General features: G+C 46.2%; 2 protein-coding genes and 1 non-coding gene across 7 annotated transcripts; 2 read left to right on the top strand and 1 right to left on the bottom strand.

Moving 5' to 3' along the window:
- The first annotated feature begins 1,156 nt into the window (after positions 1–1,156).
- TRNAS-UGA (transfer RNA serine (anticodon UGA)) lies at positions 1,157–1,238 on the top strand. Its single transcript has one exon. It is a non-coding gene; the product is annotated as a tRNA-Ser (tRNA).
- Positions 1,239–1,588: 350 nt separating this feature from the next.
- LOC105476559 (pleckstrin homology domain containing A2) lies at positions 1,589–90,898 on the bottom strand. 5 transcript variants are annotated; one of them, XM_011732596.3, is made up of 12 exons: positions 90,751–90,898; positions 55,837–56,000; positions 38,791–38,883; positions 32,173–32,221; positions 29,811–29,908; positions 24,681–24,821; positions 23,369–23,515; positions 22,965–23,033; positions 22,300–22,370; positions 18,194–18,257; positions 6,501–6,578; positions 1,589–5,753 (listed from the first exon to the last, which is right to left on the bottom strand). In XM_011732596.3, exons 2-12 carry the CDS (start codon positions 55,975–55,977, stop codon positions 5,391–5,393), a joined length of 1,314 nt encoding a protein of 437 aa, XP_011730898.1. In that variant the 5' UTR covers positions 55,978–56,000; positions 90,751–90,898; the 3' UTR covers positions 1,589–5,390. The 5 variants fall into 5 exon arrangements, with proteins under 5 accessions (XP_011730898.1, XP_011730896.1, XP_011730899.1 ...); XM_011732594.3 differs by lacking the exon at positions 90,751–90,898 and adding an exon at positions 72,778–73,015; XM_011732597.2 differs by lacking the exon at positions 90,751–90,898 and adding an exon at positions 72,778–73,011 and having other exon boundaries at positions 38,827–38,883.
- A 2,280-nt stretch (positions 90,899–93,178) lies between these two features.
- LOC139355865 (UPF0764 protein C16orf89-like) lies at positions 93,179–104,105 on the top strand (the record flags this gene model as incomplete). The annotated part of the gene is made up of 2 exons (XM_071068360.1): positions 93,179–93,282; positions 103,988–104,105. Coding segments are annotated over 2 exons (222 nt in total), but the record flags the coding sequence as incomplete, so codon positions are not given.
- Between the last annotated feature and the right edge of the window lie 11,895 nt (positions 104,106–116,000).

Consider the following 116,000-nt stretch of genomic DNA (forward strand, 5'->3'; position numbering starts at 1 on the left):
CTATGAAGAAACACTGGGTCAAGAGTACGCCTCGAGCGAACCAGACCTGCTATCCTAGTTGGGAAAATGTTAAAGGCAAGTCAGTGTTCAAAAGGTGCATGGTGAGGGAGAATCCACGTAGCAGAAGGTAAAGAGCCCCTGTTATGGAGGAAAGGAAATCAGGAACAGAGAGGGGTCGAATCCAGGAGGCAAATCACGCAGGAGGACCCCGCGCGAACTATGCGATCTCAGTGAGGTCTTGTTCCTTTACGCTCCTCCAGAGTTAGAAAGTGTCCCCAGGGTGCGCGCCCCCCGCGGCTCACCTGTATCCCCGCAGTCCCCCCACTGCACAGGCACGGCCGAGATATTGCCCAGGCGGCGCGCGGCCCGGTTTTCGGTCCGGAGCGCACACAGGCTAGGGTAGGTGCGCCTGTCGCTGCCGCACACGGCCACTCCCTTCGTCGGGCAACCGCAGGTGCTGGGGAGCCCGGGGCGCAGCGGCTTGAGGCACTGCAGCCCCGGGGCGCACGGCTGTCCCTGCGCCCCGCCGCAGACTTGACCCTCGGCCGCGGGGCAGACGCGGCAACAGCGGCACAGGTCGAGCACCGGCGTGGTCCCCAGCGAGCAGGTGGGCAGCGCGGGGCAGCGCGTGGGCTGGCAGACCGCGGGGCAGGCCAGCTGGGTATGTAGTCTCGCAGCCCCGGCCCAGAGGACCGGCACCAGGAGCAACAGCAGCCCTGGCAGGAGGCATCGTCCCAGCCCCGCGGGCCGCAGCTGAGGTCTAATCATCCTGCTCCTTCCTTCCTCGCTTCCACTCTTCAGTGACTTCACTCTGGACCTGCAAACGCTCCTAAATGAGAGACACTTTCTCCCGGCCATGGCGCCACCTCCGCCGGCCCCCAAACTTTAAGGGGCAGAGCCTGGCATACCTCTCCACATACACACCCGTACATCCCCTACCACCCGCCCCTGTCCGCGCCCCGGAGCCAGGTTCTCCCCCAGGCAATGAGGGGAAGGTCTCTAGCCCTACCCGGAGGAGGAACCTACCTCCTGAAATCCCTAAAACAGACAATGGGGGCAGACTGATCGCGGTACTTATATGACAGTGCGAGCGGAGCAATGCCGAGGTTGTGAGTTCGATCCTCACCTGGAGCACTTTTAATATTTATATAGGCGGGTAGTCGTGGCCGAGTGGTTAAGTCGATGGACTTGAAATCCATTGGGGTTTCCCCGCGCAGGTTCGAATCCTGCCGACTACAGTTTTGGCCGGGCGCGGTGGCTCACGCCTGTAATCCCAGCACTTTGGGAGGCCGAGGCGGGCGGATCACAAGGTCAGGAGAGCGAGACCACGGTGAAACCCCGTCTCTACTAAAAATACAAAAAATGAGCCGGGCGCAGTGGCCGGCGCCTGTAGTCCCAGCTACTCCGGAGGCTGGGGCAGGAGAATGGCGTGAACCCAGGAGGCGGAGCTTGCAGTGAGCCAGGATCGCACCACTGCACTCCAGCTTGGGCGACAGAGCAAGACTCTGTCTCAAAAAAAAAAAAAAAAAAAAAAAAAGAAAGCTCACCCACCCGTGGTCAGAAGGTACTAGAAAAACACATGGCCATATTTCAGTATTTCACATGGTTTTATTACAAAACAAGCCACAAAACAGTTTCAGAAAAGTTTTGCTACATACCAATTAGGAGATCACATAAAATGAGAAGCGTAACAGTTTCCATGCACTCAGCCTAGTGCTTACTGCCAGTGCATTTCACAGCTGAAACATCACTGCTTTAAAACACAGAATCATGCTACCCCTTCATAAGCAGAGGGGGAGGAGGTCAAACAGTATGTTTTTGCCAAACATTGCTTTATCTGAACTCTATCTAGCATAAAGGACTGGCTGCCGCAGGCAATAACACAGAGAGGGAAAAGGAACAAAGGAAGAAAACGATGCTGGCAGACAAGATTTAACAAACCTGTCCACTTCCAACATGTCTAAAGTTTATAAACAAAGCTCACTTGGGGACACTCAATTTCCAAAATGCTGTGACCTCCACATATGTTATCTGATTTATGCTGAAAACAAACCTACTAAATTCTACCCCTCAACTACTGAACCTGCTATTTATTCATGGGGTCCTTTTAGCCCATATAAGAGTATATTTATACTCAGAAATAGAAAAGAAAAAAACTTTTGCTTCAAGTAGACTAAGAAGCTGGACCTTAAAACTACTTTCTTTCTCGTGGGAGCTGAGTATTCAACTCAGAAATAGATGTATAACTCCAGTATTCTGACCTGACACCAATCTCCATAATGCATGGCTCAATAACTTTATGATGTCTCACTTAACACTAAAGGCCAAATTATTTTTATCAACCATCAGCTGATATTGAGTAAGCAAGTCTTTTGAAGCTTTCAAAAGTAATGGATGGTGGCCAGGTGTGGTGGCTCACACCTATAATCTGAGTTCTTTGGGAGGCTGTGAGGCAGGAGGATCACTTGAGCCCAGGAGGTCCAGGCTGCAGTGAGCCATGATCAGGCCACTGCACTCCAGCCTGGATGACAGAGTGAAACACTGTTTCTAAAAATAAAAATTAAAGAATAATGGATGGCATTATTCTGCCATAGGGAAGACCACCTGAAATACTGTTACACACAGTAGGTCAAGACCACTTCAAAAGCCTTATGAAAACAGCACAACTCAGGCAAGGCTTTTATTCCACAAAGAAAATGCAGTACATTTTTTAGTTCCTTTAACAAAAAACTCAGATTTACTCCAGAGCCTATGCACTTAGTAACCAATCTATACTGCATCCCCACCCTATTTTTTCCATTTGGTTCAATTTTATACATTTAAAACTAACTGCTTTGGTCAAATACATACCATCTTTGGTTCACATTAAAATATTATGGTTTAAAATTGGCCAGAAGTTAAGAAATATCAACAAAATAGGAAGTTTGAAATACAATTTAGGAATGAGAATGGTTTCAGAGCTTGTTTCACTGAAGATAATAATTTATCTCATATTGAACTACATTAACAATGTTCTGGCCAGGTGCAGTGGCTCACACCTGTAATCCCAGCACTTTAGGAGGCCGAGGCAGGAGGATCACTTGAGCCCAGGAGTTTGAGACCAGCCTGGGCAACATAGCCAGGCCCTGTACATATAAAAAAATTAAAAATTAGCCAGGCATGGTAGCACAACCCTGTAGTCCTAGCTACTTGGGAAGCTAACACGGGAGGATTGCTTAAGCCCAGGGGTTCAAAGTTATGATGAACTATGATCACACCACTGCACTCTAGCCTGGGTAAGAGAGTGAGACCCTGTCTTTTAAAAATTAAAAACAAGCAATGCCCTAATGTGGAATTCCCAAGTGTCTGCCAATTGACAAGAAGATTTCCATTTGACAATCTTAGTGTCCTCGTTTCCCTTTATCAGGATAATACCATATGGATTCTAAATATGTTTAATGTAACACATTCTCGAGAGATCTTGCTGAATAAGAAATCAGCTTATTATAATGGCCAATTAATGTAGCAATAGTAATCTATCAGATAATTTATTTAAAAGAAAAGAAAGACAGAGATAAATGGGTAGATTTTCACAATGTAAACACCAAAAGAGGACATCTTTTCCGTGAGTCAGGGAATATTTAAGGAGATCTCACAAGTTCCCATTTTCATTAGATCCACATCACATATTTTGTGCTTTCTTTGAATAGCCAAAGAATTTTCTTTGGGAACATATGAGAGTAAAACCAGAGCTAAGGAGCTATAAGAATTTGGAATGGCTTCTTGAAATCATGCTGCTCCAAGTATGTCGTAATCACTCATAAATAACTCCCAAACCAAGAATTTCTGAGGGCAAAAGCACACCAGCGTGTACAGGAAAGGCAGAGGAAGGGATGGAAGGGAGAGAAAGAGGGAACAGTGTGGATTTCCTGTTTTATACCAGGACAACTAGGCCAAACTCAGTTTAAATGAATAGCTCCAAAGCAGTGCAGTCAGAAAAAGTTCTCAGTGTGACACAGACTGCAGGGAAACAACATGTCCTGAAAGAAACATGATTCCCCTCAAGCCACTAAGGATTTTCTCATCAAGTGTTTTCACCTCTGCATTAGATTTGGACACACGAAGAGGAGAGCATTTACTCAGGTAAAAATAGTTCTCTTAGTCTCTTCCTCTAGTCACTAATTTTTAACTTAAAAATACAATTGACTGATCTAGCTTATAAAAGTTACCGACAGAAATAAGCTAAGTTCTCTCTTCTTTTGAATGCTGGCAGCAATTCACCATATAAATTGGATGGAAGAATTCTCCCAGGGACACTGGAAATAGTATCTTTTTGTCAAATGGAAGGAGGTACGCCCTAAAATTTGGGTGGGACACTCAATTTTCTTTTATTATTTGAGATGGAGTTTCACTCTTGTTGCCGAGGCTGGAGTGCAATGGCGTAATATTGGTTTACTGCAACCTCCACCTCCCAGGTTCAAGTGAATCTCCTGCCTCAGCCTCCTGAATAGGTGGGATTATAGGCCTGCACCACCATGCCTGGCTAATTCTGCATATTTTTTAGTAGAGGCAAGGTTTCAGTATGTTGACCAGGCTGATCTCGAACTCCTGACCTCAGGTGATCCACCTACCTCAGCCTCCCAAAAGTGCTGGGATTACAGGCGTGACCCACCACGCCCACCCAACAATCAATTTTCTAGGCTCTTTTATCTGAGGAATCTCTGGCCAGCAACTCATAACCTCTAAATCAATGTTTCTATGCCAAGCTTCTTTCATTAAAAATCTCTCTCTCTCTCTCTAGATTCTTTTTGTATCTCTTCATGTTAAGTACATGGAAACTCATCCTATTACAGGGTCTGATCATGCAAGCACACAAGGCTTCATTCAAAGGGCAACAGCAAGAAGAAAGAGAAAGCAAGTTTGCAAGGGTACAAAACACACAGCGCTTAAGATTAGACTAACGCCGGCCCATTCCAAAAGAGCTGCGAGGCACCTGGACTGAAAACCAAATGAAAAAACTAAAACAAGGACAAGGAAATAAAACTTGGTCAGTGGTGAAACTGGACTTCCAGCCCCCTCTGGAGAGGAACTGCTAAAATAATCCCTCTCCAGGAAGACCTCGGAATAGTTCGAATAGAATAGGTAGCTTCCTCTCCACGGAGTATGCCTACAGGTCTAACCTAGTGACTTCCCCAAATTAAATACACTGCACTGATATCACGCACACACACACACACACATACACACACACACACACAGCCAGCTGGATGGGCCCCTCCCTCCCAAAGAACATCCACAGGAATATGAGTGACATAAAGGCCTCTGACTACCCTCCAATAAGGTAGAGAAACTGAGTCACAGTCTCCTTCTCTCAAGTCTTCCCTCCCTCCCTCCCACGGCACTGTGCTCCATCACACATCAGAGGTCCGTATGTTTTCATCATCAAGGTTGAACATAAATGGCTTCTCTTTGGGGTGCTGGGGCTCCGATCTGTGCCTTATCCTGGAGCTGGGCAACACCCCAGCAGTGCTGCCCTCCCCAGGACGAGGCGTGAACAAAGAGTCCTCTGAAGCTTCTCCAGCTGGAAGCAGCTTCTCCCCAGTCTGGGGGACAGGTGTCCAGGGCTGCCAGGAGGAGGCTACAGAGGGCGCTTTGCAGAGGGCTTTCTTTTCCTCCAATGGTGGCCGCCCCCTGCACAGGATAGAGTTGGGCCCACTTGAAAGGCTGGAAATTCCAGGTCGGGTCAAAGAAATGGATCTAGAAAAGGACGTTTCCTATAAAATTAAAAGGAAGAAAAAGACACAACAAAGTTAGGGCTTTTCAGACAATGTTTATCACGGAGTCCCAGGAAGAGTACCCAACCAGGATCACCACCTCGTAGGTCCAGGGACGCTTGCCTACAAAAATGAAAAACGGTCAACGGGATTCACTCCAGATATGTCAAGGTCAGCCTGGCAGTGAGACTTGCAGGACATATCAGAAACTCTATTTCTCGGCCGGGCGCGGTGGCTCATGCCTGAAATCCCAGCACTTTGGGAGCCTGAGGCGGACGGATCACCTGAGGTCAGGAGTTTGAGACCAGCCTGGCCAACATGGTGAAACCCCATTTCTACTAAAAACACAAAAAAATTAGCCAGGCGTGGTGGCATGCACCTGTAATCCCAGCTACTTGGGAGGCTGAGGCAGGAGAATTGCTTGAACCCAGGAGGCAGAGGTTGCAGTAAGCTGAGATCATGCCGCTGCACTCCAGTCTGGGCGACAGAGTGAGACTCCGTCTCAAAAAAAAAAAAAAAAAAATCCATTTCTCTATCCAACCCTACCTCATCTCCTCCCACAACCAAAAAGAGAAAAATAAAAATGTGTACCCAAATTAGTAGAATGAGAAAAACAAGCAAGAGAGCCTGAGGCTTCAGCTGCATCTCAGGACAGGGATGCTTGCCTACATCACCAAATAAAACATGCCTGCCCGAGGGGAGTTCATCTCTGAGTTGACACTGTGCAACAGAAAGGAACTGACTTACTCTGGGGTGGCACTTGAGGGCCTGGACAGCTGCCCCAATCTCCTTAATCCAGCTGTGCATGTCTTCTGGACTGTCCGCCTGCAAAACATCCAAGGCTCTTACCAAGAAATTTTAGGCACTGTGATTTCAGCTTCCAAGTCTCTGACTCAATATTAAGTTTATAAAATTACACCATTAGGGGTGGAAAGCATCTCAGAAATCATCTAGTCCAGTAGCTTTCACACTTTTAAGGACATGTTTTCCCTGTATTATCTTATTTGACACCCAATAAATAAAACCGCTCAAAGTGGAGCTGCTCTGAAATGGGGTACAGGCTGTGGGGAAGGGGAAAGTTTAAGACCCCATTCCCCTGCTAAAGTCCGTCACTCCCTCCGGAAAACAAATGATCCAGTCTAGCCTCCTAGTTTTACAAAAAAGGAAAATGAGGCCCAGAAAGCCAAAGCCCAAGGTTTATGGCTGATAAAGAGTCGAGTTCTCCTCACTCTCAACATAGCTGCCTTTCTACTGTAACTATCGGAACAGAATAATCCCACTTTCAATTCCAGCCCTATTAAAGCCAAATCCTACTGTAAATCCTCCAAGATATGTATTGCCTTCAGAAATGGGGCTTTTCGCAGAATGTAAGCTACTGGGTCTGTTTTGAAATTTACAAGGAACTCAAACAACTCAACAACAACAAAGCCCTAAATCATCCCATTAAGAAGTGGAGGCCAAGCGCGGTGGCTCATGCCTGTAATCCCAGCACTTGGGAGGCCGAGGAGGGCAGACTACCTGAGCTCAGGAGTTCGCAATCAGCCTGGGCAACACGGTGAAACTCCGTCCCTAATAAATGACAAAAAATTAGCCGGGAGTGGTGGCGTGCGCCTATAGTCCCAGCTATTCAGGAGGCTGAGGCAGGAGAATTGCTTGAATGCGGGAGACGGAGGTTGCAGTGAGCTGAGATCACGCCACTGCACTCCAGTCTGGGCGACAGAGCAAGACTCCGTCTCAAAAAAAAAAAAAAAAAAAAAAAAAAGTGAGCAAAGGACATGAATAGTTTTCAAAACAAGACATACAAGTGGCCAAAAAGCATCTGAAAAAATGTTCAATATCCCTAATCATTGGAGAAATGCAAATTAAAATCATGATGAGATATCATCTCATACCAGTCAGAATAGCTATTATTAAGACAAAAAAACAGATTCTGGCAAGGATGTGGGGAAAAGGACCGCTTATACACTGCTGATAGGCATGTAAATTAGTGCAACCTTTATGGAAAGGAGTAGAGAGATTTCTCAAAGAACTAAAAATAGAACTACCATTCAGTTCAGCAATCCCACTAGTGGGTGTCTCTCCAAAGGAAAAGAAATCATTATATCTTCACACGTGCCCCCAAGCCTAAAATAAAACTTTAAATTTTTTTAAGAAAATCATTATATCAAAAAGATACCTGCACCCGTATGTTTATTGCAGCACTATTCACAATAGCAAGGTCATGGACCCAACCTAAGTGTCCATCAACAGAGGACTGGATAAAGAAAATGTGGTGTACATATGTATAATGGAATACTACTTATCTATAAAAATGAATGAAATCATGTCTTTTGCAGAAATATGGATGAAACTATTATCTTAAGTGAAACAACTCAGACACAGAAAGTCAAATGCCACCTATTCTCACTTATAACTGGGAGCTAAATAATGTGAACACATAGACATAGAGTGTGAAGTAATTGTCACTGCAGACATGGGAGGGTGGGAGGGTGGGAGGTGGGTGAGGGATGAGAAATTACTTGATGGGTACAATGCACAATACTCAGGTGATGGTTACAGCGAAAGTCCAGACTTCACCAATAGGCAATATATTCACGTAACAAAACCGCACTTGTACCCCTTAAATTTATACAAAAAAAAGAGTTGTGACTTTGCTATTGTGAATAAAACTTTAAAAAAATTTTAAAGAATCGTGGGACTTGGAGCACCAAGCTTTACAATATGTGAAGGATGAAGCCGTTAATCTTAAGTATTTCCTCCCAGAAACAACCTGTAAACCCCAGAAGGGGGCAGCAGCGGCTCTATGAAAAAAGGGAGGAAACTCCAGCGGCCTCGCTACTGCAGGTGGAGCCTGTCCGTGCCCTCCAGCTTTATAGGGGTTGAGTTCAAGTGAACAGAGCAAACGCTGGCTGAGGACCCCACCCCGTGTTACGCGCTGCATCAGGTGCCAGACACAGAGATGCGACCAGGTGGAATCTCCAGAAATATGCCTGTTAGCCTTCCTCTGTCTCCAGCATCATCCCCTAACAGTCCCACCAAAATACACACTCGTGCATTGGTGTGCACGTGCAGATGTCTGTGCCACCACCACACAATAGCCCCCAAAGGTCTCCACATCCCCCTTCATCCTCCCCATCCCCAAAGTGACTCCTTCTCTTTGCATTCTATCAGGAAAAGACATGACCAGTAAAACAAAAATTCTCAAACCTGCATCCCTATCCCGTCCTGTCATCCCAAAACAAACCCTCCTTTGTTAGATGTGTGCAGGAGACACCTACAAGGGAAACCGTTCATGTCCTGGTGCACAAGGGCAAAAAGGGCATAGTGACATGAGGGCAAAAAGGGTATAGTGACAAGTGCCCAAAGCGAACACCTCTCTAACGTGTGCTCTACCTGCAAACTTACTAGCACTCCCTCCCCGCTTGACTTTTTCCAGTTACTTGACAATCTGGTGGTTTCCCAAGAAAAAGACAAACCCATCCTTGGTCCAACAAGATCACCAGGATAAGGACTCCAAGAAGCTTCCAGAAGGTTCATTACAAATATCAGGGCTGGCCTGTTCCACAAGCTTAATTATTGAGGGAATTAAATGACCTCAATTAGGAAAAGCTGTTGAAATAGGGCCGGACGCATAGAATGGGCTCTGTAAGTAGCAGATATTATTGCTGTTTTCATTGTTATTGTATGATATGAGAGAAACAAATGAAGCCTTAAAAACCACCATTTACAGACAAGCGCATTGCCCTCTCCATAAGATCTTTTCTCGGTTTCCTCATCCTCAAACTGCAGATAATTCCTACCTCAAAGATCAAATCATCAAGATCAAATAAGATCATGTATTTGGAGGTGAAAAAAAGGTTATTTTGAATTTGAATGAGATGGACGTGATCGTCCATTAGGAGAAAAGCATTTATTAGAGATTTTCCTCCTAGGGAAACAAAAGATGATTTGGTAGGAGGCATATGAACTGAGGGAGAAACAGTCTCCTGTGTCACATAGGAGATCTGACATTTTCATTAAACAGTCAGGAACATCCCCAGGATGACAATCTGATAATCAGTTTCCAGGAGTGTTAAGCTATCTGCACGATCTTTCCAGCAGTCTAGTGAAATGCTCCCCACCATGTCAAATGCTGCCCCCACAGGCCACAGGCCACCTGCCTGACTGCACTTTGAAGTACTGCCTCCCCACAAACTCCTTCTCCAGGAACTGTCGCACAGCAAGCCCAGGTGTCTTCACCCAGCCTCTGCTTAGCAAGAAATCACAGAATCACAGAAAACTAGGAATATCTTGATTTAGATGGGCCCTCAAGTGCAAGAATCAAAATACCAACTATTATTCTTGGATGACTACCTAACACAATTTGTTATTTTTTCCCTGTTTTCCTTTTTGCAAGTAATAAGGACTCATTAAAGATAACATAGAAAATAAATGTACAAAAATAAAAAATTGAAGTCGGCTGGATGCTGTGGTTCAAGCCTGTAATCCCACAACTTTAGAAGGCTAACGTTTAGAATGTGGGAAGATGGCTTAAGTCCAGGAGTTCGAGACCAGCATGGGCAACAGAGCAAGACCTCTTCTCCCTAAACTTTGCCAAAAAAAAAAAAAAGGAAATAAGAAAAAAATTACAATTGCTTTAAAACCTCACAAAATTCCAAAATAACAACTGAGAGCAAATCCAGTCCTTTTGCTATTCATTTTTCTTTGTTTTCCAAAATACAAAGATACATTATATCTTGATTTTTTTTTTTTCAGTTAATAATAGAAGGATTTTTCCATGTTATCAGGTGTCTTTGTAAACATTTTCAGGGGATCCAAGTAGATATACTATGGTTCACTCACCTAGTCCTCTAAAACAGTGGTCCTCAACCTTTTCAGCATAGGGATCGGTTTTGTGAAAGACAATTTTCCATGAATGGGGAGGGGGATGACGGGTGGTTTCAGGATGAAACTGTTCCACCTCAGATCATCAGGCATTATATTCTCATAGGAAGCGCACAACCTAGATCCCTCACATGCACAATTCACAAGAGGGTTCACAGTCCTATGAGAATTTAATGCCGCTGCTGATCCGACAGGAGGCGGAACTCAGGCGATAATGTTTGCTCTCCTACTGCTCACCTCCTGCTGTGCGGTCGGGTTCCTAATAGGCCATGGATCAGTACCGGCCCACAGCCCAGGGGTTGGGGATCCCTGCTCTAAAATATATTTTGAATATTCCCTATTCTCCTCTTATATAAATAATGCTGCTACTCACATCTTTGGGGATAAAGCTTTTTCCATATTTAGGAATATTTAGGAATCCTCAGCTCCGGAGGCAATTACTAAATTAAAGAATTCACACCCTTTTAAATCTCTTGTTACATCTGGCCAGAGGGATTTCTGGCCAATAATATATATTTCATTTGCCAATATTTTTGTTACATGCCCCCTTGCTAGAATTAAATATTATAATTTTTAAAATCTTTGCTAATATGATAGGTAAAATAATTAAATCTCTTTCTTAAAACATTTAGTAATTAGTGAAGATGGAAATTGTTTACTAGTTATATTTCTTCCCTAATTCTCTAATTCCTTCTTAAGAACATTTTTTGGTCAGATAACCTACATAGTAACTCAGCCATGAAGATAAACGCTACCCCCTAGTAAATGTTATTTTAAAATACTGCTCAAAAAGAAAATCAGATATTGTAATTAATTCCATATGAGAAGAAACAATATTATTTTATTGAGATAATTACAACCTTTTTTTTATTTTTTAATTTTTTTTGGAGCAGCGTATCCTGGCCTCAAGCCATCCTCCTGCCTCAGCCTCCCAAAGTGCTGGGATTACAGGCATGAGCCGCCAGGCCTGGCCTATAAATCTCTCCTAGTAGTTTCAAGAACTGGGATTCATGAGAAACAAAAACTCAACGGAACTTCAAAATTATATGCAAAAATTATGGTTATGTACATATCTATTTTTATGGAAAGCCTGTGCTTAGCTTTTATCAAAATCTTAAAACCACATCACAAAGTAGCTTCATGAACCAGAGGTTTAAAAAAAAAAAAAAACCATAGCTGAAGTCTACACACCCATGATGAATTACCATGAGACTAAAAACATGCTTTAAACTCAGTAAAACAAAAAAGGAAGCGCCAAGGTCATAGCTTCATCTCTTCCTGGTGTGCTTATGTGTGTGCATCTGTTTCTGAAGCTTGGTTCAAAAGAAAAAGTAGGGTTTCTGTCCTTGAGGGCAGTTTTTGAGATGAGTGGGACAGAGGGTATTAAAATGAGTTGTTGCAGCCTGTAGTTTTATTGCAGTTCAGTGAGATTCTATTGACCATCTAACATAAACCCAGCACTATAATAGATACAATGGTTTGAAGCAATGAATTCTAGAGGCCATAAAGGCTTCCATATCTACCTCTGGTTACTGCCATTGCTGCTATTCAAAATTTTTAGGCAACTCCTCCTTCATTCTATTCTCCACCTCTGCAGCCCTCCTTTCCCAAGAATTAATCCTATCTCTGACACAGCCCTGCCGCATATGGTTGTGTAGATTGCACACTACATAGTTCTAGGTGACATCATTCACCCCGTAGTCTAAATTAAACAGTAGTATCTAAAGAGCTCTAATGCAACACTCTGCAACTCACTTGAGTCCACATATTGCTACCCTTGTCCTGACATAGCACCCTAGTTCCAACAATGGGGCTTATGCCAAGCTAAGCCCAGTTTGCACCACATTTCTCATTTCGAATAATTAATTTCCCTTTTGATAAACTGCCTAATTCCCTTGACCTTCTATGAATGGGAAATGGGGAAATGGTGACCTCTGCTTGCCTGGTATCTCAAGAATTGAAATGTGATTTTGAACTTTTGCCCAGAACTGAGAACTGTTTACCTGCTGACAAGCTTGCTGAAATCACTGGCCTTTCTACCTGCTTAGACACCTGGTTACTTCCAGATCTTGGATTTTTGGTCACCATGATCCATTTGCCAAGACACCCAGTTACCCCAAGTTGGTCTTTCCCGAGAGTCAGACTTTCCTGGTTGTCTGTGATCACACCCTCTACATCATGGGTTCTGAATCAGGCTGCTCTTATTTTTGTCTTGTCTTTTGGTTTACTTTTGTTTGTTTTTAGAGACGGGGGTCTCACTGGGTTGCCCAGGCTGGTGTCGAACTCCTGGGATCTAACAATCCTTCCATTTTAGCCTCCCAAAGTGCTGGGATTAGAGGTGTGAGCCACTGCTCCAGGCCTGGACCAGGCTGCTCGTAAACAACCCAAGTCGGCAAGTCTTGCTCCAGCACCTGGTTGGTTCCATAATTCACTGGATTTATTATGATCTTGCACAAATAATTTACCTTCAAAGCCTTCATTTTCCTGTGTGTAAACTGGAGATAATTTCAGAGACGGCTGAGATTTAAGTGATACAATTATACTACTTATAGTACTTATACTACTACAGTACTTATACTACAAAGTGATAAACTTTAACTTATACTACCTGTAAGTTGCTTAGCACTATGCCTGGGACATCTAGGTGTCCAAAAAATGGTAGCTTTTTGTTAACAGACAAGACTAGTACAGTGTGAGAAATCACAGGGTACAAATTATACATAAATGTGACATCTGAGTTAAACAGTTAAACGACCAATACCTAAGTGGTTAGAATCTAACCCAAGTCTTTCTCTTCTGCCTAGGGAGTCTTCTCCACCACGATCTGCCTGCTCTTTGGTCTAGCTCTCTTAGATACTCAAGAGGAACGTTCTTTCTGGCAGATTTACTGAGCATAACCTTGGGGAGCAGGTCAGAAGGACACTTTGGCACGGTGGGTAAAGCTGCCAGCACCTTAGGACCAAACTCTACCAGTAGTCATGTTCTTTCACCTGTTGTGTGAAACACAATTTTTATTTATTTATTTATTTATTTATTTTATTTTTTTATTTTTTTATTTTTTTTTGAGACAGAGTCTCACTCTGTTTCCCAGGCTGGAGTGCAGTGGTATGATCTCGGCTCACTGAAACCTCCGCCTCTCGGGTTCCAGCAATTCTCCTGCCTCAGCCTACCGAGCAGCTGGGATTACAGGTGTGCACCACCACACCCAGCTAATTTTTGTATTTTTAGTAGAGACAGGGTTTCACTATGTTGGCCAGGCTGATTTCAAACTCCTAACCTCGGGTGATCTGCCCGCCTTGGCCTCCCGAAGTCCCAGGATTACAGGGCGTGAGCCACCGTGCCTGGCCTAAAACACAATTCTTACTTAGAACAAATGACTGACATACAAATTGTCAGTTAAACTTATTCAGAGTTAGGTATTTGGTAGATTTTTATCCCCAAAATGAGTAAGTTTTGAGCTTTCAAAGCAAAAACTAGAATTTCAAAAAAACTTCCAGCTACCTCCATGAGCTTAATAGTTTTCTACACTCAAAGACTGTTAATGGTATTAGTGGTGATACCTTAATGATGTGATTTTGGATAGTACATAATAAAATGTGTCAACACTTTGAATATCTGCATACCTCAGTGAGACCATTACTTTCCAAATGACCAGTACATGCTGCTAAAAACCATGCATGGATAAAAAGTACCTATTCAAAGTGCAAAAGTGACCAATGGATTTTAACGTAAGAGTATAAAAATTTCTTGATATGGCTTCAGATTCTACATTGCACCTAAACGTTAAGAAATTAACATTTGTCAAGTTTTGGTATAGAATCAAAGAATATCCACAATTATCTTAAAAGGCTATTAAAATATTCCTTTTTTTCCAAATACACATCTGTGTGAGGCCAGATTTTCTCCATATTCTGCAATCAAAACAACATATGGCCACAGATAGAATGCAGAAGCAGATAGGAGAATCCTGTTGTCTTCTATTATGCCAGCCATTAAAGATAGATGTGCAAAACTGTAAAAACAATACTATTCTTGCTATTTTTTAGAAATACATTTTTTCACGAAATCTGTTTTGTGAACTTATAATGAGTTTACGATTGCCTTTTTTTTTTTTTTTTTTTTTTTTTGAGACAGGGTCTTTGAAAGGTCTTGATCTGTCACCCAGGCCAGAGTGCAGTGGCGAGATCATAGCTCACTGCACCCTCAAACTCCGGTGCTCAAATGATCCTCCTGCCTCAGCCTCCCGTGTAGCTGGGACTACAGGTGCATCCCATGGTGCCCAGTTTTATAGTTACTATTTTTAATGAATTGATAAATATTTTAAATGATTTTTAATCTATAATCTTCTCTTCCCATTGTTTTTGAGTTAGGTGCTGTGAACAGATTTGTCCTCCCTCTCGTTTATTTATTCTGTGTCACACTAGTGTTCTCTTATCCCAGAAATGTGGGAAGTGGAAGGCAATGGAAGATGGGGTGATTAGAATCTTCTGGTAACTGTGCGTATACTCATGTAGACTATCTTTGAAACATTTTTTGATTGGGTTTCGTGTTTCCCAAATTGCTGTCTTCAGTCCAAAGCTCTCTCCTGAACTCAACCAGCACAATCATTCACTTAACAAATATTTATTTAGTGTCAGCAACACGCCAAGCAGTGTGTATCCACAATGGTCTCCATAACACGTCTCCTTGGATGTCCAGCAGGCACTGTAAACTCTGAACCACCCATGCTAACCTTGTGTTTCCTCCCATGCTCCTGTCACAATGACTGGTGCCATGAGCCACCCTAAGGCTCAGGCCAAACATCCGGGTATTCTCCTCACCTGTCCTCTCTCCCTTCATCCAACTGACTCTCAAGTGCCAGAAAATATACCTTTTTAACATCTCTCAAATTTTCCACTTTTCTCCATCTACCCTCATTCGGGCTTCCTTTATCCCTCACTAAATTATTAACAAAAGCCTTCAAACTGTTCTCTCTCATCCTATCTTAGCCTTTTTTCCTCTGTCCCCCACACTGCACAGGGCCAGGCAATCCTTGACAGCGTGTCATTAAAAGGGCTGGGGTTGAAGATCATCATCTCCGTTTCACAGATGAGGAAAAGAGGCTCTGGAAGTTAAATAACTTGCCCAAGCGATATTTTTTAATGGCAAGGCAGGTCAGATCACACCCTCTGTTTAACCTCTAAGGGCATTAATTCTTTTTTTTTTTTTTTTTTTTTTTAAGACAGCGTCTCACTGTGTCGCCCAGGCTGGAGTGCAATGGTGTGATCTCGGCTCACTGCAACCTCCGCCTCCCGGGTTCAAGCGATTCTCCTGCCTCAGCCTCCCGAGTAGCTGGGAATATAGGCACCCGCCACCACGCCCAGCTAATTTTTATATTTTTAATAGAGAAGGGGTTTCACCATGTTGGCCAGGATGGTCTTGATCTGTTGACCTCATGATCCACTCGCCTGGGCCTCCCAAAGTGCTGGGATTACAGGCGTGAGCCACCGCGCCCGGCCTCTAAGGGCATTAATTCTAACGATAAAATACAAGCTCTTCAGTAAGGCATATGAGGGTCCTCCGTGCCTAACTGTCCAGCCTCCTTTTTGCCCTATGCTCCTTTTATTACCAGGCTTTAAAAAAAATACCTACTATTTCCTTTGCCTGGGCCACTTTTCCCCCCAACAGACTGAGCTTAGCTGTATCTTTCTTCAGGAACCCTCCCCTGACTGCCTAAGACTGAGTGAGGAGCCCTGCTTATGGTTCACGTTTCAGTCTAATGGCAGAAGAACTTATCACACCTTTTTTATTTTGTATTCCCCTACCTGCTTCAGGGAGGACCTGTAATACATTTCCATTACTGTCACATTCTGCATTTCCTGCTGGGGTCACTTGACCTCCTAAATCTTTTTCTCAATTTGCATACATTAGATCAACTCTTTGTGCTGTACAGTTCTTCATCACACGCCCACCATTACAGTGTCATACAGAATCGTTTCACCGTCTGCAAACTCCCTTGTGCTCCATCTCCCCCAACACTCCCTCCCCTGCACCATGCCACAGTTTAACTGCCTACGGACTTGATGAGCTCGCTCTCTCTCTCTCTCTCTCTCTCTCAGGTTCAGGATCTGTTCTGTTTAACCTGGTGTCCCCCGCCTGAGACAAAAATGCCCAGCCCTCTGAGGATGCTCTACAAATATCTGTTGAATGTCAGAACTACAAACTTGTGGTGCATCTACAGGTTAAACCTTGTCCCTGAGTGGCAGTGGTGCTGGTGAATTAGTCGCTCTGATGCCCATGGCAGCCCTTTCCACAGCTCCAGTTCGCTCCCAGGCCCCCACTCTGCTGTCTCCTCCTGGATGGCATGTGCTTGTCCAAATGGATGTAGCTCCGAGAGGACTAAGTCACTCAAACGCCTGCCGGGCTCGGGAGGAAGGAATCGTGACAGGAATTGCTGCCCAAGAAATGGGAAAGGGGACCAGCCCCTCAGGGAAGGGAGGCTGCGTAACAGGGAGCGACACTCGCAGCAGAGAAGAAAGGGCGGCGGGAGCTCGAAAAGCTTTAGTTGGGAAACCCCACCTAAAACCAACCTGCTTACTTGTCAGTGTTTTATTTCTGTTCTTTTTTTCTTTTTTTTGAGACAGTCTCACTCTGTCACCCAGGCTGGAGTGCAGTGGTATGATCTCGGCTCACTGCAATCTCTGCCTCCCGGGTTCAAGCAGTTCTCCTGCCTCAGCCTCCTGAGTAGATGGGAATACAGAAGCCACCACGTCCAGCTATTTTTTTTGTATTTTTAGTAAGGACAGGGTTTCATCATGTTGACCAGGCTGGTCTCAAACTCCTGACCTCAAGTGATCCGCCCACCTCAGGCTCCCAAAGTGCTGGGATTCCAGGTGTTGAGTCACCACGCCTAGCCTTAAATGCCAGTTTTAATACTAAAAGTCCAGCATCACCACGAGGCTGTGAATCAAGGCACTCTCTGTGTACTGCTAGGCAGGCTGGGTTAGGACTTGGCCCTGAAAGTCTAGTTAGTCCCTCCTTGGAAATCTGCCTTTCTAGTTCCTATGACTTTAGAAGGAGTTGGGAGAACTCCAGAGCTGTGGGTGGAGGGGAGAAGCTCCTGATAAGTGAACCATCAGAGCCTGAACAATGGCTTCCTCTGTGCAGCTGGCTCTGCACCTGGTGCCTGCACAGGGCCCTCTGTGCTTTTGTCCTTCCGCACACAGTGATGTCCACACACAGACGAGACTTATAAATACCCTCCAAAGGAGAAGTGAAATCACTGACCAGTTCTCCTTTTCTCTGCTTAGCTGGAGCCCAGCAGCTGAGAGCAACTGGTACACACTCACATTCCTCAGTAGAGCGGCGCAACCCGCTTTCATTATTTTATGGTTGGGAAGTTTTTGGCAAACATCCTGTTTAGGATGAAATGGGACTCAGACTGACTCTCAGGGGCTAAATTTACTGCCTAGAAACTTCAAGCAAATGAAAAGAGAAAGCAAAGGAAAGGACAGGGCCTATGAGTGCACCATTCACAGAAACGGAACGCTGGAGTCTTCTGGAAGGGAGCATTTTACCTGTACGTAGAAGGTCCTGGAGCTTGTTATTATTTCAAACAGGTTGTCCCTCATTAGGAGATCACTAGACAGAGAAAGAGAAAGAATGTTATGGCTTGCTGACATACACACAGAGGACTCGATATGTCCTGTTAAGACCCCAGTGCCCTCTACCATAAAAAAGGAAGATGGGTGGGGGGTGGTTCCAAGCCATTCTTCCTTCAGCTCCTGCCTTGAAAAACACTCCAGGGGTTGCCTCTAGCTTCATTTCCCAGAGGGTCTCAGGAGGCTTTGCCATCCAGATGGACCCTCCCCAGGCCCCTCTCCCACCAGCAGTTCTAACAAGCTCCTTTCCCTCCAAAACCTCCTGCCTAATATCCAACCCCCCCACCACCATCTCCTACAGTTTCCTTCTTTCCTGCCTCCCTCCTTCCCTCTAAGGTGTATGAGGTGCTTTGTGGGAAGTACTGTTTCGGGTGCTTTTTTGCAGATTATTTCATCTAATCTCCACAACAGCCCTGGGGGGCACTTAAGACTTCCCCCATTTTACAGATAAGGAAACCCAGACCCACACTCAGAGTCAGAGCTTAAATGACTCCTCCAAGTTACCAGAGATTTGGAACCCAGGTCTGACTCCAGAGTCTCTGCTTTATTTATTTATTTATTTTTTTGAGACAGAGTCTCGCTCTGTTGCCCAGGCTGGAGTACAGTGATGCAATCATGGCTCACTGGGACTACAGGCACATGCCACCACTCCTGGCTAATTTTTGTGTTTGTCATAGAGACATGGTGTTTCCATGTTGCTCAGGCTGGTCTTGAACTCCTGAGTTCAAGCAATCTGCCTGCCTCAGCTTCCCAAAGTCCTGGGATTACAGGCATGAGCCACCGAACCCGGTGAGCTTGTGCTTTTAATTACTCCACTGCCATTGGCCTCTCCTAAGGAAGCCAACTCTCCACTCCCTATACTGTCTCCTCCATCCACACTGCAGCCCCATCAACTTCACTCAGCTCCTGCTCCTTGCCTCACTGTGTGGGGCCCAGGAGACAAAGAGCTAAGGAGGAGGAAAGCAAGGGGAGAGGAGATGACTTTAGAGCACTCCTTCAGGGGACGCTGCTGGGTGTGGGTTTTGGAAAAGAAATCCTGACTTCTGCAAGGAAGAGGGCAGGGAGTAGCTGATGCTCAGTGACAAACCTCAAAGCAGCCCAAGTTATTTCCCATTGTTAAATGCCTGCCACATATGTCCCCAGCCACTGTGGGGAGTACATAAGGAGTAAAAGATCTAATTCCTACCCAATGAAAGAACATAAGGGCCAGGTGTGGTGGCTTACGCCTGTAATCCCAGCATTTGGGAGGCCAACGTGGGCAAATCACTTGAGTTCTAGGCCAGCCTGGGCAACATGGTGAACCTTGTCTCTACAAAAAAATACAAAACTGAGTTGGGTGTGGTGGCACACATCTATAGTCCCAACTACTTAGGAGGCTGAGGTGAGGAGGATCACCAGAGCCTGGGAGGCAGAGGCTGCAGTGAACTGAGATTGCACCACTGCACTCCAGCCTGGGGGACAGAGCAAGACTTTATCTCAAAAAAAAAAAAAAAAAAAAGAACATAAGGAAGCAAAACTGTAGCATCAGATGCTAGATTGTGTGTTACATGCCAAGATTTGGAAAGGACTGATCACAGGTGGGGTCGGCTTCATGAATGAGAAAGCCTGCAAGAAAATGGCAGGGGTTCGGCCAGTGCCACAGGTACCTGGGCAAAGGAGTGCATGAGACCAGAGAGCCATGAGCAAGAACAACAGGACAGGGGCCAGACAGACCTTGAGTGAATCCTGACTACACGTAGGGAAGAGATGTTTGAAAATGTTGTAAAAACCTTGGGGAGCCTTTGTGACCCCAAGTATAAAACAGAGATAAATGAGCGGACCCCCTTGATCAGGCTGGTCACTACAAAGACCAGTTAGTTATAAAGTACAGAAGGCATCCGGCATAATGTGTGTCACAGAATAGTCACTTGAAGCACATTTCACCAACTACGATTACTTTCTGAGTTTCTGAATAAAAAATGCTTCTTTCTGGCTAAAATGTCTTAACCTTTCAAATTCTACTCATGCATAGCCAGTAAAGTTACATAAACAACTACCCAGGAGGTGAAAGAAAAGCAGGTGGGAAATCCCCACTCCTTTCACATCTACTTCTCAGGGTGGGAACGGCGGGAGGGGGCGAGGGATAAAAGACTATGCATTGGGCACCGGGGACACTGCTGTGGACGGGTGCACCACAATCTCAGAAATCACCACTGAAGAACTTTTCCATGCAACCAAACACCACCTGTTCCCCAAAAACTACTGAAATTTTCAGAAATTTAAAATATGTGTGTATGTGTATGTGTATGTGTGTGTGTGTGTGTGTGTGTGTGTGTGTGTATTTTTTTTTTTTGAGATAGAGTTTCACTCTTGTTGCCCGGGCTGGAGTGCAATGGTACGATCTCGGCTCACTGCAACCTCTGCCTCTCAGGTTCAAGCGATTCTCCTGCCTCAGCTTCCCGAGTAGCCGGGATGACAGGCGTCCACCACCACAACTGGCTGGCTTTTTGTATTTTTAGTAGAGACGAGGTTTTGCTATGTTGGCCAGGCTTGTCTCGATCTCCTGGCCTCAGATGATCCACCCACCTGGGCCTCCCAAAGTGCTGGGATGGTGGCTGTGAGCCACAAGGCCTGGCCTAAAAAGATATATATATATATTTTTTAAAACAGCACCAGGCTACATGGAGCCTTTCAACTCAATTCAATTCACCTGGACAAATATTCATTAATTATCAAGATGTCCTAAACCCCTGGACTGGGTTCCAGGGAAGCCAAGCAGTTTTACAGGCATGGAAGCTGCGGAGCCCCAAGGACCTCCTTCCCTGCTAGTCCCTGACTGCTTTAACTCAGTTTAGTGTGACTCTGGCAGAGTCAGAGAATTAGGGAAAGTTCAAGGCACTTTTAGGATTTAACCCTAAGTTTCTTATGGTTCTCTAAGCTTCCCCCGTGTGCCCAGGTGGTCTCACATCTGCAAGGGCCCTCCACGGTCAGGTACAATCAAGGATCTCATCATGCCCAATCTTTCCTCTGCCTACTTCTGGAGCCATACTTCTGGAATTTCCATGTAGAGCTACTTTCCTGAATTATAAATAGTCACTGGGAACCTCCCCAGTCTTCTGTACTCTGCAACTGCCATTTGCAAGACTTAGGAGAATGCTTCTGTCTCTGCCTCCTTGGGTCACACGGCACGTTGTTTTCATGCAAGACTGTTTGTGCCTTCATGGCAGAAGAGTCGGCCTGCTGTGAACAGCTTTCCTGATGATATCTGAGGGTTCTGCTTGCACGAGCCGTGAGATGGAGGGACACAAACACCCAGTCTCTAAAGACTGCAGATTGGTGGCCAGAAAGAGGGTTTCTGGGTGCCCCAATACCCTTGGGGTCTCTAAAGATTAGTTCTATAGGCATCTGTATTTGGCGTTGGACCTGGGACATCCCTTGCCAAGTCCCAAACTCATCCTATGTAATGCGACACCTGGAAGGTAACTATTTCCTAGAGGATAGAGGAATCCCTTTAAAATACCTGTTCTTCTTTCCCAGTGGGAGTAACATAGAGATGCTATGAATCACCTGTGTTAATGGGACATCAGGGTCAAAAGGAGGAGAAAAAGCATAAGAAGGTCAGGGAAGAGGCACTGGTACAGTGATCTGACCAGAAGCACTGAGGTGAATGACCTAGAGGTCTGGTCTCTCCTCTTAGCCTGAGTTCCGCTAGGAATTGAGCACTTAATCCTAATACCTGAGAAGCTTTGGAGCCCCACTCTTTGTTTCTATATGCTTTCTTTTTGCCCGCCAGAAACTATTATATGGGCCTATCTGCTTAGGAGCCAGAGTAAGGTATAGGAAGAGGGCAAATGTGCCCAGGGCGGTCTTCTCCCCGTGTTAGCTTGGATGCAGTGAGTCAGTCACAAGGTGTTAAGTTAGGCTTCTCTGCCTGGCTCTTGGAAGCTCATGACTCTTGCATAGAGTCTCTGAAGGGTGGTAAAGGGAGATTTAAGAGGACAAATGGAGGTTTGGATCAGAAGAGAAAAAACAGACACAATTACCCAGACTTGACTAGACATTCATGGGTCTTGAGAACATCCTTAAGAAATATAGTGCGCAGTGGTTCTCGGTCCTGGTGGAAAGAACAGAAAGACAGGTAAGTGAGGCTGCCTGTGACATATCATGACCAAGACCAGCTGACAAATACCCCTTTCTCAGAGATGGCTGGCTAAAATCAGGTTGACAAATAACCCGGTCTCAAAATAATCAGCAAGAGAAAAAAAAATCTGGCTGGGCAGAGTGGCTGCTGCCTGTACTACCAGGACTTTGGAAGGCCAAGGCTGGAGGACGGATTGAGGCCAGGAGTTCAAGACCAGCCTGGGCAACATCGTGAAACCCTGTCTCTACAAAAAATCCACCACTGTGCTCCAGCCTGGGTGACAGGTGACAGGGAAAGACCATGTCGCCAAAAACAAGAAAAAAGACAAAACAAACCTAAGAAGATGCTGTGTAGCTGTGATTCTGACCACACAGCAACTCACTGCTGAGAGGACACTTTACTGTCACTGTAAAGATGTGTGCACAGAATGGATGGAGATAAGACAGAGGTGCCTTTGAAGTCTTTGTGTGCCCACATCTCCACTCATGCACACTCTCCTGTGGGTGTGCATCTGTGCACCTCTTAGTTTCCATGACCTCTCAGAAGGGCAGCAAAGCTACTACAAACCTGCTCACACTTGAAGTAGCAGATGGTAAAGTCATCAAGTGCAAAGAAGCGACGTTTCCAGCTCTTCCGCTGTAATAACAAAATAAAAGGCAGAACATTAGCAAGAGGTGCCCAGCATTGTGGAGGGTGTTCTCATGCTAAGCTCCCAGAGACCCAGCCCCCTAGAAATCCGGCCCCCACATTCAGCAGGGGAAAGGGCTTCTTCATATCAGGCTTGACACCTCTGACAGGCGGGAGCCAATGGTCAGACCCCAATGGTCAGCCAATGGTCAACCCTCAAAGGTGGAGGCTCCATGGAGGACTGAGGCACCTCCTGTCAATCTCCTCTCACCTCTGCTATGTCTACAGCTACTGGTTCTGAGGAGTCACCAGAACCCCAGTTTAGCCCCTATGCTGACACTCACCACATTCCCTTGCTTCACGCAGTAACCACTCTTAATGAGGGGAGGCCCGGTGGAAGCACGGCAGCCTGACGTGGGGATGTAACTCTGAGACCTTCGAAGGATGGCGTGGGACCCAGGCTCACTCCCTTCCTGCCCATCCCCACCGTTCTGCAAGGAAACAGTGTCAGGATCAGTGCCTCCCTGCCTCTAGGCAGCCATAGCCCCATCCACCTCCCCCTGCCTGAATCTCTGGCCTCTTTGCCCTAAGTCAAAGAAGAAATAAATGGCGGGCACAGTGGCTCACGCCTGTGATCCCAACACTTTGGGTGGCCAAGGCAGGAGGATCGCTTGAGCCCAGGAGTTCTAGACCAGCCTGGGCAACACGGTGAGACCCAGTCTCTGCAAAAAAATTAAAAACTGTTTTAAAATTTTTGTTTAATTTTCATTTTAAAATTTAAAAATTAAAAAAAAGAATTACCCAGGTGTGTAGTCCCAGCTACTCAGGAAGCAGAGATGGGGGGATGGCTTGAGCCCAGGAGTCTGATGCTACAGTGAGCCATGATTGCACCACTGCACTTCAGTCTGGGCAACAGAGTGAGACCCTGTCTAAAAAATTAAATAACAACATGGCAAAACCCCATCTCCACCAAAAAATAAAAAAACATTAGCCAGGCACGGGGGCTCATGCCTGTAGCCCCAGATGAGGCGGCAGGATCACTTGAGCCTGGGAAGGCTGAGGTAGGAGGATTGCATGAGCCTAGGAGGCGCAGGCTGCATTGAGTCGTGATTATGTGTATCTGCACTTCAGCCTGGGTGACAGAGTGACACCCCATCTCAGAAAAAAAAAAAAACTTACATAAATATAAATAATTAAAACAGGAAAATAAACCTTTCCTTTGCTCTGTCATGCACTTTACCGGGTACTTTCACAGAACCAGCATCAGGGAGGTTGGGCCGACCCAGGAGAAAGGGAAGGACAGAGAATGTGAACCAGGAGGGACACCGGGCTGGTTTCCAGCCTTGTTTGCCTTCCTCTATCCCATTTCCTACGGGTTTCACAAACCCTCATCTTCTGTGTCTCCTGTGTCCAGCAGAGAACTGCACAGGCCATTCGGCTTCAAGATGCAGTGGCCTTCACTTCTGCAATGCTGTCACTAACACCCATGAATGGGGCTGTAACATGCCCTGTACTTCCCTGATGGCTCCACTGGCACCAGCTCCCCTCCAACTCCCACCCTCCTTTTCCCCAGTACAGTGCTCCAAGCACATCACAGGCACACCATGGACACTTCTACACCCCCACTCCCCCCGCAGCCCCAGTCAGGCCCCTCACCTGGCTGATGGGTGTGTGGACCACCACCCCTCCGATGATCTCTGTCTTGTAGGCCACCTGTGGCTTCTTCTCCAGGGCTGGAGGAGCTGCTAAGCTCTTGAGAACTTCAGTGGTCATGGGTAGGCCCCCACCTTTGGGTACCTGGGGAGAGCGGCAGCAACAGTCAATGGGGAACAGAACGTTTAGGAAACATGGGGAGCCCAAAGCAGAATGGGGGTGCCGTGAGAAAAGCTAATGTGCCAAATTACAGTCAGACTTGCAGGTCCTCCCCAGGCCTTCCGCAGTCCAAATCTGAATATGAGCATCTCCGCCAGCAACGCCCTCCCCCAACACAGATACAAACTGACTCCAGGAATTTATTGAGCACCTACTTATAAGCCAGCCCTTCCCTGGCTAGAAACCAAAGATAAAGTGTCAGCAAAACACACGTGGGTCCCCACCCTCATGGCACTTACATGCTAGTAGGGGGAATGACAAAAAAAAATACATAAAACAGAGTAATTACAAGTGGTGGTGAGTGGCACAAAGAAGATCAAGGGAGCTGAGGCAGCGCACAGCAGGGGACCTGCTGGAAACGGAGTGGGCAGGGAGGTCTCCAGAGGAGGAGGCAGGGAGACACTCAAACGGCAACCTGGAGGGTGAACAGGAGCTGGGGGCCAGATCTGGGAACTCACACCTGTAATCCCAGCACTTTGGGAGGCCAAGGCAGGAGGGTCACTTGAGCCCAGGAGTTCAAGACCAGCCTGGGGAACATAGTGAGATCCTGTCTCTACTAAAAATGGAAAAAAAAAAAAAATAGCCAGGTGTGGTAGCACATAGCTGCTCAACAGGCCAAGGTAGGAGAATCTCTTGAGCCCAGGAGTTGGAGGCTGAAGTGAGCTATAATCACACTACTGTACTCCAGGCTGGGTAAGAGAGACCCTGTCTCGAAAAAAATAAAAAATAATAAACTAAGAAAAGGAATCAGGAACATGAAGCTGGGAGAAGTCATTCTGGGCAGACGGAACAGGTAAAAGTGCATGCCTTTGTAGAGACAGAACAAGGGGTCCATGAAGTCTGGAGCCAGAAGGCTTGTGGTATAACCCTTCATCTCTCACAAACCACCTGAGCGACCTTTGGCAACCATCAGACCTCTCTAGGCCTAAACCGTCTCATGTATAAAATGAAAAGAGGAATAATATTTATCATAACCATTGTTGTGGTTATCAAATGATAGAATATATTAAATGCTTTAGAAACACAACTAAGAGGAAAACATATTACAAAATATTTTAATTAAGGCTTCCAGGTGGTACTAATAATTATGCACAGAGCCCTTTTGGAAGAATGAGTTATCTTTGTTCTTCCTTGACAGAGATATGGTACCACAGCTGATCAAATCATCATACAATTTTGTTGTTGTTGTTGTTGTCGTTGAGACAGAGTCCCGCTGTGTCGCCCAGGCTGGAGTGCAGTGGCACGATCTCGGCTCACTGCAAGCTCCGCTGCCCGAGTTCACACCATTCTCCTGCCTCAGCCTCCCAAGTAGCTGGGACTACAGGCGCCTGCCACCACGCCCGGCGAATTTTTTCTATTTTTTAGTAGAGACGGGGTTTCACCGTATTAGCTAGGATGGTCTCCAGGATCTCCTGACCTCGTGATCCGCCGGCCTCGGCCTCCCAAAGTGCTGGGATTACAGGTGTGAGCCACCGCGTCCGGCCCATCATAGAATTTTTATGGTTAGCTGGAAATCACAGGCCAGAGGTTGCAAACTGGTGGCCCACCCACCAACTTTGCCCAAATAATGTTTTGTTAGTCACATGCAGTGTTTTTTTAAAATCTGCATCTAAGTTTTGGGATATTTCACAGACAAATCCAGATTTTCAGCTCTGCAGCAGTTCCCTTTTAGATAGAAAATGCATTCTGTGTTTGCACAGTCTCTACCATTCTCCCCAGCAGAATGGGAGAGGCCAGGGGTCAGATGTCACTTATCCTCATTCTTGTTCTCATGTTTCTTCCTCCTTGCCTACTTCACTCATTTACACTAGAGTCTGCAAATGCTGAGGAAATCTTTCATTTTGTTAGAAAGAAAGAAAAAAAAGAGGCCCAGAACAGTTGAGTCATTTACCTAAAGCCAGGATTAACAGCTGAATGTTGGCCAGGCACGGTGGCTCATGCCTATAATCCCAGCACTTTGGGAGGCCGAGGGGGGTGGATCACCTGAGGTGCGGAGTTCAAGACTAGCCTGACCAACATGGTGAAACTGTCTCTACTAAAAATACAAAAATGAGCTGGGCATAGTGGCGGGCGCCTGTAACCCCAGCTACTCAGGAGGCTGAGGCAGGAGAATTGATTGAACCCAGAAGGCAGAGGTTGCAGTGAGCTGAGATCACACCATTGCACTCCAGACTGGGCTACAGAGCAAGATTCTGTTTCAAAACAAAAACAAAAATACGGCTGAATGTCTACTAAATCCTGACTTCCCACCAGTGCCCCAGCATCACAATGCCCCACCTTTAGGAGAATGCAACACCCTACATCTATCTGCCGGGACGTCACCAGGACTTTGAGAGAAAAGCTAAGGTTCTCTCCCACTTCTACAGCTTTCAGAGTCAGAAAGACCTAAGGATCCAGACCCTTTCAAGAGCTCAGAGTTATATGAGAGCCCTGTCATTTAGTGTCTGTTCAAAACAATAAGAGCACCCTGATTATGCTGGGCCCCCACAAAGATGACGAGACCTTCTCTTCCTGGACTGCCCACTCAGTTTACATAGACAAGGGTGTCCTCTGCCCCCTCCCTACCTCTCCAAATCAGGCCAGAAATTCCGCCTTCTATTTTCCTTCTGGCTGAGAGATACCAACAGTTACAGTTTTTTTGGGCCTCCATTCAGTGCCAGGCAATGCACTGATAAGCTCTTTGCTGCACTATCACTAATCTTATCAAGCAGGCATGATTTTCTCTTTATAGATGAGGTCAACTCAAGCTCATTAAAATCAAGTGATTTGGCTCTAGGACTGCCTGACTCCTTGTTGCTACATGTCACGACCTACCTAAGCTACTCTTTCTCATTTTCTGTGAGTTCTGTTATTATGTAACCACATTTTTAGGGATGTTGATTTTTAGTTGATATTTAGTGATTAAAATCACCATGGAATAGGCAGAAATTTCCCCTAAATGACCCAGATGAATTCCTGAAACCCAGCAAAGAAGGAGGGAATTAACTTTTTTTTTTTTTTTTTTGAGACAGAGTCTCACTCTGTCGCCCAGGCTGGAGTACAATGGCGCGATCTCAGCTCACTACAACCTCCACTTCCTGGGTTCAAGTGATTCTCCTACCTCAGCCTCCCAAATAGCTGGGATTACAGGTCCCCGCCACCATGCCCGGCTAATTTTTATATTTTTAGTAGAGATGGGGCTTCACCATGTTAGCCAGGCTGGTCATGAACTCCTGACCTCATGATCTGCCCACTCTGGCCTCCCAAAGTGCTGGGATTACAAGCATGAGCCACCGCGCCCAGCCGGAAAGTAACTTTTTAAGAGTTCCCAGTGGCCAGAAAAGGAAGAACAGAAGCTTGGCTGCTGTGTTTCCTCTCAAAATCCCAAAGAACACTGTTTGTCACCGCTTATGCTCCGGTGTCATGCACTGCTTCAGATCAACATGCAGAGCCTTTCCAAAGCTGCTTACACTACCTGAGACTTCTTTAAGAGATGGGGTTTCACTCTGTTGCCTAGGCCAAAGTACAGTGGTAAAATCATAAGTCCCTGCAGCCTCAAACTTCTGGGCTCAAGTGATCCTCCTGCCTCAGCCTCCTGAGTAGCTGGGAATACAGGTGTCAGCCACCAGGCCTCACTAATTTGTTATTATTTTATTTATTTATTTATTTATTTATTTATTTTTGAGGTAGAGTTTCACTCTTGTTGCCAAGGTTGGAATGCAATGGCACGATCTCGGCTCATTGCAACCTCCGCCTCCCAGGTTCAAGAGATTCTCCTGCCTCAGCCTCCCGAGTAGCTGGGGCTACAGGCATGTGCCACCATGCCTGGCTAATTTTGTATTTTTAGTAGAGATGGGGTTTCACCATGTTGGCCAGGCTGGTCTCAAACTCCTGGCCTCAGGTGATCCACCCACCTCAGCCTCCCAAAGTGCTGGGATTACAAGGCTGAGCCACTGCACCCAGCCATTCATCCTCTCTCTTTTCATCACTCTCTCTTTTCACGGGTTTACCAAGGTTGATCAGAATAAGAAGCTAATCAGCAAAACTGCTTATAGGACTCAATTATACTCAGGTTAGGTCTAGCAACACGAATACTAGATATGTGTACACATTTCTTCTATACAGTTGTTCACAGGAACCCTGAGAAATCTGGGAGGATAATTTGCTGCAGCACGTAATAGTCACTATTGGAAGCCCCTCAAACATAAGCATTTCTGACTGTATGATACAGAAACAAACTTTTCAGCATACAAGCCATGATCTATATAAGCCAGGAGTCTGCCTGTCTTATTGATTAAAAGTCTAGTTTTTTCCAAAACATATAGTTTTCCCTCTCCATCCTTCCTACCCTCTTCCTTTCTTTTTCTGTATTTCCAAGGAAAAGGAAAGGAATTCTTCATGAGCCAACTCAAGGAAAAAGAGCACACTTGTAGGACAGTCCATGAACTAGCTCTGTGATGCTTTTGAACAGAAGGCTTTTCCAGGACAGGGAGGTGGATGGCTTGGACTAACCCTGCAGGCAGCCTCTGAAAGTAAGAAGGGTATCCCCCCAAGCTGGGAAAAAGTTCTGCCTTCTCTCCCCATATGCTTTTCCCGTTACTTGACTTTTCACAGTCAGCAATCCATTTTCCAATCCTACCACATTCTGAATCAGCATCCCAGAATCACCCAAAACATGACTGACCGGGAGCCCTCCCAGGAAGCCCAAAGGAGATGCTCCATGAACTTCCCCTTGAACTTGATTCAAACTCAAACTCTTAGTTCAACTTGTGCTTGGTAAGCCAAGGAACGAGAAGAGGTGGGAGAGAACTGGGTACAGACCAGGCTCCTGGGAAAGTCCCCACTGCCATCTCGGTTTTCCCCAACCCCAACAAGGCCACAGCCTGGGAAGAGGCACTTTTACTACCCCCAGAAAACAGAAGAAACCAAACTTACGGTGATCTTGCTAGCTTGGTTCAGGGCTTCAACCCAGTCCTTCATATCTTTCTGGTCATTGGCTTGAAGGAAATATCTCTGAGACAGGGCATTGATAACTACAAAAGCCACAGAAAAGAAGGGAAGATGTTCCCGGGTCAGAATACAAGCAACACAACAAGTCTCCACAAAGCTAAGGTGTTTGAGGGAGAAAGATGAGTGAACTCCACAAAGCAGAACAAGAAATCTCCCATGATGCTAAGTCATTTCCTTGGGAATTTAGGAAGCCCCAGGCCACACCTGCTCACTCTCTTTCTCACCTTTAAAAACATCCCATTGGCCACAGGAACAACACCTGACCATGTTAACAGCAGCCTCAGTGCGCTGTTCTGCAGTGATGAGGCTGCTGGTCTGCCGTCAACAAGACACAACTGTGAACCGCATTCTGGCGGTGCTAATACGTTTACTGTCATCATGGTATATACAGAATTTTGGACCCATGCTTGGTCTCCACTGGCACAACTGGTCTGGACTGGGAGTCTTGTCTGTGGTTGGGAAATAGAACAAAGCTTTCCTGAGATCAAATCTGTGACCTTGGCCTCACTCTCAACCTGTTCTTTCCTCTGAGCATTCCATTAGGTCAACAATTTACTTCCAGGTTCATTATTATTACATATATATTTTTTTAGATCTGATAACCACAAAACGTGACAGTCATTTCTGAGCTTAGCTATAAAATTTGCAAGAAATAGAAGAATGAGTGTACCAAAGAAGTTTTAACTAATCTGAAGTGGGGAGAGAGAATAGCTCAAGGGAATATTTTATTCTCTTAGCATAAGCTTGAACTGTAGGAGGTGAGTCTCATGGGGTAGATGCAGAATTCATCCCTTCATTCATTCATTTGACAAATATTTACTGAGCATCTACTATGCGCTAGGAACCATCTTTAAGTGTTGAGGATACCACAGTGACAAGGCAGAGGAATATCCCTGCCTTTGTAAAACTTACATTCAGGACCACCCAAGATAGGCAATAGAAACTATTTGTTAGCATTTGCTCATAGCACTTAGCACAGTTCTGAGAACATAGTAGGAGCCAAGTAACTATCTGATGATGGATTCATTGAATTCACTGACTGCTTCCTGACTTGAGGCACCCGTGCACGGTGACTCTGCTTCCTACACCATCCCCCAACATGTCACTCTTTGGGTAACTGAGACCCTCAACAGAATTCTCCTTCCTTTATCTTATCCCCTTCCTGGCACTGCCATCTGCCTCACCTCTGAGTCCTCCATATTTTCTGAGCACACCATTTCTCAGCTCTAAAATAAGGGTTTGCAGAAACTTCTAGTGGACATTTTGCACCTGCCTTGTGGCATCAAGAAAACTGAAATGCATATGGACAATTATTAAAAGAAATGATGATGGACATTGATACGGTTTGGATCTCTGTCCCCACCCAAATCTGTGTCCCCACCCAAATCTCATGTTCCATAAATCCTCAGTGTTGGAGTTGGGGCCAGGTGGGAGATGATTGGATCATGATGGGTCATGGGGACGGTTTCTCACGGTTTAACACCATGCCCTGTGCTGTCGTGTCATAATAGTGAGTTCTTGTGAAATTTGGTTATTTAAATGTGCATAGCACCTCCCCACTCTCTTTCTTGCTTCTCCTCTAGCCCTATAGAGCCTGCAGAACAATGAGCCAATTAAACTTCTTTTGTTTTTTTTTGAGGTGGACTAGAGTGCAATGGTGCAAAATTAGCTCACTGCAACCTCCACCTCCCAGGTTCAACAGATTCTCCTGCCTTAGTCTCCCGAGTAGCTGGAATTACAGGCACCCGTCACCATGCCCAGCTAATTTTTTTGTATTTTTAGTAGAGATGGGGTTTCACCATGTTGGCCAGGCTGGTCTCACTCCTGATCTCAGGTGATCTGCCCGCCTCGGCCTCCCAACATACTGGGATAATAGGTGTGAGCCACCAGGCCTGGCCAAACCTCTTCTCTTTTTAAATTACCCAGTCTCAGGTATTTCTTTATAGCAGTTCCAGAACAGACTAATACAAATATGCTAATTATACATTATGTACCCCATGAATACGTACAATTATTGTCAATTTAAAAAAAAAAAAAACTAAAACCAAAAAAAAAAAAAAGAAAACAGAAATGTTATTAGTCCCTGGACTTCTGTCCTTATGTTATTAGCAACCTTTGCAGCAAGACCAGGGAAAACAATATCACTTGACACCCAGGACCGTCACTGTGATTTAAGTCACTCATACGCACAGGGTATAGTCACATGTGATCACAGGACTGTCTCCAAGCAAAAGAGGAAGTTGCCATATCAATATTAAACGAGTCCCTCCCCTGGCTCAGTACTTACCAAAGCAAAATGGAGTTTTTGGTTTCTGCTTTGGGGTAGCTATGCTCACCTAAATGAAATAAGAAATAAACGAAACATGAATACGTTTCTTACAATGTTGAAACTTTCTTATTGTGAAATTTCTCATACATGTAGAGTACATTAAACATGTCTACATTTTTTAAAAATCATAATTAAATGAAAACCCTGTACTCATCACCCAGATTAAGAAACAGGCATTATCAGTCCTATTTCTTAGAAGCCCTGTGTGCCCCTCCCTGATAGAATCCCCAGGCATCAGAGATAACCATTATCTTGAGGTCTGTTCATCTTTACAAACAGACTTTTGTTTATTATTTATTTCTTTCTTTCTTTAGAGATAGGCTCTCACTCTGTCACCCAGGCTGGAGTGCAGTGGCACAATCACAGCTCACTGCAGCCTCGACTGCTCAGGCTCAAGTGATCCTTCCACCTCACCCTCCTGAGAAGCTAGACTACAGGTGTGTGCTACCACACCCAGCTAATTTTTCTATTTTTTTTAGAGATGGGGTCTCGCTATGTTGTCAAGGCTGGTCTCAACCTCCTGGCCTCAAGTGATCCTCCTGCCTCAGCCTCACAAAGTTCTGGGATTATAGGCATGAACCACCACAACCAGCTGGCTCCCACTGTAATGGGCAGCGTCATCAGAAGCCAGGTGCTAAAGAAAAAGTCCTGAATTGAAATGAAAGTCTCTTCCTGGCTGACAGCAGTTAGGGTCTAACAATGACTGACTCACCAGTCTGTCTAGGTTCTTACTCTTGGCTCTATGTTCTTGCTATACACCTGCCCAGATTCCTTAACCAAAATTAATATTGCCCCAAATAAATGGGAACTGAGGTAGCATTTTATAAAAGATCAAAAGAAGGTCAGGCAGTGAGAGACAGAGAGTCTCAAATGACAGGTGTTGAAGCTGAATGACCTCCACTTCCTGTTCTATCAAATAAAGGATCATAATGCCATGTTTTCATAGGGTTAACATAAGGGTTAAATATGATAGTGCAGGTAAGACAGCTATTCCTCCACAAAGAATCTGCTCAACTCAGGAGGGATTATTTATAGCTTTTGATACCTCATTTCCTTTAAAGCCTCACTCCACACATCAACACAGGCGGTGTCCCGCCTGGAACTACGGGCAAAACGCTGAGGGCCCATGAGTTTCTCTGGGCTTGCAAAACTGTATGAAACCTGAAAACCTGGCCTCCTACACACAAAGTGAAGATGCTATATCTGGTGTTAATTAATGCCTACATAACATTATATCAACCTCCCTGACAATTATTTAAATGCATACAAGATATTACACAAGTAAACGTCATTAATTTTTCAATGAAACATTAAAAAATTTTTCATTTGAAAATAATTGGTACTGGGCCGGGCACAGTGGCTCACACCTTTAATCCCAGTACTTTGGGAGGTCACAGTGGGTGGATCACTTGAGGTAAGGAGTTCGAGACCAGCCTGATCAACATGGTGAAACCCTGTCTCTACTAAAAATACAAAATTAGCTGGGTGTGGTGGCACATGCCTGTAATATCCCAGCTACTTGGGAGGCTGAGGCAGGAGAATCACTTGAACCTGGGAGGCGGAGGTTGCAGTGAGCCGAGATCCCACCACTGCACTCCAGCCTGGATGACAGAGTGAGACTCTATCTGAAAAAAAAAAAAAAAAAAAAAAAAAAAAGGATACTTTAGATTTTCTTAGCTCACAAGAATCCTTTTGTGTGTGTGCAAGATGACTGCCCAGAAATTAGAGCCGGTTACAAACTGGATGAGCAACTCAGAGCCAAATCATTCCAAAAGTAAAATGATTAAAATCCTTTCAAATATTTTATATACATACTATGGCCAATTATATTTAATAAGGGATGTGCATTTCAAGATGTGAGGTGGAAGCCATAGAGCCTAAGAAAGACCTAAAAAAATGAAAATTTGAGCAAAGGTAAACCCACTTATCCCAAGTTCGGACACAGAGGATCCAAACTCCTCTGTGTGTCAACTCAAGGGTAAGAGGACGCTGGTGGCTCCTTAACACAATAGCCCAGGATCCTAGGCATCTTGCTTCCTGGATTTCTGACCCCCAGCCCCCCATTCAATCTGGACCATGGCGTAGGCTTCTGTCTCGCTTACACCTGAGTATTGATCTGTCAGTAATTCATTTTCTTGCTTTGGCCCTCGGCATCCATATTCCCGCAGTCCTCTGGTCTGTAACTCCTAGTTGTTCTGCCCCTGATCTCAGAATAATCCTGACCACAGCAGAACTGTGTTTGGCCATCCCAGCCCTCAGAACCCACCTATCTCATGTCTCCCCTTCTACTTCCAGCTTTATTTATTTATTTATTTATTTATTTATTTATTTGAGAGAGAGTCTTGCTCTGTCGCCCAGGCACTGGAGTGCAGTGGTGCAATCTCGGCTCACTACAATCTCTGCCCCTCCAGCTTCAAGCGATGCCTCAGCCTCCCAAGTAGCTGGGACTACAGGCACCCACTGCCATACCGGGCTAATTATTTGTATTTTTAGTAGAGATGGGGTTTCGCCATGTTGGCCAGGCTAGTCTGGAACTCCTGACCTTAGATGATCCACCCACCTCGGTCTCCCAAAGTGCTGGGATTATAGGCATGAGCCACCACGCCTGGCTTTTTTTTTTTTTTTTTTAAAGAGATGGGGTCTCACTCTGTCTCCAGGCTGGAGTGCAGAGGTACAATCATGGCTTATTCAGCCTCAAACTCCTGGGCTCCAGCGATCCTCCCAACTCAGCCTCCCAAGTAGCTGGGACTATAGGCACTCGCCACCATGCTCAGCTAATTTTTATTTTTTAATTTTTGTTTTGTAGAGACTGGGTCTCGCTATGTTGCTGAAACTGGTCTTGAACTCCTGGCCTCCCAGAGTGCTGGGATTACAGGCATGAGCCACTGTGCCCAGTCTACTTCCAGCTTTAGAAGGACGTTGAAAAGCTGGGTACTCCAAGACCCTTTCTGGCTTATTAGGAGAATTGCCTTTTCTCTGAAAAACTCCTATTTGTCACTGACTAGAGAGAGCACCACAGGCGGACAGTTTTCACTGCTTGGATAACAAATGCTCATTTTGACTACAACTGATTCGCCAGCCTGTGCTGTGAGAATGCTACCCATGGGTTTATTATGGGAACTGGAGCCTTCAAAGAGACAGTCTGGCTTCGTGTTTGTTTGTTTTCCTCTGTTTATCCAGTTTTGGTTAGGAAGCATGTGAGAGTGCACGCGTGAGTGCATGCGTGTACAACCATCACTGGCCTCATGTCTAATGGCTTACCAACACATTGCTGAACTAACAGCATCAGTTCTAGTTCTGCCCTGATTGGCTCATTGCAAGGGTAAGACCCTCAATGTCTCTGATCAGCTTCACAATAGGTGAAGCCAGAGTAAAAACACTATTCCCCTTTGCCACAGAGTGGCAAAAGAGGACAATGAAATGATTTCTACCTGTTGTTGAGTCCCACGGAAAGAAAGGTCAAGGTGGGGCCGGGCACAGTGGCTCCCACCTATAATCCCAGCACTTTGGGAGGCCGAGGCAGGCAGATCACCTGAGGTCAGGAGTTTAAGACCAGCCTGGTCAACATGGTGAAACCCCATCTCTACTAAAAATACAAAAATTAGCCAGGCATGGTGGCACAAACCTGTAATCCCAGCTACTCGGGAAGCTGAGGCAGGACAATCGCTTGAACCCAGGAGGCAGAGGTTGCAGTGAGGCAAGACTGCACCATTGCACTCCAGCCTGGGCGAGAGAGTGAGACTTTGTCTCAAATTAAAAAAAAAAAAAAAAAGGCAAGGAGGAAATCTAACTTATCATGGAGACGTGGTGGCTTCGCCTCCTTTCATGAAGAGGTGTGGCTGCAGGCGGGTGAGGTCACCCGACCATCTGACTCCAGTGAGGCCACCAAGGTGCAGCCATCCACACAGTCAAGGTGGCCACAGCAGAGGCTCTGCACAACAGTGGTTGCCTGGTGGGTCCTGTGAACACCCCAGCAGCGAGCAGAGGTCAGGGATGTGAGCAGGGAGTGGGCACAGGTCCCCCATAGAGTGACGCAGACAGGGCTGCTCCACAGCTCAACAGACTCTCAGGAACTTGTGCTTATCAGATCAAACACAGACCACAGGAGCTGCAAGCTCGTCAGCGGCCAGGCACGGCTAGGGCCAGCCCCACCCTGTCTGCCCATGGCCGGAAGAGGAGCTGGGGCCCCTCTGGCAGAAGCAGTGGCAGCAAAACAAGGTCTCCTACTCTGCTGCAGCCTCTGCCCTGGTATCTGGGGATGGCCTTGCCCCACGAGGTGGCATCAGGAGCAGGGGAGTAGCAGCCACCTACATGGGATAGGGGTCTCTGGACCAGCTTCAGGAGGTCAATGGGCTCCCTGAAATTATAGGCAAAAGCAGGGTGTGTCTGTACACTTATGCATTTACCTGGAGAAGGCATCCATGAATTTCATCAGCCTTGAAAAAGGATCCATGATCCCCCACAAGTTCTTTCTGAGAGGTGGCTGAAAGCAAGGCCCTGACAACCGGGACACAGCTGGGGGTGGGACAGTGGGGTTGGCTGTGCAGCTGGTGAGGTAGAGGCAGGGGTCAAAGGGCAGCTTTAATTATTTTCTAGTTTGTTAAGAACTGTTTCTGTTGCCATCGATGCTCTGGATGACATCTAATCATCACTTTCATCTCTGTCTCTCCAAAGGACCAGGGCCAGATGCCCTTCCTCATCTTCCCAACACCAGCCCTCAGCAGACAGCAGAGAAGCACACACCCTGAACAGACAGCCCACACGCTGCCCTCTGGCCAGACCACCTGACACGGTGGCAAGTGCTTTCCTCCAGGATGGAATACCTAAGGGTTAACAAGTAATGACTGGAATGCAGAGCTGGAGAGGCCAGCGCCTCCATGGCTAAATGTCACCCTGGGAAAACCCCCTGCTTTCTGGCAGGGAGTCAGGCAGGAGTTAAAGGCTCTGGGCTCTGTGTAACCCGACCCAGTGGCAGCTGTGGGTTTTGCAAAATGCCCATCCAGCCCTGCCTTTCTCGGGAAGGGACTAAACAGCAGGTCACCCTTTCTAAATGAGGCAGCCTCCAAGGCTGAGAACTCTAAAACCCTCATCTGAGCTGCATTTATAAATCATGATTCAGCAGGAGACTGAATTCATTCTTCCTCAACCAAAAAAAAAAAAAAAAGTCTTCCCAAACCCTCTCACACAGGAGAGGGTTTCCGTTTTCCTTTATTACTGCGAGGTTCTCTGCTCCTCTGCTCTCAATTCTCCATCTTTGACCCTCCTGGAGAAATGACCTCAGGAGCTCTCAGCAAGATAAGGACAAGCCAGGGAGGGCGGGCAGGCCTGGGCCTCTGGCTGCTCTGGCCTGGGGAGACAGCCACATTTCTCACCACAAGGCATGCACAAATTGCGGGCAGCTGTGCTAGCAAGGCTGGACTTGAAAAGGCTCTTCCCCCTTCCCTGAGGTCATTCTCTCCCTCTTTAATCCGCCCTGATGCTGCCCTGCATCTTGTGCCTTTGTACCGAGCTGTGTCTGCCTGACTCTGCCTGCACACCACAGGCGCAGGGGCTGGCTGCCCCTCCAGCCAAGGGTGTCCTCTCCTCCAGAGTCCCCCAGTCCCCTTCAGGTTCATCTCCTGACCCGCCAGGGTGCAAGGCTCCCAAAGCTTGTTACAAGATGGAGCTAGTAGACCCTTGGCTCAGGGGCCCCCGGGCCCCAAGCCCCTGAGGATGAAAGGGGATGCGCAGGGCAGAAAAGGCTCCCAAGAGGCCTGCAGTGAGGGTGTGTGGGGAGCACAGGACTTCCGAAACCTCAGTGCTGGCGGGGTGCCACCTGGCTCTCCTCACTGTACAAAGAGTTCCTCTTTCTGGGGAGGCTCTAAATCTCCCGGCCTTTTTATCACCGCTGCATCACAGGTCAGCAGTGGTGCCTGCTCCGGGGAGGGGCCACTAATAGAAGCTGAATTCAACAGTTACATGTGGGCACCGTTAACCAGTCCCCACCCCAGCTCTCAGCACAAGAGACAGCCTGCTCCAGCTCCTTCTGTACAAACTGGACTGGGGGTGGCCTGGCAGCCACCTGCCCCAACCCCCAGCAGTTATCTGGCTGCTGAATGTCTTCCTGGCAATCTGAGTAGCTTCTCAGGGCCTTCTTAGCCTTCCCTCCACCGTAATCCTGTCCAGGTGAATAGTAAAATTCCAGTGAAGCCCCAACACTTTCTGTTTGACTGTACTCTTTGAGAGAATCCTTCACAGTTGCTGGATTTTTGGTGATTGTTTTCGTGTTCTCTTTCGTCCCAATTACAAAAAAGGTCATGGGTCATGTCCCACCCCTACCCCAGCTCCTCCACCACATAACACCTCCTGTGCAGGAGCTGGGAGCATTATGGATTGATGTGTTCAAGGAGTAAGAGGCTGTAGGTCCACCCTCCAACAACTTGCTAACTACATACCTCTACAGCCACCCATCAGCAGCTAAGCTTCCACAGGCAGTGTGTGGGGTCAGAGGAGCATTTCAACACCATGCAACGTCCCAAAATACTAATGCCCAAAGGACTGGACACTTCCCCTTGCTTAGAAACCAGATCCACTTACAGAGTATGAATTCCCAGAGTTCCAGGTCAACATTACCTTCGAGATGTAGGTCAGCTGCAAAGCTCCAACAGCTCCTGCCCCCATTGCCAGATTCTGAAAGACACGTAATTTTCATTTTAAGTAAGGCTGTGGAAACAGCACCAACAGACAGAAGACCAAGATTCTAGCTCTGTTTATGCCACTTCCCTGGCAACACTGAGCAAGGTACTCAACCATTCTTTAACTTGCATTCCTCACCTGTGAAACAGTGATGATAATTCCTGGATAATGATTCAGGATTCCTGATGGAAACCTGTGACATTAACATTACCCTCAAGCCTTATCTATTATAAAGAAATACTCTAGTACAGTGGTCAAAGTATGTGCTTAGGTTGGGCACAGTGGTTCATGCCTATAATCCCAGCACTTTGGAAGGCCAAGGTGGGAAGATCACTTGAGGCCAGGAGTTTGAGACCAGCCTGGATAACATATCAAGACCGATCTCTACAAAAATTTTCAAAATTAGCTGGGTGTGGTGGCTCACACTTGTAGTCCCAGCTCCATGGAAGGCTGAGTTGGGAGGACTGCTGGAGCCCAGAAGATGGAGGCTGCAGTAAGCCATGTTCATGCCACTGCATAACACAGCAAGACCCTATGTCTAAAAAAAAAGAAAAAAGAAAAAAAAAGCATAAGCTCCACTGTGAACAAGTTCCTTAACCACCAAGCCTCAGCTTTTCCTTCTGTGAAACAGGGATAATAGCACCTACCTCATAAGAAAGCTGTAAAAATGAGTTAATACATTTAAGAAGGCCAGGCACAGTGGCTCACGTCTGTAATCCCAGCACTTTGGGAGGCTGAGGTGGGAGTATCACCTCAAGTCAGGAGTTTGAGAGCAGCCTGGACAGCACGGCAAAACCCCATTTCTGCTAAACATATAAAGTTGGGCTTGGTGGCTCGCACTTGTAGTCCCACCTACTGGGGAAGCTGAGGCAGAAGAATTGCTTGAACCTAGGAGGTGGAGGTTGCAGTGAGCCAAGATCTCACCACTGCACTCCAGCCTGGATGAAAGAGTGAGACTCCATCCCCCCAAAATAAAAAAATAAATAAATACATTTAAGAGCACTTGGAATTGTCCCTGTATGTAGAAGGCTCTCAGCAAGTGTGAGCTGTTATAGTTTTTGCGTGTGCCCTGAGATCTCACTGACTCTGTCCTGTTTTATGCCAGTTCAACTTTTTTTATAATACATAGGATACAAACTCACACAATATAGAAATAAAAAATACATATATCTGTTCAGCCCACCTGATAGGGCTGTTATGAGTAGCAAAAGAAAGGTGTCTGTACAGTATAAAACATGAAGTGAATGCACTATTACGGCAGCAGGAGACTCACGGGCACCAGGTCTGACAATGTGCTCTACCCTGGCACACCATCTTTGACTTTCTATCGTCCCCATTGGCAGGGATGAAGTAGCGAAAACCCAGGGCAGTCCCATGCCAGAGTCACGGTCAAGGTCAGAAATCACAGCTGTGGGGCTTCGAATGCAGACCATTCCCCTATCAATCTGAGACTCCGTGCATAGCTCCTGCTGACCTCTTAAATTGTTGCCAAGAAAAACCTCTGATGTCTCCATTATCTGGGGTCCTCTCAAAGCAATAAAAGAAGGTGAATCTTGGATAAAGGGAATTTAGTAAATTTACCTAAGAATTATCAGTTAAATGACCTATCTGGAGACAGCCTTAAGAAGTGTCTCCGGTGGACCAGGCGTGGTGGCTCACACCTGTAATCTCAGCGCTTTGGGAGGCTGGGGCGTGAGGACTGCTTGAGACCAGGAGTTTGAGACCACCCTGGCCAACATAGTGAAACCCTGTCTCTATAAAAACATTACATATTTTTTTTTCTTCTTCTTTTCTGTAAATGTCTCCTCAGGTGGTAGGTAAGAGTCCTTCTAACCCCAGCTATCTAAATTAACGTATGTCGTTTGAAGCAAATTCAAGCAAGAAAATGGACGGGGATAATACCACAAAAAAAGTATTCTCGGAACCCGAGAATCTTAGAGTGGGGGACCTAGAAAAGACTAAAAGACTCTGAACTCCATGTTCTTCCCTTTGCCAATGAGGCACTAAGCTAAGAGCTGCCTCTCACAGCCAGATTGCCATGTCAACTGTGGACAGTCTGATTTACACTTCTATATTTTTTTCAACAACATAGTGACTGCTTTTCGTTTTGTTTTTTTTTCAGGAAACCTCTATTGGGTAGGGAGAGATAGGCCTTGTAGCCCTTAAATCAGAGTCCACATAGGAGCCCCAGCTCCCAAAAGGCAGTGAGAACCGCTCTGGGCAAAGACGCCACACTGCCCAAGGTCAGACTTACGGAGGGAGACCAATGGGCTCCAGGGACACAAGAACCGCGGGACTCTGCTGGGGACTAAGGGTCCACACCCTGACCCCATTTTGCAGTTTACGAAAGTGGCTTGTGAGTGAGGGGATTTGTCCAAGGTCACCTAATTGGTGGCAAAGCCTAAACCAAAGCTGACTTTCGATGCAGTGCCCTGGAAGTGGCATGGGGTAATTTTAAAAGCTTGAGCTGTTGGAATTCTAACTGTGATATTAATGCTCTGTAACCATAGGCAAGTCTCTTTACCCATACAACGGAGATGCTAAACCCTGTTTCATAGGGTGATGGGGAGAATTCCATGGAAAGACACGAGAGGGCCCACCCCTTCCTATTGGAGTCCCGATCCCCCTCCCACAGCACTGATTACAAGATGCAAATGCCAAGTCTCAGGGCCGCTGTTGCACAACACACTCTCCTCACCCCAAACCACAGCCCAGCGGCCTCAGGAGTCCTAGCCTGAATTATGAGTGATGAAGTGGGATTTGGGGAACCATTCAGACGCTAACCCACATGGAACGACAACTATGAGCTGATCAGGTTTCAACTACTTCATCTCCTCTACCCCTCGGGGGCTGCTCCACCCTCTGTCCCGGCCTCCCTGGCAGCTCTCCCTATTCAGAGAGAAAGAAGCCGCAGCTGCTCTCCAGGCCCAGGGACCCCAGGGGGAAGGGCAGGGGTCCTCACCCCTTCACCCACACCCCACCCACAGTCTGCTCCTGGGCTCAACTGTACGTCCTCTACACCAGGAGAAGCCAGGAAAATCTGACGCATGTCTGATGCTGCCTCCCTCCCACCTTCCTCCCCATCCAGGGGAAATGGGAGACATGGGAGAAAACAGCCCCAGGATCCTTGAAGCTTGATCCAAAGTGACACTCAGTGTCCACTCCAGTGACTGGACATAGATGAACGGTGACAGCTGACTGCCAGGGTGACACATCAGCAGCCCCAGGAAGGTGCTTTCTGATCAAGGAAGACAGAGTGGGGATGCCTGAGCTGAGGGCCTGGGCAGCCAGGTGTCAGGGCAGGAAGGCCAAGAAACAGCACCTAGGGAGGGGCAGGGGATCAGAGCTGGGGAGGGGAGTCCACTCAAGCTGTCCCCCATCTTCCCTGGCCATAGTTCAGACTCCTCTAGGAAAAGGATAAACTCAAGACTCGCCTCCCCGAAGCCTGAACTGACTCCAGCCTGCCCTGACCTCCCCTCTCTCTGGATTTAGGCACACAAATCCTTCTCCAACTTTCATGCACACCAGAATTTCCTGGAGAGCTTGTTTTCAACACCCCAAGAATGGCCAGGTGCAATGGCGCACACCTGAAATCCCAACACTTGGGGAGGCTGAGGTGGGAGGATCACTTGAGGCTAAGGGTTCGAGACCAGCCTGGGCAACATAGCAAGACTCTGTCTCTACAAAAAGTAAAATAAAGAAATTAGCCAGCTGCGGTGAGCTATGATCGTGTCACTGCACTCCAGCCTGAGTAACACAGCAAGGTCCTGACTCTATTTATTAAAAAGAAAACAGAGATTTAAAAAAAAAAAAACCCATGCTCAAGCTTCCCCCACAGAACACTGAATGAGAATTAAATGGAATGTGGTCAGAACATGGACATTTTAAAAATGCTCCCACGTGATCCCTAAACAGGCCCAAGTTTATGAACAGCCGGTCAACAGGACAAAATCTAGCCGTGGACTCTGTATTTGGAGTATGCTTTTCTGAGAGTTTAGGTCTCTTCCTACTGGACAGAAGCACACGAAGGTCATGAGTAGAATCTTACTGCTTTACAGAGGGAACGCCTTAATTTTTAAATGAAAACATATGTGCACGGTGGTGAAGTTCCCAACCAGTCCATACAAGCCCACCGAGTTCATCAGGTATTGGAAGACCAATGCAGCTCTGCCCACCACTGGCAAATAGCGTTTCCTTGTGACATCTCCCAGGTTCCAATTTGGGGGTCACTTCAGTTTGCAGTTCTCACGACCTAGGCAAGGCCTCTGTGGGACAGGAATCAGGATCAGGTAGAAGAGGCAGGAAAGGACTGAACCCCAATGAAAAGGGGGTCAAAAATGTAGGGGCAGAGTGGAAGAATAGGTCATAGCGAGAGGGACAGGAAGCATCGAGATGAAGGCATCTGAGCAGATACAAAGTGCAGCCAGTGGGTGGGGGGAATGAAGTTCTGGAGGGCTGCTTATGTGAATCACCTCGGGAGATATCTTTATTTATTTATTTTGAGATGACTCCGTTGCCCAGGTTGGATATGCAGTGGCATGATCTCGGCTCACTGCAACCTCCACCTCCCAGGTTCAAGCAACTCTTGTGCCTCAGTCTCCCAAGTAGCTGGGATTACAGGCATGCACCAAACACGCCCGGCTAATTTACGTATTTTTAGTAGAGATGGGGTTTCACCATATTGGCCAGGCTGATCTCGAACTCCTGACATCAGGTGATCCACCCGCCTTGGCCTCCCAAAGTACTGGGATTACAGGCATGAGTCACCATGTCTCCTGGCTACCTTGGGAGATTTCTAAACAAACTAAGACCCATGCTTCATCCTCAGGGTTTGAACTGGTCTGGGATAGGGCCCAGGCACCTGCCTGTTTCCAGAGCTCCCAAGGGATTCCATGTGCCTCCAGGTTGGAGGTCATGGCTGCAGGCACCAGCTGGTCCTGCTAACTCTGGCCCAGAGACACAGCAGCTGGTAAGAGAAAAGGCCACGCCAGCCAGTAGCCCACAGAGTTACCGTGGCTGCTGCACCAGCAGCCAACAGAGAGGAGGGAGTAAAGGTAGGAGACAGAGAGGAAGAGGGAATGGAGATTCCCATGCTGTGCCGTGCCGTGTCTGGCTGGCAGTGATCCCACATGAGGATGTCTACCAGTCAGGAGTGGTCTGTACACTTGTTGGACTTCTAAATTTTGAGAAACCACAGAGGGCACAGGGCAGGTTCCTGTTAAAAGACAGGTGGTTTTAGGCTGGGCGCGGTGGCTCACGCCTGTAATCCCAGCACTTTTTGGGAGGCTGAGGCAGGGGGATCACCCGAAGTCAGGAATTCGAGACCAGCCTGGCCAACATGGTGAAACCCCATCTCTACTAAAAGTATAAAAAATTAGCCAGGCATAGTGGCATGTGCTTGTAATCCCAGCTACTTGGGAGGCTGAGGCACGAAAACTGATTGAGACCAGGAGGTGAAGGTTGCAATGAGCCGAGATCATGCCACTGCACTCCAGCCCGGCCGGCAGAGCCAGACTCCTTATCTCAAAAATAGCCAGACTATTTATCTCAAAAATAAATAAATAAATAAATAAATAAATAAATGTGGTTTTATGAAGACAATGCCAGTACCTTCCTTTTTGCTCAAGAGTTCTTCTGCCACTAAGGTCCTTGAAGGAGCCAGCTCCCTAGGAGGGGAAAATATATGGCTTATTCTTCTCCGTCACCAAGGAAGCAGCTGAGGTGTCCATACAGGGATGTGGCACACCTCCCACGTTAATCCTTTTTCTAGCAACAGCAGTATTTCTTGTTGAAGGAGAAATTTTTACCCATGTGACTTCTACTCCCTTCCCCCTCTTCCAGTGAGAGTCACAAAGAACACAGAAATGACCAGAAGACCCAACTATTGATCCATAAACTCACAGCATGTCAGCACTCAAAGGTTCTGTGCATACCTCTTCATTCACCACACATGAGTCCTCTAAGGCTCAACTGGGGGAAGTGACTTCCTTAGGGAGCCAAATGAAGACACAGCTCAAACTCCTAACATCAATCTGGTGCTTTGGCAAAGAAACAGCCTGAGAAAGAAAGAAGGAAACTGACATATATTTAGAAATTATGATGTGCCAGGCATGCTGCTAGGCATCTTCACATGTGGTCACCTAATCCTAACAATCCCATTTCACAGATGAAGAAACTAAGCATGAGGTTGCTGAAGGAACCTGCCCTAGGTCACACAGGCAGCAAGCAGGGGAGCCAGTATTCAAGCACAACCCTTTCTGATTCCCAAATCCCATGCACTTTCCTTTGGGCCCTGCCATCTCCCATGAGACATTATCTAAGAGCTGATTATCAACGAAAGGTAAATACAAGAGCAGGACCAGCAGGGTTACACCAAAAGAGGCCCAGTGTCATTGCCCAAGCTGGGCAGGGCAGAAACTTGTCCAACTGGCTCTTGGGTGCCAAACTCCAATAGACCAGGGATTCAGAGCAGGAAGGGGGAAGGAAGGAGAGATGCTGGTGCCATCTGACCTTCTCTTACAGGCCCCTGGAGCGTCCAGCAGACAGTAAAAAGCAGCTAGCAGGAGAAGGAGGGAGGGGATGTCCCTGGTAATCCCAGAGCTAGAGCATGAGCTGACATGGCTGTTTGTGAGCTAAAATCATAGCTCAGCCACCAAAAGCCACGACCATCTAGACTCACAGAAAAGAATGTGCCTACAGAGGGGGTATAGCTTGGGGTAGACATTTGAATGTAGGAGAACGGTGTGACAGGATTGGGAAGGAGGAGCATAGCTGTCGCTGCCCCACATTCCAAAGCCCTCACCCTGATATGAGCAACCAAAGCAGGGGAGCCAAGCGAATCCCAGGCATCAGGTGACCTGGGCCGTGGCTCTGCCTGCTGCTCTGATGCCAAACACCTCTCCTCCTCTCTGCCCTGTAGGTCCACTGGCTGATGCTAACACAGGGACACACGGCATGCTGATAGCTACTCTCTCCATTCTCCAGTTCAAACTGTGTATTTAATCTTTCCCTTCAGGAGAAGTCGATTCTATATCATCCTCTGCTGCGTGGGCTTAATGTTTTCATTCTATTACTTGGATGTCGATTTCTTGTTGACAGACACCGGCATCAGCTTTAGACAGGATAAATTTCATTGTGTGTTAAGTCTCTCAGCCACACCCCCCATTCCCTTTATTTCCGTCTTCCAACTCTGGTGACAGAGACTTAAAGACCAGGTCAGGCCGGACGCGGTGATTCATGCCTGCAATCTCAACACTTTGGGAGGCCAAGGCGGGTGGATCACTTGAGGTCAGGAGTTTGAGACCAACCTGTCCAACACGGTGAAACCCTGTATCTACTAAAAATACAAAAATTAGCCGGGTGTGGTGGTGCACACCTGTAATCCCAGTTACCCAGGAGGCTGAGGTAAGAGGATCACTTGAACTCGGGAGGCGGAAGTTGCAGTGAGCCAAGATCGCACCATTGCACTCCTGCCTGGGTGACAGAGTGAGTGGGACTCCATCTCAAAAAGGAAAAAAAAAAAAAAGATCAGGTCAGAGGCCTGGACTTCAGATAATCTCCTGGGTGCATCTGGGTCTCAACTCTGATTGCTGGCCACTTAAATGGTTCTAAAGCCGTAAACTCAATAAGCCAACTCCATCAGCCCTTTCTTCAATCCAGCCTCAAACTCAATGTCATTTCCCCACCACCTTCTAATCGGTTTCCCTCTCCCCTCCCCAATCTCTGTCAGTAATCCCACCTCCTCTCCCCAGTCAACCAGATACTAAACTTTCAAACATTCTTCCCCCATGTGGCCTCTAAACCTGCCCCCCACCCAACTCCATGCCCACCACCTCAGGCGTATCAGGAAGCTCCGTGACAAATCCCCAGCTGTCATCTCCAGCTCCAGCTCTCCCCACCTCGCCATCCATCCCGATGTCCTGGCCAGAACAAACTTTCTTAACAGATAACATCTGTAGCACTTTAAAACTCATCAAAGCATTTTCACATACATTATTTACTCTTCATAACAACAATGTCACAGGTGGAGATCACTGATATCATTACCATATATTGTGGATGATGACAGGAGGCTCAAAAAATGGATGTTTCCTTAAGGAATATATTCATCATGTTGCCCTGTGCTCAATTGATATAACTAATAAAACTGGTCTCTGAAGCAAAATCTAATATGAACCCCTCTCCCAAACATGCAATAACCTCCTTTGCCTTAGAGACACAATTTAGATAATAAATTAATAAAATGACTTTTTTTCAGACAGGATCTTGCTCTGTAATTCAGGCTGGAGTACTCCGTCCTGATCACAGCCTCTAACTCCTGAGCTCAAGTGATCCTCCCACCTCAGCCTCCCAAGTACCTGGGACTACAGGCATACACCACCACGATTGATATTTTATTTTATTTTATTTTATTTATTTTATTTTATTTTATTTTATTTTAGAGATGGGGTCTTCCTACATTGCCCAGGCTGGTCTCAAATTCCTGACCTCAAGTGATCCTCCCACCTCAGCCTCCCAAAGGGCTGGGATTACAGACATGAGCCACCATGTCTGGCCATACCATTCTTTGGTACATAACTAGATGTATAAATATAGAAAGAGATGTATATAATAAATATATTGAACAAATGCTGAAGGTTAAAATGTAAAGCAAAATCTAACAACAACACACCAAAGAGAAGTTTTGAGAAAACTGAGAATAGTCATTACTATGGTTTTGCAATAGTTATTTAACCTCTGCTAAGTTTCATAGCTTCTATCTGTTTAGCTGCTTGGACTTTACTACTGCGTAGTGCTAACTCTTAACACAATTCTTTCAATGTGCTGCTTAGTTTTTGTTGGTTTGTTTGTTTGCTTTTTGAGATGGAGTCTCGCTCTTGTTACCCAGGCTGGAGTGCAGTGGCATGATCTCAGCTCACTGTAACCTCTGCCTCCCCGGTTCAAGCGATTCTCCTGCCTCAGTCTCCTGAGTAGCTTGCCACCATGCCCTGCTAATTTTTGTACTTTTAGTAGAGACAGGGTTTTGCCATGTTGACCAGGCTGGTCTCGAACTCCTGACCTCGGGTGATCCGCCTGCCTTGGCCTCCCAGAGTGCTGGGATTATAGGTGTGAGCCACCGCGCCTGGCTTATTTTTAATTTTTTAAAATTTAGACAAACTACATCCTGTTATAAAGACACAAAGTATTTAAAAAACACGATGGCTACAGAAAACACATAAAGCAAAATTGCACTTTTTTGTTTTACATTAAGCTCTCAAAAAGCCCACATATAATTTTAATTCTAAACATGTTTTGACCAGGCCCAGTCAAATCCAGCAGTGAGCTATGATTGCACCACTACACTCCAGTCTCGGAGACGGAGTAAGAACCCTGTCTCTTTAAAAAAAAAAAAAAAAAAGTACTCTTTAATAATAATTTTACCCTTAGCAAAATTTGCATTTGGTAAAAGTACAGATTTGTCACTTATAATCTTCTTTTGAGGTTTTTTTTTTAACCAAAGGATTCTGCGTTCTTACTCTAACACACTATAGACAAAAGCACATCAGCAATTCTACTGACTTCTGGAAATCACATGTCTATGTGGGTAGTTAAGATACCAGTCACACAAAATCCATGAATTTAAGACACTTTGCCCAAACAATTGCTGAAGATCTGAAAGTTATCATGATCTTAAGAGATAGTCTCATGGGCAGAGATTATCTCCAGACAGACACAAGAAACTGTCAAGACTGGCTGCCCCCCTGCCGAGAGGACAGAAGTGGGAGGGAGAAATTTGTCAGTAACTCTGCATTCCTACAGTTCAAATTTTGCACCACATGCATCTGTTCCCCAATTTTTAAAGAACGTTATTTCCTGGTTTTTGGCATTCTGACAGGTTGAAGCATACAATGCAAAAATTATTCCTGGCTTTCGGCCAAAATTTGCTTAGGAAAGTCTCACATATATTTTTTAAAAGCGCCAATTTTCATGTAGCCTTTAAGACAACAGTATTGTCCATTACACATTATGTGTTATTATAAACTCCTCCCATACCTTTGTATGCTTTCTACTAAAATGCACCAAATATCCATCTTGTTACCAACACTGCTAACACTCTTCACCCCATCAATGGAAAGGACTGCTTTCAGTTTATTTTAAAAAATTAAATAAAAGCAAAGGGCTTTCATCGGCATCCCAGGGTTACCAAGAGCAATACAGTCTTTTTGGTTATTTGATGATCCATGAGTCGTATTGTGGCCTTTGGAAAGTAAAAGCATCTACGTATTTTTTGGAAAAAGCGGAAAAAACACATTTGACAGAGTAAATTTGACAAGACCAGCAATCTAGTGCAATATTGTTTTTCGCGCTTCTGTTTACTCTTTGTTCAGGGCCATATAATTTAGTCTTGCAATTACTTAGCCAAATGGACATTAGAAAGCGGGGGGACTATAAGCAATACTCTGCAACTAAAACATAGTTACTCTGCAGATTGTTGTACTAGAGTAGGGTGGCCCTAAGGAATTTCATCTCCTCTGTCATGATGGGAACCAATGTGAAATTCAAATACAAGTGCTAGTGTCATAATATTGTAGTAATATTTTAAGGAAAATCAAGCCAGCATTTGTTTCTGTTTAAGAATTATCTGATTGCATGCAAGATGAAGAAGTTCTAGAGTGGGGAGACTGGCTGTGTAACGTCATGCCTACAGTCAACAATATGGTATCACGCATTTAAACTTTTGTTAAAAGGGTAGAGCTCATGCTGAATATCCTTACTATAATTTAAAAAAATGTTTGCTTGATATGTCAACATATTGATTTTTAAATGCATTAGCCAAATTAGTGTCCATAATCATTAATACTGAGACTTTCCATTTAGATGGGTCCTTTTTAGCTAATGGGTTTTTGTTCTATATCAGTTTAGAGTCACCACTGCCTGTATGAGAAGCCTTGATTCGTTACTTAATCACACTGATTCTAAATTCTGCCAGACATTCAAGAATGCACCTGGCCCTGTGTGTTCTGATCCCCAACACGCCCCTACCATATGCCCATCTAGCAGACATTGCCACTGGCCTCCCAAATTCCCTCCATCTCTTTTTGCCATTTGGCTGTGCCTTCCATGGCCTGCATCCACAGCTCTGCTTCAGAGAACTGCCTCTGGGCTGCTGGAAGCCGTTCTGCCCACATGTGCAGAGCTGGAGCCAGTTACTGCCCGGTGCAGGCACACGAGAGCCCAGCTCCCTGAGACAAAACTGAGGAATGACTCACCCCAGCGCTCCTGCAGGCCCACAGTGAAACCATCCCTTGCTCAGACTTCCACCCGAGTTCACACCCTCCACCTGAGCTGGCCTCCTCCCTTCCCTGTCCTCCTTCCCCAGCTCTCTTCATAGTCCCCGTGGGAACATTTCCTCAATAAAGAACTTCCTGACAGATCTTGTCTCAGCGCCTGACTCCTAGTCTCAGGGTCTTCTTCTGGGGACGCTGACGACCTTAAATGCCCCTCCAACCAAGCGAGCTCACCTCTGCCCCACAATGACTGCTGTTTCCCCAACTTAGAACACCCTCCTTCTCTTCATCTCTGTTTGGGGCAGAGTGGGTATAACAATCAAAGGACATCTTGGAAATGAAAACCGGGCCGGGCATAGTGGCTCACACCTGTAACCCAGCACTTTGGATGCCAAGGTGGGTGGATTACCTGACGTCAGGAGTTCGAGACCAGCCTAGCCAACGTAGTGACACCCCATCTCTAATAAAATACAAAAACTAGCTGGGCATGGTGGCGCAGGCCCTGTAAACCCAGCTACTGGGGAGGCTGAGGCATGAGAATTTCTTGCAGCTGGGAGGCGGAGGTTGCAGTGAGCTGAGATCATGCCACTGCACTGGATCCTCAGCAACAGAGTGAGACTCTGTCTTTAAAAAATAAATAAATAAAAATTTTAAAAAGTAAGTGAAAACCCACAAAATACTCTGCAAACATGAATAATGTATAGCAAAAATGAACCTCACACACTCTTCAACATCTGGATCTAGTGACACCTTCTCTACAAAGGGAGCCCCCAGCTCTCCCCACCCCAATTGTCTATTTCCCCGAAGACAATATAAACTCTATGAAGGCAAAGACTGTCCTGTTCACTGATGTAGCCACAGTATTTAGATCAGCATCTGGCACATTGAATAAATTTAGTAAATATGTGTTAATAATGCTGTTGAACTCCAGGATCTCCTTCTATTCTCAGGAAATGAAGGGATAAAAGGCACATTAAGGATCCCCTAGAGGCTGGGCACAGTAGCTCATGCCTGTAATCCCAGCACTTTGGGAGGCCAAGGCGGTGGGATCATTCAAGGTCAGGAGTTCGAGACCAGCCTGACCAACATGGTGAAACCCCATCTCTACTAAAAATATAAAAATTAGCCAGGTGTGGTGGTGAAAGGACCACCTAGAGTGCCCATACTCCACAGGATAAATGACTTGCCTAGGATGTAAATCAACTTAGTGGCAGAGCCACGATTGCAACCTTGATCTCTTATCTCCCCAGCCTGAGAACTTTCCATATGACATGCCACCTCTTTCCCTTATGGGTGTCAGCAAAGGAAAATGGCAACCCCTTCTCCTTCATCACTCTCAGTCTGTGATCCAGGGTATGAAGAAAGATCCAACTCTTCAGGGAGCAGCTGGCAACAGCCAGATAGGATTCCCCAAGCAAGTCAATTTGGGTAAAGCACAGCCCTAGTGGGGAAGCATGGCGTGAAGCAGGTAAATCAAAACAAAAATCCATTCGAATGACTTGCGCTAACACAGCAGGTGAGTGGGAGGAAGTACACAAAGGAGAATGCAGAGAGAATGTGAAGACCCATAAGTCACTCAGGGTTCATCTCTGGTGTGCCCAACGCCAAGTCTACTGGCAACAAAGACTTAACTCTGGCCAAAGCAGGAGCATCGCTTGAAACCAAGAGTTCAGGCCAGGCGTGGTGGCTCATGCCTGTAATCCCAGCACTCTGGGAGGATGAGGCAGGTGGATCACCTGAGGTCAGGAGTTTGAGACCAGCCTGACCAATATGATGAAACCCCATCTCTACTAAAAATACAAAAATTAGTTGGGCGTAGCAGCGAGCGCCTGCAATCCCAGCTACTCAAGAGGCTGAGACAGGAGAATCACTTGAACTTGGGAGGCAGAGGTTGCAGTGAGCTGAGATCGTACCATTGCACTCCAGCGTGGGCAACAAGAGCAAAACTCTATTTCAAAAAAAAAAAAAATACAAAAATTGGCCAGGCATGGTGGCACGTGCCTGTGATTCCAGCTACTCAGGAGGAACCCGGAGATGGAGGTTGCAGTGAGCCCAGATTGCACCACTGCACTCCAGACTGAGTGACAAAAGCGAAACTCTGTCTCAAAAGAAAAGAAAAAAAAAAAAGAAACCAGGAGTTCGAGACCAGCCTGGTCAATAAAGTGAGACCCTCCATCTGTACAAAAAATAAAAATAATTAGCCCAGTGTGGTGGCACCCATCTGCAGTCCCAGCTACGTGGGAGGCTGAGGTGGGAGGATCACTTGAGCCCAGGAGTTTGAGCTATGATTGCATCACTGCACTCCAGCCTGGGCAACAGAGTAAGATCTCAAATTGAAAAAAAAACAAAAAAAGCTAGGCGTAGTGGCTCACGCCTGTAATCTCAGCACTTTGGGAGGTCAAAGCAGGCAGATCACTTGAGGTCAGGCGTTCAAGACCAGCCTGGCCAACACAGTAAAACCCTGTCTCTACTAAAAATAACAAAATGGCTCACTTTGGAAGGCTGAGGAAGGCAGATCACGAGGTCAGGAGATGGAGACCATCCTGGCTAACACAGTGAAACCCCATCTCTACTAAAAAAGTACAAAAAATTAGCCGGGCATGGTGGCGGGCGCCTGTAGTCCCAGCTACTTGGGAGGCTGAGGCAGAAGAATGGCGTGAACTCGGGAGGCGGAGCTTGCAGTGAGCCGAGATAGCACCACTGCACTCCAGCCTGGGCAACAAAGCGAGACTCTGTCTCAAAAAATAAATAAATAAATAAATAAATAAGTAAGTACCAAAAAATTAGTCGGGCATGGTGGTACGTGCCAGTAATCCCAGCTACTAAGGAGGCTGAGGCAGGAGAATCACTTGAATCCGGGAGGTAGAGGTTTCAGTGAGCCGAGATAGTGCCACTGCACTCCAGCCTGGGTGACAGAACAAGACTCTGTCTCAAAGAAAAGAAAAAAAAAAAGAGCAAAGGAAGGGAAAATGGTATCGCAGGGTCTGAAGGCAAACCAGGCCCATTGCATGACAAACAGCAGCATTCCAGGCTGAGTTGAAGGTGTCACAGTGTGCCGAGGAAGGGTTCATTCTGAATAGTAGGCACTTCAAATGAAAGTAAGCAACAGGTTTCTCAGGGCTGCAGGGTGCCACACAGGGCTCAGTTCTACTTAGGGTTAATCCTTCCTGGAGAAGGCAATTAGCAGCAGCTTACTTTCTGAGTATGTTTTCCGCATCGATACTGTTTTTCTCTTGGCCATCAAATCTTGAAGACAAATGCCCAAGACCACTAGATGATTAGTCCCTGGATAGTGGCCTAGAGAGTCACATAACTCGTTTTCTACATGGCATCTTAAAGCATAACTCCATCCCAGGGACATTCAGAATTTCCTCTTCCCAAACCTCAGAACTAGAGCCAAATTCCAGACCCCACACCCTTCTTCATCCCAACACAGCCATGACCTGTGACCTTGCTGTTCAGAGGCCATGTCAGCGTTTGCAGGTTCATTCTACCAAATCACTCAAGGGTAGGGGAAGGAAAGAGCTAACAGCACTCAGGGCCAGAATAAGAAAAGCCTTGAGATCCCAAATCAGGGTGAAGCAACTTGTTCCCAGAGCAGTGGTGACTCCAGGGACTCCCAGACATAGCAGTCAAAGGTAGGTGGCCTCCATCTTTGTGCTTGACCTCCACAAGATGCTCAGCAAGTCACCTAATTCTGACCATGTTCCTGCCTACATCCAGTGCAGTGTCTGAGGCTCTCTTCTCACCTAGACCACGAGTAAACAAAACTGGGTGACCGCCAAAGGCACCTCCAATCCAGGATTCTAGGATTTCCTGAGTCAGGAGACCAAAGAAATCCAACATGTGTCCAGCTCAGGGAACCAGGTCACATTCTCTGCTGGGGTGGGGCCCCCAGACTGGAAGAGCAGGAGCAGCCAGAGGCCACAGCCCTGGAGAGAAGTGACAGAAAGCAAGCCATGCCTTGGAGCCTGGATCCAGGACTTGGATCTCACTGGCAGATCCTGGCTGGTGTGAGAGCAGACACCAGATGCCAGGGTCAGGAGAGCATCCGTCTCTCCAAACTAAGATCTGAGATGGTTTTGTGTGTGTGTGGGGGGGGTGGGTGTGTATGGTATGTGCGTGTATGTGTGTATGATGTGTGTCTGTGTGTGTGCATGTGTGTGTCTGTGTATGAGGTACATGCATGTGTGGCGTGTGTGGTGTGTGTGGGGGTGTGCGTATGGGGGTGTGTGTATGGTCTGTGTGTCTCTGTGTGTGTGTGTGGTGTGTGTATGGTTTGCGTATGTGTGTGTGGTGTGTGTGTATGGGGTATGTGTGCATGTGTGGGCGTGTGTATGATGTGTGTCTGGTGTGTGTTTATGGGTTGTGTGTGTGTGCGGTGTGTATGTATGGGGTGCGTGTGCATGTGTGTGTATGGTGTGTGGTGTGTGTGTGGTGTGTGTATATGGGGTGTGTGTGCATGTGTGTATGGTGTGTCTGGTGTGTGGTGTGTATGGTGTGTGTCATGTGTGTATGTGTGTGGGGTATGTGTGAGTGTCCGTGTGGTGTGTATATGGTGTGTACATGTGTGTATGGTGTCTATAGGGTGTGTGTGTGGTGTGTGTATGGGTTGTGTATGTGTGTGCAGTGTGTGTATGGGGTATGTGTGCATGTGTGGGCGTGTGTATGATGTGTGGTGTGTGTTTATGGGTTGTGTGTGTATGGGGGGGTGTGTGCATGTGTGTGTATGTGTGTATGGTATGTGTCTGGTGTGTGTTTATGGGTTGTGTGTGTGTGTGGTGTGTATGTATGGGGTATGTGTGCATGTGTGTGTGTGGTGTGTGGTGTATGTGTGGTGTGTGTATATGGGGTGTGTGTGCATATGTGTATGGTGTGTCTGGTGTGTGGTGTGTATGTACGGTGTGTGTCGTGTGTGTGTGTGGTATGTGTATGAGGGGTATGTGTGTGTGTCCGTGTGGTGTGTATATGGTGTGTGTGTGTACACGTATGGTGTCTGGTGTGTGTGTGGTGTGTGAGGTGCGTGTGTGTGCATGTGTGTGTGGTATGGGGTGTGTGTGTGGTATGTGTGTATGAGGTGTGTGTGCATGTGTGTCTGTGTGGTGTGTGGGGTGTATGTGGTGTGTGTATGTGGTGCGTGTGTGTGGTGTGTATGGGGTGTGTGTGTGACATGTGTGTATGAGGTAAGTGTGCATGTGTCCATGTGGTGTGTATGGGGTATGTGTGGTATGTGTGTGTGAGGTGCGTGTGCGTGTGTCTGGTGTGTATGGGGTGTGTGTGGTGTGTGTGTATGAGGTGCGTGTGTGTGTGGTGTGTATGGGGTGTGTGGTGTGTGTGTATGAGGTGCGTGTGCGTCTGTGTGGTGTGTATGGGGTGTGTGTGTGATGTGTGTATGAGGTGAGTGTGCGTGTGTCTGTGTGGTGTGTATGGGGTGTGTGTGTGGTGTGTGTGTATGAGGTGCGTGTGTGTGCATGTGTGTGGTGTGTATGGGGTGTGTGTGGTGTGTGTGCACGTGAATGTGTTTGTGTGTGTGTGTGTGTGTTGTGGGGTTGTCCCCTCCCTGCTGATGAGCAGGTTGTGTTGCTCATGAGCCTAGGCCTGGAGGCTAACTCCGTGCGCATTCCTCCCGAGCAGTGAGGGGCACCCAAGTCGCCCCGCCCCTTCCCACTGACCCTCTCACCTGGGGGTTGTCCATATACCAGAGGAGGCAGTTAGCCTGGGTGTCCAGAATGAAGTACCTCCGCAGAAACTTGCCGCTGTTCTCATGCTCCTCGATGTCCAGAAACCCACAGATTCGGTTCTGCCGATCCACATAAGGCATTCCTGGGCTCTGCTCTCATCACCCTGCGCACAGGAGGGAGGTGCTGATGAGAAGGAAGATGAAGCAGCTCTGCCTCAGGACCTGCAGGAATCTTTCCAGGAAGTTGGGCTGAGACTCTCTCACCAACTTCCTTCTGTGGGGGCACCAAATGTTCCACTCCAGACCCTGGAAACCTCTCCCAATGTTAAGCACCCCTAAAAATCCATTTACACGTATTCAACTCACTTTTCCAAGGCTCTATGTGCCCAGGATAGCACTGGGCACTTTACAAAGCTCAAACTTTAGATCAGGGGCCTGCATTCAAATTCCAGTTCTGGATACTTGTTAATTGTATGACCACCAATTATTTAACCTTCGTGTGCCTCAGCTTCTGCATCTGTAAAACGGGGTTAATAATAGTGCACCTCATAAGGCTTGGGCTGAGAATTAAGTGCTAGTTATACAGTAAGCACTTCCTGAACAGTAGCTATTATCGTCGCTCTGCACAAAACCTTGTAAAGTGGCTTGCAACTCAATTTCATACATGGAAGAAATGATCTCAGAAAGGATGTAAGCTCCAATTCAAACATCTGAATAAAATTCTGCCAGGCTCTTGAACAATACCCCACAAGCACGGGCAACCAAAGCAAATATGGACAGGCGGGATCACATCAAGTTAAAAAGCTTCTGCACGGCAAGGGAAACAACCAACAAAGTGAAGTGAAAACCCACAGAATGGGAGAAAAATCGGCAAATTACCCATCTGACAAGGGACTAATAACTAGAATATATAAAGAGCTCAAACAACTCTATAGGAAAAAAAATATAATAATCTGACTTTAAAATGGACAAAAGATTTGAATAGACATTTCTCAAGAAAAACACATACAAATGGCAAACAGGCACATGAAAAGGTACTTGACATCACTGATCATCAGAGAAATGCAAATCAAAACTGCAATGGGATATCACCTCACCCCAGTTAAAATGGCTTTTATCCAAAAGACAGGGAACAACAGATGCTGGTGAGGAAGTGGAGAAAAGGGAATCCTCGTATGGTGTTGGTGGGAATATAAATTAGTACAACCACTACGGAGAACAGTTTGGAGGTTCCTCAAAAAACTAAAAATAGATCTACCATAAGATCCAGCAATCCCACTGCTGGGTATACACCCAAAAAAAGGAAATCAGTCTGTTGAAGAGGTATATCTGCACTCCTATGTTTGTTGCAGCTCTGTTCTCAATCGCCAAGATGTGGAAGCAGCTTGGGGACCGTCAACAGATAACTGGATAAAGAAAATGTGGCATATATACACAATGGAGTACTATTCAGCCATAAAGAAGAATAAGATCCTATCATTTGCAACAACATGGATGGAACTGGGGATCATTATGTTAAGTGTGAAATTAGCCAGCCACAGAAAGACAGACATCACTCACTTATGGGATCTAAAAATCAAATCAATTGAACTCATGGAGATAGAGAGTAGAAGGGTGGTTACCAGAGGCTCGGAAGGGTAGTGAGGGGCTGGGGGGAAGTGGGGATGGTTAATGGGTACAAAAAATAGTTAGAAAGAATGAGTAAGACCTACTATTTGATAGTACAACAGGGTAACTATAGTCAATAATAATTTAATTGTACATTTTAAAATAATTAAAAGAGGCTGGGAGTGGTGGCTCATGCCAGTAATCCCAGCACTTTGGGATTTGGGTGGATCAATTGAGGTCAGGAGTTCAAGACCAGCCTGGCCAACATGGTGAAACTCCGTCTCTACTAAAAATACAAAACATTAGCCAGTTGTGGTGGCGCATGCCTGTAATCTCAGCTACTCGAGAGGCTGAGGTAGGAGAATCTCTTGAACCCAGGAGGTGGAGGTTGCAGTGAGCCAAGATCGCGCCATTGTACTCCAGCCTGGGCAACAAGAGTGAAACTCTGTCTAAATAAAATAAAATAGTATAACTGAACAGTTTGTAACACAAAGGATAAATGCTTGAGGGGATGAATACCCCGTCTTCCATGAAGTGACTGTTACATGCTGCAAGCCTGTATCAAAACATCTCAGGTACCCCATAAATATATACACCTACTATGTATCCACAAAAGTTAAACATAAAAAAATTTTTCTAAATTTCTGCCAGGAATTAAGTCACAAAGGACAGCCTCTCCAGCTCCATGAAGATACCAAGAGATTAAAATGCAAGGGGTGGCCGGGCGCGGTGGCTCAAGCCTGTAATCCCAGCACTTTGGGTGGCCGAGACGGGCGGATCACGAGGTCAGGAGATCGAGACCATCCTGGCTAACACGGTGAAACCCCGTCTCTACTAAAAAATACAAAAAACTAGCCGGGCGCGGTGGCGGGCGCCTGTAGTCCCAACTACTCGGGAGGCTGAGGCAGGAGAATGGCGTGAACCCGGGAGGCGGAGCTTGCAGTGAGCTGAGATCCGGCCACTGCACTCCAGCCTGGGCGGCAGAGCGAGACTCCGTCTCAAAAATAAATAAATAAATAAATAAATAAAAATAAAATGCAAGGGGTTTCTGGGGTCTTGCGGTAGGGTCACAGCCCCGGCCCAGCATCTTACATCACTCCACTGTCACTGTTATGGGGTGAATCATGTCCTCTCAAAATTCGTATGTTGAAGTCCTAACCCCAAGGCCTTCAAAATGTGGCTGTATTTGGAGACAGGGTCTTTAAAGGGGTGACTGAGTTAGCATGATGTCATTAGCATGGGCCCTAATCCACTATGACTGATGTCTCTATAAGAAGAGGAAAGACCCTGTGAAGACACAGGGAGGTGACAGCCATCCACAAGCCAAGGCGCAGGCCCTGGACAGATCTTTTCCTCACGGCCCTCAGAAGAAACCAACCCTGTTAACACCTTGACGTTGGACTTTCAGCCTCCAGATCTGTGAGAAAATGAACTTCTGTTTTTTAAGCCATCCAGACTGTGGTCCTTGGTTATGATGGCCTGAGCAGCCTAACACGGTTACCCATAAAGCCCCTTATAATGGAAAGAATGAGGCATCAGAACAAAGTCCCAGGCTGGGTGCAGTGGCTCACAACTGTAATCCCAGCACTTTGGGAGGCCAAGGTGGGAGGATCGCTTGAGGCCAGGAGTTTGAGACCAACCTGGGCAACACAGCGAGACCTCGTCTCCACAAAAAAATTAAAAAATTAGCCAGGCATGGTGGCGTGCCTGTAGTCCCAGCTGCTCAGGAGGCTGAGGTAGGAGAATCGCTTGAGCTCAGGAATTTGAGGCTGCAGGGAACTATGAGAGCGCCACTGCCCTCCAGCCTGGATGACAGAGTGAGACCCTGTCAGAAGAAGAAGAAAGGAAGAAAGAAGAAAAAGGAGAAGAAAGAAGAAGAAAGTCCCAGCCCATGAGCACTATCCCTGACTCCAGAATAGTCTCTCTGGTAACGTGGGATGAGCCACACCTTCAAGCCAGCCAGCCTCTGTTCTTGTTGCAATTTTCTTAGGCCTCTCTGAGAGCCAAAGGGAAGGGTGGGAGCTCTATTCTGCTCCCCAACAAAGCCTGGCTCCTTTCAATGAGCAGAGACACCCAATTGAAATACACACCCAGTGCCGACATGGGACAAGGGGTCCCACCAGGGTCCCAAAGCACCACATGACCTTCAGACTTTCAAGGTCAGACCCCACCACTGCTGAGCCCTGAGAGACTCCAACAGAGTGAAGCTCCTGGTGGCCCAAGCCCTCTGTCCACAGCCACACAAAGTTGTGAGATGGCTGCCTCAGGCCATCCCCCACAAGGGGACGCTGGGTCAGCAGGTGAGCTACAGAGACCCAACAGCCCTAGTACTGCAGGCCCAGAGGGAGATACCCTCCCACAGCACAGGCTGACATCAGGCGGATTCAGACCAGGCTAATAGTAAGGATGGCGATTGGTGGCGTGGTGTGTTCCCTCCCAACCCCACAAGGGCCAGTGCTGAGAGGCAGCCCCTAGGAACAAATGCCCCCCACCAACACAAGGGATTCAGTGACCGGTGAATCCCTTGATCCAGGTGAGGTGAGGGGGACTGGAGACACAGACATCAGGCAGATGCGTCGGGGAATCCCACAGCTACTCACTGCGAAAGGAGAGGGAACAAAGAGCAAGGCAGGCGAAAAACAGGGCAGAGGTGAAACAGCACAGCTAAGGAAGAAGTCAGAGGAGCTGCAGTAAAAGAGGCAGTGAGAAGGACCAACCGTGGACAGAGGAGGTTTCAGAAATACAGCAGAGAAGGATATGTTGCAGCACAGCAGGGGCCGGGGGAGGCACACCCCTGCCCAAAGCAGCATCCCTTCCATTACGGCACCTGCGGACAGACCCAGTGCATCCTCGAACAAAGCTTCCGCCCCAGCTCCAGTTTCACAACAGAGCCAGTTTGAGTTCAGAAACAGGAGAGAGATGGGTACAAGTCAGTAATGAGAAACAGATGCCACAGGAGGATCGTGAAGTCTCCCAGCAGACACTAGGTCAAAGGCAGCAAGGGGAGCGGTCTGACGCTGGCTGGGGCAGGGGAGCATATCCTGGAGAGAAGCCGCGGCTCCCTGGGTGACGGGGGAACAGTAGTCCCACCAGAAGGGTTGGATCAGCATTCCGGGAAGGGTGCAGAGCTGCCTGGTCAGGATGCTGGTGATCGCCAGCCCCCCAGGAAAATCAGGCAAACCGCCTTGATGCCCAACCAGTCACAGACAGATCTGCAGGGGCTGCAAGGACTATCGCTACTCCTGAGGCATCTCCCAGAGAAAACACACGAGCTGCTGTGGAAGAGTAAAGCTAACTGTCCTGGGCCCAGTCGCTAAGCATGGTGTCCAACTGAACACTGGCTTTCAAATTTCTCCTTTTAAGCCTGCAGGATTCATCATGCCTGTCTTTTTCTTTCTTTTCTTTTTTTTTTTTTTTTTTTTTCTTAGATGGAGACTCGCTCTGTCGCCCAGGCTGGAGTACAGTGGGGCAATCTCGGCTCACTGCAACCTCTGCCTCCCAGGTTCAAGCGATTGTCCTACCTCAGCCTCCCAAGTAGCTGGGAATACAGGTGCACGTCACCACACCCAGCTAATTTTTGTATTTTTAGTAGAGACAGGGTTTCGCTATGTTGGCCAGGCTGGTCTCGAAATCCTGACGTCAGGTGAGCCACCCGCCTCAGCCTCCCAAAGTGCTGGGATTACAGGCATGAGCCACCGTGCCTGGTCGCGCCTGTCTTTTTCTGAAGTCAGGGGCTAAAGAAGGCACGCTCCAAAAGTCCAATTTTGTTTCAGGGGCGTCACGGTGGGAGAGGGCCCTCACGGACCCAAGGGGAAGATAAGCATTCAGGTTACAACACCTCCTGACTGTGGTTCTATCCCTAGAAAAAAACAGCTGCTAGATGTCCTGAGAAGCAGCTGAGTCACAGAGCTCATCAGGAATGTGGGAGGTGGGGGGAAGGACCAGCTGCAGGAGAACGGAGCATCACACAGAAATGTGGCTCTAACTAGCTGCCCCACGCAGCAGCGGCACGCTCAGATGCTGCACACAACGTGAACTCAGGTCCTGAGCCCTAATCCTCTGATGGTTCATTCTGATCCCATTTGTACATTCCTTGTCTCAACAGCTGCTAAGATTGGGTCCACAGAGCTGCCCCAGGCCCCCAAATCCCCTGTCCTCGCCTCTTCAGCCATGTCACCATCATCTTCCAAATCTTCTCTGGCTCTTTCTCTTCTTCACAGAGGCCTGTGTGGAAGTTAACTTTGCCACCTCATCCATAGCTTCTACTATTCTAGCTATGAGCCAGTGAGGGGAGAAAAGGGAGTGCCAGTAGTAATTGGTACTTAGATGGGGAACAACTTGGGGTACATATATATGTGATCACCCCCAAATCCTCAGCCAACACCAAAGCAAAGCTTCAAAATGTCTTTTCAAACTCTCACAACACTCTGCCAGTTACATAGTTGGGGTTTTTGTTTGTTTGTTTTGTTTTTTGAGACAGAGTTTTGCTCTTGTCGCCCAGGCTGGAGTGCAGTGGAGCCATCTCAGCACACTTCAACCTCCACCTACTGGGTTCAGGAGATTCATTCTCCTGCCTCAGCATCCAGAGTAGCCGGGATTACAGGCCTGTGCCACCACATCTGGCTAATTTTTGTATTTTTAGTAGAGACGGGTTTCACCATGTTGGCCAGGCTGGTCTTGAACTCCTGACCTCAGGTGATCCACCAGCCTCGGCCTCCCCAAGTGCTGGGATGACAGGCATAAGCCACCACGCCCGGTCAAAATCACTTATCTTAAATTTCATTTTATGTTTTTATTTTTTAGAGACCTGGTCGCACTCTTTTGCCCAGGTTGGAGTGCAGGGGTGTAATCGTAGCTTACTGCAGCCTCCCACTCCTGGGCTCAAGCAATCCTCCTGCCTCAGCCTCCCCAGTAGCTGGGACTACAGGTGCACACCACCATGGAGGGCTAATTTTTTAATTCTTTGTAGAGATGGGATCTCCCTGTGTTGCCCAAGCTGTTTTCAAACTCTTAGACCCAGGCAATCCTCCCACCTCAAGCCTCCCAAAGCACTGGGATTACAGGCATGAGCCACCACACCCAGCCTTAACTTTCATCTTGCCCTGAGTTCCCCAGTGTGAAAATATTGGGTGGAGGGTGACCTAGTGTGGTTTATCCCAGGAGTTCCCAGGTAAGTCTGTGGGAATCCTAACAATACCCAGCCCTCATCTCCCGGGACAACATGGAAAGCGTTCATGCTGGGGCCGGGCACGGTGGCTCACACCTGTAATCCCAGCATTTTGGGAGGCCGAAGCAGGTGGAGCACTTGAGTTCAGGAGTTCAAAACCAGCATGGCCAACATGGTGAAACCCTGTCTCCACTGAAAATACAAAAATTAGCCAGGCATGGTGGTGCACACCTGTAATCCCAGCTACTCGAGAGACTAAGGCAGGAGAATTGCTTGAACCTGGGAGGTGGAGGTTGCAATGAGCTGAGATCATGGCCACTGTACTCCAGCCTGGGTGACAGAGCGAGACTCCATCTCAAAAAAAAAAAAAAAAGACAGAAAGTATTGATGCTGGGTTAGAGCTCTAGATACCCCTCTCTCTAGATGGTCCCTTCACCTTGGCTCTCATACCATAATGAAACTATCTGGCAAGTAGCTTCCTGGCCTTCACAACACACAGCTAACAAAGCACACAGGGTATTTGTAAGAGAAGGGGCCTCTATCCAACCCACTCAGCACCCCATCTTCCCTAGCCAAACCTCCCTCGTGTTTTCTGGGTTTAGTGCAAAAATCATAATATAACAAGGCTGGAATTACTTTAACAATCACTCCAGCCAACAACTTTCACATTTACATGCTTTTTCATGTCCCTATCCATATAATTGGCCTTTTTAAAACTTAAGATGATGTCATGAGCATTTTCCATGTTGCTATATAGTCTTTATGATCATTGTTTCTAATGGTTGCATAACATTAACGGACTGGTTTTACTATAATTTACATAACCTTTTCTCTACGATTAAACTGGAGGTTGTATCCAATTTTTCACTGTTATAAATAAGGCTAAAATTTGTATTTTCATGCTTTATTTCTTCTTTTACATGGAAAGAGCATAAATTCCAAGTAATAACACAACGAGATCACAGGCTATGATCTTTTGTAATTCTTGAGTCCTTTTACAAAACTGCTTTCTAAAAAGATTTCATCTGTGTTGCAACCAGCAATGTATTGTTACCATCACTATAATCTTACATATGTTGAACGTTCTCATTATTTTAAACTATTGGTAGTTTCAAATACATAATGACGTCTAGTGAGGTTGAACATTTTTTAAATGTTTGTTTCCTATTTCACCTACCTTCCTGGACTTTGTTAAAAGCAAATCAAGAGTATGTGTGTACAGAATTCCTCTCTTTCTGTCTCCCTCCCTGTCCTTCTCTCCCTCTCTCCCTCACTCTCTCCCTCTCTTCTCTCTCTCTCTCACACACACACCCCAAACCAATCCAAGACATAGCCTCCTATTATTCCCGTAACTCCTCTAAAATGTATTTCAGGCCGGGCATGGTGGCTCACGCCTATAATCCCAGCACTTTGGGAGGCCGAGGCGGGAGGATTGCTTGAGCCCAGGAATTGAAGACCAGCTGGGCAACATGGCAAAACCTCATCTGTACCAAAAAGACAAAATTAGCTGGGCATGGTAGTGCATGCCTGTGGTCCCAGCTACTCAAGAGGCTGAGGTAGGAGGATCGCTTGAGCCCTGGAAGTGGAGGCTACAGTGAGCCAAGATCACACCACAGCACTCCAGCCTGGGTGACAGAGTGAGACTCCATCTCAAAAAAAAAAAAAAAAAAAAAGTATTTTAATGAAAAGAAAAACAAAAAGTGGGAAGTTTTATATGATCCAGGTTTCTAAGTAGAATATAAGTTCTTAAATATGTACTGCAAATGAAAATAAGTATTTATGATAAAAGTGAAACTCGGGGAAAGTGAGTTTGCATGGAGTATATTAATCAGTGGCAGAAAGCATGTTAAATGGCAATTAAACTGAGAGATTCCTGGCCAACACCCACCAGTTGACTAGAAGCAGCTCATGAGAAGGAAGAGTCAATGGCTGCCTGCCAGAGAATGAAATGGGGGGCACTGGGAGGCATCGCAGCCCCAAATATCTCTCTACTGCCCATTTCCATGCCTTAGATTCCACCAGTGGAGATTTGAGCCAAGAAAAAAATTACCCTGAGGAACTGAGGCAATGGATGACTTTGTCAGGCTCATAATATACAAGAGACAGCTGGGACCCAGACCCTGAGAAAATAGCACATAGCCCAGATGGGACGCAGAGGCACTAGAGGGGCTGAAAGGGAACGATCACTGCTTAAAACAGATGTTGTCTACTTAAAAAATGTTCCTAGGATTCTTATACACCCAGGACAGGAGTATGAACCTTTCTGGAAAGCAATTTAGTTTATATATATATATATGAAGAAAGCAAAAAATGTTCATACCCTTTGATTTGACTTCTAGGATTCCATCCAAGTCAATCAACAAAGATGCAAAGAAAGATTAAAGTAAAAAGATGGCATCTGCAATAGAATTTATAGTAACAAACAACTGGAAATGTCCTGAACAACACAATGGTTAGAAAATGATTCTTTTTTTTGAGACAGAGTCTCGCTCTGTCCCCCGGCTGGAACGCAGTGGCACCATCTCAGCTCACTACAACCTCCGCCTCCCAGGTTCAAGCTATTCTCCTGCCTCAGCCTCCTGAATAGCTGGGACTACAGGTGTGCACCACCACACCCAGCTAATTTTTTGTATTTTTAGCAGAGACGGGGTTTCACCGTGTTGGCCAGGATGGTTTCGATCTCCTGACCTCGTGATCCACCCACCTTGAACTCCCAAAGTGTTGGGATTACAGGCGTGAGCCACCGCGCCTGGCCCAGAAAATAATTAAATAAACAACAAGACATGCTCACAAGGAAATATTACACAATGATTCAAAAACTCTGTTTTCAGGTTATTTTTAATGAATGAGGGGAAAACTCACCATAAGTTTTTTTAAAGATACGAAATGGTGCATAATACGATCCCAATCATCCAAATATTATTCTTATATTCCTATATATGGTCTGTTTTAAAACCAGATATACAGTCACCAAAATAGTAAGTTGTTATCTATGGGCTATGAGTGGAATTTCATTTACTTGTACATATTTTTCCAAATCTTCTACAGGGAGCATGTGTTACTTTATTTAGCAGGAGAGAAAGCTATTTAATTCCACACAGATTCCCACCCAAGTGTATAAGTTTTGAATTTGATAATAAATTTCTCAATTCTCCAGAGTCCACAAACAAACAAGGCTTTCCCTAAATTATAGCTCTCCTGGAACTTTTTGTTGTTTTAAAGACCTAAGCCTAATAAATAAATGTTTCACATCTCACAATTATCCAAGAGCCAGACATCTGCCTGCCCAGAGCGCTTTAGCACCCTCCAAGTTATCTGGGTTTCTTACTTCATATGGCAACATCCTCTGAGCGCCTTTCCTCCTTTCTCTTGCTGGTGTGGTCCCCGGCTCTCTGATCTTAAGAAGAGCCCAGGTCCTCAGGCTGACAGAATACTCAGTCCCAAGTCGACGCTGCTATTCCTTTAGTCGATGCCGCTATTCCTTTATTCCTACAACACATGGGCTGTACCTTGACAAGTGCTCTGGGAAGAGGAAATGGGGACCCTGACAGGAATCCCCAGTGGAGTCTTCCTTCTTGAAACTTGGGAGATAGGACTGACATTTTAAAGTAAGTGCCAGGCGAGGTGGTGTGCACCTGTAGTCCCAGCTATTGGGGAGGCTAGGGCAGAAGAATCGCTTGAGTCCAGGAGGTGGAGGTTGCTGTTGAGCCAGTATCTCACACCAATGCACACCAGCCTGGGTGACAGGAGTGAAACCCTGTCTCAAAAATACATACATACATACATACATACATATATACATACATATATAAAATAAGTGGCTGGCTGGATGAGTGAAAAGATGAATAGATTGAATTTTTTTGTGAAATATGATCTCACTCTGTCTCCCAGTCTGGAGTACAGTGGCACAATGATGGCTCAATGCAGCCTCCACCTCCTGGGCTCACACGATCCTCCCACCTCAGCCTCCTGAGTGACTCGGACTACAGGTGTGCACCACCATACCTGGCTAATTTTTGTATGTTGCCCAGCTGGTCTCAAACTCCTAGGCTCAAGTGATCCTCTGGCCTCAGCCTCCCAAAGTGCTGGGATTATAGGCATGAGCCACTGTGCCCAGCCAGACAGATTTATTTTAAAGAAAAGCTATAAAGCTAATAAGTAATGAGAGTTGTGGTTTTCCAAATAGCCCTCTTGATTTTGAAGATGGCTAACATAATTTGGAGACAGAAGAAATAATAGAGGGAAATAAGGGAGACTCTGCCTGACTACTTTGGCATTTTTGAGATAAATAATAAGAGAAAGTGATAACAGAGACAAAGCCTTAAATGGTACTGGCTCAAATACAAAATACTCTACTACAACCTCAGTTCAAAAATGAGAAAAAAAGTACTCATTTTACAAATTTAAAGATGTTTCTTTCACATTATTCTGTGTTGGCAGGACAAGGAATTTCTGGGATTTTGCTCCAGAAAATATTCAAAAGGTGCTTTTTGACAAGGATTGGGGCGTGTGGCATGTACATTTTCTGTCCCATTACCCCTACCAGGGCAGAAGCTGCAGGCAGCAGCGTCAGTAGTGAGTGAGAGGTTCTACCAACCAGAAATGGCTCAATTGGGTGACAGGAGAAAGTTTTTCGGGAAATAACATCAGAGATCTCAAAGAGGACTGTATGAAATAGAGCAGACAGGAACTGAGGTGTAGAGATATGGAGCAGTCACTCATCTATTGCTAGAATACATATGGACCACATCAATGGAGTTCACATATGTTTAGATTTGCAGTACACATCAAAGTATATTGTGAAGCCAACAGGGCCTTCGCAATGTACAAGCCCAGTAAAAACAACAGCAAAATGCAAGCATGGCTGTTTGAGAACACATCCCTGAGAATGGGTCAAAGATTATAACTTAGGAAGTGTGGAAGCCTCCACTTCCTACTGCTCTAACATGGCCGCATTTTGAAACTGTCATGATAGCAGATTCCAAATAGTGTAAGGCGGGAGAATAAAGTGCAAGAGAAGGAAATGTACTGAGAACAAGTTCCCAGAGGAAGTGCAGGGTGAGGAATGCAAACATGTACAGGAATGAGGCAGAGGGAGGATCAGACAGGGTGCTGGCTTGACCCTGAGATAGCCCAATCCCCACTGGACCCTAGAACTTGGAGTAGAGAGCAAGAGATACTCAAGAAGGAATTTTTGAAAAAATATAGGCCGGGAGGGGCGTAAGGCAGGAGTAACTGGAAATTGATACCACTGCAATAAAGATGCCAAAAACAACAAAATATTTCAGACACTCATGACCTCTCTTCACAGCAGCCTCATCTACATTCAAAGAAAATGTGGTTGTTGGAGCCTGCAGGAAACAAAAGCTTGCCTGAGGCTGAAGGCCCATCAGACCATCTCCACCAGAAAGGGCATCAGAAAGGGCACCAGTGCAGGCACGCAGCCACACTGGCTTTACTGCCTAGAAAAGGTGAGATCTCCAACTTTCAGAATTGTGAAAGTCCCCCCACAATGAATTCAGTTTCACTGTAGGGCTTCCTAACAACAGCTGCGAGTCCTGGAACTCTAAACTTCATTTTATAATGGACCATGTCTACCAGAGGGTAGTAATACATAGGCAGTAGGAGAATGAAAAGAAAACATCATTTCTCCAGGCCAGGCGCAGTGGCTCACGCCTGTAATCCCAGCACTTTGGGAGTCCAAAGTGGGTGGATCACGAGGTCAAGAGATAGAGACCATCCTGGCTAACACAGTGAAACCCCGTCTCTACTAAAACTACAAAAAATTAGCCGGGCATGGTGGCATGCGCCTGTAGTCCTACTCGGGAGGCTGAAGCAGGAAAATCGCTTGAACCCGTGAGGCGGAAGTTGCAGTGAGCCGAGATCGCACCACTGCACTCCAGCCTGGGCGACAGAGCAAGACTCTGTCTCAAAAACAAAAAACAAAAAACAAAAACATCATTTCTCCGACCTACTGGCCTTTTGCAAAGTGCCAGGGGTGGGGCAAGGGAGTGGTGAGGGGGGAGCATAAAAGGCCTAGCTGTGTTCCTCTAAAAATATGTGCTTCTGTCTCTCGATTTAGGGAAGGAGGAGGGGCTGGGCATGGTAAGGAGGATGTGCAGGTGACAATAATCAGTATGAGTATTTAAAAAAAAAACTTTTCTTTTTTTAGAGGCACGGTCTTGCTCTGGTGCCCAGGCTGGAGTGCAGTGGTGCGATCATAGCTCACTATAACCTCAGACTCCTGAGTTCAAAGAATCCTCCTGCTATAGCCTCCCGAGTAGCTGGGACAACAGGCACACACTATTACAGCTAGCTAATTTTTCAATTTTTTGTAGAGATGGGGTCTCACTATGTTCCCCAGGCTGGTCTTAAACTCTTAGCCTCAAGTGATCCTCCCACCTCAGCCTCCCAAAGCCCTGGGATTACCGGGATGAGCCACTGCATCCAGCCAATGAGTATTTTTGAGGGAACTTTTGCAAGAAGATGACCATTCAAAAGGGTGTGCTGATTTCAGTTACCTATCCCAAGCGTGCAGTGGAGTGAAGGGAAAGAGCATGAGTCTCGAGCCAGATCTCGAGACAGACAGACCTGGATGCAAATGCCGACACATTGCTTAACTCTTCAGGGTCTATTTCCTAATCTGCAAAACGGAGATAATTGCTTTACCTACTTCAAAGGCTGCTGTGAGGATTAAATGAAACAATGTGTGAAAAGCGCTGGACACCCAGACATTGGGTAAATATTGTTGTTGTTAAAGTGCATGTGTGGGTGCCTAACAAGGAGTACATGGTCATCATTACTACTGCAACGTTGCTTAACACTGGGCAGGCAGCTGCTGCATGTGCACCTCCATCCCTCTAACGCCAATGAGCAAATGTCAGTGAAAAAGCTGCAACTCTGGGATCCCTCTCACAAGGAAAGGCGTCAGCTTCCCTCGCTCTTCACTCGACTCCAAGAACAACCACATTTTACATCTCTAAAAATTCTCCAGGAGGTTTAAAACAAAAAGTCCAGGCAATCCGCTGACTCCTTCTTGGCCAGGCTACCCTGAGAGTTAACAGAAACCTAGATATGCTCATCAGTTTCCAAGGAAAGGATCCTAGAGCTGCCTCTCGATCCAGCCACGGGCAAACACACCAGCAGAGAGCTGCTTTGCAAGGGGCCAGCCGAATTTGAGTCCCAGCCTTCGCACTTTAACTGCAGTGCTTCTCAAGAGCATAAGGACAAGAGGACCCAGCTTCCCATCCTCTTCATCTCAGCTGACCAGGCACTGTGGGCAAAACGCACACCACAAGGCCAAAGCCCCCAAGCCTTTTGCCCACACTAGGCAATATTAGGAGTCCCTGCCCCAGCAGGGCTGGGACCTCCACAGTGAGAAAGCCTAATTCTGGCTTTAATGCATAACAAATCACTTCAATCAACTGGGGTCAGGGCAGGGAAGGGGCTTTCAGAAGGAACTGTAGAGTCACTGCGCCAACCCCCAGCCTCCTCTACCGACAGGATGGGGCCGCATCCCTCCCACCTCTCGGCTACCCTATCTCCCCCGCCTGTCCAATTTCCCATCTCAATAATGGGCTTATATCAGGCAGGGCCAGGATTCTTCTCTTCCCATAGGCCAACACACTATAATATTTGCTTTCCTTCCTTCCTTTCCAAAGCCTACCAGATTAGATTGCTGGAGTCCCATCCAGCTCACTGAGACAGATGGAAAACGGAAAGTAAGGCAACCCAAACTGTTCATGGTGGAAAAAGAGAGAGGGGGCAGAGCAACTCAGCATCGCAGCACCCAGATCCTCTTTTCCAAGCCCTAGGTCTATCACAACCAGAATAAGTCGAGCCACAGCAGTTTCCGTGAATCAGAAAAGATATTCTGATGCACTGTTGTCTGCAGCAAGCTCTCATCTGAGTCATCCAGCCTTTCAGCAGGGGCATCACCCACCTGTCCATCTGTCCCATGAATTGGACAGGAGACCAATGCTGCTTGGGTCTTCCTAGTATCCTAACACTTCAGCAAACACTTGGCTGCTCTGGGGCTCAGCTGATAGGGCTCATCAGCCTTCCCTTTCCACTTCTGCAGGACAAAAACCTGCACCAACCAAAACCTGCGTGTCTTCAAGATTTATTTTAACCACTGTAAAATATCGAGCTGAATATGGTTCAACTCACTACCATGACATGATGGAATCTGCAGGCCCTATTTCCTTACACAGAAGAGAAAAGAAGAAAGCACCAATGACAAGGAAAAAGAAAGGTTTGCAAAAACTCTTCACCAAAGGGCAGGCAGTTTCTCAATCAATACCAAGGTAATTACCCATCTGTGAAATAAGCAAGGTTCCCATTACCAGCCAGCTAAAATCCCACTAGGAGTGCCACAGACAATTTATAGAAAGTATGCTGTAATGTACAAACAGGGTCAAAGGATACTTAGGTGTAAAGGCAACACCCAGACTAATAACTCCCATGTACCAGCTTGGTGAACCAAATCCCTACAGGTTTGAGGAACAACGACACTGCTCTTTTCTCTGCCATTTGGACAAGTGTAAACAATTCATGTGTTTGCATTCATTCATTAATGCAACAAACATTTACTTAGCACCTGGTACATGTCATACATTGGGCTGGCCATAATCTAGACTACAAGCTAGACCTTTGATAGTGAAAAAATCATCCGCCTTCAAGTGGCACATGTTGAAGAAGACTAACGTCTGAGATGATGATGATGCTTTCTAAAAGCTTGCTCTGGCTTCTCACAACAAGTGGGGGGCTTACAAGTCCTGTAAGCTCCCCAAAGACAGGGTCTAGCCCTCCAAAGGTAAAGGAAAAAGAAAAAATATTTGGAGTTGTGTTTTGTTCATCACTGCCTTGCATGTATAATAAATGTCAACTGAACGCAACTGAAATAAAAAACAAAAACTTCTATTCTTTCAAGATCTTTTGCTTTGCTGTTTCGGAAGGCTTTGCAACCAAAGAAAAACAATGACAAAAGAAGGGAAAATGGGACTTGGTCAGATATATGAAGAACACCATTAGTGCAGTCTTGCTACTTCAGCCCCAAGTGCATCTACAGCTCAGCCTTCAGAGCCCCCACAGCCACAGCTGGCTTCCTGGTGTGGTGCTCTCCCCTCCCTCTTCTCTGCCGTTTACTGTCCTCTTAAAACCCCACTTGGAGCCCTAAAGAAAGGGGGCGGGCAGGAAGAAGGAATGAGAAGGGGAAGATACATCCTGAACCTGCGTTCACCAAGAAGGAAGGAAGCCAAACCCTAAGGCGAGGGCCTGGGGGCAGGGCTGGCCCAGGGGAGGAGATGTGAGGGTGCTCGGGCTGCAGCGGGTCCTGCACCCCTCTCTGGGCGTGCGGGGACATTTTTCCATTCTAAACGGCCTAGCTTCCCACCCCCACCCACCCTTCTTTTTTCTTTCTTTTTTTAAAAATTTTGGTGAAATCGTCTTCAGGACTGAAGGAGAAAAGGGAAGCGTGTGAGGTGAGGAAGAAGTTGGTGAGAGAACGAGAGCTCCCCTCGAGGGCTCACCCAACCTGGCACCGAACCTGCATTTTAGGGCAGTCCTTTCCACTGTATGGAGTTCCAGAAGCCCAAAGGCCAGGCTGCACCCATAGGAAAGGACGGGTGTCCGTAGGGGAGCCTTCTAGGCCTGTCATTTAATAAGGTAGTCGGGGAAGAGAAAGAGGAGTCTCCATGGCCCAATCGTACCCAAGGGACTTGCCTGGGGACGTTCTCTGCTCTCCTCCCCTCCCGCAGCCCGGGCAGTCGTTGCGGGGCCGGTGCCCCAGCGCCAGAACCCGCAGAGAAGTTTCGCTGCTGCAAACGTGAGAAAATGCAGCTCAGCAGAACTCCCGCCCCCACCCTCTCCGCGGCCCCACCCCCGCAGCCCGACCCCTGGTGGCGGCGACCTTGGCCACCCGGGGCACTTGGAGGAGGGGCTGCCCTCGGGGCTCTCCCGGAGGGCTGGAGGAGGCCTCCAGGATCTGCGGCCACCTCCCCTCGCCTGTCAGCCACCAGGACCGGCGTATTCAGCCCTGCGGGCGCGCCCCTCGCGCCCCGAGGCCAGACCCCCGCCGGGGCGCCCCCTGCGCCCCCAGCCCCGCCGGCCCTCGCGCGCCCCTCTGCGCCGCTCCGCTCCTGGGCCCGCGAGGGCGCCCAACTTACCCCCCCGTGCAGGGGCCGGGGCTCGGGCGGGGTGCGTTACATCGGGCGGGGTCGCCCCTCCGGCCGCCGAGTCCGCCGCGCTCCGGGGATTTCTGGGTCTAGCTTCCAAACTCTCCGCGCCTCTCGCTCCCCTCGCTCTTGTCTCCCCCCGTGCCCCCTCCTTCTCTCCAGTCCCTCGGCTCTTTTTTCCGGGTTAATTACGTTTCGCATTAAAGCAAAACCCAGCCCCGGATGTGAGTACAATGCTCCGCGGAGCCCGCCGGGGAGGGAGAGGGGTGCCGGGGCGCCGCGGGCTGGGAGGGGGCGCGGCCGGGCGCCGGGGCCTCGCGGGGGAGGCGGGGGCGGGGCGCCCCGACGCTGCGCCCGAGGCCGCCCGCGGTCCGCGCCTCGCAGGTGGGACCCGCGCCCGGAGACTGCCCCGCGGGGAGGCCCGGCCCCGACGCTCGCTCGGGCAGCAGGTGTTCGGGCAGGGGGCGTCCTCGCAGGAGGAGGAGAGCTGGAGCGCGAGCTCCCTCAAGAACCCCATTTCCTCCTCCCAGAGCCCCACCCAGAGACCTCAGCCGGGTATCCTTCGGATCCTGAGCCCTTAGACTTTGGGGACCGAGGAGTTGGGGTCAGAGTTAGGGTCCCAAGAAGAGTGGCATCTTCAGGTTGTCCTAAATGTGCCCTAAGAGACCAGTGGGCGGGAACGCTCTAACCAGGGTTATAGAGACTTTAATTTCTTTTTTTAATTGTATTTTTTAATTAAGACAGGGTCTGGCTCTGTCGCCCAGGCTGGAGTGCGGTGGCGCAGTCATAGCTCACTGCAGTCTCGACCTCCTGGGTTCCAGCGATCCTTCTGCCCCAGCCTCCCCAGTTGCTGGGACCACAGGCGCCTACACCGTGCCCGCTGGGACTTTTTCGGTGTGGCGCGAAGACTCCCTTCCTGCCCCCAGAGCATTAAGGTGCTCTGGGAAAAAATGGGAAACAGGCAAGCATGTGTTACTACGTAGACCTCGCCAAGAGGAACTAAGCTGCTGTGCGCCGGTCCCGCCCCTGCGCTATCTCATTTGATCCACGCCGCAACCTATGGGTACCAGTCCCGTTCACGGTGAGGAAACCGAGACTCAGACGTGTGAAGTAATTTGCCCTGGGTCCCCAGTTAGTAAACGGCAGGTCTGTCAGGTTCTGACTCCGGCCTCCCACGTGGGGAGAGAGACATTTGAATATGCATCAAGTCAGGTGGACAACATCCGAAACATGAAAATGTAGTGGATTCGCGCGGGCCTGCAGGGGCTGGCGATCCTGATGCAAACGTTGTTAATCAGGTGTAAATCCTACGAGGCTTTGAGAGAGGCAGGCATAAGAAGAGGCTGAGGTTCTCCAGGACAAGGACTGGATTTGCAGGAAGGAGGAAGAGGCTGGGGCACATTCCCGGTGTTACAGGAGAAAGGTGGCCTCTTATGTCTCCACGACCGGAGGCCACAACGCCTGGGGAGGGGGGCTCTGGCCGATGAGCCAGGACAGAGGGAGAAGGACAGCCCGCCCCACACACCCCGAAAGCACCAGTGATGAAACCACACAAGTTTCCTCTTCTATTTTGATTGCCAAAGCAAAAATGAGCCGCGCTAGTCTCTCAGGTGTGAAAAAAAAGACTGTTTGCTTTAGAGCATTTTGCTTTGAATGAGGAAGAAAAGGGGGACGATGGGGGAAAAAAACATTTCCCTTGAAATAAATACATCAATGTCTTCCCCCTCCCCCCCCGGTTCATGGAGGTTTTTGCCACTCATCTGTAAGTTTCAGGCACCAGAACAAACTGAAAAGCATCTCCTCTGGAAGCACGGAACCTGGATTTGAAGCCAGCTCTGCCCGTTTACTGGCTTTGACCCCTGGGCAAGTTGTTTAATTTCTCAATGCCTCTGTTAGGAAAAGTCAGTGAGTTAACGTTTGTGAAGTGTTGAGTTTCCTGTCGAACATGAAGTAGGTGCTATGTAAATGTTTTTTAAATTTAAAAATTAGATGATCATTTTCAGTGTGAAAAGCAACACAATTCCATCCAGCTCCAAGCAAATCCAACTGGAATTGAGGGTTTCTAGTATGAGCAATGAGGTAAATTTCTCAGATTTCATGGTATGGTTCATATTAAACTCATAAAACTCTACTCCCCGTGGGGCTGCCTGAGTCACTCCGTCACAGAGCCACAAGTATTTCCTGAGCACTACTGTATTGGATGCTGGGAGGCAAAGAGAAACAGAAGGCCTTGGGTGGTAAGAGAATACAGGTGTCTCTAGAAAGCTGAAGCAGACTTGTGCCCTGGGAATGGCACAGAGAGTAAGTGCTGTCAACTTTTAGAAGGACAAGATATAGCCAGGGGCAGTGGCTCACGACCTGTAATCCCAGCACTTTGGGACACCAAGGCAGGAGGATCCCTTGAGCGCAGGAGTTCAAGACCAGCCTGGACAACTAGGGAAACTTCATCTCTACAAAAAATTTAAAAAATTAATTTAGCCAGGTATGCACCTGTGGTCCCAGCTACTCAAGAGGTTGAGATGGGAGGGTCACTTGAGCCCAGGAATTTGAGGCTGCAGTGAGCCATTATCATACCACTGCACTCCAGCCTGAGTGACAGAGTGAGAACCTGTCTCAAAAAAAAAAAAAGAGAGAGAGAAATGTGTCTCTGTATGGGGTACAGTGGGGGAGCTCAAGAAGGGAGTGGGCTTTGAAATGGAACTTAGATGGATATGGTTTGACACCAGTGGGAGGAGGCCAGGAACATGTTGGACTGAGGGAGGGTCATCATCAGTGCACCCGGGCAGATGCTCATACTTCACTGGAGCCCCATTTACTGCTACACTTGTCCCTGGCCAGGACCCGGCCCCAGTTAGATGACAAATCCTGCACCAATGTCTACTCTCTTTCTTATTCCTGGATCTCCCAGAGCTTCCTCAGAGGACCCCCACCCCCACCCTCCTCTCATGTTACATTGAAGCAGGGGTCAAGTGAGTCTGTGCCCTGCTATGTTTTGCCATCCCTCTCTCTCTTTTGGGGGGGGCACTTTTTTATTGTGATAAAATACACGTGACATAAATTTTACCATTTTAAAATGTATATGTCATGGCATTCGGTAAATTCACAATGTTGTACAACTCTCACCACTGTCTAGTTCCAACCGATTTTCATCGCTTCTAAAGGTGACCCCATACCTATTAAGCAGTCACCTCTCATTCTTCTCTTCTCCCAGCCCCTGGTCACCACTAACTTGCTTTCCATCCAGTCTATGGATTTGCCTATTTTTGATATTTCATATAAGTGGAATCATATCATATGTGGCCTTCTGTGTCTAGCTTCTTCTTGTTGTTTTTTTTTTTTTGAGACTGAGTCTCGCTTTGTTGCCCAGGCTAGAGTGCAGTGGCATGATCTTGGCTCACTGCAACCTCCGCCTCCCAGGTTCAAGCAATTCTCCTGCCTCAGCCTCCCGAGTAGCTGGGATTACAGCCCCGCACCACCACACCTGACTAATTTTTGTATTTTTAGTAGAGACGGAGTCTCACTATGTTGGCCAGGCTGGTATCGAACTCCTGACCTCAAGTGATCTGCCCGCCTCGGCCTCCCAAAGTGCTGGGATTACAGGCATGAGCCACCGCGCCTGACTGTGTCTAGCTTCTTATGTTTACTTTTGCCATCACTTCATTGACACATTTTGAAAGTACAGTATTGCTGTTGCCTAATTGTATACTTTAATTTTGTTCAGTGCAAAAATAAACAGCCCTGATGTCTGAGAATGTGACACTGTATCTGTGGGGAAAGGAATGTCAAAAAAGGACCTTTGACATGTGCTGTTTCAGCCCCCTTGTTGTACCAGGGTAAAATAAAGCTCAACAATTTGCTCAAGGTTTTGAAGCTATAATAGTTAGTGGCAGAGTTGGTTCTAGAACCCAGAGTTGACCACCTTAGAATCTTCTAGTGTTGGTATAGAAACCTTGCCACCAAGATGAAAACTTCTGACTTAGAACCTACGAATCTAAACAGAAAGCCTTATGCACTACTCTAAGCATTTATTTATGTACTTTCTATTCATTTTCAATGTTAATAGCTGGTTAGCTAGATAACCTAACAACCTCCAGTGGTGAGCCAGTGCACCCCGCAGGGAACTATTTTTCTCTGTCCTCATAGATACCCATTACATAAGGCTGCAGCTGGGGCCAGTTAGTTCTGTGAGGGAAAGTGTGGGGCCAAAGAGGCCAAGGTCATTGGTTTGATTCTGGTTCAGGCCAGTTCACTTTGCACGGAGATGAATTGCTCCAGGGCTACACATTGCACCTCTAATGTTAGCCAGTCATTTTATAAATAGTTGCTATGGGTTTTGATAGCAAAGTTTGAATAGTTCTGTGCCATCCATTTCTAGAATGATTACTCAAACTGCCATTGTTCTATTCAGTCCAATTCATTCCACAATTATCTGAACCCATTACCATTTTTCCTTCTGTATGTCTTGCATTTACTTATTTTCCAGTTACTTACTAATTGCTAATTGTTATGCATGTATTATCTCATTTAAGCTTTATAATGACAATGACCCTGCCATTATTTTATGGTGATGAGATGGCTAAGTCATAGAGATAAAGCGCTGATACAAACCTGGACAGCCAGAGGCCAGAGCCTGGTCTCTTACCTACCAAGCTACACTGGTAGATGCAATGTTAGGCCTTGTGAAGGATATAGAAAAACATAAAACAAGACTGTTCCCTCCCACCCCAACACTTCCTATATTTATCATCATTTAGAATCTCCATTCCATTGCACCTAGCAATTGCATATCCAAAGAAAGTTATATGGATATATAGATAGCAATACGTGCACACACATATGTATTTATATTCACTGCAGCATTGGTCATAATAGTAAAAATTGGAAATCGCTTTCATGCGCATCAAGAAGGGATTGAACAGGTGCATTGCTACAATCTTATGCTATGCTACACTTAGAAAAGAGTGAGGGCTGGGTGGGGTGGCTCATGCCTATAATCCCAGCAGTTTGAAAAGTCAAAGCAGGAGGATCACTTGAGCCCAAGAGTTCCAGACTAATATGGACAACATGGCGACACCCGTCTCTATGAACGATTTTTAAAAATTAGCTGGACATGGTGGTGCACACCTGTAGCCTCAGCTACTCAGGAGGCTGAGGCAAGAGGATCGCTTAAGCCCAGGAGTTCAAGGTTGCAGTGAACTAAGATCCACCACTACACTCCAGCCTGGATGACAGAACCAGATGCTGTCTCAAAAAAAAAAAAAAAAAAAAAAAAAAAGAATGAGGTAGATATCTATGTGAAAAATACTATACATTTTCAGTGAAAAAAGCACAGAGCTTTACATATAGTATGATCCCATTTCTGTAAATAATTTTTTACATGAAAAAGGTCTATAAGAATACTTTCCAAACTGTTAACCACAGTTCTCTTAGGGCAGGGGAAGAGGGGTGATAATGGTGGATTTCTTTCTAAGAGATGTATTGTGTGAGGGTTCATTTTTTTGCAACAAGCATGCATGTTTTTGGTTATTTTTTTAAAAAAAGAACAGGAATGATTAAAATTTTTAATATAATTTAAAAGTTCCATGAGAAAGAAAATCATATTGCAACCTTCGAGGAGTTCATCTCTTACTAAGGAGGGAATATGGTATGTACAGAAATAACTATCATAAAAGCCAGAAACTGATACATGCAAAGGAGAGCAGAGATAAAATTCCCTGGGAAGATTATCAACCAGCTGTGGTTGAGAGGGGCAGGGGAAAATGCATGAAAGGAGATGGCCCCTTGCAAGGACCTTGAAAGAAAGGTAAAATGTAGAAAGGTGAAGGTGAATTCCAGATACAGAGATGATCAGAGGCAAAGCACAGAGCAGGAGTGCATGGGATCTATTCAGGGAGGTGTGGCTGGTACAGTTCAGCTGGAGGAGGGGAGGACGTAAGAAGGATTGTCATGGGGAATGAAACAGGAAAGAAAGGTAGCTGGAGGGTCTTTATTGCTAAGGTAAGGAGTCTGTACTCATTAGTAGACTTCAAGAGCCACTGAAGGCTTTTGAGCAAGGAAAGGACACAGTTGGAAGTTAACTGGCTCTGATTTCATAGTTACCGGCTGCCTAGTAACTAGACTCTGACACCCAGCTACCTAGTTTTGACTCCTGACTCTGTCACTAATTAGCTGATAGCCAGAGACCAGTGACTTCTCTATGCTGGGTGAAGAGAATGGGGAAGGTGGTGATGACAGATAACTGTCTCATACCATGGCATTTGGGATTCAGTGAATTCATGCTTTTAGGGAACATGGTTAAGTGCTGACAATGTTAAATTTGAAAAATCAGTATCAAACCTTTGAATTTAAATACTCATATTTCATTTGAAACTTTTATCCCAAAGAGCTAACACTTCATGATAAATTATTAACTATTCTTTTTCTCCCCACTCTCAGGGAATTAGAGATTTTTCATCTCATTTTACAGATGGAAGAATTTAGGTTTTAAGGAGAGCGATAGCATCTCAGAATCACACAGCCAGTCATGATCTGAATCCCTGGGTTCTGAATAGTAGTTCAGTGACCTTCACCCAATACTTAAGGTTGTCTCTTAGCTCAAATTCTCAGAGCCTTGAGAGTAGGAAAATGGGGAGTGGAAGAAGCTTAGGAAATTTCTGTTTATAGGGTAAGGGAAACAGCAGTAAAGGACAGGAAGAAAGTAAAATCAAAAAAGAGAAAACTCTGGTGGAATATATGGAAGTTTATAAAATCAGACTTGTAAAATATAAACAGGAGATATACATATAAATATATATATACACACACATATACATGCATACTTACATGTGCTAAAGTTATTTCCTAGTAAAAAAGTTTGGAAAGCATTGCTGTACTGCCAAGTCTGACACTAATAGTGTCAGTTCTCAGCCTCAGAACTGACTGTGTGTGCCATCCCCAGAAATAACAGTCTGCTGGCCAAAAGCACCATTCCTATTGATTCATGCTGATGGCATTGTTTTCCCATCAGTTTGAATAAGTGCAGTGCACCATTCAGAATCCTGTATCCTCAGTGTTGCGCTGCGATTAGAGGGAAGAACTGGGACTTCCCAGTTCAGAGTGAAAGAATGAATAGGTACTTAACTTTGGATCTATGACCATGTTTTAGCACTATGTTTGACATTATTTTTGCTTAGACTAGTTAAATAATTCACTGCTTCAGTACTGAGCTCACACAGGGGCTACTCTTAATAAATACTTGTGGGTGAATATAGTCAAAGTTATTAGGAAGAATAAATTCTAGCCAGTTTATTCCAAGAGATGCCTATGGTAGTCAGTGAAGTGGGTTGACTTTTACATCAGCAATTCCCAACACAAGCTGATTATTACAAACCATAGAAAACAAAGAAAAGCAAAAAGGATATTTGGACACATGGACTTATGTCCTTTTATTATTTTGTTAATAGGCAATATATATACTCAGTAAAAAGTTCAAAAGAATTAAATATTCTTTTTCCCCCACTCTCAGGGAATTAGAGACTTTTCATCTCATTTTACAGATGGAAGAATTTAGGTTTTAAGGAGAATGATAGCATCTCAGAATCACAAGTCGATGCTTCCCTGCTTGACTTCTAATTCTTGGGTTCTCACATACAAAGGAGTTACCAATTATTTTTTAAAAGTACAAAATAACGGGCTGGGCATGATGGCTCACGCCTGTAATCCCAGCACATTGGGACGCCGAGGTGGGCGGATCACGAGGTCAGGAGTTCAAGACCAGCCTGGCCAACATGGTGAAATCCTGTCTCTACTAAAGATACAAAAAGTTAGCCAGGCGTGGTGGCAGGCACCTGTAATCCCAGCTACTCGGGAGTCTGAGGCAGGAGAATTGCTTGAACCTGGAAGGCGGAGGTTGCATTGAGCCGAGATAGCGCCATTGCACTCCAGCCTGGGTGACAGGGTGAGACTCCATCTCAAAAAATAAAAATAAAAAGTACTAGTCCCAGCTACTCAGGAGGCTGAGGCAGAGAATTGCTTGAACCTGGGAGGCGAAGGTTGCAGTGAGCCCAGATCGCGCTACTGCACTCCAACCTGAGCGACAGAGCGAGACTCTGTCTCAAAACAAAAAAAAAACAAATGAATAAAAATAAAAATTAATTAATTAATTAAAAAAAACAATATAGAACTAACTTCATCCTCAAAAAATACTTGAAAATACTTGTCATGTCTGGGCATGCTGGCCGACACCTGTAAGCCCAGCAATTTGGGAGGCCATGGTAAGCAATTGCTTGATCCTAAGAGTTGGAGATCAGCCTGGGCAGCATAGTAAAACTCTGTCTCTACTACAAATGCAAAAAGTCAGCCAGGCATGGCACCATGAGTGTGTAGTCCCAGCTACCTGGGAGGCTGAGGTAGGAGGATCATTTGAACTCAGGAAGTTGAGGCTGCAGTGAGTGATGACTGTGCTACTGCACTCCAGCCTAGCCTGGAGGACCACAGTGAGGCCCTCTCTCAAAAAAAAGAAAAAAGAAAATGCCAGTCTGCAGATATATTTTTCAAAAAATTGTAGCCAGTTTTGTGTCCAATCACATTAAAACTCCTGCTACTGGAAAAGAGATACAAAACCTAGTTAGCAGCTTGAACTCTGAGTCCTAGTAAAACTCAGCATGAGTCACTGGAGACAGGTAACTTGCTCAGGAATCTTCTTCCAAATTTCATCATAATTTGTATGATGACTCCACATGTCCATCAAACTACATTAAAATTAAGTGTAGCACCAAGTGGAGAATTAAGGACGGTCCAGCTTAACTCCTTCATTTAGCAATTAAACTATCACAAACTAAATTTATCCTTACGCCCAATACTTAATGATGCTGTGGGTGTTTTAATTGCCTGAATGACCAAATGCACCCTTCAGTGTCTGAATTTGTCATAGTTCCAGCTCCCTAAGAAGACATATAGGAACATGGTCACCTTTCTGGCAACTTCAGTCTCCGGAACAGAACTCTGAACTCATAAGGTGAGACGAGAAGGGCCTCTGAGTAGCTAACCAAAGTTCTGGGAGCTTTTCTTAGGTTTGATTATTGATTCCAATTGCATATCTCATTTCAGAAAGCCTGGCAGTATGGTTTCGTAGCCCTCAGCATATCAGAAACCTCAGGAGAATGGAAGAATCACTGGAGAAGTGGGTGAGAGGGTGTGGAGGAGTGCATGGGTTTTGTTTTTTTGAGACGGAGTCTCGCTGTGTCACCCAGGCTGGAGTACAATGGCGCAATCTCAGCTCACCGCAACCTATGCCTCCTGGGTTCAAGTGATTCTCCTGCCTCAGCCTCCTGAATAGCTGGTATTACAGGCACGCGCCACCACACCAGGCTAATTTTTGTATTTTTAGTGGAGACGGGGTTTCACCATGTTGGTCAGGCTGGTCTCGAACTCCTGACCTCGTGATCCACCAGCCTCAGCCTCTCAAAGTGCTGGGATTACAGACGTGAGCCACCACACCCGGCCAAGTGCATGGTTTTATCCAGTTCATTCCTATGCCCATAAATGGGATTGCTGAAAAGTTAACTAGTATTCCCACAGGTTACATGTGCTTAAGACAATTTTCATCATTCCTGGGGATGACCTTGGAGTAAGATGTGGTTGAACTGTGATCAGTGCCTTCGTTTTAGGTGGAAAGTGCTACGTGGTTTTGCTGGTAGGAGGGGTGGCCTGGTGGGGGGATGGCAGAGGAGATCACCCCTGCGGTGATAAGAGCAGCCTTAATGATTCTCTCGTGCTCTTTTATGTTTTTAAGATATTACATCATGTGCATTATGTATCTTTTTCCTAATAAAAAAAGTTTTTAATTAATGTTCATAAGACTTAACAAATAAAAAGCCTGGAAAAAGTGTACAAATTAAAAATACTGAGAAAAACCACAATGAGATATACCTGCACACATATCAGCATGGCTACAATGAAAAAGGGTGACAGGCCAGGTGCAGTGGCTCACGCCTGTAATCTCAGCACTTTGAGAAGCTGAAGCAAGCACATCGCTTGAGTCCAGCAGTTCGAGACCAGCCTGGGCAACATGGCAAAACTCCGTCTCTACAAAGAAAAATACAAAAACTTGCCAGGCGCAGTGACATGTGCCTGTAGTCTCAGCCACCTGGGAGACTGGGGAGGGACGGTTGCCTGAGCTCAGGAGTTCGAGGCTGCAGTGAGCCATGATGACACCACTGCACTCCTGCCTGGGTGACAGAGCAAGATCTTATCAGTAAAATAGATAAATAAATGTAAATGTAAATAAATAAAAATAAACATGCAACTATCATAGGACCCAGCAATTGCTCTTCTGGGCATTTATCCCAGAGAAATGAAGACTTACGGTATTCACACCAAAACCTATACAGGAATGCTTATAGCAGCTTTACTTATAATAGCCAAAAACTGGAATCAACCCAGATGTCCTTCTGCTGGTGAATATCAGACAAAATGTAGTTCATCATACCATGGAATACTATTCAGCAATAAAAAGGAACAAGCTATTGATATACACAGCAACCTGATGAATCTTCAGAGAATCATGCCAAGCAAAAAAAGCCAAACAAAAGGTTACATACTATATGACTCCATTTATAGAACATTTTGAAATGATAAAAGTATAGAAATGGAGAACAGATTTGTGAGTGTCAAAGATTAAGAAGAGGGTATGCGCTGGACACGGTGGCTCACGCCCGTAATCCCAACACTTTGGGAAGCTGAGGCAGGCCAATCGCGAGGTCAGGAGTTTGAGACCAGACTGACCAACGCGGTGAAACCCCGTGTCTACTAAAAAAACACAAAAATTAGCCTGGCGTGGTGGCGCGCGCCTGTAATCCCAGCTACTCAAGAGGCTGAGGCAGGAGAATCGCTTGACTCAGGGAAGCGGAGGTTGCAGTGAGCGGAGATCAGGCCACTGCTCTCCAATCTGGGTGACAGAGCAAGGCTCTGTCTTAAAAAAAAAGAAGTGGGTATGGTGGGAAGGAAGGAAGTATGAAGTATGTGTGGCTATAAAAGAACAACACAGGCCGGGCGCTGTGGCTCAAGCCTGGAATCCCAGCACTTTGGGAGGCCGAGATGGGCGGATCACGAGGTCAGGAGATCGAGACCATTCTGGCTAACCAGGTGAAACCCCGTCTCTGCTAAAAAATACAAAAAACTAGCCGGGCGAGGTGGCGGGCGCCTGTAGTCCCAACTGCTCCGGAGGCTGAGGCAGGAGAATGGCGTGAACCCGGGAGGCGGAGCTTTTAGTGAGCGGAGATCCGGCCACTGCACTCCAGCCTGGGCGACAGAAGATCGAGACCATCCTGGCTAACATGGTGAAACCCCGTCTCTACTAAAAAAAATACAAAAAATTAGCGGGGTGTGGTGGCGGGAGCCTGTAGTCCCAGCTACTTGGGAGGCTGAAGCAGAAGAATGGCCTGAACCTGGGAGACGGAGCTTGCAGTGAGCCAAGATCGCACCACTGCACTCCAGCCTGGGCGAAGAGCAAGACTTCGTCTCAAAAAAAAAAAAAAAAAAGAACAACATAGGGTTACTTGTGCTGATGGAAGTGTTCTGTGTCTTGGCTCACTCAATGTCAATATCTTGGTTATGGCATCTCACTATGATTTACAAGAGACTACCATTCAGGAAACGGGGGAAAGGCTATGCAGTACCTCTGAATTATTTATTACAATTCCATGTGAATCTAAAATTATCTCCAAATACAAAGCTTAATTAAAGAAAGAGGTTTTTTGTTTTTTTTTACGGAGTTTCGCTTTTGTTGCCCAGGCTGGAGTGCAATGGCACAAATCTCAGCTCACTGCAACCTCTGCCTCCCGGGTTCAAGCGATTCTCCTGCCTTAGCCTCCTCGAGTAGCTAGCATTACAGGCCTGCACCACCACGCCCGGCTAATTTTGTGTTTTTAGTAGAGACAGGGTTTCTCCATGTTGGTCAGGCTGGTCTTGAACTCCTGACCTCAGGTGATCCGCCTGTCTCAGCCTCCCAAAGTGCTGGGATTACAGGCGTGAGCCACTGCGTTTGGACAAGAAAGAGTTTTAAAGCCAAAAAATTTATTGTGAGTGTTCTCTGTTTGAATAGATGTTATCTATTCTTTTTTTAAATCACTTAAGGACAGGCGCTGTGGCTTATGCACGTAATCCCAGCACTTTGGGAGGCCGAGGCAGGCGGATCGCTTGAGTCCAGGAGTTTGAGACCAGCCTGGGTAACATGGCAAAACCCCATCTCTACAACAAATAACAAAAATTAGCCGGGGCCAGGCGCAGTGGCTCAAGCCTATGATCCCAGCACTTTGGGAGGCCGAGACGACCAGATCACTTGAGGCCAGGAGTTTGAGACCAGCCTGGCCAACATGACAAAACTCCATCTCTACTAAAAGTACAAAAAATTAGCCAGGCCTAGTGGTGTGCACCTGTAGTCCCAGCTAGCTGGGAGGCTGAGGCAGGAGAATTCCTTGAACCTGGAAGGCAAAGGTTGCAGTGAGCCGAGATCGTGCCACTGCACTTCAGCCTGGGCGACAGAGCAAGACTCTGTCCGTCTCAAAAAAAAAATTATATATATATATGTGTATATATATATATACACACACACACATATATATGTGTATGTATCCAGACGTGATGGCATGCACCTGTAGTCCCAGGTATTCAGAAGGCTGAGGCAGGAGAAACACCTGAGCTCAGGAGGTCAAGGCTGCAGTGAGCCATGATCGTGCCATTGCACTCCAGTCTGGGTGACAGAGGAGACCCTATCTCAATATGTGTGTGTACGTGTGTATATATACATATATAAAACTTATGGACTTATGGTGAACATTTATCCCTCTTGATCCTGGATAACTGAGGCATCCCTATTTATGAACTCCACAGACTAAGCCCAGTTTTGCACACTGGGGCTGGCAATCCTTAAATCCTGGGGGGCTAACATTCAGTTTTTAGTTCTGACTTAAAGAGCAGCACTTCATTCCTCTCCCACCTCAACTGCTACAATCCCTCTCACATAGCTGCCCCCATGAGCACTTCCTCTGCTCTTTGGGCATTTGGTTGCTTCCATCCATTTTTCTGCCTTCCTTGAGAAGAAAGTTTCAACACTTGGAGAAACTCTACCAGAACTTCACCTGGTATTCGAGAAAGTTTCTCTCCAGAGCAGAGCAAGGTGCACATGAAGGTTGGTTAGTTTCAATGTGTTGCCATAAATGCTGCCATGGCTGTCCCCTGTTTTCAGAAGGTGACATCATGGTAGCAAGCATCACATTCAGAAGCAAGCATTACAGCAGAAGTCTGTTAGAATGCAGCTGGTAATTATGTGTTCCTGAGTGCACCATGAGTCAAATTGGGGCCTCCGAAATGTAACTGCATATTCTTGAAATAGTACATCCAGGAGGTCTGGGGGCTGATTTATTTCTGGTTTCTCCAATTTAAGTCCTTGTACTGTACTGTGACCCTGTAACTAATACCCGGTTCAGAGTAGAAGAGCGGCATAGTGCAGTACAAAGAATTTCAGACTAGGAATCCTCTGAAATTGTAGGGACAATTATGTCCACCGTTTCTATTGTTCCAGGTTGTAAAAGATTGGGAAATATAAGTATTATGTTGTGAACAGGAATGTTAGTAAGAGGATGGTAGAAAGCAACAGCCTTCGGCCAGGCACGGTGGCTCATGCCTGTACTCCCGGCACTTTGGGAGGCCAAGGCAGGCGGATCACCTGAGATCACGAGTTCAAAACGAGCCTGGCCAACATGGTGAAACCCCATTTCCATCAAAAAAATAAAAAAATTAGGCCGGGCGCGGTGGCTCACGCCTGTAATCCCAGCACTTTGGGAGGCCGAGGCGGGTGGATCACAAGGTCAGGAGATCGAGACCACGGTGAAACCCCGTCTCTACTAAAAATACAAAAAATTAGCCGGGCGCGGTTGTGGGCGCCTGTAGTCCCAGCTACTCAGGAGGCTGAGGCAGGAGAATGGCGTGAACCCGCAAGGCGGAGCTTGCAGTGAGCCGAGATCGCGCCACTGCACTCCAGCCTGGGTGACAGAGCGAGACTCCGTCTCAAAAAAAAAAAAAAAAAAAAAAAAATTAGCCAGGCATGGTGGTGGGTGCCTGTAATCCCAGCTACTCGGGAGGCTGAGGCAGGAGAATCGCATGAACCCAGGAGGTGGAGGTTGCAGTGGGCAGAGATTGCGCCCCTGCACTCCAGTCTGGGTGACAGAGCAAGACTCTGTCTCAAAAAAAAAAAAAAGCAACAGCTTTCAAACTTTTCCTTACCTACAACTCCTAAAATGCTGAAAAACTATGTATCTCTTCACACACTTTAAAGTTTGACATCTATAACTTTTAATCGTAGCTTTAAGTGTTCACAAGGGATGTATTCTGCAGTTGTTAGCATGGGATATTTTGAAATAAAATTGTCATATCACTCTTTTTAAGGTGTCCAATAGAATCTAAGTACCATAGTAATATGACACTATCATTCATTTTTAAAATTGAACAAGCAGTTCTTTGACAGCCAGAAATGTTAAATCTATCCCTTTCTTCCTTGAACTATACTTCCATTCCACTTTCCCTAAAGAATTGTATCCAAATGTCAGCTATTTTTATGCTTGAACATCTTTTATTGATTGCCCTATCATATTTTCTGAAACAAAAATGCATATGTAAATTGATTTTACAATGTTAAAAAACATCCTGTGTCCATAAGGCTGTAAGTGTTAAAACAGTTTTTGAGACTAAGTCGTCATTACAATTATTAACAACAAGATAAAAATATAGTTTATTGATAGTTAAACAAAATACAGTAAAATAGCATTAGAAATTAGTCTCAATGAGATAGATGAGGATGGATTTTTAAATATATGTATGTTTATATGTTTGCATACATACATCTATAGTAAACAAGTATATGTAAAGAAGTTAAATATTCATCAATTAATATTACTTATTGCAATAATGAGCAGGATGTAATGTCAATACTTCCCCTATTTCTTTTTCTTTTTTTTTTTTTGAGATGGAGTCTCACTCTGTCTCCCAGGCTGGAGTGCAGTGGCACAATCTCGGCTCTCTGCAACCTCCGCCTCCAGGGTTCAAGCGATTTTCCTGCCTCAGCCTCCCAAGTAGCTGGGATTACAGGCATGTGCCACCACACCCAGCTAATTTTGCATTTTTAGTAGAGACAGGGGTTCACCATGTGGGCCAGGCTGGCCTTGAACTCCTGGCCTCAAGTGAGGGCTGCCTCAGCTTCCCAAAGTGGTGGGATTACAGGTATGAGCCACCGCGCCTGGCCCTAATAATTTCCCTATTTCTCGTTTTTACGAATGTAAGCTCTGAGCAGCTTTGGTCACATTAATACGCAGATGAGGCTGCAAGGACTTTTGTTATGACAATGTCCAGGGCTGACGAGAGGCAAGAAAACTGGGACATAACCCAGAAAGGCTTATGGCTTCAAAAGGGATCCTGGAATGACTAAAAACACTTTTGCCAGGGAACCTGAGATCTGTTTTTCAGTAAGGCCGTATTTGGTAACATCATTCAATTATGTTAGAGATTTTCCTTCAAAAATTATTCTGTGGGGAGGCTTTTTACGCGTGGGGTTGGGGGTATAATGGGAACACTCTCTACTTTCCACCCAGTTGTGCTGTAATCCCAAAACTGCCCTACAAAATAAAGTTTTGCTTGTTTGTTTGTTTTTGAGACAGAGTCTTACTCTGTCACCCAGGTTGAAGTGCAGTGGAAAGATCTCAGCTCACTGCAACCTCTGCCTCCCACGTTCAAGCAATTCTCCTGCGTTGGCCTCCCAAGAAGCTGGGATTACAGGCACCCACCACCAAGCCTGGCTAATTTTTGTATTTTTGTAGAGAAGGGGTTTCACCATGTAAGCCAGGCTGGTCTTGAACTCCCTGCCCTCAGGTGATCCGCCTACCTCAGCCTCCCAAAGTGCTGGGATTACAGGCTTGAGCCATCGTGCCTGGCCAATAAAGTTTATTCTTTAAAAATATTCTAATGATTGATCTGTTTGTGGACAATTCAATTAGGTTTTTCTCCAAATTTTATGGATAGCAATGAATTGGGAACCGCTTAACCTGTGAAAGGATTTGTATCTGTTAGAAAAGGCTTTCCTGTCTCAGCACAAACACGGATATTTCTCATTGTCCCTTGTCTTGGCCCTGAAGGTTTTTACGACCCAGGGCCACGTCTTTCTTTCCTCTTTTAGAAGTGAGAGAGCTGTTGGGAAAGGAGAGGTGGGAAGACAGAAGCCAGTACGAACTGGCATTCACTGCATCTCAGGGAGATCTAGACAGTGATTCCCTTAAAACTGTGCCCTCTGGGTACCCACTGTTTAAACACCCCTATAGAGGTGATTTAGAAACGCCTTGGGCTGGGTGCGGTGTCTCAGGCCTGTAATCCCAGCACTTTGGAAGGCCAAGGTGGGCAGATCACCTGAGGTCAGGAGTTTGAGACCAGCATGGTCAACATGGTGAAACCCCATCTCTACTAAAAATACAAAATTAGCCGAGTGTGGTGGCACATGCCTGTAATCCCAGCTACTTGGGAGGCTGAGGCAGGAGAATTGCTTGAACCCGAGAGGTGGAAGTTGCAGTGAGCCGAGATGGCGCCGACAAGAGCAACAAGAGCAGAACTCCATCTCAAAAATAAAAAAAAACTGCCTCAAATGCACAGAATCCTCATGTCAGATTTTTAGTCATTTGCTGTTTGTCTGAAATTCAAATTTAACTGGGTGTCCAGTATCTACCTGGGCATCCTGTGCAATCCAAGTCACTCTTTTGAAGAGATGAAAGAGATGAGAAAAACTGATACCTAAAAAGTGTGCAGGCCAGGCATGGTGACTCACGCCTGTAATCCCAACAATTTGGGAAACTGAGACAGGTGGATTGCTTGAGCACAGGAGTTTGAAACCACCCTGGGCAACATGGTGAAAACCCGTCCCTACAAAAAATCAAAAAATCAGCCAGACGTGGTGGCTCACACCTGTAGTCCCAGCTACTTCGAGGCCTGAGGCAGGAGAATGGCATGAACCCAGGAGGCGGAGGTTGCAGTGAGCCAAGATCACACCACCACACTCCAGCCTGGGCGACAGAGTGAGACCCTGCCTCAAAAAATAAATCAATAAAAATAAAAAGGAGACAGTTCTTTTCCAAAGGTCTTTTCCCTTTCCCTCCACCCAATTCTCAAATGGGCGTACTGCTTTCTCGCCTCTCACAGGGTGCTCCATTTCTACCCCACCCCACTATCTTTTTTTCATCCTTCTTAAAAGCAAAATATAAGCAGACAAAACAACAAAACTGCCAAAGCTCATGAAGGGAAGAAGGCTCCTGGAGGAAACTTGGGTGAGGTAAGCGGTTTGAGAGGTGCAGAGAGAAATAGACAGGACATCTCTGTCCTGTCATCCCAGAAACACAGGCTAAAAAAAAAAGGAGGGAGAGCAGCAGTTTCTTTACAGCAGAAACTACATTTATGTAAAATGTGTGGATATTCTCCTTTACAGTCTACCCTGTAGACACATAATAAAAGTATTCCAAGTCCAACTACATGTCTGAGAGTCCTTGGTGCTCTCCTGACCTGTTTCATTGGAATGATACTAACCAAGCCTTCTGGTTTTTTCTTCCCCCTTCAGTTCCCATTCACTGCTGCTGCCCTCTCTCACCCCCTCTCATCTCCCAAGCACCAAAAATAATTTGAATTTCAAGCCTTTTTTTGGCCTTCCTGTGGGTGTGGGAGGACCTCCTTTGGGAATTGCTCTGGTTCTAGTCGGCTCCGTCTGTAATTTGGCAAAATGTCTGCACCCTACCCCCAACTTTTCTTCTTAATATAAGGGGAGTTTGGATCCCCACCTCAAAATATATAGTTCTTAGGATAACCAAAGTGACAAGATCCCTCCCAGGGATCCCCACCCCCCAATCCTCCCTCCCCCGTCCCAAAGGGATCCCTTGAGGGTCTGCAGCCTCCACTTACCCCACCCCTGGTTTTGGAAGAACGACTCTCTCTGAACAACAAGGCAGCTCCTCCCTAGCCAGGGGAAGCTACCTCCAGCAACAGCTTTAAAAGGCAAGGTGATTGCGAGAAAGAGGAGGGCGAGATCTGGGCTCTTCAGTTCACAGGAGCCAAGGCGAGTTCCTGTTTCAAAGACAGTTTTAACAACTTATCAAGTTCAGAGACTCTGAGTCTCTCTCTCTCTCTCTCTCTCTCTCTCTCTCTCCCCCCCCTCCCTCCCTCTCCCTGTCTCCTCCACCCCACCCCTTTGTGTGTGTGTGTGTGTGTGTATTATTTTCCTTCTCACCAACTCACCCACATGATCCCTCCCATGGTCCTCCGGGTGACACGTGATTTTTCCTTTCTGAAAAAGCCTGTTGCCCAAGCTAGCCTCAAACTCCTGGGAGTTTGAAATCCTCCCTCCTGGGCTGCCCAAAGCAGTGAGATTACAGGTGGCAGCCACCTTGTCTGGCCGTTGAAATGCATCTTTATTAAAAGTTAAAATATAACCAGGATCTGTAGATGTAACAACCCTACCCTCAATCACCCCGGACACCTGCCTCCGATCCATTTCCACCCCGTCTCAGCCCTTCCTTAGCTAGCATCTGTAGACTCTGGTAAATGTTTGTTATTGACAAGAAAAAGGAAAGGGAAAAAAATGAGAACAAGAAAAAGGACCGCACACTTACGAGTTTTCTATGGTTTGGGGCAGTTTTGTTTTTAAGGTTTTAAAGGTTTCTCTTGGAAAAGATGGTATCACAGAACACACAGAACTGCTCTGAAAATGCAACTTCATTTACAAAACACTGCATCAAAATGTTACACGGTCATGGAATCTAATGAACTGAACATGCATTCATGAAACTTAAAAAATACTGAGCAATGCATTGAAAAAAGCATGGTAAAAAAAAAGACAGCTCAAGTTAAATAAAACTTACAAAGGTTCTGAACCAATTAATGGCTGGTAACAATGTCATTCAAAAATGCCTATAGGTTTCAATAAAATCCACCATTTATTTCTGCATGCCTAGTTCTTGAAAAAACTGTTTGAAGCTGTGAGGTAGATAGTGGCCAGGAATTATCATGCTGAGTTAATTTTACACCTGAAAGATACAAGGTTGCCATACTTAAAGCTCTTGTTAGGCCAGGCGCAGTGTCTCACTTCCAATACTTTTGGGAGGCCAAGGCGGGTGGATCACCTGAGGTCAGGAGTTCAAGACCAGCCTGGCCAACATGATGAAACCCTGTCTCTACTAAAAATACAAAAAGTTAGCCGGGCATGGTGGTAGGTGCCTGTAATCCCAGCTACTTGGGAGGCTGAGGCAGGAGAATCGCTTGAACCCCGGGGGCAGACGTTGCAGTGAGCCGAGATCGCACCATTGCACTCCTGCCTGGGCAACAAGAGGGAAACTCCGTTTCAAAACAAAAAGAAAAAAAAAGTTGTCGTCGATGCTGGCTTGAGTTGCTTTTTAGTAAAAGACAATACTCAACTAATAAGAATGGCATGAGATAGGATATGTAACAATTTCACCATTCATATACTCACTTTCTGTTTCCTGGTTATATTTTGATTTTTAATAAAGATGCATTTCAACAGCCAGGGAAGGTAGCTCACACTTGTAATCCGACTGCTTTGGGCAGCCTAGAAGGGAGGATCGCTTGAGCCCAGGAGTTTGAGGCCAACCTGGGCACTATAGCAACACTCCCACTCTACAAAAAAAATTTTTTTTTTTTGAGACGGAGTCTCGCTCTGCCGCCCAGGCTGGAGTGCAGTGGCCGGATCTCAGCTCACTGCAAGCTCCGCCTCCCGGGTTCACGCCATTCTCCTGCCTCAGCCTCCCGAGTAGCTGGGACTACAGGCGCCGCCACCTCGCCCGGCTAGTTTTTTGTATTTTTTTTTTTAAAGTAGAGACGGGGTTTCACCGTGTCAGCCAGGATGGTCTCGATCTCCTGACCTCGTGATCCGCCCGTCTCGGCCTCCCAAAGTGCTGGGATTACAGGCTTGAGCCACCGCGCCCGGCCTACAAAAAATTTTAAAAGTTAATCAGGCATGATTCCACACCTGTACTCCCATCTACTTGGGAGAGTGAGGTGGAGGATCACTTGAGCTTAGGAGTTGGAGGCTGCAGTGAGCTATGACTGCACCACTGCATTCCAGCCTGGGTGACAGAGTGAGACCCTGTCTTTGAAAAAAAAAAAAAAAGGCATTTCCAAGACCTCCATAGGAAGCAGAATTTTTGGTGCCCTGGGACAGATTCAGTTCAAGCTTTTCATGACTTTGTTTCTCCTTGCCCTTTTCTTGATGAAGGCGGTGCTCACAAAATTGGTTATATTTTTTTCTTTGTTTTTTGTTTGTTTGTTTGCTTGCTTGCTTGCTTGCTTGTTTTTTGAGACAGAGTCTCACTCTGTTGCCCAGGCTGGAGTGCAGTGGCATGATCTCAGCTCACTGCAACCTCCGCCTCCCAGGTTCAAGCAATTCTCCTGTCTCACCCTCCCGAGTAGCTGGCATTACAGGCACCCGCTACCACGCACAGCTTATTTTCATATTTTTAATAAAGATGGGGTTTCGCCATGTTAGCCAGGCTGGTCCCAAACTCCTAACCTCAAGTGATCCGCCCGCCTGGGCCTCTGAAAGTGCTGAGACTACAGGTGTGAGCCACCGCACCCAGCCCATTTACTTATTAAAAAAAAAAAAAAAAAATTAATCAGGCTGCTGTGGTACCAATTGTTATATTCTTTGGAAAAGCAGTTTTCAAGAGCCTTAAAATATTTTTATTTGGCCCAGTGATTACCCTCTGGAAATCTATCCAAAGAAAATGATCTAAAATTGCAAGTGAGAAAAAATTAAACATAATGTGTTATGGGACTGAATTATGCCTCCCCATAACCCCCAATTCACATGTTAAAACCCTAATCCCAGTAACTCAAAATTGACTGTATTTGGAAGTAGAGCCTTTATAGAGATGACAAGTTAAACAGAGTCTATTAAAATGGGCCCTAATTCAATCTGAGCAGTGTTTATATAAGAAGAGGAAATTTGAATACACAAAGAAACACCAGGGATGCCCAAATACAGAGGAAAGGCAGTGCAGACACAGGGAGAAGGTGGCCAATGGCAAGCCCAGGAGAGGAGCCTGGGCAGAAACCAACCCTGCACCCACCCTGATCTTGGATTTCCAGCCTCCAGACAGTGAGAAAAAAAAATTCTGTTGCCTAAGCCACCTAGGTCTATAGTACTTTGTTATGGTGGCCCTAGCAAACTAATAGATGCCTTTTAAAATAATTATATATATTTAAAATAGAGAACAACTAGAAATGTCCTAAATGTTCAACAATTGGAAAAAGAGTATCATACAGTCATCAAAATGCTGAGGCTGTATGGAAAAAACTGCTTACAAGATAATGTTTCGCCAAAAAAAGCTAGATGCCAGGCACAGTGCCTCTCACTTGCAGTCCCATCTACTTGGGAGGCTGAAGGAAGAGGATCACTTGAGACCAGGAGTTTGAGACCAGCCTGGACAACATAGCAAGATCCCATCTCTAAAATAGAAAACATCATATGTGCCCCATAAATATGTATAACTATGATGTACCATAATAATAAAAATAAAATAATTTTGAAAAATTGTATGTTGTCATCTGGGTTATTTTTAAAAAGCAAGACACATTTTATTTTATTTTATTATTATTTTTTGAGATAGCATCTTGCTTCGTTGCCCAGGCTGAAGTGCAGTGGCACGATCTCAGCTCACTGCAACCTCCACCTCCCAGGTTCAAGCCACTCTCCTGCCTTAGTCTCCTCTCGAGTAGCTGGGAATACAGGCACCCGCAACCACACCTGGCTAATTTTTGTATTTTTTAGTAGAGGTGGGGTTCCACTGTGTTGGCCAGGCCGGTCTCAAATTCCTGAACTCAAATGATCCACTCGGCCTCCCAAAGTGCTGAGATTACAAGCATGAGCCACCATGCCTGGCCACAAGATACATTTTGTATACACACACACATACATGTGATTTTGACTATAAAGCCTATGGTCGGTGGAAAAAACTAGGAGGAAAAAAAGCCCATTGTAGTATTGTTTTAGAAGATGATGATTATTATTTATATTCTCCTTTCTCTATAAAAGAGTTAAACCTATTGTTATTTGAAATACAACTTATTTAAATAAGCAGGTAAAATAGGGCGCTCCATAAGTGGACCTGTATGAATGTACTCTCACAGAGAGTAGACTTCTGAAAGGAAACAGTATTGTTTGGACTGAGGATGTGGTTCTTGGTCTCAAGCGCACCAACTGTATTGATAACATTCCTGCCCACATATCCCCATGTTCAGTGCAGCAGGTTAAAAGATGTTCTGCACATCATGCCTTCTTTTTGTTTGTTTGTTTGTTTTTTGTTTTTCGAGACAGGGTCTTACTCTGTTTTATTACTATTATTATTATTATTATTATTTTTAGACAGGGTCTTACTCTGTTGCCCAGGCTGGAGTGCAGTAGCATGATTACAGCTCACTGCAACCTCCACCTCCTGGGCTCATGCAATCCTCCCACTCAGCCTCCAGAGTAGCTGGGACCACAGGTGCATATACCATGCCCAGCTAATTTTTAAAAAATATTTGTGGGGATGAGCTCTCACTAGGTTGCCCAGACTGATCTCACACTTCTGAGCTTAAGTAATCTTCCTGCCTCAGCCTCCCAAAGTGCTGGAATTACAGGCATGACTCACTGCACTTGGCCTGGATGTCATTCTTTGATTGGTCCCAGTGTGACTGAAACCCTTTGTCTTTTTCTCAGAGAGGACAGGCAAGGGCAGATGTCCCCCACTTGGCTTTCTATATGCTCTTCTCTGAGCTCTGCCATGATGGGTTCTCATCTAGCCAGCCTGGGAGCAAGCTATCCCTAGGAGGCCCGGGGAAGGCCAGCAGGTCCCTGCAGCTCAATGTCTCTTGTATCCATCAGAGAGATGCATTCTCAGAAAGAAACTGCACCCATGTCTCCTCTCCTTTGCACCCATACTCTTTCCATCCTCCTTTGATGGATGTTTTTCCTTTGACTTCAATCATCGTGCATGTGGACAGCTCCTGAGTACGTGTCTGCAGCTTGAGCCTTTCTACTTCTCTCTACATTCCCGTATCGAATTCCACGCTGGTCTTCTACCTCCGAATGCCCCAAACCTAATATAACTAAAACTCATCTTATTGACTTTGCCTCATAAACTTCTCTCTCTTGCATTCCTTGTCTCTATAATAAAGACATAACTTCCACTCTGTCACTCAATCCAGGAACCGAAATGTCATTGTCACTCCTTCTCTCTCACCACCCACAGCCAATTAGTCATCGAGCCGTATCGATTCCCACTGCCTACACCCCTTCCATCTCCTCCTCCCTGCTCCCAGCTCCTCTTCATCTTAGTTCAGGCTCATGTTAGTCCTTGTTTGGGTCATTCACTCATTCAGGCTCTGGGGGCATGTTGGTGAATAAGATAGGAATGAGTCCTTCCCTCGTGAAGCTTGCGGGTATAAAAGACAATAATCAAACAAAAGAATCCCATGTTTATGGGAGTGTGTTAGAGTAATATGAAGAATGTACCGTTTGCTTGAAGAAGGGGAAATTAAAATTGAGACTGAGAAACTACTTAAGAAGAAAGAGTCACGGAGAGAGCTCAAAGACAAACACTCCAAGAAAGAGAAACAGCAAGCAAATGCAAGGCTCTGAGGTGAAAAGAGCTCGCCATATTGGAGGGGCTTTGGCTGCCATGTTGCTCTGAGAGGAAAAGCAGAACCAGGTGGCATGGAGAAGTGGGCAGGGCCCTTCTGGGCAACAATGAGAAGTCTGGATCTTTTTTTGTTATTTATTTATTTATTTATTTATTTATTTATTTATTTATTTATTTTGAGACACAGTGTTGCTCCGTCGCCAGGCTGGAGTACAGTGGTGCCATCTCAGCTTACTGCAACCTCCACCTGCCGAGTTCAAGCGATTCTCCTTCCTCAGCCTCCCGAGTAGCTGGGACTACAGGCACGCACCACCACACCCAGCTAATTTTTGTATTTTTAGTAGAAACGGGGTTTCACCATGTTGGCCAGGATGGTCTTAATCTCTTGACCTTGTGATCCGCCCTCCTTGGCCTCCCAAAGTGCTGGGATTACAGGAGTGAGCCACTGCGCCTGGCCTTTGTGTGTGTGTGTGTGTGTGTGTGTGTGTGTGTATACATACACACACACACACACACATATATATATATATTTTTTTTTTTTTTTTGAGACAGAGTCTCACTTTGTCACCCAGGTTCAAGCGATTCTCATGCCTCAGCCTCCGGAGTAGCTGGGATTACAGGTGTGCACCACCACACCTGGCTAATTTTTTTTTTTTTTTTTAGTAGAGATGGAGTTTCACCATGTTGCCCAGGCTGGTCTTGAACTCCTGGCCTCAAGTGATCCACCCACCTGGCCTCCCAAAGGGCTGGGATTCCAGGTGTGTGCCCTGCCAGAAGTTTGAATTTTACCTTAAGCTGTTGAAAAGTGTTAATCAGGGGGGTGACCTGTCTCCCTGGGCCTTCCTTATCTCTTCAGTCCTTCTTTAGCATGGCTTCAAGGTTGATCTTTCCAGGACAAGTATATGATCATGTCTCCCTGGGTTTTAAAAATTTCCAGTGGCTCCCGTTTGTCTGCTGTTAACACCTAAACTGCTTAGCTTGGCCTACAAGGCCCTGAATGTTCTTGCCCTATGTTTCGCTCCATCCTTATTTTTCCCTGTGTCTCTTTATCCCCTTTGCCCGGCCATGCCAAGAGACTCCCAGGTTGCCTCGTGGGTTCTGCCATGACTTTTCTCAGGATGCATTTCTCTGGGTACAGCATTTCCTACACCATCCATCATCAAACAAAAATCTACACATCCTGCAAGCCAAAGGTCAAATGTCACCTCATCTTTGCTAATCACTGCCCCCGCGATAGAATGGACTGTTCCCACAGGGCATGGTGGTTCATGTCTGTAACCCCGGTTACTTGGCAGGCTGAGGGAGGAGAATAGCTAGGGCCCAGGGGTTGGAGGCCAGCATAGGCAACATAGTGGGACCCCCATCCCAAAAAAAAAAAAATTTGTTTTAAATGGACGATTCCCTCCTCTGCATCCTCAATGTTTGACAGCACGTGTCTGTTTACATGCATCTCTCCCTGTTCACACATGACCCTTTGTTACTCATATTTATTCCCTACCAGTGAGCACAGAGCTTGGAGTACTTTATTGTGTAAAAAGAACGGATTTCCCCCGTTTTGCATATTTAGACTACACATGATAGTTCTGCCAAAGGAGCAGGAAACCAGATGCTTGAAGCTCAGTGAGAATTTCTTTTTTTTTTTTCTTTTTTTTTGATACGGAGTCTTACTCTCACCCGGGCGGGAGTGCAGTGGCGTGATCTCGGCTCACTGCAACTTCCACCTCCCAGGTTCAAGCGATTCTCCTGCCTCAGCCTCCTGAGTAGGTGGGATTACAGGCACCCGCCACTACACCCAGCTAATTTTTTTTTTTTTGGTATTTTTAGTAGAGATGGGGGTTTCACCATGTTGGCCAGGCTGGTCTCGAACTCCTGACCTAGTGATTCACCTGCCTCGGCCTCCCAAAGTGCTAGGATTACAGATGTGAGGATTTTAATGAACATATCAGTTGAGACTTTATAGCAGATCTCTGTCTTTGAGCTGCCAGTATTCCCAGCATAAGCTACATCCACACGTTGAGCCCCACTGGCAAGGAGGGAACTTGGAAGGAGTTTGAGCAAGTAAAAATATCTATGGGGCGGAAGCTATTTTGAAGCCTATTGACTTGTTAGCCACCTCTCATCATTCTACAGTGTCCGCACCATTTCCGCAGTCCTCATCCAATCACAGATGGTACCAGGGGATGCATTAGCTGCTTGAAGCAGGACTGTCAGAGACAGAATCTGTCACTTCATAATTCCTGCTAAAGCTGGACCTGGTGGCTTGCACCTGTAATCCTAGCAATTTGGGAGGCTGAAGTAGAAGGAACTTTTCAGGCCAGGAGTTCAAGACGAGCCTGGGCAACATAGCAAGACCACATCTCCACAAAAAAATTTAAAAATGGCCGGGTGCGGAGACTCACACCTGTAATCCCAGGACTTTGGGAGGCCGAGGCAGGTGGATCATGAGGTCAGGAGATCAAGACCATCCTTGCCAACATGGTGAAACCCCATCTCTACTAAAAATACAAAAATTAGCTGGGCATGGTGGCGTGTACCTGTAGTCCTAGCTACTCAGGAGGCTGAGGCAGGAGAATCACTTGAACCCGGAAGGTGGAGGTTGCAGTGAGCCGAGATTGTGCCACTGCACTCCAGCCTGGCAACAGAATGAGACCTTGTCCCCCCAGCAAAAAAAAAAAAAAAAAAAAAAAAAATTAAGAATTAGCTGGGTGTGATGGCGTGCGTGTAGTCCCAGCTACTCAGGGAGCTGAGGTGGGAGGAGTGCTTGAGCCCAGGAGGTTGAGGATGCAGTGAGCCATGATTGTCACTGCATTGGAGCCTGGGCAACAGAGTGAGACCCTATTTGAAAATTTCAAGTAATTTCCGGGTAAGTGCTCTGCACTGTGGAGTGTAGGTGGGGGGAAATAAAAAAGTAAATAACTTGTTTCCTACATCTAGGGAACAGAAATCATGACTCTGTCCATAGAAGGCACCAACTGATGTTTGTTAATTGACACATTGATAGGCAAGACATAATTAGAAGATAAAATTGGGCTATATAATCAAGCACTAGACGGTACGTTACAGGCAGCAAAAGCTACAGATGTTTTTCAAGGTCTCTTGACCTTGATGTTGAAGGTCAATGCATGGCTCCTACCAGCTAGAGTCTGCTTATCATGGACTGGGCCACAAATGAGGATGAAGCAAAAGAGAATCCAAAACTTACCAGATGTTAAGGGTTACCGAAAAAAAAGAAAAAGAATCAGAAAATGACCCTGCCAAGTGCTCAAAGTGGTTTCTCTGCTGTCTATCAAATGACTTGCCGTGCGCTGAGAAACACCTTCAGAATGAGTGCCCTTCCTGCCTTTTCAGCATCTGCTGCTCAGAAGAAAGCGGGGCAGAAGTGGCCCAGAGTAGCGAAGAGGTGGCCAGGGAAATACATCTAAGGCCAGTCTGTGCACTTCTGCTCTCCAGGTTTGAGAACTGCCGTCACTGATTACTGTTCCATGAGTTCTTACTGAAAAAAGTCATGATGGGGACAAATGAAGGCAGATGTGTTCCCCGTGCCAAAGACCAGCGGTGCTAAGTTCCCTTGCTCTCTGGACACAGCTGATTCAGAAGCTTTGCCAAGTGGATGTCATTGCCTGCGCCTGCGTCACAAGCAGCACAACTTAGAAGAGGGCAGCTTGTTGCAGCTCGGATGAGATGTGACCATGACCAATTTCTGAAGAAAGATGTGAAAACTTTAAATCAAGCTATAAACCGTGATGGCCCTTCTTTTCATAAATCCTAATTGTGGTGATTTCATTTGGTCTTAAGCATCAAGCAAACGACAACTTCCTTTGTTTTTTTTAAATTTAATTTTACTTTTTGTGGAGATAGGGTCTCACTATGCTGCCCAGGCTGGTCTCAAACTCCTGGTCTCAAGTGATCCTCCCTCCTCGACCTTTTTTTTGCTTGTTTGTTTGTTTGTTTTGAGACAGAGTCTTACTTTGTTGCCCAGGCTGAAGTGCAGTGGTGTGATCTCAGCTCACTGCAACTTCCACCTCCCAAGTTCAAGCAATTCTTATGCCTCGGCCTCTTGAGTAGCTGGGATTACAGGGGCCCACCATCATGCCCGGCTAACTTTTGTATTTTTAGTAGAGGTATGGTTTCTCCATGTTGGCCAGGCTGGTCTTGAACTCCTGACCTCAAGTAAACTGGCCTGCCTCGGCTTCCCAAAATGTTGGGATTACAGGTGTGAGCCACCATGCCCAGCCCCTCCTCAGCCTCTTAAAGTAGGAGGATTACAGGGGTGAGCCATGGCGCCCAGCCCAAAGTGCAGCTTCTTGGTGAAGGTTAAGTCAGTGTTTCTCCTTACTTAATGGTCAAAAATGTCAGCTGACTTTTTGTTTTGTTATTTTTTTAGCTTTCCATGTATTTATGTCTTGGCTCACTAATCTAATAGAGAGGACATGGTGTTTCCAGAGCAGGAGTTCATTGTACATAGTAATCTTGTGCAAAACATCTGTGACTGGACTGACTTAGCAAGTTTTAGCCTTTTAGATCACAGCAAGGCATTAATATTGATTAACTATCACTTCTTGTAGAGCCCATCTTCACATAGCTCCAAGTGCACACACAAAAAAGTCCTTTACAGCTATGTTTAGCTAGCTTTTGACCTCTGAATCTCGTAAGAGTTTCTTACATTCTTTGCTTGGCCAGAATCTTCTTTCATCTTTTCTGCAGAAGTAGAACCTGTGTCTCCAAAGACAAATAAGGAATTTAATTCAGTGGCTTTTCGTTTCTGGGGATAAGAAATGGCGCCATTTGTCAGATCTACTGTCCACCTAAGGCCCTTTCTCCAACATAGGGACCAAGGGACAGTGAATTTTTGCTCTGAATATCAATTGTAAACACAAATTCACCCTGGAACTCAGAACCTAAGCCTTGGTTTTATTTTTATTTATTTTTTTAATTTTTGAGACAAGGTCTTGCACTTGTTGCCCAGGCTGGAATGCAGTGGTGCAATCATAGTTCACTGTAACCTCGAACTCCTGGGCCTCAGCAATCCTCTGGCCTCAGCCTCCTGGGTAGCTGGAACTACAAGGTGTGAGCCACCAGGCCCCGCTAATTTTTAAATTTTCTATAGAGGTCTCACTATGTTGCCCAGGTTGGTCTCCAACTCCCGGTCTTAAGCAATCCTCCTGCCTTGGCCTCCCAAAGCACTGGGATTACAAGTGTAAGCCACCATGCCTCACCCTAAACTTTGATTTAAAAAAAAAAAAAACAGCCAGACACAGTGGCTCATGCCTATAATCTCAGCAACTTGGGAGGCCAAGGCAGGAGGATCTCTTGAGGCCAGGAGTTCAAGACCAGCCTGGGCAGCACAGTGAGACGCTGTCTCTTAAAATTTTTTAAAAAGGTAAAACAAAGATGTTAGTAGCATCTGATGTTAATAACATTGTGACTACAACCAATTAGCTAATTTGTTTTCTGATTAGCCGCTTACATTAGCCACATCATCTTAAATAACTTAGGTTTTTACCTCCTTCTAACATCAGCTTAGCAGTAGCCTATCTTTAGATAAGTCACTTAAAGTTTCACTTGAAAGGGATCAAAATAATCAATAATTGAAGATGGAATTAGACACACCGGGTCCAAAAAATTATGTACCCAACAGTCAGCTTTTGTGAGTTGGCGCCTCGCCAGCCCCATCATCCATATTTTAAAATGTTGAGTGTGCATGTGTACCAGATGATTCATCCAAGCTGCTCTGGAAGTTGTCTCTGCTGGTGACAGTAAAGCCGACCCACCCCCTGTCCTCCCCTCTGCCTGGTGAAAATGCAGACTATCAGTTCTGTGGCACTGTCACAGCACATCGTGGCCTTCTTTATTTAGGTGCAATGCTGGTGGGCAGCATGCTCCTACACGCAGCTTTCCATCTCTCGATCACATTCCCTCACCACTTTTATCTGCCTGCAACACCCAAATGTTCATGCCCAAAAAGACAGTGAGGACTTGAAGATCCCCGGGGTCCTCAGAACCTGCAGAACAGGCCCCTCCAACAGATTATCACTTGGCTTCATTGGTCCTCATATTCAAAAAGCTTAGATATTAAACTGTTTCCCAGCTTTAGATCAATGCAGGAGCCTTGCTCTCTCTTCCTGCTTACTGAAGATATAACAAAAGAGATTCTAAAATTGCTGGTGGTACCAGCTCTTGGGTTTCTTTCTTTTTTTTTTCTTTTTTTTTTTTTTTTTTTTTTGAGATGGAGTCTTGCTCTGTCACCCAGGCTGGAGTGTAAGTGGTGTAACTGGAGTGATCTTGGTTCGCTACAACCTCCAGTTCTTGGGTTCAAGCCATTCTCCTGCCTCAGCCTTCCGAATAGCTGGGATTATAGGTGCCCACAACCACGCCTAACTAATTTTTGTATTTTAGTAGAGACGGGGTATCACCATATTGGCCAGGCTGGTCTTGAACTCCTGACCTCAGGTGATCCACCTGCCTTGGCCTCCCAAAGTGCTGGGATTATAGGCGTGAGCCACCGCACCCAGCCAGCTCTTGGGTTTCTTTTAACAAAGATTTTGGGGGCAGATCTGTGCTCTGAGGATAAAGCTAACCACCCTAAAAACAAGAGTCCTTTTCGAGGGATCGTCCACCTCTCCCAGTGTCCCCTCCTTGAAGCCCATGTCCCCTCCCTTCTCCACGCCCTCCAAAGACTTTCACATTCAGAAGGAAAGTTGGGCATCTTTAAACAAACAAACAAGCAACTGTAGATGTTTCAAGCTAGCCCCACAGGCTTCCAGCTCTCTCCTTACCCTTCTTATTCCCCCACTCCTGGCTCCTAGTCAATGACTAAAGCCCTCCAGGAGCATTTATGGAGAGGGTATCTATTGTTGACCTTGTGATCGCACTAATCCTTGGCTCGGGGTTGCTCTGCTCTGCTCTGAACGAGTCACAAGGGTGATTGGGTGGGAGTAGGGAGGAGGACAGTGCCTCATTCAGGAACAGTACATTTATTTATAGAACAGGCCTTTTCCTCTTCTTCCTAGAATCATCTGTTAATGCCGCGGTTGCCATATCCTCAAACACTCCCTTTGGGAGAGAGATGATGGGGGCCCAGGACTTCACAATTAAAGGTCAAAGTTCTCAGAGTCAAGGCACCAAAAGACTCCTCTCCCCATGTCTACGGACAAACCCGGAGAAGCTCAGATTCCTAAGAGCTGTGGACAACTGGGCATCGTGATTTCCTCGATAGCCCCAAAGGTATAGCCAAATGCTTCCTCCTGGAGACACATGACTCAATGCCTGCGGGGTGGGGAGTGGGAGCTCAATTCCTGGGAAATTCTGGCCTCATTCTGGCAGTATTTGGGATCTGCTAGGCCTAATAATCCCTTTTATATTCTTTTATTTTTATTTTTTGAGACAGAGTCTTGCCCTGTCACCCAAGTTGGGGTGCAATGGTGCAATCTTGGCTCACTGCAACCTCTGCCTTCCAGGTTCAAGCGATTATCCTGCCTCAGCCTCCCAAGTAGCTGGGATTGCAGGCGTGTGCCACCATGCCTGGCTAATTTTGTATTTTTAGTAGAGACGGGGTTTCACCGTGTTGGCCAGGCTGGTCTTGAACTCCTCACCTCAGGTGATCCACCTGCCTCAGCCTCCTAAAGTGCTGGGATTGTAGGTGTGAGCCACCGTGCACAGCCAGCCCAATAATTCCTTTGGGGGGTTCTGAAAAATAGGCTGGGAAATTGCTATGGATACGAGAGTAGGGAGATGCAAAGGGCATCACCTTGTTTATCTTGTAGCACATGATTGCCACTATTTGAATTAAAAAAAAAAGAAAAGAAAAGAAAAATACAGGGCTTCGGGCAAGGAGTGAAAATGAAGGCCACCTGCATAAAGCTGGAAGAGGACCCTCAAATCCACAAGGCCTGCTTAAGCTTGGAAACATTTAGCCCACAATTATCTGCAGCCCTGTGTGACTGATTTCTTCTTGTGTTCAAGTTCTGACTGAACCAGACAGCAAATCAGTTGTGGGCAGAAGCCTTAGGGAACAGAGCTGGGTACAAAATGAGTTCTCAGAAATCCCTTGTGGATTTTCAGTCGTGGATTCTTGTAAGTGACTATCATTAGCATTAAAAGATGTTTTTTGAAGATGGTGATGATTGATGATAATAATGTTGATGTTGATGATGATGATGATGATGATTGATAATGATGATGATGATTGATGATGTGATGATGGCAAAATCCTACTGGAGGAAAGAACCCTGTGTCTTTTTTATTTCTTTCTTCCCTCTGCCCAGAAAGTTCAGTGCAAATAGTAGGTTTTACAAAATAATTTGCTAGATTATCAAATAAATCGTAATTATAATCATTCCATGTCTCTCAAATAAAGCCTTTCTTTTTTTTTTTTTTTTGAGACAGGGTCTTGCTCTGTTGCCCAGGCTGGAGTGCAGTGGCACGATCTCAGTTCACTGCAACCTCCACCTCCTGGGTTCAAGTGATCCTCCCACATCAGCCTCCCAAGTAGCTGAGACTACAGGCATGCACCACCACTGGGCCTGGCTAATTTTTGTAGTTTTTGTAGAGATGGGGTTTCACTATATTGCCCAGGCTGGTCTTGAACTCCTGCGTTCAAGCAATCCACCCACCTCAGCCTCCCAAGGTGCTAGGATTACAGGCTTGAACCACCATGCCCAGCCTGCACATGGGACATCTAAGTTGCTTTGTGCTGACTTTGATTAGGCTTGAAGATTTTCTTTCTCTTAAAGAAACAAAACAAAAATAGGATCTTGGGAGCCTGGTGATCAGTTCTCCATATAGCTCATCTGAGTTTGTGCTATCACAAGGTAGTGGTTCTCAAACTTGAACCTTGCATCAGAATCACCTGGAACTTGTTAAAACACTAGCTGGGGCTGGGCACAGTGGCTCATGCCTGTAATCTCAGCACTTTGGGAGGCCGAGGTGGGAGAATCACTCAAGGCCAGGAATTTGAGACCAGCCTGGGCAGCATAGTGAGATCCCATCTCTGTAAAATGAGAGCCTGTCACTATGCTGGGTATGGTGGTGCCCCTGTGGTGCCAGCTACTTGGGAGGCTGAGGTAGGAGGATCATTTGAGCCCAAGAGTTAGAGGCTACAGTGAGCCGTGATCATATGACTGCACCCCAGCCTGGGCAACAGAGCGAGACTCTGTCTCTAAAAAAAAAAGCAAAAACAAAACCCACTGTAGCTGGGCCCCAGAGTTTCTGGTTCAATAGCGATAAAGTAGGTCTCAAGAAGATGAGATGTTAAAGTTCTCATGCAATGCTGCTATTCCTAGTGATCTGGGGCCCTATCTGAAAACCGCTGCCCCAGGGTGTGTTAGCAATGTCTCAGGTTCTCCTACCTGGAACTTTATTTGGGGGGCTTAAGAAAAGTCCAGGAAATGGATGCATAACTGTGTAAAGAGACCTATGGAGAGGTCCCTCAGAGAATTCTTCTCAGAGGATTGCTGCCCCCATCTCAGCAAGGGCCCACTTTCTCTAGAACTTAGACATTGTGGAAGTGGGACAAAGGTTGCTGAGAGACCACTTGGGGATCCTGATCTAATCTGTCTACAGGCTCATCTGTCCACCCGTCTCTGCCCACCTCTCCACCCATCTCTACCCACCTCTCCACCCATCTCTGCCCACCTCTCTACCCATCTCTGCTCACCTCTCCACCCATCTCTGCTCACCTCTCCACCCATCTCTTCTCCCCACTCCGACCCCAGGTGATTTTTCTAAATCAGAAACTGGATCATCCCAGCCTCCTGCTCAGATGCCTGTGATGGTGAGAGACAGGACTAGCTGGATTCCCTAGGCCAACTAAGAATCCCTAAGCCTAGCTGGGAAGGTGACCGCATCCACCTTTAAACACGGGGCTTGCAACTTAGCTCACACCAGACCAATCAGGTAGTAAAGAGAGCTCACTAAAATGCTAATTAGGCTAAAACCAGGAGGTAAAGAAATGGCCAATCATCTATTGCCAGAGAGCACAGTGGGCGGGACAATGAGCTGGATATAAACCTAGGCATCCGAGCCAGGAATGGCAACGCCCTTTGGGTCCCCTCCCATTTTAAGGGAGCTCTGTTTTCACTCTATTAAATCTTGCAACTACACACTCTTCTGGTCCATGTTTGTTACCGCTCCAGCTGAGCTTTTGCTTGCTGTCCACCACTGCTGTTTGCTGCCATGGCAGACTCGCTGCTAATGTTCACCCCTCCAGATCCGGCAGGGTGTCTGCTGTGCTGCTGATCCAGCGAGGCAGCCACTGTTGCTCGGGACTGGGCTAAAGACTCGCCATTGTTCCTGCACGCTTAAGTGCCCGGGTTCATCCTAAACGAGCTGAACTCTAGTTGCTGGGTTCCATGGTTCTCTCCCATGACCCACAGTTTCTGATAGAGCTATAACACTCACCGCATGGCCCAAGACTCCATTCCTTGGAATCCGTGAGGCCAAGAACCCCAGGTCAGAGAACAAGAGGCTTGCCGCCATCTTGGAAGCAGCCTACCACCATCTTGGGAACTCCAAGAACAAGGACACCCCCAGTAACAATGGCTCACGGTTCCTCCACAGCTTGATCCATGCCCGGCTCTTCAACCTTGCCTCCTGCTGCTCCTGACATCCCAGCATGCCTTCTCTTGCCTCCTTCCTCTGCAAGTGGTTTTTCTGGATGTACAGTGTCTTTTCTATTCCCTCTCACCTGCATCCTACCCATAGGATTGTCCACCCCCATATCTCCAAGGAAAGTACACCTCCCTTATCTCCCCTCTGCTGGCTGCCATGGCCACAGTTTGAACCCCCAACAAACCCTTGTGACCAGAGTTGTTGCATTGGTGGCATTGGTGGTTTGCTCTCAGACTCCCATGTGGGGCTGTGGAGGAACCGGGACTGGGTCTCCTGAATCCTTAATATTCAGCATGCCACTGGGGTTGTGGAAGGAGCTTGGTAAAGTTTTGCTGGATACATGGAGACTGCTGAAGACTCAGTGCTAACTGACCACACACTTCTTCAGTCATTATTAGTGTTACTGGAAAGGGGTCCTGATCCAGGCCCCAAGAGAGGGTTCTTGGATCTCTCTTAAGAAAGAATTCAAGTTAAGTCCATACAGCAAAGTGAAAGCAAGTTTATTAAGAAAGTAGAGGAATAAAAGAACAGCTACTCCATAGGCAGAGCCCATTTTTATGGTTATTTCTTGATTGCATGCTAAACAAGGGGTGGATTATTTATGCCTCCCCTTTTTAGACCATATTGGGTAACTTCCTGACGTTGCCATGGCATTCGTAAACCGTCATGGCACTGGTGGGAGTGTAACAGTGATGACGACCAGAGGTCACTCTCATGGCCACCTTGATTTTGGTGGGGTTTGACCAGCTTCTTTACTGCAACCTGTTTTATCAGCAAGGCTTTATGACCTGCATCTTGTGCTGACCTCCTATCTCATCCTGTGACTAAGAATGCCTTAACCTCTTGGGAATGCAGCCCAGCAGGTCTCAGCCTTATTTTACCCAGCCCCTATTCAAGACAGAGTTGCTCTGATTCAAATGCCTCTAACACTCGGGAGACTCCTGGACACAAAACAACAGGTGAAAAAGTTGCGTAGGAGTGGGTTGCAGGTAAAGATGAGAGGCAGGGATGGAGAGGGGGTAGGTGGGATGACCAGTGCTCCCTTTAAGTCACCTGCAGTAAAATGAACTCCCCTGGCTTTTGTTGTCCTAAAGCAGGGGTCCCCAACCCCTGAGCCAGGGACTGGCCTCTTAGGAACAGGGCCGCGTGGCAGGAGGTGAGCAGCCCGCAAGTGAGCGTCATATGATTGCCTGAGCTCCCCCTCCTGTCATATCAGCATCAGCATTGGAATCTCATAGAAGCACAAACCTTACTGTGAACCGCATGTGCCAGGGATCTAGGTTGCACGCTGCTTATGAGAATCTAACCAATGCCTGATGATCAGAGGTGGAACAGTTGCATCCTGAAACCTTCCCCACTCTGCCTCCCCTGGTCCATGAAAAAATTGTCTTCCACGAAACTGGTCGCTGGTGCCAGAAAGGTTGGAGACCGCTAAAGGTTGTTGACCACTGTCCTAAGGCATAGTGACAAAAGTGTGTCCAGGAGTAAACAAAGAATGCTCTATAGGGCCTTGGGGGAAGGGGAGGAAGTTGGAGGTTTGCAGAAACAGAAGTAAGAATTTCCCAAAATGACAGTACCTTTAAGAGTTGCCTACCTGTCAGCTCCTGAGGCCCCAGGCCCCCAAACCCCTTCTTCCCCCTCAACTAGGTAGGAACATCTTTCTTGTTTCCTTTTGATTTGATGGCCTTAGATGGTGACAAGTTGCTTAGAGGTCCAGATTTTGTGTGGTGCCTGGGAAGACGAGGCATCTTATTTTGTACTTCATATGTAAGTCAGCTTCACTTCTGAAGCTATTTTTCTGCTTACGAGGTTGACTTCCAGACCATAGGATGAAGTTTATAATAAAAGCACTGGACTGAGAATCGGGAACCCTGTTTCCCTTTTCTTGCAGTGACCAGCTAGCTGCTAGCAGTTGGGCAGTTGCATTTTCAACTTCCTTCACTGCTCAGGCAGCACACTTATTAAAACTGCCCACTCAGTTTATTTATGACTGTTGCAAACCAATTTGCAGAACTGTTTTCCATTCCGAAAGTTGTGCCTTAGAAAATTTGGACCTGCTTTCAAAGTTCTTCCAGTGATATCACTCCCTGCGAACTCCAACAGCCAGGGAAGTAGGATAAACAAAAGCAGTCCTAGTAGGAAGTTCTGCTTGATCTTAAAATCTGGCTGAATTTATTGGCTGAAACCACCATTGATGGAGTATTTCTGGTTGCCCTCCCTACCCTCTGCCCTCTGCCCCCGCCACCCCCATTCTAAATGGTGAGCTTCTGGGCCCTTCTGTTTGCATCTGCAAAGATACCTCCCCTGGGATAAGGGCCTATATTCTTCCGGGAACCAATTTAAACCCAAAAGGGCCTTTAAAAATACATTTAATAGTTGGAAAGGATCCCTCTCTTTTTAACTTCTGAGCTCATTCCCTCTGGGAATCAAGTGACATTTTGATTCCGGTGTGTAAGCTGTTTTTTCTTTAGATCGTTTTTTGTGTAAACATTCCTCTGCAAAATTATTTTCATATTCTAAGGAAACTTCTCTCAAGTGTCTAGTCAGACTGATTCCTATTCTGTTCCCTTCACAAACCCCCAGCTCGATGCTCTCTCAACCACCAACTTCCCCATTTCTCAACAGCTCATATTCAAACTGATTCTACTGTCTGTTAAAAGATTTCCCCGAGCAGGCACGGTGGTTCATGCCAGTAATTCCAGCACTTTAGGAGGCCAAGGTGGGCAGATTGCTTGAGCCCAAGGGTTCGATACCAGCCTGGGCAACATAGCAAGACCCTGTCTCTACAAAAAATTAAAACATTAGCTGCATGTGGTGCCACATACCTGTGGTCTCAGCTACTCAGGAGGCTGAGGCAGGAGGATGGCTTAAGCCTGGGTGCTGGAGACTGCAGTGAGCTGTGATGGTTCCACTGTACTCCAGCCTGGGAAACAGAGCGAGACACTGTCCCCCAACCAAAAAAGATTTCCCCGACTTCCTGAAATTCCCACTTCTCGAATCTTCCCTGGGCTGTAGCCAAGGCAAGGTCGACTAGGCTGGACAAAGCCTGCAGAGGTCAGGGAGGGGAAGCTCATCCGGGGGCATCACTGTCTTGCCCCAGTGCCATCTGCAGAGAAGCCAGGCAGCCCTGACAAGGCGGACTCGGGACCAGCAAGACGGGTGCAGAGTTGGGTAGAGGACCATCCCCAAGGCTGAGCAAGGACGAGAGCAGCTTTCTCACTGAGCAGCTGACAGGAGCCTGGCAGCCACAGTCAGAAAAACAGGCCAATCAAGTTCTCTTCTGTCGCCAAGAACTCAAGTGCCCTTTCTGTGTTTGTTGTAGGGAAAGGGTCTCCCTGGGTTCCCCAGGCAGGCCTCAAACTCCTTGACTCAAGTGATCCTCCCACCTCAGCCTCCTTTATTTTTCTTACATACGTCAAGAAAAGTAAAGTGGCTGCATGGCAAGAATCCCTAAGTAATAATCCTACCACTGCCACCAAGTTACTGTGTGGCCTTGGATGGTCACTTTGCTATTAATATCTTGCATCCATAAACTCACAGAGCAGTACTAGATCATCTCTAAGGGTCTTGCCCTTTGGCAATAATATCTTCTGGCCAGCAGAAAGTGGCATTGCTTTGGCCCATCAGTATCGTGATGGGAGCTTCAGGTAGACATTTTCTTCCATCCACACTGGAGGGAAGGTCAGATTTTCCTCCCTACTCCTGGAATCTCCTGCTGGGACTGATATCATGCAGAGTGACAAGAGAAAAGCACGCAGATTTGATTGATGTGATTGATTGACATGTGCATGGGAGCCCTCACAAGAAAAATAAAGGCACAGAGAAGCAGCTTATACAGAGAGCTGAAGGTTTCTCTACTAAGCTGAATGATGAGTAGTATATTGTGGAAAAGTAACCAGAAAAATAAGGGTTAGTGTCACAAAGTTTGTTTGTAGTTTTCTCTCGGTTTTGACTCCTCAGCTCTAGTGATAAGAATGCTGGTTTCCTCCTACTTTAGGGAGGGCATCTCTCATGGGGGAGTTTCATCTCCTGCTTTTAGGAGGAAAAGAGGAGATCAGAGTCCTTCTTGCACCTGCTGGGTTTTTTTGGGTTTTTTTTTGTTTTTTGTTTTGAGATGGAGTCTCCCTCTGTCGCCCAGGCTGGAGTGCAGTGGTGCAATCTCGGCTCACTGCAACCTCTGCCTCCCAGGTTCAAGTGATTCTCCTACCTCAGTCTCCCGAGTAGCTGGGATTACAGGCATGAGTCACCACGCCTAATTTTTGTATTTTTAGTCAAGACAGGATTTCATCATGTTGGCCAGGCTCTTCTTGAACTCCTGACCTCAAGCGATCCACCCGCCTCAGCCTCCCAAAGTGTTGGGATTACAGGCGTGAGCCACTGCGCCCAGTGCATCTGCTCTTTTTGAAGTGCATTTAGCCCAAAATAATTAATATGCCAAGGCAGCGTATTTTGGGGTGGCAGGTCCTAAACTCCTTCACTACTTGGGCATATCAAGTTGCTCAGTCCAGTCCTGACTTCAGCTCTCTTCTTGCAACACTGTGGGGACAAGCTCCCCGTGCCAATTCTCTTCCTTGATTTTCTGAGCTTGGATCTTTCTGCACCATTAAAAACAGAGGCACTAATTTGAGGAATTAGCTGACGTGGTCACTTGAGGTCATATAGCAGCTGTGGCCCTTCAGGATCTCACTTTTGCAAAGAAAACAAAAGAAGAGGCAAGAAGGTTGATTTGATAACTTCAGATGTTTAGGAAACAAAGCGTTCCATTCCAAGCATTTAGATGTGGGGTGGAATCATGGTTCCTCCTGGGTTTTGTTCCCTATCAAATCATAACTTGGCCAACATTATCTGGCAAATGTTGTAAACCAGTGCTGTGGAGGACAGCGAAGAAACACTTCACTAATTCCAGAGCAGTTCTACAACACGAAGTCCTAGAAAAGAGGTACAGCAGACATTTTCTTTTTAGTCTATTACATGCAACAAACCCTTTGTCAGATGCTTTGATTGTAAGGAGACAAGTACAGAAACAGTACTCTGGAACCTTGAAATCAATCTCTAATCTACCACACATGCAAAACTGGACAATTAGAGGAGTGCTTCTCAGTGACTCGGGGGTGTACTGCAAATAATTTATTACTAATTGACACTCAGGGAACCAAAGTTTGAAAGTGGTTTTGAAAATATAAATTAGAGTGAATTCAAGGTCATCTTTCAGTGTTAAAAATGTGTTTAAAGAGTCCTCTGCAGGAATTTCTCTAAAGAAGAGCATTGTTTTTGTTTAGGAAATTATCTCGAAGAGGCATTTAGGTATTAAAAGATGGGAGTGAAAACAAAGCCTGAAAAAGATCACATGGAAGAATCATTGAACTTCTCTGCAAAAGAGGAAGAAATGTGGTTTTGTTTGTTGTTGTTGTTAGAAATAGGTAAAGCTAGAAGTGGAATAGCTTATTTTCATTTTTTAATTAATTTTTATTTTATTATTATTTTTGAGACAGAGTCTCGCTCTGTCACCAGGCTGGAGTGCAGTGGCACAATCTCAGCTCACTGCAACCTCCACCTCCTGGATTCAAGCGGTTCTTCTACCTCAGCCTCCCGAGTAGCTGGGACTACAGGCACCTGCCACCACGCCTGGCTAATTTTTTTTTTTTTTTTTTAAATTTTAGTAGAGATGGCGTCTCACCATGTTGGCAAGGATGCTTTCGATCTCCTGACCTGGTGATCCTCCCGCCGTGGCCTCTCAAAGTGCTGGGATTACAGGCGTGAGCCACTGCACCCGGCCTGTTATTTTTTTTTGGAGATGGGATTTCCCTATGTTGCCCAGTCTGGTCTCAAACTCCTTCAGAAACGTCTTTGCATTCACTCACAGCTGTTTGGCCAGGAAGCCTCGGTTTCGGCCTGTCTTGGCTTTCAACGTGTCTTCCTTACTAAGTTCAGTCATTTCTCGCTTTTGATTTAAAGTAAGAGACAGACATATGACACATTTCCTTTCACTTTACTTAGAGGACATGGTTGCCTTATTAATGTCAATATTGTTGTGTCTCAAGGAATAGAGAGGCCCAAGGAGAGAGAGAGAGATGGGGGAATGCTGGTCGGTGGAGAAGTCTGACCACACACAACATTTATTCATTTATTAAGTTCACCATCTTATGTGGATGTGGATTGTGGCACCCCAAAACAAAGACAATAGTAACATCAAAGAGCACTGATCGCAGATCACCATAACACATATCATAATAATGAGAACGTTTGAAATATTGTAACAATTCCCAAAATGTAACAGAGGGACATAAGTGGGCACATGCTCTTGGGAAAACGGCGGCGCTGGACTCACTCGATGCAGGCTTGCCACATTTTGTAAAAAACACAGTCTCTGCAAAGCACAATAAAGTAAAGTGCAGTAAAGGGAGGTATGCCTGTAGTGTCATCAAGGACATCTTCAATCTATACAAATATATTGTACGGACATACTGTAGTCCTGGCTTCTGTCAGAAAAAAACTGAGAAAGACTGAAATAGGCAAGAAAAGCTTAGTGGGTGCTTAAATTTGCTCACCTGTGTTATCTCTGTCTTTTTTTTTCTTTTTTCTGTAGACATGGGGTCTCATTATGTCACCCAGGCTAGTCGCAAACTCCTGACCTCAAGCGATCTTCCCGCTTCAGCCTCCCAGAATTCTGGGATTACAGGCGTGAGCCACCGCACCCAGAATCTCCGTCTTTTATTGTCTTTGAGCTCTTGCAAAACTCTGTAAATGACAGTTATCCATAGAAATGCAAATGGACTGCCTCCGATAGAATGATAAGCGCCTTGAGGATAGACCCATTTTTCATCTATGTATACATTTATTTCACAATTCCTTATTTTCTGTATTGTTTTTAGTTCTTCTTCGAACCAGTTATAACATTTCCTGGTTCCCTGATTAACTAATGAGCTTAATAAAATCTTTGACATGGGTTGATTTTGTGTATCTGTATGAAAGTCATGGTTGTATCCTCTTCTAAAGAAAGATTCCTTGAAGACTGCATAGTTATTGTGAGGATTAATTCATGCATATGAAATCCTTAGAATAGTGCTTGGCACCTAGAAAGCACGTCCATGTTAATGATTCTTGTTAATATCTACAGGATAGGACTCAACTCACCATGATATAATTTTTGATGTCACCTACAGTGTAAGGTCCATTAAGGTTAGGAACTTTCTAACTCCAGCACTGAGAACAGTAATCAAGCACCAAGAACCCAAGCACAACGAACACAGTACACTGCCAATAAATCAGTTGAATAATGAATAAATTAGAACAGGGGGCTGGGCTCTAACAGGAATGGCTCATGTCTGTAATCCCAGGACTTTGGGAGGCTGAGGAGGGCCATCACTTGCGGTCAGGAGTTCGAGACCAGCCTGGCCAACATGGCAAAATCTTGTCTCCACTAAAATACAAAAATTAGCTGGGTGTGATGGTGGGCTCCTGTAATCCCAGCTATTCAGGACACTGAGGCAGGAGAATTGCTTGAACCCAGGAGGTAGAAGTTGCAGTGAGCTGAGATCGCGCCACTGCACTCCACTCCAGCCTGGGCAGCAGAGCGAGATTTCCTCTAAAAAACAAACAAACAAACAAACAAAAACAGGGGCTGGCAAATCCATTTTTTAAAGGACCAGATAGTAAATATTATACACCTGGTGGGCCATATGGCCTCTGTTACAACTGCTTGATTCTGTTGTACAAAAGCAGACACAAGCAGTATGTAAACAAATGTGTGTAGCTGTGTTATAAACAGATCTTATGCATGGACACTAAAATTTAAATTTAATATAATTTTCACCTGACATCAAATATCATTCTTGTTTTGATTTTTTTTTCCTCAGCCATTAAAAAATGTAAAAGCCAGCTGGGTGCAGTGGCTCATGCCTATAATTCCAGCACTTTGGAGAGGCCAAGGCAGGAGGATTGCTTGGGCCTCTCCATAGTGAGATGCTCTCTCTCTTTTTCTTTTTTTTCCAGGTGCTCAGTCACCATGTAGAAGTGGGCACGGGCAAAGTTGTCCTTGAGATCCCTGTCTCTAGAAAAAATTTAAAAATGAGTTGTGTGAGCCTGTAGTCCTAGCTACTCAGGAGGCTGAGGCAGGAGAATCACTTGAACCCAGGAGTTCAAGATTACAGTAAGCTATGATTGTGTCACTGCACTCCAGCCTGGGCTACAGAGTGAGGCCCTGTCTCTAAAAAAATAAACAAACAAATAAAAATGTAAGTCATTCTCATTTTAGGAAAGTGACTTGCTAATCATTTCAGGAAGATTCCATTTGCAGGAATGACAAGATGATGGCTGTCTTGGCCATGCCTGTCATGTGGGTGGGGTGGAAGTGACTGGACCCAACTGCATTAATTGAGTCCTTTGTCATCATCACTCTTAACTGACAATCTTAAGCGACATCGATGGTTCTGTACCCTGCCTGCGAACTGCCTTAAGTCCTTCTTAGAACAAAACAGAATTATAAATAAATCTAGATTTATCTGCTGATCAAAAAATGTGATCAAAGTCACATTGCAACATGCCTCTTCTAAACAAGCTAGGAAAATGTTGAATTATATTATACTGGTATTGGTCAATTTTGTAGACCAGAATTAGGAATTTTCCAGCATTAGGAAAATGGCAGATCCCTGTCCAAAAGCACAAATAGGCCCAGCATTTGATCCACCTACACAATTGAAATAGGCCCAACTGGAATCTACAGATGCTGCCTACTTTGCCTCCTGGTACCCACGCCTCCCTCCCCTTCCCTCATATTGTCTCCCAAACAGAACAAAAGCACTTGCCTCCAGCCAAGTGAGCCCTCTCCTCCCTGAGGATCATGTGTGCTTGAACACCGAGTTACTAAAGTTACACACACAAAGGTACAGCTATATTTTTGCTTAGGAGTTC

The sequence above is a fragment of the Macaca nemestrina genome, chromosome 8 (assembly GCF_043159975.1).
Source record: "Macaca nemestrina isolate mMacNem1 chromosome 8, mMacNem.hap1, whole genome shotgun sequence".
Lineage (NCBI taxonomy): Eukaryota > Metazoa > Chordata > Mammalia > Primates > Cercopithecidae > Macaca > Macaca nemestrina.

Coding starts and splice junctions, on each gene's coding strand:
- LOC105476559 (XM_011732596.3), bottom strand. CDS start 55,977: ATGCCTTATGTGGATCGGCAGAACCGAATCTGTGGGTTTCTGGACATC. Junction 24,822..29,810: donor ACCAAGCTAGCAAGATCACC/GTAAGTTTGGTT, acceptor CGCTCTCCCCAG/GTACCCAAAGGTGGGGGCCT. Junction 22,371..22,964: donor GCTACTTCAAGTGTGAGCAG/GTTTGTAGTAGC, acceptor TCTTTCCACCAG/GACCGAGAACCACTGCGCAC.